The sequence below is a fragment of the Gopherus evgoodei genome, chromosome 2, assembly GCF_007399415.2.
Source record: "Gopherus evgoodei ecotype Sinaloan lineage chromosome 2, rGopEvg1_v1.p, whole genome shotgun sequence".
Lineage (NCBI taxonomy): Eukaryota > Metazoa > Chordata > Testudines > Testudinidae > Gopherus > Gopherus evgoodei.
The window spans coordinates 194,706,159-194,850,337 of record NC_044323.1 but is presented as its reverse complement, the minus strand read 5'-3'; the positions used below and the strand labels follow the sequence as shown (position 1 = coordinate 194,850,337).

The following is a 144,179-nucleotide window of genomic DNA, read 5'->3' as shown; positions in this document are numbered from 1 at the left end:
TTAGTTAGCATATCCCCTTATCATTTATTTGTAACATGTGAGTATATCATATTCTGATGAAAGTAACACTTGTGCCAGGGAAAGCAAGTGTCCTGAAGAGCTGAGAGCAGGCTGAAAAACTAATATCCATTTTAGAGAAGAAAAGCTAGAAATATATGTTAATGGACTGAATAAAGCATGGATGACTCCATTGGTTCAGTAAGGTGCTAGACAACATGGAGTTGCTTGATACTGTATTCATCCAAACCTTTGGTCTATTTAAACTCAAAGGCATATAGGGGGAGGAGCCACCCTTTATTCTGGCAAGGGAAGAGGATGGAAGAAAGGATGCTTAGTTATTGGCTACATTGAAACAATGTATATGCAAAAGATAGTCTCTCCTCTCTCCAATGGCTTTAATGGAGCAATCCTGATTTATGTAATCAGCTGAGAGTCTCCTTCCCCCTCACACACGTAGGGTGACCAGATGTCCCATTTGTAAATGGACAGTCCCATATTTAAACCCTCCTGCAGGTGTCCCGACTTTGTTTAAAACAGACAAACTGTCCTGTATTTGTCTCCCCTCACTCCACCCCGGCATCAGCACTGCTGGGTCCTGCCACTGGCCAGATCCCTGCTTGCCAGCCAGCCTCCCACCAGTGGTGAATGGGGTGATCCAGTGGCCAACGGTGGGGGTGGGTGTACAAGGCTGGTGGCGGGGCAAAGATGCAGCATACAGGGCCGGCTGCTGCCCCTGGTGGTCTGTCAGTGCAGCTCTCACTGCATGCCAGCTCCTGACCAGCAGGGCCCTGCCCCTCCCATTTCCGGCTGGCACTGACTGCATGCTGTAAGCTGTGGTGGCTGGCTGGCACCAAGCAGCAACCAGTAATGGGTAGCCTCTGCTGCCCACTCATCGGCCCTTTATGTGCTCCCCCTATCACTGTCCTCTCCCTGTTTTGCCCCTTTATCCCCCACACCCAGCCCTGCTGCTCCTCAATATCTCCACCAGTGGCTTGTGTCCCAGTTCCAGTACTGTGCAACCAGCCCCTCGTCGGAGCGCTGAGCTCACCAACAGCCTGGCCGGCAGGCTCCTTCCTTCCCCAACTGCCTCTGGCTGGGCTGGAGCACCAGAAAAGCCCAAGACCCTCCAGCCCTTAGTGCTGGCCAGGAGGAGCCAAGCCCTGGATGTGCCAAAGTCCCGCACAGCATTGGCACAGGGAAGCCTCTCCACCCCTCAGATAAGCTCTGGAATGGTGCGGGGGGGGGGGAGATTTCCAGCCTGTTCACACCCTGAACCTGCAGGCTCCCCAGGAGCCCAGGGGCAGAGGCTTAGCACCTTCATCACTCTCCACCCCTTCATCCTGGGTCCTGCCCCCAGGGAGTCCCCTAGACAGTCTCCCCTGCTGAGCCACCTTTTTGGCCAGGTTCGTTGAAGTCCCTGCAGTCAGGTTCCCTGGGCCTTGGTGCACTAAGCATCTTTAGAGCTTAACACCTGCCTGCCCATGCTGTAGCCAGGGGACAGGAGGCAACTGGGTTATGTCAATGGCCAGCAGCAGCCTGAAGGTCTTAGCTGCCTTTTGACACTGTCCAGACTGGAAAGGACAAGCTGCTTCTAGCTTGGTGGGGAGTGTGGAAGAAGAAAAGATGAGCTCTGAAAATACCTGGACCAGGTCATCCCTTTCCCCCACACACACCCTCCTCCCCTGTGACTGAAAGTAGCTCCCATCCCTACCCCCACACACACACTGCCAAAATGCTGCTGCTAGCTACATTCTGGTGTGAACCCCTGGAAGAATCATAGAATATCAGGGTTGGAAGGGACCTCAGGAGGTCATCTAGTCTAACCCCCTGCTCAAAGCAGGACCAATCTCCAACTAAATCATCCCAGCCAGGGCTTTGTCAAGCTTGACCTTGAAAACCTCTAAGGAAGGAGATTCCATCACCTCCCTAGTTAACCCATTCCAGTGCTTCACCACCCTCCTAGTGAAAAAGATTTTCCTAATATCCAACCTAAACCTCCCCCACTGCAACTTGAGACCATTGCTCCTTGTTCTGTCATCTGGTACCACTGAGAACAGTCTAGATCCATCCTCTTTGAAACCCCTTTCAGGTAATTGAAAGCAGCTATCAATCCCCCCTCATTCATCTCTTCTGCAAACTAAATAATCCCAGTCCCTCAGCCTCTCCTCATACATTGTGCTTCAGCCCACTACTCATTTTTGTTGCCCTTGGCTAGACTCTAAAGCCTTAAAGATAAGAAGGTAAATAAAAGAAATCCAACTTCTTGATTGCCATTGAATTCGCTTGAATACAAGTAATTTTACCAGCTGACCCATATTCAGCATAGGGAAATCTGGTCACTTTACACACATGTATCTTTGTCAGTAACGGGTTAGTAGTTGCTAAGGTAGATAATTTGATCAGACAAGGGCATACATTTAAGACATGAAACCTAACATCATTAAAATCAGTAATACCACAGCTAATCTGATTACCCATTAACAAACAACAAGGTACACTCAAAAACCAGCCCTTTGTAACTGGAATCAGTTTTCCTAATGATCCCTTTCTCTTCATTGCTATGTTAATTTAGTTTGCAGTATCACCTCACTGATAAAAGAAAAACAGAACTCCTGATAAAGCAGTCAACTTGATGCTGACTCCTAGGCCCATGGGCATTTTATACTGGCAAGGCCCATCCAATAGTATGTTTTGTGACAGATTCTTGAGTGACTGTGGAATTTATGCTTTGTTGTTGCCACCATTGCCTGGGTTGCAGGTTTATAGAAATAAAGCAGTAAGCACTGTATGATCCTCTGGGGCAGAGGGGAAAAGTAAAATCAATACCTATTTCTGCAATACCAACATTATTTTTTTGTGGAGAATCAGGTGCCAGTAGGGCCATCAGGCGCTGTAACACTGCTGTTCAGCAGACAGTTCATTACTCAACAATAGGGTAGCAAGAACGCAGAAGGGCGTTGGCTGAATTACATTCAATCCCTATTGTGCTGAACCTTCAGGCTTCCCTGCAACTTGTTAAGATTGCTTAATTGGTGGAAGCATTCTATAACCAGACAGCAAATCCTTAAAAAATATATATATATATATATATAATTTAAAAAAATCCTATCTACCTAGCTTCCCTAGTAAGCATTTATTCTTTTTAGCTCACAGAGCAGCAGTCACGAGTGATTTTTTTATGTCTGGAAAATAATGAGTTTACTCCCAATCTCATTTACCCTACCAGTAACACAGGTGATTTGTTTGCACACACAGCTATAGCATGGTTGCTTTCAAGGATACCCTTTGGTACATAACAGCATCTTGGTTTTCCTCTGTCACATTTTGCCACAGACTCCTTCTTTGTGCATCTGTAAGGAAACCAGCTTGATTGAAGCTATTTTCCTGGATTATATGTTGGGTATACCCATCAATTGAATGTAATACCTGCTATGAGAACCATATAACAGACAAATCCAGCCCATTGTCAGATTCAAGCACCTGGGCAAAAAAAATCCACTGCAAATCATTTGACAATGAAATAAGATATTTTCTTAATTATATATAATTACAGTGCTTTTCATCCTGAAAATATTTCCTTAAGATTAAACACATCTTGCACTCAGTGAATTGCAGCCATCTCTAGTTTCCAGTATGGGAGCAGTTTTTAAAATGTGCATCAGTGCTACATAACATCTCTGAAAGGTGTGAGGTGTTAAAAAAGTGCTGGTGAAATCTAAGGCCACAAATGCAATTACATTGAATTTGTGGTCTGATGTATTTATCTTCATGTCACATTTGCAAGGCAGGGAAATACTATTATCCCTGTTTTGGGGATTGAAATGAGAAGCACAGAGGACCCAACATTACATGTGAAGTTTGTGCCAAAGTGAATTGAATCTGGGACTCCAACTCCTAGGCTAGTGCTCTAACCATTGGAACATTCAGTTTGTTATTGTTGTGGGGCTTTTCCTTTAGATTTGATCATAAGAACATAAGAACAGCCATACTGAGTCGGACCAAAGGTCCATCTAGCCCAGTAGTCTGTCTTCTGACAGTAGCCAATGCCAGGTGCCCCGGAGGGAATGAACAAAACAGGTAATCATCAAGTGATTCATCCCCTGTCATTCATTTCCAGCTTCCGTCACACAGAGGCTAGGGGCACCATCCCTGTCCATCTTGACTAATAGCCACTGATGGACCTATCCTCCATGAATTTATCTAGTTCTTTTTGGAGCCCTGTTATAGTCTTGGCCTTCACAACATCCTCTGGTAAAGAGTTCCACAGGTTGACTCTGCATTGTGTGAATAAATACTTCCTTTTGTTTGTTTTAACCTTCTGCCTATTAATTTCATTTAGGGACCCCTAGTTCTTGTGGCATAGGGAGTGAATAAAACACTTTATTTGCTTTCTCCACACTCATCATGATTTTATATCACATCTGTCATATCTCCCTAGTCAACTCTTTTCCAAGCTGAAAAGTCCCAGTCTTATTAATCTCTTCTCATATGGCAGCCATTGTATACCCCTAATCATTTTTGTTGCCATTTTTGTACCTTTTCCAATTCCAATATATCTTTTCTGAGATTGGGCAACCACATCCGCACGCAGTATTCAAGCATTCATGGATCCTCCCCATGTCACCAACATCAGTAGCGGGGCTGTAAGAATTCTGTTGTATTTCCTTTTCTATTTGAATAACCCTAGTTTTATTTAAAACTTCAGGCTAACTCAAAAATTTTCAAGAAAAATTAGAATGCCAAAGAGTGTCACACACACTGCAGCCCCTGAAATTTTGAAGGCTCAGGCATGAAGCCCTTGCAGAAACAGTCCATCCAGTACAGTGGGATATTTCAAAGGAAAATCCTGCACTTCCTACTCAAGCAACAATTTTGCTGGATTTGATGCTTCTGTTGAAATAATTAGGAGAAGCTTTTTCTCACTACCTCTGATCTTGTCAGAACTCATTTATAACATAAGCAGGGTAGGGCCTCATCAGTAACAGTTAAAATAAAATGAACTTTGAGAACTAGTGATTCAATAAGTGGCATTTTCCCTTCAAAGATCCCAACCACAGCCATGCATTTAATATCAGAAACATAGCATTAAACATGAAATTATTTCCATTGACTCTGTGCAAGCTTAAAGTTAGAGAGACAAAGTGAGTGAGGTAATAACTTTTATTGGACCAACTTGGCAAGGGACAAGCTTTCAAGCTCTACTTCAGGTGTGGGAAAGGTACGAAGTATCAGAGCTAACTACAACTTTGAACAGATGTTTAGCATGGAGTAGTTAGAGGGTTACAGATGATGAGATCTCGGGGGGAATGCTTTGTTTCTTGCATTTGCTCAGAAAGTAGATGTAGCTGTTAAATTTTGCTTCTTTTTTCCGGCAATATGCTGGGACTGACACAATTACAATAGTATCTTCCAGGGTTGAATGCAGTGAATTTCACCATCTGAAATCGAAGCGCCACAACACAAAGAAAAGAGAAGTTAAAACTTAATAGTGACATTTACTTCTTGAGCAAATGCAAGAAATAAGACACCCCAGAGGTCTCACCAATCTCTAACCATATGATCATTACACACAACTCTAACTACTTATTCTAAACTGTTTAATCATGCATTTAGCTGTAACACTTAGCACTTCTCATTTTGCACACCTAAAATTCTCCATATATGACCACTGTCTCCATCCTCAGGAAGGACACCTTTGAAAGTCAAGCCCAGGAGCTTAAATTCATAACTTTACTTGACACTAAAAGTCATAGACCTAAAGCCATAAATCCACTGTCTTTACACTTTAGAACACCCCCCTACACACACACACACACACACACACACACACACTTCCTCCTCCCCCTCCCATTTTGGTCTTATGACTACAGAGGTTAACTGTCCACTTCACCTTTAATGGTCTCTTACAATATATTAACTGCTTATTCTAAGCAGTGTGTTCCACCTTTTATTTAGCTACGATACTGATATTTCCCAGACCTAAGAGCTCTGCATAGCTCAAAAGCTTGCTTATCTCACCAACAGAAGTTGGTCCAATAAGAGATTACGTCACCCATCTTGTCTATGTACAATTCTGTCAGTCATTACAATTGGATAATATGTTTACTCCTTAGAAATATATTGCATCATGGGCTGGTGCAAAATGCCTGCCATTTTCTACTCCAGAAATGGCTGCATTTCAGTGGTGGCTGAATGAGATTTTTATACTGTCCTCATACAAATACTTAAAATGTTATATGAACCTTCTGGATGAAAGATATTTTATAAATATAAAGGCAAAATTAATTCTATGCTTTTCCTGTTTCACTGTAGAGAACAAATACCTATCCATTAGCCAGTTTTCAGATTTATCAGCTGCATGAAATCATTCATACTAGGTTCAGATTTACAACTTTTAGTCACCTTGAGTAGCACCACTTCTAATCAGTGAGATATTATTGATCCTCTCAACAGCTTAAATTCTTCCTCCATTAGTCAATGACATTAATCCCATTGAAATCAATTGTATTGCTTGAAGTGCTATTTAAGGTGAAGGGAGGCAGAAACTGGGGCTTAGAATTGATAGCAAATCATTTAGCAGCTGCTATAGCAAGCAAACAATTCTGTCCTCACACGACCAATAGATCACAACTCACAAAAAAATTAATACCATCCTACAAAAAGTAAAGCGTGACCATTTCATTTGTACAGTTAGCATGGAAGAGGAGCTTCCTCTCCCCCGCCCCTTCTCAATACTTAGAAAAAAGCATGCTGGGATTTAGAGACCGAATGGAACAAATCCTGAAAGCTGTGCCTTAACTTCTGGCAAGCCATAAATTGCCAGGAAATGCTTAATTTAGTCATTTGGAGGTTTTCTTCCTTTAAATAAAATGCTACTAATACAGGACCTGCTCCTATTTAAATAAAATGAGACTGTGGTACTTTACTTCAGCAGGAGTAGTTTTGGGCTCATAGAAAAGGTCAACAATTCTTGATACCAGGTGTCAAGGAAAGACTAAACATTGTGTTTATGTATATATTTAAACACTGTAGGGAAAAGAAGAGAATTTTGCTGATGCTATACATTCTGATGTGATGGTTTTAAAGCTATTTAAAATTGTGTTCATGTCCCGGGAACGAATGTGCATTGAAAATGAACTTCCAAGTGTGTAAATGTGTACTGAAACCAAATACCATTCACATGTATATCTACACTCAGCCAGTCAGGCTACAGAATCAATACTATCCGAGTCATCAAGATACTGGGGTACTTACTTAGGAGTGTTCAAAAAGGGTAACTGACTTAAAAATCATACAGGAATCATTTGATCATTGATGTAACAGGCAGGGCCCCGTGCAGCATTCTCCTCCACCCCAGAGTTCCTAGATTTCTCTCTTATATTTAGGGGAAAATTGTTATGATCTATAGTTGCTTTTTAAAAAAACCAAACAACCTTGCAGTTATTTAGAACACTTAAATAATCTCATGAGCAAGTGTCTAGAGTAGCCATGCAACTAGACTACCAATTTGCTTCCTTCGCATACACCCCCTCAAAGACTCTCCCTTCCTGTCACTGGAGACGAGCTTTGACAGTGCAAGAACAATAAACCTGACTGATTGTCTCTCTACTTGCCATATGAAAGAGTGTGTGCACGCACACATCCGTTTCTTTATCCCTCATTAGATCACCCAGCTATCAGAGCTGGGCAATTTTGTGTTATTATGGACAAAGGATCTTGCAAGAAGGATACTATCAAAAGATAATGGAAGATGGAAACAGTCTCCTTAGAAGTGGCACTGCAAGAGCTATTTGATAGGGCTGTAAATGGAAGAAAAAAGGAATTTTTACTAGGAGTATGATTCACATTCCAACTTTGCTTAAATGTTTCAATCCCTTCCTTTCTCCTTTCACTACTGCTTTTCTCTGTCCCAGGTTTTTACTACCTCATCCTCTCTTTTCACTGTTCTACCTGTTTTCTGCCTTCCCTCTCTCCCTTTTTTTAAAATTAAAAAAAAAAAAAAAAGATCTGAGGAAGAGATTTTACACCAGAGCTGCCAGAATGTTTTCAGCAGTGTTAAAATAATTACTTCTTCCAGATGTGCCAGTTCAGCACAGCATGGGACACAATGGCTTAGGTGGAAGAGACAGTACCATTTTTCAATGCTTCCTAAGCAGGCAATATCAGCAGAGAGGCAAAGACCTAGAGACTGAAGTACATATAAAACAAGATCTCTTCCTGTCTAGGGCACAGAATGAGGAAGCCTGAACTGCTCTTCTATGATTAGAAGAGTTTACTCTTGTGTAAAGAAGTGGGTACTTTTCAAAAGAAATTCCCATTAAAAATAAGTTTAATTTCACCATGACCTGCTATCTGGGTCTGGTACTATTCAATAATTTTCATTAATTACTTAAGTAATGGAGTGGAGAGTATGCTTATAAAGTGTATGGATAACAACAAAGCTGGGAGGGTTCTCTAGCACTTTGGAGAACTGGTCTTAAGTCAACAAGATAAAATTCAAGAGAGATACAAACACAAAGTATCACACTTGGGAAAAGGGGGGGAAATCAAATGCACAACTACAAAATGGAGAATAGGTTAACATTCAAAATGGCCCCTTCTGACTTTGGATTACCTAGTGTAACGGGCCACAGAACTTCTCCCCCCAAAAAATTCCTAGAGCATTTTTTAGAAAAACCAACCTATTTTGATTTTAAAATGGTCAGGGATGGGGAAACCACCACGGTCCCCTGGTAAACTGTCCCGATAACAACCGGCTAGGTGGTAGTACTGCTTAAAAAATAAAATCTAAGGGTTATGGTGGATCACAAGTTGAATACCAGTCAATGTGATGCAGTTGCAATAAACAAATAAATCCCAACCACACACAATATTCTGGGATTTATTAATGAGAAAGTGTCCTGTGTAACACATGAAAGATAGTTGTCCGGCTCTTCTCAGTAGATTCAACTGGAGTAATGTGTCCAATTCTGGATGTCACTTGGGGGTGAGCAGGGAGGGAGAGAAAAACAGATAAAATGGAGCCAAAAGGAGAGAAACAAAAATGATTAAAGGTTTAGAAAACCTGACCTACGAGGCCAGGCTAAAAATTGGGCATGTTTATTCTTGAGAAAAAAAGACAACGGAGGAGACCTAACATATTTGAAGATTGGGGTCTGCCTTCCTCATAAGAATTGGTCACTATGCCCACCAAAGGTAGGACAAGACATAGTGGGCTTAATCTGCAGTAAGGAAGATTTAGCTTAGATATTAGGAAAAACATTAAAATATATTAAGTGCTGTTATAAAAGAGGATAGTACCGTGTGATGCTATGTCTGTTTTCAATTTTCTCTATTTTTTCACTTTTGCATCAACTTCAGGGAATGAAGATAGCTTTTTCCCCCTCAGGGAAAGAGGGAGTTAAATTAATTCCCTCATTTTTAAAAACTGGAATAATTTTCTTCCCATCTGAATGAGAATGTCACTGAGGCAAGGTGGTATTCCATGTTTGTCCCTGAAAAACTGAATGAAATATGCTCAACTTTCAATTAATAAGATGCTTTCTTTAACTAGCATGCATGCAAACTCAATCTGAGATCTAAAAACCAAGCTGGGTTCCATAGGATTTTTGTCTCGTTCACTAGTAATACAGATTCCACAAATGGAGCTTAGTTAACAGTTTTGTTAATGACACTTAAGCATGGGGAGGAAAAGAGGACTCCACCACACTGCCCCAGTATCATATTGACTTAACAGTAATAAAAATATAGTTAAATGGTCAGGGTTGGCTCCAGGGATTTTGCTTCCCCAAGCGGTGGGGGGGTAGGGGGCAGGGGAAATAGCCGTGATCGGTAGCACTTCCTGAGGGACCCGCCGCCAAATTGCCACAGAAGACATGGACGTGCCGCCCTTTCCCATTGGCCGTCCCAAGCACCTGCTTGCTGCACTGGTGCCTGGAGCCGGCCCTGTAAATGGTTTAGAATTTCACAGAGCACAGATGGCCACTTTAAACCTCAGGGCATTAGTTGCTAATATTCTTGAGTTGACTGAAGTTTTCCAAAGTTCAATTCTCTGAATACATTTTTAATCTGAAATTCAAATTTTGATGGAAAAAACTCATGGGAGTATTTTTCAAGGAGCTGTATAAAAATTGCACCTGCTTCAAGTTTCTCTTTACTAAAAGCATGACTGCAGACAAATAACCCTACTGGGGCTAAACCTAAGGCTGACCAAAAAAATATGCATAGATCCTTTTTATGATATTGTACTTTGGGTTTTTTAATTCAAACCCAGCCTTAGTTTAATTTAAGTATCTATTAAAATAGTTAAGACTCATTTACAGTATTCCAAAACCGACTAACTGCTTTTTAAAAAAGTAACTGGGCTGACAACTTCTCCATCAACTCAGTCCTTTGGTAATTTGAAACAGCTCAGGTAATACCCTTTACAAATAATATGAGAGCTTGTCAGACTCAGCTAAGGCTATAATCACGCATTTTCTTTCCAAGGTGTTAAATGCTTTTCCTGAGAGGAGCTGTCATCTCTACAATGTCCAAACAAGTGACAAAATGGAACTGTAATTTGTTTCTTTGTCCCGCAATGTTGTATTGGCAAGACAATCGCTCCTGGGAAAGCCAAACATATAGACTGGGGATAAGTCTCTCTGGTTGTAGTTTACAGGAGGACTGATAGAAAAGTTGATATCTCAAAGTTCCCTCCTTTAGCACTTGACTTTGAAATGACTATTGGAATTTCCTAACTGGTGCAGAATAGCAGCCATGAAAGAGGCAATTATCATCCTATGATTTATCAGGCCAGATATTTCCAGTAGAGATAAGTATTAATGCCATTGTATAAGGCACTGGAAAGGCATTTTCTGGAATACTGTACAAGGCTCATTACGCATGTTTAAGAAAGATGAATTCAAACTGGAGGAAGGGCATAGAAGGGCTACTAGGATAATCAGGGGAACAGAGGGCCTATTTTACAAGAGGACACTAAAAGGGCTTTGCCTGTTTAGCCTAAGAAAACTAAGGCCAATAGGACTGTTCTCCATAAATACATTGGAGCGGGCAGAGCACCAGGGTGTATGAAAAACTGTTTAAGACAATATTGACACAAGAATGAATGAATATAAACTGGCTGAAAAGAAGTAGTAGTAGTTTTCTAGCCATCAAAGGACAGAGGTTCTACAACAGCCTTTCAACATGAGTAGTGGGGGCAAACAACCTGGCAAGTTTTAAGATGGAGCCTCATAAGTTTATGATTAAAAAGGCTGGACTCAAGGACCCAAGAGGTCCAGGCCTATGTTCCATAGAAGGTAAATTGTAATAAAGATGAGAAAAACATGAGTACTGGTTAAGACTGATCTCAGTTGCTGGCTCGAGTCATATGTAGAAAATAAGTTATATCCCTGTCACTATCCACTGACCCATGTGGCTAAGCTCTCTCTAAGACTAGATAGACTGTCACTTTCTACATTGGTTTATGAGCAACTTTTCCACTTGTGCTATTTTCCCCGTGTACAAAGACATCTCCCTTATCTCTCACATTGTCAGTGTTTCTTCCTGTAAGGAGATACATTGTGCTCCAGCTTTCTTTGCAATTGCAAGCATATTGCTTTTTGACTTCCATGCTAAATATCATTTAATATAAACTTTCTAAATAGTAAATTGAATTGGGAAAAGTTTTCCTCACAATTATTCACCTGGTTCTTCAAGAACAAACTATCTAAAAACTCAAAACAAAACAAAACACTATTTTCAAGTTTTTACTCATTTTAAGAGGCCTCATTTCATACTTTCTTTATTTCATGCACTTGCTTAGAGATTTTCTAGCTATAGGATTTCCTTATGAACATGGATTTTCTAGAGAAAAGTATTATTGAAAACCATGCTATGCATGGGGTGAAAAGCGATTAATACACAAGCATTTACTTCATCTTTGTCTATTCACTAGCTTGTGAGGCTGTTACCTAGAGTAGGTACAAGTTATAACCCTTATTTCTGATTTATGTTTGTTTTCATTTAGTTGAAAATGAATCTTAAGAATAGGTTTCTTTAACATGATATTGAATGTGATATATTGAAAACGGTGTTAAAATTAGAAGCCCTCACTTTAAAAGTAAGGGGTTTTCTGATCCTGCTTGCAGCCTGGGAGGCTCTGTAGGAAAGCATACAATCTGGGTCTCATGCAGTCAGTCAGCAAAAAGCCAGCCTAGAGCTGAGCAAGGTAGATTGAGTTTTGCATCTTGGCCTTAAGGAGCAGACTGCTTAGCGTCTGTTTGATTCTTGTGTAAAGGTTCCAGATTCTAAGTAAAACAGTATTGCATTGCAATCTTCCTTAATGAGTATTTCAGATTTTTATATAAAACTTTTGAGTATATGCCAAGAGCATAACAGAATACTCACTACAAGCTATTCTCAGAGAGAAAGACACTGCTCTATGCTACATTCAAATCAGTTCAATCTTGAAAAAAAGACTAAAGTCTAAGAGGAGTGGCAGGTACAGAAGATCTCAGGTGACAAAATAGCTCACTCATGGTGATGTATTCTATCTGCAGTTCAGGAGGTTATGGCATCTGAAACAGTGGAAGGCAGAGCAAGAGAAACAGTTTACAGCAGAACCTCAGAGTTACAAACACCAGAGTTACGAACTGATGAGCCAACCACGCACTTCATTTGGAACTAAAGTATGCAATCAGACAGCAGCAGAGACAAAATAAAGTAAATACAGTGCAGTACTGTGTTAAATGTGAACTACTAAAAAATTAAAGGGAAAGTAAAAAGATTTGACAAGGTAAGGTCACTGTTTCTGTGCTTTTTTCATTTAAATTAAGATGGTTAAAAGCAGCATTTTTCTTCTGCATAGTAAAGTTTCAAAGCTGTATTAAGTCAGTGTTCAGTTGCAAACTTTTGAAAGAACCATAACTTTTTTTGTTCAGAGTCACAAACATTTCAGAGTTATGAGCAACCCTGAGGTGTTTGTAACTCTGAGGTTCTACTGTACTCCATTGCAGTCCTTACATCTTAACCCTCCCCACATCACTTTCCATAGGTAATTTTTCACTTAGGCTATGTCTACACTAGAGAGTTTACAGTGGCACCTCTGTAAGATCGCTCATGGAGCTGCTCTATGCTGATGAGAGAGAACTCTCCCATGGACACAAACCGTCCCCAAAAGCGGCAGTAGCTATGTCAGTGGGAGAAGCTCTTCTGCTAACAGTGCTGTGCATATTACCACTTGTGCCATCATAATTTACGTCACTTGGGAAGAGTGTTTTTTCTCTACACCCCTGAGCAACGTAATTTTTGCCGACAAAGGCCATGTCTACACTACTTAAGTCAGATGACGTGTATTTAATTTAGATTTAGTCTGGTAACTGCCCATCTGTTACCAGATGCTGTTTATTTCTTTACATATTCACAACAAACAATGAGGTTAGAGTAGCTGTCTTTTTAAGACGAATCCAAGTTAAGCCAATTTATCTTTAAAAAAGAAGTGACAAGATTTACTAATGCCATTTCCACAGACCACATACATACCACAAAAATCAATTGTGGTCTCATTTCTATTTCCACCTACAAGAGCTGGTGACTTTAAAAAAGTGCATGGAGTATCAGCTCCTCCCAGGAAAGTTTGAAGCAGAAATGGCCCTTAGGTTCACATTTACTATTGGTCTAATTACTCATTAGACTATATAGATTGTATTTGAACATTGAAACATGCCACAGTAATAAATGACTTAAGGTTGCAAGCAGTGCATTTGGTTTGTCCTTGTGCTACCCAATGATCATATATTTTAATCCCCTGCCCCCTTTAAATTTCTCATAAATGCCATATAGAAATTTGATATGACACATGCTTTGTAAACTCCATGGATCATTTGCTGTGTGTACGATGCCTCTCTGGTATTAGGCTGTAGTGTACAGATTAATAAACTGAATAAATCAAGCATCCCCTGACAGACTGCTAAACCGTGAAGTCCCTGTGTTTTCTACTGGGAAAGTACTGTGTCAGTAAGAGTTTTCCTTCAGACTTTTCCCCAGGAGGCTCCCATTGAAGACAATGATATTCTGTCTGAATAGATTCAAGTTTTTACTCAGTAAGGACCAGAATTTGGTGCACACATCTGCTGAAACAGGGTTATAAATGAAGCACATGCTTAATCTGCAGGGGCGGCTCCAGGCCCCAGCATGCCAAGCATGTGCTTGGGGTGGCATGCCGCAGGGGGCGCTCTGCCGGTCGCAGGGAGGGCGGCAGGCAGGCAGCCTTCGGCAGCATGCCTGTGAGAGGTCCACCAGAGCCACAGGACCGGCAACCGGCAGAGCACCCCCCCGTGACATGCCGCTGTGCTTGAGGCGACGAAATGTCTAGAGCCACCCCTGATAATCTGAAGCCTGTGAAGAGTCCCACTCAAACCTGTGAGGAGTCCCATTTACTTATGTATCTTGCTGAATTCAGTCCAGCTATAACCTTGGTCTCAAATATATTATGGCCCACTAATTAAAATCATCAGAAGACTGCTAAACAAACCATAAATGAAATTCCCAGCTTCTACCAAATACTAGTTTGTAATATTGTAGATCAAATACTTGATGAAAATGAATTAAATATTAACTGGCCAAATAAAAAAATTCCTTAGATCTCCCTTCATCATACATGAAACGCTAAACTGTTTGAACTTCTAAATCAGAACAGTGTAGATTTTTAAATACCTGATGTCAAAATAAACTCATGAGGTTTGTATTATATATATCAGCACTCTAGCAACACATAGTTTAGGCTTAGTTTTTCATTGATTCTTCCAATGTTTTAATTAAATGATCTCTTCTCTTCTCTAGAGACTGAAATACTTTTCCTGGATAAAAGCCTGAAACTTTAAATCCAGAGTTGAAGGTCATACACCTTTTTCCACTCCCCTGCTTACAGGGGAGTGGTTCATTTGGGGAGAGAAGTGAAAAGAAACCATGAAACTGTTCAAACCTTTGGCCCATCACATTAACAGCATTTGCAGTATTTTGGTTCTACTTCATTTTGAAATATATGAGTTATGAGTTCTAACTGGACAGAGGTTATATTACAGAAAAATCCATCATTCTTTAAGAAAGAAAAGCTGCAGTTAGTTTTCTAGGAAACTGTTCCTCCCCACCCAAGCCATTTGGAAGAGATTTGTGAAATCCACTGTGTTACAGTACCCATTAATGCAGTACTTGCTGCATTCCATACAGTATTTGCTTTTGGCATCTGCAAGCAACATCAATAAAACTCTGAACACCAAGCTTTGGTCTAAAGGCCTTTGGCCACTGCTCTATTGAAAAATTTTAACTGCTTGCAGACTCCATCATCAAGACACTCCTAATCCGCCAGCAAGACCTCCAGCTACAGGAATGTCAGCTGTTGACCCAGCTTTTACCACCACAGCCCACCACGTTATCTAAAGAACTTTACCAGGTAGGTGCTGACTTGGTTTGGATAAGTCATCTCCATCCACCTTGTGTAACTGAACCAGTTTTGCATCATTCTGCTTGTGCTTCAACATCTGACCATGTGGGATAGGAATGAAGTTGCATACTTCAGAGGTCACCCCCCAAGATCTTTCAACCCTGACATGTTTCAAAGAACTCCAAGAACAGTAACATCTGACCAAGCTAGGACTGTGCCTAGAAATCAATGCAAAAAGCCTGAAGTCCCTGGCTGCTGTCTCATTAGTCTCAAAGGTCTCTTTGACCTTTGTATCTAAAAAAAGGTCTTTCTATAACAAGAATGATACATGTACAACTGATTTTGTCTCCAGTTCCCAGTATACACCAGGGACTCACTGTGGTGTCATTTCTGTAGTCAGTAGAGGACAGGGGAATTCAGTGTGAACAATTTTTCTCTTTGCAGTGATCACAGCCTGTGAGTACAGTATGCTGTGGTCATTCTTCTTCTTCAGTGGATGATATGCTCAACAGGCAGCTATACTGTACCATGTCTTAACTTAGCTTTGCAGTGAAAGAATACTATACAAGCTCCTGTTTACTGTCCCGTTACTGCATTAAATTAGTAATGAGCTGTAAGTGCAGAGATTATTCATTTGTATTTGTGATAGAGGAAGAGAAAGCATGCTCCACTTCCATTGGGGAAAGAACCTTGTATATTTCTGAAGAATCCCTCAACACCATTTCACTCCCAGCAAGCAGCAGAACAGTATTGACCTGACCGGGAGGCAGATGCATCTGTCTCTCAGCATGTAAGCACTTGCACAGAAAGCATATTTTGTCCATTTAAAATAGAGGATGGATAATTAGCATCTCTCCGACAACTCTAAATCTTGGTCAGAAACCAGATCACAGATAGGTTCTCTCCTCTGGAATCTGTGGACCAGACACCGCCTCAGTTTTATACTATGAGCTCGTAATAGAAAACGGTGATTGTCAAGGGAAGTTCTGCACCTATATTTATAGTTTCAAAGATTTTGGGGTGGAGTTTATATTAGAAACCCCAACATTTTTCTATTATCTTGATGTTCAAACTTAGAAGGTGAGACAAGGGTTAATAGGCTTCCTGAAAGAAGTACATGCTAAGGAGGGATTTGAAGGGGGGAAGACTACTCTAGAAGGGGTAGGGTGTCCCAGCACTCATGGAAGAAGGCTCAAGATGGGTGAATGGAAGTTACATACACAGTTGTGTAGGAATTGAAAGTAGACAGCAAAAAAGAGACAAGTGCAGTGTGGTGGGGATTGAGCCTTAGATTATATGGCCATCCAAGCAAAATTAAGATCTTCCCTGGGGTCCCTGCCTGGGCTACCTAGATCTTGGGTCTACATGGACAGGTGTAAGTAGGGTTACTAGCCTGACAGGTGGTAGGAATGGAAGGGCAGGGCATGGCTCCATCCCTCTTACTTGTTGATGCATGTAGCAGTGTTGGCCAGTAGAAAGTTAGTTACCCCCTCAAAAAGCAAGGAGAACCCCAAGAATTGTTGTACTTGAGAGATGTGTCAGAGCCACACGGCTCCAGGGACTGCTCCTTGCTCCACACTGCATCTCTACTCAGTCTTAGCAAAAGGGAAGGACAGGAGGAGTTTGCATTTGGTGCTTAAGAGAAGCCAGTGAAGGCATTTGAAATCTGGGAGGGGAAAGGCCGTTCTCAGCCAGACATAGTCAAAGCTATACAAAAAGTCTGATTTGACCAGTCTATTTGGTGCATATACAGTGTATGCTAAAATTGTAGGAGCATTTGAAATAAAACATTTCAGGTAAAAAAAAAATGTAAAAGTTCCTTTGCTCCTTTTATCACAGCCATAGTACTAGGGTAGTCATGTTTTGCAGAAGGTCTTGAAGTTCAGCCGGTCATGGCTCAAATACACTTGTCTGTATTAACAATAAATGGTTTAAAAGTGTACTACACATTTAATTTGCTGACATTTATCGTGGCAATAGATCAGAAACATGGTACAATGGATATTGCAGAGGTTACATGCATCAGCAAGAGAAAATCAAAGTGCTATGGTTCAAGAGTTACATTGGTGGATCTGCAGCATGAGGCAAAAATAAACCCAAACATTTTCTGAGCCAGAATTATCCTTATGTGCTCCATTGAGGTGGTTAATGTATCCAGAGGCCAGTTTGAGTAACACATCCTCCTGAAGATTCCAGCTGCACTCTGGAAATTCAGAAATCCTCATCAATAGCTCCTCGCTATACTGTATACAAGGCTTATATTAGGCCGAGTCATGCAGTCCTTATTCCACTGTAGCTCCAATTGATTGTAATTGGGATTTGGATCAAATTCAGTAGTCTTTACTGAGCCCTAAATTCCTAGCTTAAGTCTATGGGTTTAGGGTATGGGACCCATTGAGTTGTGTACGTGACTATAAACTCAATATGACCAGCTTTACATTATTTAACAATTCCATTTAAAAAAAAAAAGAAAAGAAAACACAACACCACACACAGAAGCAATAAAGAATTAGGACATAATGCAACTCAAAGCCCAAGTGATGAGACTAAGGAAGTGTAATTTTCACATTAAAGTAATATAAATTAAGTACATTTCAGACAAGCCTTGCTCTTATTTGATTGTAAGAGTAGATAATGGTTTGATAAATTGACGGTTACTAATTCAATTTTTGCTGAGTAAGATGTATAGCAAGACCTCTTTTTTGCATTTGAAAGTCAAAAAGAGCCTCAAGGAGAAATATGTAAAGCCATATATCTGTCGTTAACCTGGAAGAACTCACACCTCAGACGCCCCTCAGCACACAGACTGAATACAAGATCAGCTCTATGCCACAAATTGGATCCCAAGTTTTCTTTAAATTTCAGATCAGGACATCTATGATTCAGCTTCTGGGAAGTACTACAAAATGACTTGATGCCCAAAGGTCACTTTGTAAAGCACTCAGGAATGTCAGAATAATTTGATTTCTCAATTTCTACCTCTCTTTAGGGCATTACACAAAGATGACCCCAGGCAGACATTCTACAATGGTTGTGAGAAGTTGTTTCCTCAAGTTATCAGGAACCATAAAAGGCTTCTGATCAAAAGCAATTTGGAAACAGTGAGACAGCAGAGGGGACATTGTGCTACACAGCATTCTGCTCTCAGATCAGGAGTGAACAGTGATCACAAACGGACACTAGGGATCAAACCCAATCAGTGTATAAATATATTCTGGTGGGTGATAACACCGGGTCTGTCTTTTCCTTACTTTGGCAACACATATAAAGCTTGGAATGTTCATGAAGTACCACTGAGTGAGTTGGGGGTTTTTTTGTTTGTTTGTTTTTAGGTGTAAATGTTATGGCTACCCCCAGACAATGAACATGCTTAAAAAAATACCACACTACTACATAACGTTATGGCATAAGAATTACTACAGTCTTGAGACTAGAAACCATTCCTTTATGAATATAAGACATTAGATGTCATTATGAGAAATAAATGTATCTTTGAAATGTGGAATTAGGTCTTTCAGCAAGAGTTCCCCCCAAAAATTATGGTGAAACAGGCAAGTTTTTTGTACCTCTCAACCCTTCCAATACTGTGTTTTATACCCATAAACATATTTATTTATTAGGTTTGGACAATGTGATTGACAAAAATAGAAGATAGACACAGAAGTCAGGATATTCTAGGAACCACGGGCTTTAATATACAGATATTACTGCTTATCCGTGTTATCAGACTTTAATCTGGAATCTCATATTTGGAATTTTTGTGAAAGCCCCACTTCCTAGAGTCATTTGTTGAGAATTTCAACTTTCATTAGAAGTGTTTCTAGTCATTATGGTTTGCTGAGAAACACTAGAAAATATGAACTCTGGAGGCTCAAAAGAGACTCCGACCTTTGTTTTTAAATCAACCTCATGATTTTGAGGGGTTGGATTCATGATTTTTTTAACACTGGAATTGGTAATACTGTGTGCATCACATTAATAGTGAAGTTTTAGGAGGACCACCATAAGAAGGATATTGTAGGATTAGAGGGGTTACACAAATAACTAGAGAGGGGGAAATAACTATTAAGACAGAAGGAAAAGATTGTGATTTTTTACTGTAGAAAGGTGACAAAAAAGAGAATATAAAATGAATGACAGCATAAATGGCAAACACCATTGATAAAAAGAAATACTTTATCACAGTGCATAATACTGTGGAACTCACTGGACTCAGTGACTTGCTGTTACAAATAATTAACATGATTCAAAAAGAGGAACGGGATATTTCTTTGGGTGACAAGAACACCCAGAACAGAACAACAGCGATTGATACAAACAAGAAAAAATTGGTAGGGATATTAAGCTTCCTGCTTCAGTGTTAAGCCAATATTTAGGTCTCAACCTAACCTCTAACAGAGAATGTGGGAGGCAGATTATCCCACATCTGTCAAAATGTGGAGTTTTTATACTTTTCTTTTAAACTGGCCACCACTGGAGACAGGATAGCTGATCCAACAGAGTTGGAGTCCAATCCAGCATGACAATTCCTATATAACTAGAAGTTTGACAAGAGAGAGGCAGACAACTTGGTGAACTAGGCTGGGGAGGAGTATTCCATGCATTGCAGATGGCTAGGTAGAAGGCAAAGAAGTAGATGGAGAAAGGAGTCAGAAGAAAAACAATGGGGCATTGAGACTTGCATTTTGACAAAGTGGAGAAGGCAGTGTAACGACAGGAGATGAGATAAAGAGATGTAAGCTAGAGTGAGCTGTTCAAATTCTTAAAGACAAAACAAGAAGCTTAACTACACAGATGGAGTTTAAAGTCTCATGAAAGAGACTTGCTGTGACAAATATGGGGGTGACCTGTAATAAATTGCCAGTACAGTATGTTGGCCTGGTTCTGGCATGGTGCTCTCTGTATAGGCATCTTTGATCAAGTGCTTCCCAATAAGGAAAGTCTGGAATAGGTCAGGCAGGAAGGAGATAGCTCAAGATGGTCACCTATCAACTGTGACTTCAGGGGCAATGCCAGAATTATTAACTGGGATGACTCTAGCTTGGATCCCCAGACAGCCTACGCAACTGGTTTGACCAAAAGAGGGTCAAAGCCCTCCAGCACTTGAAAACTCCTGGAGAACAAAGGCTTGCATGGTTTAAAAAAGGACACTCATGGGGATGTGGAAGAACCAGATTGAAAGACAGACAAAGGAAACTTGAGTTGGCAGTGAGGGGACATTTAGAAGAAGTGAAGCCTGCTTAGGTAACCATTATGGAACGATAGTACTATAGGTAAGATAGACAGATATGCATGCAGGCTGTCAGACATTTAAAAGCAACATCCTCTAACACTTTGGTCCAACAACAACAAAGCCACCACACATGCTTCTTGTTCTAAGAAGGCTGTTAGTATCAGTGGTTACAGGTTCCCAAAGCAATAAAATGCAGGTGCCTGGAACCCAGTTAGACCCCCAGGGTGATAAGCGGTTGGTATATATAGGGTAGCCTGACCCAGTTCCCAATTAAGAGTAGAAGAATCATGAGATTCCACCTCGAGACAGCTAAGAGCAACAACAAGGGACTCAAGACCTGAACTAGATGAATTCAGATAAATCAGAAAGATTTAACTAGCCTCAAAATTGAGATGGTTAGTTTGGAGGGGGAATAGTAAGGCTTACTTTAAAGAAAATAAAGACAAAATGCTTTTCCTGGAAAGAAGTAATTTGTTCCAGATTTTCTTGCTGTGATTTATTGTACATAAAAATGTCATGTCAGGTAGACTCCGTTACCAGTCTATGTTATGTTAAAAGCTTTGGCAATCTAATTTTTCCCCTAATTATGCCAAAAAGGTGTGTCCTTTTCTCATAGGAAACCGGAAGTAGATAACAAGGAGAAAATAAAATCTGTCCTTGTTTTTGGCATCTCCTTAGACATAATCTTACCTCACAGGAATCAACATGTATATAGGGAGATACTGTAAAAACACAAAATGAAAGAAAGTAATTACAATAAATGACTACAGTCTTCAAAATGATGTCTGTGGATAGGTTTCAGATACACTATTTGTCTATTTCCCCCCTTTGCTTATAAGCAAAGCCTAGGCTAATTTTCCTTTTCTCACCCCACTGATTCCTTTTTGGAAAAAAAATTATGTACATTGTACATCACTTTCTCCCTAGCTCATCATTTATTTGTCCAAACAAGTTATAAGCCTACCAAAAGGAAACCTAGCAATAAAATAGCCTGAGATGTTTCCATTTTGTTTAACCTTGATTTTCCTTACATTTAAAGCCACAATTGTGTATTGAAGCAAAGCGGGACTTGCTCCATTTGGTTTTGCATTCCTGGTGCCTCAGATCACTGTTCCAGTTCACAGGCATCTCAAAGCAGTGCTGGTGCCAGAGCAATGCAAACAAACAAGCAAGAACGTTGGAAGCCAGTTGAGGTCAGCTGTTTTCTCCACAGCTTTGCAAGTCGGTCTGGAGAAGAGGCTTTCCCCAGCTACACTCCTGATTTTTCAACATGCAGGCTCAATATGAATAGAAAAGTTGGCTTTGCACCCCACTTGTCATAAGAAAATGATTTACCAAGAGGAAGATGAATTCTCAGTTCTTGTTGATTTTGGTTTTATTCACACTTAAAGAGGTCAACAGAGATTTGCTGAAGTTGATTTATTTGGTTAGTTACTAGATCTACCTGGAATCCATGATGCCAACAAGGAATGCAAAGCAAGCCAAAGAAATGCAATTTTAAGGTTTGGCCTTCTCTGAAGCTGCAGCCTCCAACTGTCACACTCCATTGACTGGTTACTAAACATCAACTAAAGTTGTGGTGAGACCAAGAATGCATTTTCAGACAAGACAGATCAATTTGATAGAATTACAATATGGGATTTTCCATAGACAAACCAGAAGTAGCTCCATGAAACGAACATGAGAAATACTGTGAGCTGCTGTGTAGCTGCCTTTTTATTCCCCCTCTGGATTCACACGTTCTAGCAGAAGCTGGATTATAAATAGTGTCCATACAAGGATCAAGAATCATTCCAAACAAAAAGAGCCTCATGCTAGAAAGATAAATCCAGCACCTGATATTAACTAAATTTAGACCCAACATTTAAGTTTAGCTCCAGAATGAACAACAGGGAGAGACCTGACAAGCTTTGTGTGGCTTGAAAGCTTGTCTCTCTCACCAACAGAAGTTGGTCTAATAGAAGATATTACCTCACCCACCTGGTCTCTCTAGCAGGGAGAGCAGAGTGAGTTAAGCTATCAACAATGAGACAGATAAACTTCTTATTTAGTAGAATATTTCTGCTGGGAGCGACATAAAATGTTTTACTCTTCAAATACAGAGCAAATCAAGATGACCACCACCACCACGGAATTCATGGACTGACTCAAGATGCTAAGGATGACAAGGATATATTTTGGTTTCTTTGGTGACTAGATACCTAGTGGATAATAATCCTGTATAGTAAATACTGTAGTTAAATGTTATAGGCAATTAGGAACAGTACCACAGTGGGAAAAGAAACAAACACCAACACCAGTACAGAAAAGCCAAAAGAGAACCTTGTTGTACTGATCCTGATCTCAGGTACACCGGACTTGAATTGGCTGAGAGAATTTATTTCCCTCTTTTTTGAAAAGAAGAGATTTCATGTTGAGTAGAAGACAAGAGATTAAAGAAATGATGATACAATATATTTTAATTCAAAAATAATACTTCAGTTTAGCACTCATTGTTTTAAATGCAAAAATTGTATGAATCTTTTGCATTTTGATGTATTTGTATGACTTATATCAGTTTCAAAGTCACTTTACACTTGCATAATACACTCCATTGTTAACTCTATTCAGGTTTACTGCCTAGTTAGAAGCAGAATTTGAGCAGAACCAGTTGGACAGATTTATACTGAGTGCTTTAAATTCAAATGATTTTTTATAAAAAGACAACACCCCCTTGGTAGTTTAATTGTGTTGTTTATTACACACGTGGGGACTGACTTTCATTAGCTAGCTGCCCTGGTCAGATGCTTACTAAAAATGGCCACGAATCATCCCATAATATTTATGTGAAATATCCATTTAATCTCTATTTCAGCCAGTGGGATCGAAGTATTTTTTAAACACAAATATAAATGAAATTACTTCAGTTCAAAGCACAAGCAATGTCAGCTGGAGCATTTGCAAATCCTAATCAGATACAGCCAATAGCCAGAGGTAAAACTAGCCTTTCATTTGTGTGGGTCATCAGCATACTAATGAGAAAAGGCTGCAGGAGTGGGAAATCAGCTTCTGGATTTTAAATTACTGGGACTGTGATGAGTCCGCTGGATATTTTTAATAAAAAGGGCTTTTTAATATCTGCAATAGATCACAAAATTATATGTTGATCTAAAACTGGCACACGCTGGGACTTCAAGCGAGTCACTTAACCACTTCAGCTCAATTTCTTTATCTGAATGGGGAAAACACTTTTCCCTGGTGGGACAGAGAGACCCCCTTGCAAAAGGTCCCTGTTCTTTGCAAATAGCTCTTAACTCAAACCTGAAACTGCTTACACCAAACCTGTCTTGCAGAATATTAACTTATGAAGGATATCATGACAAGTATCTATAAAAAGTATGTAACTTGTCAATACTCATTGTGAAGTGTATGTTACTATGCTCAGTAAGAGCTGCAAAATGCTCTTCCCCCTTCTTTAGCCCAGAACCAAGGACTTGTTTATGGACTTTGTCTTCTCTGTTTTTTGTTAGGCCATTTCTCTCATAGCTTTTGCATATTCATAATATGAATCTCTCTATTGTCATCTCCAACACTGATACTGGCCTGTGCATAAATCTCAATTAAAAAGCTAGTTTATAGAATATTTCAAAGGCTAGTACTGTGTGCGTAGACAATTACAAATTGAAACCTTCTACCAGGCAGACTAAATGCTATATTGTATGTAGCCAAGCTCCTAATTAGAGAAGCATTAGTTTAGGAATTCACATTTATAGCTAGTGCTACCCACTATGCAGTCCAACCTATGGATATGCAATCTGCTGCTACTGGTACATGACCTTTAGTGAGAGACTGATCTGATCAGCAGGTTTCTATATTTTCAACTGAAAGCTATTATAATCACTTGTGAGATACTTTGACCATTAAAAATTAGCAACATGAAAACTTCTCATGTTAGTATACTGCAAAATGTTGATATTTGCCATTTTTGCAACATGCTACACCATTTCTGAGGAAAGATGACTTTTCCACATGGAAAGTCTTAATACATTGGTTTGTGGTGGCTTTTGATCAAGTGCTGAAGTTTAAGTTAAATGGTAAGACTTGTATTTATAGTCATGTGGCAGTGTGCAAAAAGGGATACTCATTTTATGTACCATTGTTTCACCTCGCCTACAGGCTTACAGCATCGCTTGACAGCTCTATATCATACCTCATCTAAAAATACATGAAGTAAGCTTTCAAATTATATATGGTGTGGGTGTGCATAAGGCGAGTACATTGAATTCCAAAAAATGTCCCCCTTTATGGAGAATTGCAGTATGCCTACAATCCCTGAATGCCCTATTATAACATGTAGTACTGTGGTGATTCCAGGCAATGCTGCTGCTCCTGTGGAACCTGAAGTTTTGTCCCTTCAAGTGCTTGAGAAATGAGTCAGGCCCATCAAAGAAATCCACAAGACTGACTTATAATCTCATGATTTTTTTATGTGACTTCTGGTTTGAGCTTTTAGGGTTCACATTTTTCAGCCTCTCTTCAGAGCTATGAGGGCTAGAACACAGGACATATGCTATAATAGCAAGACTTGGCATCTAGAGCTAGTCAAAAAATGGAATTTCCTGTCAGATGGAAGTTCCAAGATTTCAGAATTTGGTGTCATCTTGATTTAGAATGAGAAGTCGAAGTCTCAAACCTCAATAAGGTTGAGATTGTTTTGACTTATAACCAAATAAACAACCTCATAAATCAAAAATTATTTTGGTGGTCTCCAGCAAGAGTTTTGACAAAGGCAATAAGCTCTCACAAAATATTTCAATTTCATTGAATCAGCTTCTTCTAAATGCGGACTGAAAACTGCTCTGTCAGAAGGTTTTTGCAACTCTGCTATTTGCAGCATTGAACTCAGTTTGGGCTTCTGCAAGTTCTACCATAATAAACCTGTCACCAAATCAAGTACACAGAACGCTATTACAAAAAAACTGATAACCTTCCCAAGCAACCCAAGGCCTGGCATGTTTTCAGTTGCTTCTGACTGCCAGGGATGGTTCTAACACTAATCAGCCCTGCACTTGCAGGGTATTGCTGCCCATACATTTGGCACTACAGTATGAATAAGCTGTTTTGTGCTGACTGGGCTCTGGATGAGCTCTCAGCAGGGACAAATGCACATTTACCCCTCCTCCTTTTCTACTTTTAGTCATGACTTTTCTCCTTCTACAAACGCACACCAGCCCTGGACACATCCCCTCCTCTTATTTATACATGCCAAAGCGGACATGGTAGAGCCATTTGAAGTGTGGTGGGAAAGTCATACTTGAAATTATGGAGCTTGCAGCCCCAGATTCTCTTGAACCAATCTTGATATTTGCAACATATCATAGCCAGGAAAAGGAAGTAAAAGAAACAGACTGCTTCCCACACCCATCCTCTTCTACTGCTAAGCTCACTTGCAGACAGTCAGGAAGGACACCAGGCAAGAACTGAGAGCATTTATCAGTGAAGAAATTAACACAATACTGAAGATTCCCAGCTAAACTGCAGATAAGTGTGTATGGCAAGACATTCATCTCATGAGACATTCTATAAAGGGATTATTGGGCAGAGTAAGAACAAAGGCAAAATGGAGCCTCCCTTGGGATGGGAGATTCAGAATAAAGCTAATTACTGCTTAAAGCTCAACATGTAAATCTGATGAGCCTTGGCTAAAGTAAATATTCTCTAGTCTGATTAGTGGATTACTACATAGGGCTCTTGTTTAATAATGGGTTATAACAGTCTAACAGCACAGCCTTTGGCGGGACACAACTGAGAGTATCAACTCAGGACAAATTGTTTAGAGCAGGGCAGTTACAGCCCAAAGCTGGCTGTCCTTTATTACTAAGGCACAGCAAAGCAGCCAAACAGAGAGGCCTTCAGTTTTACCCCACTAGCTAACCAGAAGTTATACAAGCAATTCCCTCAGATATTCCAGTTTCCCAGTATCACCACCAGGGCCACTTCTTATGGGGATGAATGGCTATGAAAACCAATACCCCAGTAAAAGAAAAAAGATTCTCCTGATCCCAAAGGACCAAGCCCCAGGCCCAGGTCAAGTTACATCTTACCCACAAATCACAGTGTTGCCAATCCTTTAGAATCTAAAATATAAAAGTTTATTCATAAAAAGAAAGAAATATAGATGAGAGCTAGAATTGGTAAGATGGAATCAATTACATACAGCAATGGCAAAATTCTTGGTTCAGGTTTGTAGCAGTGATGAAATAAACTGCAGGTTCAAATCTCTGGAGTACATCCACAGCTTGGATGGGTCATTCAGTCTTTTGTTCAGAGCTTCAGTGTAGCAAAGTTCCTCCAGAGGAAAGACGCAGGATTGAAGACAAAATGGAGGAGTTTCCAGGGCCTTTTATATCTTCTGCCATATGGAAGGACAACCCTTTGTTCTTACAGTGGAAAAAAAAATCACAGCAGCTAGATGGAGTTTGGAGTCACATGGGAAAATCACATGTCCATTCACGACTCAGTTCTTTACATGGAGAGCAGCCATTGCTCACATGCTACCCTGAACATTCCCAGGAAGACTTCTCAAGTTGATTGGAGTCTCTCAAGTTCCACTGTCAGTTAAGCATTTCTTGATAGGGCACTTAATCTGAAGAGTCCCTTCTTAATAAGCTGGCCAAATGCTTCACTGGTGCTACTTAGAATTAAACACATTGAGGTACAAGTACATAGCCAATATTTATAACTTCAAATACAAAAATACACAAATATAGATAGCATAACCATAACTAGCAAATTACAGTCTTTTCATAGACACCTTACTGCACAAGATTTGGTGCAACAATGATCTTTACAGGCACAGTTCATGTTAATAATATCACAAACAGTAAGTGTTTTTACACTGGCTTTCCTCAATATTTATTAAGCAGAAGGCACTACTGGAAACCCAGACACCCTCTCCCATACATGTACTACACACACACACACACGGGACAGATACTACCTTTCTTACACAAAAGAAAATGTGCTTCTTAGCTAAAGATATCCTGTTGACTGAGAGAGTGTTTTACAACTAGAACTTATACTTGTAATTTATTCAAAGAGTGTCTCAGAATATATAAATACCTATAAAGATGTACATTGCTTCTTTAACTCTGTAGCAGGAAGCCAACAGGAAAACAGGCTGAAATGGTTCTAGGAAGCTGTACAGCAGAATTCGGCTACCAACAATACACCACTGACGTGCTCCTGTCTCGCCGATTTTCAAATAGCTACAACCAATGCCATCATAAGGATACCACGAAGTCTTGCAAGAGATGAGCCAGTTCAAACTCAACCTGGGTACAACCAGAGTTATGTAGGTCAGGAGAAGTAAGCATTTGAATGGCCCCTTTCAGTAAAGGCACATTATTCTCTTGCATGGTCTCCAGAGTCCTGCATATCATGGCCATCCAGTGTGTGTGACAGGTGGTGCTAATGGCAAGAAAGCTTTCATATACACATTGCCAGCTCAATAGAAGACTGTGGCTAGACCTGCATTTGGGAGGAAGGGGCAGAGATCTTTGTATTTGTAGCCTCCTCTCAAAGGGACTGCCTGCCTTGTAGTGCCCTCTATTGGTGGACTGTGGCACTACAGACAGTCCCAGCCTCAATTTCTGCCTTCCTAGGGTTTTCTGTGCCCTCCAGTATTCATGTGGTTCAGTCCTCTGGCGGGGTTACTCGCAAAGGTCAGTCCCCTTTCAGGGGAACAAATGTGCAAACAAACCAGAAGTACTTCCACCTCACTTGAGCTTCACTTCATCTTGCCCTCAGAGATCAGTTTGGAGACCCTGTTAGGGTACCTCTCAGTCTCTGTGGTTCTGGAAGAGAGCCCTGACTTCCAGGGGACATGAGGAAGGACCCTTGCAGTCTCAGCCCCTCTGGGCTACCTTTTCCTCCTCTCTGGGATAAAGCCCTGAATCCCAACCAAGCTGCTTCCCTAGAGTCTTTCAAGACACTATTTCATGGCCTGCCAGAGGAACCCAGCTTGCTCACTGGGTTTCCTTTCCTCAAACTGAATTTTTCAACTCTTTTAAAGAAGTCATCCCGCTAATCAGGATCAGTTCTTGAAGGGGCAGGGGGTAACTAGTCTGGTACACGTGTGGCTAAACCCAGTAACCCTGGGTTGACACCTGACTGAGGCATCAGCTTGCTTTTTGTCTCTGGGGAACAGTTTTGTGGCCATTCTCCCAGATGTGGAACGTGTCTTAGTAATACCATACAGTAGAATCTTACAGCTTTACATACCATGCAGCTACACATATTTTACCAGGACAACAATGGGCAGCAAATAATAAGTTTTCAAGTGATACCTCACAAGGCATACTTTGTACACAATTTCACATAATCCTGCGAAAGGGTGAACACAGGGGTACAGACCATCATACCCACTACAAAGCCTCTCTCTATACAACCAGAATTTAAAAAAAAGGGAAGCAGAAGAGAAAAAAAACACCTATAACTCCATGCAGGTCTCATTTACCTGGGAAGCACAACAATGAATTCTATGGAGAATTCATAGTTAGATAGTGCTTCACAATTCACACTAGCCCATATATTTTTGTATTGCTCTTTCTAGTTAAAAGTAATTTTCTCATGTCTTATGAAACAGCATACAGTTTCACAAACATAACTTTATTACAATACATGGGACAATAGGAACTATATGGGATATGCAGCTTATTGCTATGGAAGAAGAACATCATTCAGTTGTCTAAGACTTGTCTTTCTAGTTCTTAGCTAGAAAAACTGTTGCATATTTGTATAACAGGGCACTCACTTCTCGAGCTCCTTCTTCAATTAGTTGCTGCTATTTCCCTGGGCCTCTTCTCACCTAGCCCTTTAATCTTTACCCCTTACCTTAGAGCTAAAGTTCTGAGGTCCTCTTTCCCTCCAAGATTCAGCAAATACAGCCAGAATAAAGCTCCTTCCCTTCTTTCTCTAGCCCTAGGTAGGAACTGAGCTGCTACTGCCCTGCCACTTTTTTTATGTGAGCCTGCCAGGCTCTGAGTAGCTGCTTCCATGCAGCCTCTCTAGCCTGGCCTGGAGAACCCACCTTCACTGTTCCTGTCCTGGGGCAGAGTGTAGTGGGATATGGGACCTCCAGGAGGGGACCCCAAAGGGCCAGGTACACCCAGACACAATTTGTTTAGACAGGCTGAATGCTGAATTTAGGGTTAGATCATCTTAAAAAATAAGCCATCCCATTACAGAAATAGTGATAGGCGATTTCTTGCCAAGTTCAGAGACGTTGTGATCAGTACTCTCTGTAACAGTGAATCAAAGAAACCGTACATTACAGCAAGTGTGAAGTGCAGACAAGTCAGAAATGAATGTAATATCACTTTTTAGCACAGCAAGAACTAAAAATGGAGCAATTTTGAATTCCTGTGTTTGGAAGGTTGTTTTTAGCGAAAATCCTATAGTCTTTATTTAGATAAAGAAAACCCCTTTTGGAAGTACGTGCCATTAATATATGAAGATAAAAGTTTTCACGACAATAAAAAAGTTCACCATAAAGAGATAGCTAAAAATTTTCAATATGGGAACAATCCAGGCAGTAGACCCCAGCAGCTTCTTATAAACTGGAAGGCCTCAAACATGTACTAATCCCATAGCCCCATTTAGGGTGACCAGATGTCCTGATATTTGGGCCTGCTTCTTATATAGGCTCCTATTACCCCCGCCCCGTCCCAATTTTTCACACTTGCTGTCTGGTCACCCTAGATCCATTAAAATCACAACTTACATTTGAATTCAGTGGGACCTTTGGCATGAATAGTTCTTACTTATGTGAATTGAGGGTTTGCAGGATCAGTGACTCAAGCTCCTACTCAGGAAAGCACATGCCTAAATCCATCCCTACTGCGACCCAAAGCACCCAGCTATTCACACTCTATACCCTACTATAGTAATCTTTGTACAAAACATGTCTTGTGAGGTATCATTTGAAAACTAATAACTCATTGATTATTAATATTCTTGTGTAATGTATGTACTAGGCATGTATTAAGAGTTGTGGATATATGCTGAAATTATGACTAAAATGTGTTTAAGCCTGGCACGTCAGAGGGAATTGGTAAACAGGTCTGTCCTAAACAAAGGAATGTGGGCTTACCTCAATTTACATGCAAGCAGTAAACAAAACCATCAAGACAGGAGGGGGAGCAGATTGCAGGAAAGAGAACAACTTGCATTTTAGCAAACACCAGCAAGGAAAAAAAGATCATGGCACTATCTTTACCACTGGACTCCATCTCCCCTTCTCTGCAGTCTGCATAAAATTTACTTTGAGGGGTAACCTTCAGAAGAACCATTTCAAAGTTTCACTGGACTAACAAAGAAAGGAACAGAAACCCCCAAACTCTCTCTTTCAGCTAAGACGACAGCGGAACCAGTACTTTGAGACTTCTAGAGGAGCCATCTTGAACAAAGCCTGTACATTGCTAAGTTACGTTTTATACTTTTAAATGCATGTTTCACTTTTATTTGCTTTAACCATCCTAACTTTAGCTCTTCCAGTATAACTCACTTAAAATCCAGTCTTCTTTTGTTAATATACTTGTTTTACTATTACTCTAAACCACCAGTGCTGTGTTGGAATTAAAGTGTACATTAACTTCAGTTAGTGTGGCAAGTTGTTGGGTTTTGTCTCTTTAAAGAAGCAGATAGATATTATTCCTCTCAGTATTGCAGGAGAGGGCTGGACATGGAACACATGGGTTTCAGGAAGTTCAGAATGAAGGTGTGGTGGAGTCACTGGCTAACATTAATTAAGTCTGATAAAGACAAGAGTGTTTCTGTGATAACTGCTGGCAGGCTGTTGGGTTCAAAGTGCTTGAATCAAAGCTGTACAGCATGAAATGCATGCTGGTTGCTGGTGGTGTGTATCCAAGACAGGAAGCCACAAGTAGCAGAAGCATTTTGGGGCACTAGGGGTTATAATACACCCAATGACACAACCTCTCACAGGTCTGAATAGCACCCTAGTACATAACACCTACTGAGCATAGAACTAAAACACATTCTTAACTTTAAGCATGTGTTTATGTCCCAGTGAGACTTAAACAAATCATTATCTGCATTTACTCCTGATGATTGGAAGCCATTTAAAAAGCATTTTAAAACTATTCCATGCTCATACCTTAACATCTCTCTCTGGCTTGTAGAAAGGGAGTATTTTTTGTTATTTTTCCTCCCCACACCCCCAAACCTAAAAAATTGATGTCAGGCAGTGAAATTCACACTGCAGACCAGGAAATCCCTTGAAGTTAGGACAACAGTTTCAAGATTCTAGAACTGTAGGCATCTTTGCACTTGTAGTAAAAAGCATGATTCAACACTAGGCAAGTTAAATTTTTTGGTTTTTTATTGCTTTTCACCAAATACCTAAAACCATTCTATAATGGACTAAAAGTCACCTGCCAAATATCCTTCCGTAAGCTGAAGAATTCTTTGTGCAAGTAAACTGGTCATTGATTCTTATTAAAAAACAGACAAATAAAAATAAAACAAAAATTCACTCACCTTCAAAAAAGAAACTTTCAAGTAACCGCATGAGAACTCATTGTTCTGGCCATCATGAGTTTTTAAACCCAAACTGCAAAAAAAGCTTATCAGAGCTATATTCAGAGCTGTGTGAAACTCAGCAGTTTTGTAAAAACAATTTGCCTCCACTCTACTCCAGTTTCAGATCACATGGGTTTGCTTCCTTAAGTTTCTCCTTGAGGTTGCCTGCTTTGGAATGAGAACACAGTGAAACTGAGTTTGCATGGTTTCTATGTGAAATCATAACTCAGCTCAGGGTAATCTAAAACCAGGTCCAGGTTTACCAAAAGCTTTGTGAATCTCAGCCACTTGATTTACCTAGCAAGTGAAACCAAGGTAGAAGGGAATTTGAACACTAACATGAGGTGTGTGCTCTGCTGAGGATGGGAATAGAACTTTGAAAATTTTGCAAAAATGCCTAAGACCCAGCTCCAGGTATTTAAACACCTAATTCTCTCTCAGAGTCTGAACCTAATTGATTTAGGAGCCAGAGTCCTATTTTCAAAAGTGACCTAGGGCACTTAGGAAAATTTTACCCTCAGACTGGAGTGCTACTTGCTGACAGATACATTTGCATTTTTCCCTATTCTATTTTCTTCTTGTTTTAAGCAAGGCAGACCTGTAACTGCAGAACCACCACTATTCCTTTATCTGTAAAATGCTTTTCATCCCCACCATGACTATCAGCCTCTTCTACACAATGCCTTCCCTCCACAAGTGCAGTCAACACAATTAAAAAAAAATCAACATTTATCTCTTCAGAGTATAAGGACATAATCAGTGTCTCAGATACCACTGTATATTGGCTACTAATGGCCACCATATAGGAAACCTTTAACCACCTCAAGCAGGAAGCCTCTGCATGTGAGGATAGGGTGAAATGTTGAAAAGAGTAAGAGAGATCTTAGAGTACAAGAAGCCTTGACAAAAGTATTAATTATTCCTGTTCTTCAGTCCTTAACTCTGGTGGCTCTCCAAAGTAGTAGACAAGCTAGCAGTACAAAGAAGTAGAAACTAATCTGAATTGTAATGAGTGACTTTGTGTCAGTAACAGGCTGAGCAAACTCATTTATAGCCTCATAAGTAAAAGAATAATTCAACCTTCCTGGAAACTGAATGACCAGCATAAAAAAAATTCAGATTGGATTTCTCTCCAGTCATAGAGCAACAACTCATATTTATGCCCCATGCAATTGATAAACAATTATATAATCAAATAAAATATCCACCCACTTTATTGGGCATAAAATACAATTCATTTTGCCTTAGATATAGAAGCAAATGTAAATGCTATAAAGGGGGCACCATCTTCACTCTGATGAAAGGAAAGTATCAAGTCATTACATCTGTTGTAAAGTCTGCACAAAAAGGCATTTTATTTTATCAAAAGAAATATAACAAAGCGCTACCCAATTAGCCCTGACAAAATTCTTTAGTATCATTCAAGAATGACCACTCATGCCAGACATTCATCTGAAACCATTTCACTATTAAATGGCAAAAAGCTTCATTAACTCACAGTTAATTTTGCCCAGTGATTTACTTGTGCCTTTAGAAAATATTGAGTTCAACAAAACTTAAGCTTCTGAAAACCAGGAAATACGGGGTTAAGGTAAACACTCACACAGCTTACCTCTGGCACCATGGAGCTGGCAAGAACCACTGGGAATTACCTGGTTTCACTCCACCTGCTTTCAGTGTTTTATGTATAACTATACTGAATGGAGGGACTAAATGGACAAGTTGGTAGAGGCATGTTTATGATATAAGGAGATCTGAATCCCCCCATGTGAATGATCAAAGGAAACAGATGCATGTGTACCTTGGGATTCCAGTTTGTATCATTTCAACAGAGTTGTGTCAGTAGCAGTGCCCTGGTATCTTCTTCCCATTGGTATTTGTCAGTTGTGAGCCTAGATGACAGATCAGTCTGTGGGTGTAATGATGGGTAGGTTTAGGTGGTAGCCTGGGTACAAGTTTGAAGGAATTGTAAAAGGGTGTGAAGTGGTTGTTTAATTTTACATGTGTCAGGTGCACAGTTGGATCTCAGCCTGGTCTATAGGCAATCTGGCAAGCTCAGCTGGGCCCAATAAGGCTTCTCCAAATGGTGGGGCTTCCTCATTGGGCAGGGGAGTCAGCAATAGCACAGTGGCTGCTTCACATGTGTCATGTCTGCAGCTGTGCTTATTCTGCTCCTGTTACCAGTTCCTACTTGAACCAGCTTTCAGTGCTTTCTCTGGTCCTAGGGTTGCCAACTGTCTAATCACACAAACCTAAACACCCTTGTCCTACTCCTTCTCCAAGGCCCTGCCCACTCCATCCCCCCTCCCTCCCTCACTTTCATTAGGCTAGGGCAGAGGGTTGGGTGAGGGCTTTGGGAGTAGGCTCTGAGCTGAGACTGGTGCAGTGGGTTGGGGTGCAGGAGAGGGTACAAACTCTGGAAAGGAATTTGGATGCTGGAGGGGGCTCAGGGCTGGGGTTGGGTGCAGGAGGGGGTGCAGGGTGCATGCTCTGGGAGTGGGATCAGGGCTGGAGTAGGTGATTGGGATGTAGGAGGGGGCGAGGCTCTGGGAGGGAGTTTGGGTACAGGAGGGGGCAAAGGGTGCAGGCTCTGACTGGCCAGTGCTCATCTCTGGCAGCTCTTGGTCGGCAGCACAGCGGGGCTAAGGCAGGCTCCCTGCCTGGCCCCATGCCACTCCTGTGAGAGCTGGCACATCCCTGCAGCCCCTGGGGAGAACAGGGGTCTCCGTGCTTCCTGCATCCCGAGCGCCGACTCCACAGCCCCCATTAGCCAGGAACTGAGACCAGAAGACCACAGCAAGATGTATGGGTTTGTTTTAATAATTAACTTTGAGAACTATGTAGCAAGGAAATGCATTTAATCTTGGCACATCATAGATATATAACCAAACCTCACTTCTAATGGCCTGAAATTGTAATTAGAAGGGTCCTCAGCGAAATCATGGCTGGGGAAGATTATCATCTTATTTAGATCAGTGGAGAGTCTGGCTCATATACTTGTAATATTACAGTAAGTTGGAGGTAATTTATTAGCCTTACTATTGCAGTTTATAAAGAAACTGTAGACCAGATCATCATCTGGTTTTAAGTGGTATAGCACCCCTGAGTTCAGTGGAGGTATGGTAATTTACATAATCCAGAAATCTGGTCCATTGTATCTGCGTCCCTAGAAAATAATGGGACCACTCCCAAGAGTGAGGTATTATTCAGTGAGTGCAAGGGTGGAAGAAGTAGGCCCTCGCTTGTCTTAAACATTACAGGCAAGTTTTCCCATTATTTTCCATCGTCTAAAGTCACTACCTCTGTGCATTTTTCACTGACACCATACAGATTAAGTAGCATTTTACATGATTTTTTTTTTTACACATGTAAAGTGAATGTGATAGAATGTGAAAGACAGAGACTCAGACCCTGTATCTTAACATTACTCATTTGCGGCAGAATTCAGTGCTATGACTTCCAGGAAAGGTTTGTCTGAGTAAAGACCAGGCCTACTCAAGAATGTGAATGATTAAAGTAGACAATAGCTGCATAATAAAACTAAGAGGATTCCCCCCACCACCACTCCATGTTTATAACACTTCTGTATGTGCCTAGAACCATAGGGATGAATGCATAGTTATAAATGGAATTACCAGGTAAATGGAAAACAAATGAAAATACATTTTTAACTGTGCAACAAAATAGTTAAAACAGAAAATATAGAAGTGAATTGCTACAGTAATGTGAACTTTGCCATGCTGTATATTCATAGAAAATTCTATTTCTGTTTTCCTGGTTGTACGTGTAGATTAATATATTACTATTTAGGTTGTCAAGCATTTAGCAAAGTACACAGGTTGTGCTACATGGTAGTTACTAGGATCATCTTAATTTTATAGCATTTCCTGACCAAAAAATTATATTGTGCAGCCTCAGTGTTATCTGTACTCGTGAGGTGAGCCAGAACATCCCGTACTATAGTCTATTGATCACTAGTGTCTGAAGGGTGCTGACTAGTCTTCTGGTGCTGGCTCCTTTTCCTTATTTCCAGCTGCTAAAGGTCATTAAAAGTCAGCTAAAAATGCATTAAATCATTCTTTTATTTGGCCACGTGAGCAACTGTAGTTGTCACAAGGCTGCTGTGGTGTTGCAAGCGGGAAGGGGAGCGAGCCACAATCTCACAAAGAAGAGGGAGGTGCTTCATCAACTATTAGGAAATGGTCCACATTAGGAACAAGTCTGAGAACCCCTTGACCCAGAAAGCTCCTTCCTCCTGGAGGACAACAAAGAGGGCAGAATTTGAGAGACAGACATTTTTCTTACGTGGCTGCAATAAAAGTTTCACTCCAAGAGCAACACCAAGTACTTATCTATGGTTCCCTGTCAAACAGGGAGGACATGTCCAGTGGAGTTCCACAGGGTGAGTACTGAGTCTGTGTCAGGAGAAAGGGCCTACCGCTAGCCAGGTTACCTGCTAGCTCAATCCCAGGTGCTCTAATAAGTGCAGGTGGGCCTCAACTGAGCCTCCTGATTGGCCCAACAGCCTGATTGGCTGAGGGCATCAGTAAACTTGCTCTTAAGACTCGCAGCAGGGTGCTGTCTGCTCAAAGTATTTTCTCACGGCTGAGCTAGTTCCTGTCTTGTTCCAGCCCTGTCCCAGCCCCACTTCTGGTTCTGACCCAGCCCTGCTCCTGTCTTCTGACTCCAGATAACCTGATTCTGATCTTCAGCTCTCATTCCTGGCTCTGACTCTGGCTTGACTTTTGACTCGGGCATCTGTTCTCTGACCATGAGGTCTGACTCCTGCTCTGATCACTAGGCCTGACCACCCACGTATTGCTCACTAACCGTCTGGAACTATTCAATATTTTCATTATTGATTTGGATAATAGCTTCCATGTTAATAAAATTTGAGGGACATCAAGCTGGGAGGGGTTGCAAGGCCTTTGAAGGACAGGATGAGAATTCAAAACAACTTTGACAAATTACAGAACTGGTCTGAAATCAACAAGATGAAATCTATTACGATTAGTGCAAAGTGTTACAATTAGGAAGGAAAAAATCAAATGCATTAATATAAAGCAAGGAATAACTAGCTAGGTAGTGTTTTGCCAAAACAGTGGATCACAAATTGAGTACAAGTCAACAAGCTGATACAGTTGCATGAAAAAGGCTAATATCATTCTGGAGTGTATTTATTAACTGTTAATAAGACATGGGAGGTAGTTGTCCTGCTCTACTCAGCACTGTTGAGACCTCAGCTAGAGTACTGAGTCCAACTCTGGGCACCCCATACTTAAGAAAATATGTGGATAAAATGAAAAGCCCAGAGGAAAGCAACAAATATAATTTAAGTTTTAGAAAACTTGACCAATGAGGAAAGGTTAAAAAAAAACTGGGCATGTTTCTTAAGAAAAGAAGATTCCAGGGGGCCTGATAAGTGCTTAAATATATTTAAAGCTGTTATAAAAAGGAAGGTGATAAATTGTTTTCCATCTTCAGTGGAGGTAGGACAAGTAGTAATGGGCTTAAATCTGCAACAAAGGAAACTTAGGCCTGGTCTATACTGCGGGGCGGGGGGGGGGGCGGGGGACAGGAGGATTGATCTAAGTTATGTAACTTAGATTGACTTACCGTGGTGTCTTCACCATGGTGAGTCAACTGCTGCCAGTCCCCCGTTGACTCTGCCTGAGCCTCTCGCCGAGCTGGAGTACAGGAGTTGATGGGAGAGTGCTCGGGGGTCGATTTATCGCATCTAGACTAGATGCAATAAATCAATTCCCGCTGGATCGATCACAGCCCGCCAATCCGACTGGTAGTGAAGACATACGCATAGGTTAGATATTAGGAAAAACTTCTCAACTGTAAGGGTAGTTGAGCTCTGGAATAGGCTTCTGATGGAAATTGTGGAATCCCCATCACTGGAGGTCAAGAACAGGTTGGACAAAACCTGTCAGGAATGGTCAAAGTTTACTTTGTCCTGCCTCAGCCCAGGAGGCTGGACTTCAAGTCTTCTTGAGGTTCTTTCCAGCATTACAGTCCAGTGATTCTATGAATAATGGCTTTCTGCAATTGTTTCATCATTTTAGATCTAGTCTCACCCATGACCTTCTACAGTAAAACAGTAAAGGTAAGTCAGATGAGGTTTTTAGCAGTGGACAAAACTGGCTGAGCTGTGTGCAGGGGTTGGGAGATTGATAACTAGAACAGCAGGTGAACATACTGCAATCAGGCTGCATATTACAGGTAACTCATATCACAGGAGGGCTAAATTACTCTCTAGTGCCAAACTTCATTGCCCACATTAATAAGGCCACAAACCTGAAGGTGGGCCGTTTTGCATTGCTTTTGAAGCAAAGACACCAATTAGAATGATGTTCTAGAAGCAACCCCATTCCATGTTAAATAAAACAAAAGCAACATTTTTAGGAATAAATGAGACAAAGGCTTATTGTGAGTAAAGATATCAATACTCAGTCAAAATATTTCATGGCTTTTCTACACGACAAATGAGTGCCTGGCAAGCCAGGGTGTGAATCTACAATATGAGAGAAGTGAGTGAAAGCAAAAGTTCCAGAAGGCACAATAACGATTGATCACATATGGGGAAGCCACTTTTAGCTAATCAGAGGAGGAGGGAGCAAGAACAAAGCACATTTCCAAAAGTTTAATGATGTTTCCAGTTGAAAATAAAACGGAAGGAAGGAGACCATATAGTATTAAATAACCAGTCCCAGGATGGGGAAGGGGAGGGTACAAACTGCTGTCCCTCAATACCTAGGGCAGAGATGAAGCAGGGAACCGTGGTATCTAATTGATAGAACATGAGTAGCAGTTAACACTTTATCCGTCGCATTACACTCTGTATAAATAGTTAAGGTACTGGAAGCTATTTTGGCTTCCCTAAATTGTCTGGCACAATTGATCCATAATTAACAACACTCACTGGAGCCCAGAATCCAATAACTGAATTGTTTACGCAGTTCTCTAACCTGTGTTTCGGTCAATTGAGTGCTCATTGGAAAAGGCTCTGCTGAGCCTTAATTCTAAAAGAGCTGTTAAATTCACACGCCGTGTACATGCTGCATGTTTCTGAGTCTTCAATTTTCTGTGGATTTCTTTAAATTATCCTTTGTGCTGCTATTTTGAACCCAGGGCAGACTAAGGCTGAGCCTAATGGGAGGCCTTACAGTGGCGCAGCTGTACCACTGTACAGGGCCACCAAGAGCAGGTTCAGGCCCCGGTGAAAAAAATTTTCAGGTCCCTCAGCAAGGGCAGACCGACTAAACAGAGCCAACAAAGTCAGGCCCTGGGCCCCCTTACAGACCGCCAGGCCCCGGTAATTTGTACCAGCTACCCCACACTCTCGTTGGCCCTGCCACTGTAAGGTCACTATATTTGACAATACAGACAATAGAGAGCTCTCCTGTCAGCACAATTAAACCACCCCCAATGAGTGGCGAGAGCTATGTCGGCTGGGAGACTTTCCACATCGGCGCGTCTGTTGATGTAACTCACATCAGTCAGGGGGTGTCTTTTTCCACTCCCCTGACCGACAAAAGTGCTAGTGTAGACACAGACCGGGGTGGACAAAATTTTTGGCCCGAGGGCCACATCAGGGTTCTGAAACTGTATGGAGAGCCGGGTAGGAAGGCTGCGCCTCCCCAAACAGCCTGATCCCTGCCCCCTATCCATGCCCTCCCACTTCCCGCCCCCTGACTGCCCTGCTCAGAACCCTTGACCCATCCAACCTCCCCTGCTTCTTGTCCCCTAACTGCTCCCCCATGACTCCACCTCCTATCCAACCCCCCCGCTCCCTGTCCCAAACTGCCCCACCCCTTATCCACAGCCCCACCCCGACAGGCCCCCTGGGACTCCCAAACCTATCCAACCCCCATGCTCCCTGTCCCCTGACTTCCCCCAGGACTCTCTGCCCCTTATCCAACCTCCCCGCCACCTTACTAAACTGCTCAGAGCACCAGAATTGGCAGCCGTGCTGCCTGGCCGGAGACAGCCATGCCACTGCGCAGTCTAGAGCACTGGGGCATGCTGGCAGCTCTTGCAGCTGCTGCCCAGCAGGAGCTCACAGCTCCACCGCCCAGAGCGCTGGTGACATGGCAAGCTGAGGCTGCAGGGGAGAGGGACAGCAGGGGAAGGGCCCAGGACTAGCCTCCGCAGCTGGGAGCTCAAGGGCCAGGCAGGACGGTCCCACGACTAATACTCATCTGACATTATTACCATTTGATGGAGTTATGATCACCTTTATGAAATAAGCCTGACCATTTCAATGCAGTTCCCAGAGACCCTATCACAAAAAAGTCACTATATTTGACAATAATTGGTACCTTTGTTGGTATTTCTCCCTATCTACCAAGAATGGAAAAGGCATGGAGATTGAATTATATCGTTAACCCAAAAAGGTGTCAGGACTGATGACATTAGTGGGCAGTGTAGATGATTTAGGAGTTGAAGGCTCAATCTGGATTTGAAAGTTATAACGGTATAGCATAGCCCTTCAGCGGCTGTAGGTTGCATCTACACTAGAGGACAATACTGGCTTAGCAATGCTGAGAGTCTCTGTAGCATAGACATACTGTACATCTCATTTTCAATTGATTTTCAGTGAGACTGAAGCTCCTCAGTGCCTAAGTAACTTTTGAAAATGAGACTTAGGCTCATCATAAGTCAGGAGTTGCAGTGCTGGAGGAGTCATACTTAAATACCTTTAAAAATCTGGGTCTTAAGCTGTGCAGCATAGTCATAGCCTACAGTGGCACAGCTGTGCCCCTAAAGCCTTGCTGCTGTAAGGCACGCAGTGTAGCTGCTTTTTGTCAGCAGAAGAGAGCTCTCCTGATGACAAAATAAAATCACCTCCAAAGAGGGGCAGTAGCTTTGGTGGTGGGAGAGTGACTCCTGCCAACAAAGTGCTGTCCACACTGGCGCTTTTCTTCAGTAAAACTTTTATCGGTCGGGGGAGAGGTGGGTTTCACACCCCTAAGCAACAAAAGTTTTATTGACTAAAGTGTAGTGTAGATATAGCCTAAAGCGTAGGTAGACCTGGCTTGACACAAACATGGGAGAGGTCTCGCTTCTTGGAAGACAAGACTAGGGTGGTAAATAGGTCAGCAGGCTGAAAATGGGATGTTTGTGCTAACTAAGGATATGGCTACATTAGAGAGCTTACAGCACTGCAGCTGTTCCGATTGCTGTAGTGCCAGATTGCTCGTGTAGCCACTGTATGCCGACGGGAGAGGGCTCTCCTGATGACATAATAAAACCACCTCAACAAGTGGCGGTAACTATGTTGTAGTGCGGTGCACACTACCACTTACGCCAGCTACACTTCTCTCACTCGGGGAGGTGTCTTTTTCACACCCCTAGCAACATAAATTTTGCCAACATAAATGGTAACATAGACATGGCCTAAGAGACAGAAGGGGGAATATCCAAGTAACCATTTACTACCATCAAGATAGCAATGGACAAGATTAGTCAGGGAGCTAAAGAGTAGGCTGCTTGAGAATGGACAGTACATGAACAGAGCATACTGTATAGGGATTGGTTCCCACAAAGTAACCACGCCAAGCCAAAAAATTGTGGTGCAATATGTAGAAAATGCAATGAGATATGTAACTGTATATAAAGGGAGAGAGTTTCACTGTCAATGTAGATGTCTGGTGTACCCTGCATCCACCCTTCATGTTAAAGTCTGATCAACTCAAAGAAGCATTGCTATATGCCAAATAAGGATACCTATGTGACAAAGTCTAAAGTCCAACTGAGTTCTTGGAAGTCAAGTGGTTCCAAGGATGCCTCTACACCACAGCACTATTTTGGTTTCACTGGATAGAATGATTTAGGGTCCGGTCCAGCAAAACACTTTAGCACATGAGTAGCTCCCTTGATTTCAGTAGGACTACTTACATAACACCAATACTCTAGAGTGGGTTGTCAGCAGTGGGAATCAAACCTGGGACATCAACACATGAGCCTCTACTGTCTGCACTAGAAGAAACAGCTCAGTTACCCAAGGCTGTAACAGGCTCATCAATCTCTAGTTGGACTAGCCACCACTAGAGGGAAACAGAGTGCCACACCAAGCAGGCAGGGGATACACTTAAAAACTGAGCACATACATATATGTTTGCAGAATCAGACTGTTAGCCAGTCATTTTAAAGTTCAAGTTCACAGTAGGAACCCAGAAAAATCAATATGCCTTACTGAATATGCTTAGATACTTATTGCATAGCAATAATGTTACATTTCACTTTGTTGTTTTTCAAAGAAATGCACTTATGTTCCCAATGCTCTACAATTATCTCTAATAGTAAGTCTATTTAGTAGAATCACAGAAATTCTTGAATACAAGATAAAGAAGGAAAAAGCTCTAGATCTGTGATATTTCATTTCATGGTATATCTGTTGAATATTTCAGCATCGGATTCATCTTCTTTCTGATAATTTACTGCATACGCTTCACATATTTCATCCTTCAGTGCTTATACATATGCATATATGTAGCTACCACACCAGAAATGGAAGAGGATTAGTAGGGCATTCTAAAGGACTTGATCACACATGCACCAAGATTTATTGTTTTATAGTTGATTGGTAAACATTCTCTAAAAGCATCCTTCCCTTTTATTTCCTTCCCTCTCTCATTTGCTGTACTTGTCTCTGCACTGTCAGTACAGGATTTACAGGAGAGCCCTCAAATAACATTTTTCAAGAGAGCCCTAAAACTATTTTTTGCTATTCAAGCAACTAGTCCCAATTACATTGCAGGGAAGATCAAAATAATCCCACAAACAAACAAGAGTAAATCTTAAGAGATGACTGGTTTCCCTTTATTGTAATTTCTGTTTTCTTAAATTTCACATAGCTCACTATAAGATAAGGGGCAGATTTTAGCAGATGTAAACTGTCATAGCTCTGACTTCAATGTCACTCTGACAGTTTGTCCCAGTTGAAGACCTGCCCCTCCAAATGTTTTCTGAAAACACTGGTCTACAATTTTTGAGATGTCGTCTGCTTCAGAGATAAAATGTGATATTTATTATGTATTTTGATGTGCTGAATTCAAATATGACAATTAAAACAACTGATTGGCTACTGTTTCTAAGATATTTAAGTTTTTACATTTTATGTCTATGTATATTGTGTAGATAGTAGACTTTTAATCATAAATTGTAAACCTAAGTCTTTTCATGTGTTTATGGTTGCTTTACAGGATAATATTTCATCTGTCCTGTTTATGTAACACTTTAAAAATCAGCAAAAGGGTTATATATATACAATTTATTATGAAACAAAAGGCAAAAAACTATTATGTACATAGTTTAGTCCTATTCAGTGTCTACTCGGCACTTCTTGGCTTGTCTCTTGTATTCATTAAATGGAGCATCTCTTGTCACTGTCCAGCAATAGTCTGCAAGCATTGATGGGCTCCATTTGCCCTGACAGCCTGCCAGGAGATTCCACTGCTGTAGTCTGGAGCCCAACAGCTCTGCCTTACTCTTGGATAGTTCCAAATCCCTGACAAGGTCATTCAGTTCACCTTGTGTTATGTGGTGTGGTTCAGAGGAGGATGATGGGAGAAAATGTGGGTCCTGTGTCCATTGATGGTTCAGGACCAGAAGTTTCATCCTCTTCCTCGTCTGACTCAAATGAGAATGATTCTGGTGCATCTGGAACCGGCAGTTCTTCTCCGTGGGGTACTGGGCGTATAGCTGATGGAATGTTTGGATAATGCACAGTCCACTTTTTCTTCTTTGACACACCTTTCCCAAATGGAGGCACCATGCAGAAGGAATAATTGCTGCTATGATTTGTTGGCTCTCTCCAAATCATTGGCACTGCAAAAGGCATAGATTTCCTTTTCCTGTTCAACCACTGGCCAAGATTTGTTGCACAAGTCTTGCAGCATATGTGTGGAGCCCACCTCTCATCCTGATCTCCAATTTTGCAGCCAAAAGAAAGGTGATAGGCTTTCTTAACCATAGTGGTTATATTGCGCTTTTGTGATGCAAAAGTCACTTCACCACAGACATAGCAGAAGTTATCTGCACTGTTCACACAAGTACGAGGCATCTCTGCTCACTTTGACTAAACAGAGATGTGTCCCTTTGCAAAATCAAACACTGACAAAGAAGAAAGCACGACACTGTATGATTTCTAGAGCTGATATAGGGCAATTTGTTCAGCAGAGTGATGTAAGCTTCGTTATGATTGCATCATCCATGACTTCTAGGAATAACATGATGCAATTCATATCATGTATGACGCAATACCAGCTTCAGATTGCATCATTCATTGTTTTGCCTAAAAAGCAAGTACTGTCCAAACCCAGTCATAGATTTATTCATAGATCCAGTCAAAGATGTATTTTAGTCATTTCTGGTTTAAACTTAGATCCCTTCCCTTTATAACTCACTTATCCTCCGCCATTCCCAAGTCAAGGGTCGTATATACTGACCCAATAGCATATCTTGAAAACTAGAGCCAATCAACAATTTTAAGCATCATTTTCGTTCTCAGTGACCCAGAATTAGTAAAGTTGGACTACATTTATTTCAGAAGCATTTTGGCTGTAGAGCAGTGAAATTAGTCTGTGCTGTATTCATACATTTTTAATAAATCAACATTTGTTTGAGGATTATTTCTAGTAACAAGCAAATGCCATTGTTGGCCAGGGACTAAAATGCTATTTAAAAAGCTAAATTCTGCCCAAAATTAGCACTTTATAAGTCCAGTTACAAGATGGGGTGGCACAAATCTAAATGAATAAAAAAGATTGCCCAGAGCTCATTGAGCATTTCAGTATAAAATGGATTATAACTTCACACTGACCAGCATTCTGAAACCACATGACAAAAGATGTACACAATGGAGAATACAATACTGTAATGTATATGCACCAGGAGGCTAATTTTGAAGGTGGAACTTATGGTTGAGAATTTTGAGTAAACACTGCTTGATGGGGGTTAAAAACAGCAGCCTGTATATTTTATTTTAACATGACTTTTTTTTTAGTTGGAGGGAGAAGGAAATAATCTATAAATAGTAAATGAAGCTACCAGACTCACAGCAGGAAGGGAGGAGAAGGAAGAAAAGAAAAAAGTTTTCCCAACTCACAGAGGTGGGGGCAGGGTTAGGGTGAGAATCCAGGCCAAGATTCAGCCCAAAGCAAACTTTTGCAGCAAACTTCTGAAGAACAGATTTTATTAGCAAAGGTTGTTGACAAAACCTTAACTATACCATCCCAAATAGCATTTCTGCAATTATCTTCCACCACTGAAGGAAGACCTACTGACCTGTTGTTATACACAGGTTCTGGCTATCTATCCAGAAACCTTACACTCCCCATCACTATAGTCTATGCACTGCTCCAGAACTTAACAAATAGGAATGACACCACCATCAGAAAGCGTGCTTCACAAAGGCTGTAGGAGATAATAGTTTAGAATATCTTTTAAATTGCCTCTTTTTTTGTTTGTTTGTGGGGGGCGGAAGGGGATTACAGTCAGTCCCAATAAGCAATCCCAGCTACATGCTGAGACAGGCCAATAATTGTTTAAGGGAATGCTTTTTGTATTGTGGAAAGAGATAGGTTCCCCCCCACCACCACCACCACTCGCTCAAGAATACTTTTTATTAAGGCAGAAAGCATTTAGAGCTCAAAGAGCATTTTTTTCAAGAAAACTTTATTCCCAGCTGTGAGGATTTGACAAGAAGGGTAATTTCACTGTGTATATACACTGTACAGTAAATGACGGGCATTCTACATATACTTTTCCTTTACAGTACTTTTGACATTTAGATTAGCATCCATTGACAAGGCACATCATGTCTTCCAATCCACCTCCTCCACTAATCACCCCTCCACTCCTGTTCCATAATATTAAAGTCTCTAAAAAAGCTTGACGAAACAGATCAGTCTTACACTGTATTGTAAAAAGCTCACCAAACTTGGATACTCAGCCTTAACCCTCTATTCACAGTTCAACAGGCACTTGGTATACTAAGCAGAGATTCCCAAGGGATGGGCCTTCTGCTGAAAGTGCCCAGCTATAGACCTTTTGGAGTTTAACTCCACAAAGAAACTTAATGGATTGTTGTTTGGATCCAAAGTCCACAGAAGGAATCCCATGGACTTTAGGTGGCTTTGGAGTCGACTTTAACTGCACTGAGAGATGCAATGAAAAGCTTTCGTTCTAAAAGCTGCAGTTCTACCAGGAGATTTAAACCACATTTATACTGGTGAAAGATACTGGTGAAAGATGCTTGAGACTTAAGTCCCCTGTTTCACCACAGAACAGGGAAGCGTAAAGTATTTTCCTTGTATCTCAGTTAGTGTGTTTCAACCCTATTAGAACAATCTCTAAAAGTAATATAGCTGGGAGTGTGGCTTATGTCTAGTTCTTTAGTTCAAATCCAGACCAGTAGTGAACAAAGGTTTGTAGCACTGGACAACTTTGCAATCTGCTGAGAGTGTAAAATGGACACCAGTCTAGTGGACAAAGACCCATACCTGACAACTTCATCGGTATTTTTGCTGTGCTTGCCAATTTCCTGAATCAACGTTATATTTTAAAGACTGTGTTTATTATGTGAAGAATCAGGCAACTACTAATCTGTTTTCATGTGCAAGTGCTGGAGATGTACTCTCCAGCACATGGGTTTCAAACCTGTGGGTTCTAAGCCCCTCAGGAGAAGGAGTCCTGCCTTCTATTTAAAGGAAAAAGTCTCTAGTTTTTGATTGCAGAGATAACTTTGAAAACATGAACCAGGCATAAACTGATGCAGCAATACTTGCCCAAACCTTCAGGCAGTCTGATACAATAGCTCTAAGAGGTGTCATCTGTCTCAGTCATAGCCCTGTGAATTCTGTGGTTCTGCTGCCACGGAATGACACTTTCCCAATATGCTACAGAAATCAACATTTTTTGCTAAACAAATTCACCATTTTATGGCAACCAGATGCCCAGCATTCTGTTTTGTCTCCCTTTTCTTCCAGGACATGCCTACAGCTCCTTTTGCTCTTCAGCTGTCCCTCAAGAAGAAGTTAATTGCATTACAGTGCATATTCCCTGCACTGTTCCCAGGAGTCAAGCAACAGAGCTAACAAGCATTACCTTGCTTCCCTTTTCAATGGATCACATGCCACCCTCCGGCAAACTTAGACCAAAACATTCACCAGAAAGCTTGCCCACTATTGCAGTACTTTAAAGGAGTTGTTGCAGTAGTGCACAAAGATTTTTTCAGAGATGCATATGGCCAATGAGAAGGAGGGAGATCTGTGCCATTTGTATACCAAACGTTCAGACTTACAAAGGAAACACAATAAATTCTTCAAACAAAAGTTATAGGTTTACAAAACTCATAAGTGTGTTGAATGGCAATACTGGAAAGCCCTCCAAGCATTGTACTTGGTGTCCTGCAGATTGCAAAGCCTGCCACGCCTTGCAAAAAGTGGAGAAATTTAGTTGGGCCCTGGCTAGGATGTCGTCAATGTTACATTGGTATTTGCCGCTTCCAGTCAAAGCAATTCCCCTCTCCAATGACCTGGTCAGCTGTCAATTTTATGGAATGACTGTAAGTGTTTGGGAACAGCTGGTTAGAAGAGTTCTGGAAAGATAGTACAGTATTTCTCAGTACAACTGGATGAAACTACAGGCGTCTTCTGTCTAACTTAATATTGTGAGTAGGAAGGGTCCATACATGAAGACTTGCTGTCCACTCACGATATGCTACTGGGGGATGATGTTCTTTGGGGCTTTCCAGCTATCAGTTCTTGACAGTGCGTTGGACTGGCTATCAGTATTTCCACTGTAGGTGGCCCAGCGATGTTAGAAAAAAAACAGAGTAACCTTATGATTTGAATGCAGTGCCATTAACAATGATCAGTTCACCAAGAAGCTTCGGAGAACAGCAGAGAAACAAAGTTACTTAGCTCTCGGCTACACTTAAATTATATTGATCTAGTTACATTGCTGGTGGCTGTGAAAAATGTCATACCTTGAGCACCATAGAGCAACATAATAACGGTGTCTCAAGATTCTGTTTGCCAGAAGCTGGGAATGGGTGACTTGATGGTTCACTAAGGGGATGGATCACTTGATGGGTACCTGTTCTGTTCATTTCCTTCTGATGCACCTGGCATTGATCACTGTTGGCAGACAGGATACTGTACTAGATGGACCTTTAGTCGTTGTTATGTTCTTAACCTCTGTGCTGATTTAGCTAGACTGATGGAAGAACCTGTGCTGCTGTAACACAGACATAACTTTATTAATAGTCACAACATTTTAGTGGTATTAAGACTAAGTCCACCAGTACCTGTCTCTTCACTTAGGTGAAGAATGTGCCTTTAATATCAGCAGCTCCTCCTCCACCCTGGAGTCCCTAGGCTTTCACATGGCAATGCTTTGAATCACTTGCTTGAGCTCAGGGGAGACCATGATTTTTCTTGCCGCAGGTGGCTCTGCCCTTGTTGAATACATCAGACTATCATTGACTTATCCTATGATTCTGTCTAGGGTGGAATAGGACATTGCTTTTCAACCTGGGGGGTATGATTTGGAGGGGGGCACAAACAAGTACCAGTGGTCACATCCACCCGCCCCTGAGGGATCCCATGGCAGTCCTAGAGTAGAAGTCCTAGAGTGGAAGAAAGGCTCCTGATATGCATTACAAATATGCCCTCTTTATTCACAGTAGCATTTGCTAATGCTGATCTTACTTTCATTCATGGATACCCACCCCAAGTCCATTGCCCTGGCCTCAGAAAAAAAGCAAGTCATCATCAGCTATACATCGCTGTGTTGCTACAGAATACGTAGAACCTCTCTAGGTTTAGTAGCTGCAAATGAGTGTAACAGCTCTCTGATGTAGCCCTTGTAGTATAACATTGAGTTTGGTCATACACTTTGGAGAATTAGAAAAAGTTGTATTTTTAAATCAAGCTGAGAAGTTAGCACAGTTTAGAAAACCTTGAAAAGTTAAGTACAGCAGTCACCATTAAAGTGTCAGAAGTTGCCAACCATTACCACACAAGTATCTGGTGGTAGCAGTTAGCAAATAATGACTACTCAAATAGCAACCATCAGCTGTACTATCTACTCAGATTGCTGGTAGGCTGCTCGTTGTAAACATAACTAATATCCAGAAGAAGGGATGAGTGATAATTCTCTCGTAACATCAGAGCTCTCTCCATTTCTCTACAAGTGAAAGCTTTTCATTTTGCTATTCAATCACCTTATCTGATAAGGGGAATAATTGTAACTTACACAAGTACCAGTTGTAACCGGACTGTGTTGCTTGCAGCATCTAATTTGCTGGACAAGTTGTGACTTTACCATGACATTGCAGCAAGCTGGTTTCAGTACAGCTTTTTTTAAACCCCATGTAAGCATTTTGTATAACATTCCTGGCTGTGGTGGAAGACAGAGCTCTATCCCTCCAGCTAGACAAAATTAGTTTCAGCACCATCCAGTAGATAAGGAATAAAAAGCTAAATACAGATGCAGCATCTGTTTGAGCAGAAGCTGCATTTTAAAACAAGTTACAACCTTATGTTAAAAGTAAGGGAGACCAAAAGGATAAACAGTAGGGAGAGCAACTTAACTCTAGTCACCTTTTAATTGCAATGTTTCAGTGGATCAAAATGAAATTTCCACAATTTAATTTAGGAAAATTTCAGGGATTTTGGAAGAGAAATAGGTCCAGGCCTGTCTGTCTAATCTAAATTCAGATTCTTAACACCCTCAAGCTATGTAAGAATTCAGAATTGAAATATACATCTCTGCTGATTATCTGAAAGCCCCAGAGGATATCTTCATATAACTGGGGAGTTACTGATCATCATTTGATCAGTTGATGAGCAGGTCATAGCCTTTCTTGCATATTGAGTCAGTTCCTTGAATGCATGTGGGTAATTGAGGCTACATTTTACTCCAGCAACCATTAGACACCTGTATATTATTTAGGTCAGGGGGAAAGAAGCAACTGTTTTTTTAAAAAAAAAACTTCCCTTTATTTCTCGTGGAACTGAGAATCTGCTATGGTTTTACCCGCAGAGAATGTAAAGTGGCAGCTCTTCAATCTACAGTGCTTACAAGCTCCCTTTAGCATGTTTCCTTGTAAATCATAGCTAATCATCTGACAGAGGTTACAGCACCTGCTTGGTACACCACCGGTACACCAGGCCCCTAAGCATTTGTGTCCTGTTTTGTAAGGGGTCTAACAGTCAATGTGGAGCTCACATTGTGGGTACTGTGATCTCAATAGCCAGTCCTGGTGGGCTCAAAGGCTAACTATGCAGAAATAAGAACACAGCTCTTACGCAGGTGCAGGTGAAAACTTTTTTTCCTAACCCATCTGGAGCCTAAGCTCACCCTTCAAAGTTGGAATACATCCCAGTTTTCTCAAGCATCTTGTCTCATCCATACAGGAATTACAGTGGCTTCTAAGCAAAGAGGAAGTTAAAAAAGATCTTAGGGGAGGGGGCAAAATTATGTGTAGGGAGTTTGTGGGGATGGGGTGTGCACAGAAGGAGGGGAAGGCACTTGACAGGCTCAAGGGAAGAAATATCTGGGTGAGAAATGTGAAGCAGGGAAAGAGCTGGGAGAGAGAGGACAGGGAAAGAGTGCTTATTCCGGTACTGTGAGAGGGAATAACTAAGACAGCACAGAGGAACAGAGAGGACTTATTGAAAAAGGGCTGTGACACCCAGAGAAAAAGGGGACAGAGGATATTAAGAGGAAACAAATAAAACAAAACAAAAAGAGAATGAAGACTGAAAGAAGGAAGAAAGGAAAACAAAAGAAAGCACACACCCTTCTGGCTGTCCCATTTTACAAATGGTGTTATGAGTGCTCTGATGTGGAATAATAAGGAAAGGGAGAAGTAGCTGGATCCAGGTTTTTAGTGGCAAAGTCCAATGTGCATTTACAGAAGGTGGGGATCCTAATTAAAGATGATGTGATGAGCAGAGAACATGATATTAGGGAGACGGAGCTAGAGGAGGAGTAGGTAACTCTAGGTATGGTAATGACATTGCATCCTTCAATTTCCATCATCATGAAGGGTCATGACAGGAGGATGCAAATGTTCATGGCTTGGATTTTGGTGGCCCCCAAACCTTGCTTTTCTGTCTTCCCAATAGAATTGAAGGGCTGGCTCTGAAAGAGAAGAAAGCTAATACAGCCAACTAGCTGTTTTGAAGGCCTTGAGAAGTGGGCAGTCATTAGCACAGGTCTGGAGTTGAAGCTCAAGGATAGCGCAGGTCATACAATATCAGCATTTCACTGCTGTATAGCAGACTCAGGAATCTTGTGCTCTAATAAACCTTTTTCCTGATGAATCTGACACAAACTATTTTCCTGTATTTGATGTTGTAGCCTCTATTGTCTATCTGTAACTACTGTAATATATAATGCTACATTGGACTGCTGACAATCCCTCAGTATTCTGCTGTAATATTCTCAGGGCTAGCACGAAGACACAAACATTGGGGTGTGGAATTCCATCAGGAATGTTGGCTGGCAAGTGACTGAAATTCTGCCCTAAAAGGACTTTGAATACTGTCTTCTGATTGGATGATCAGTTTCCCCTATACTCATGGGGTGCACAATGAGAATGCTAATCTATTGCCATTCTTACTACAGTAATAGATAATTAGTAATGATATATCCCTGTTACCTTAAATATTATAGAAACAAATTATCAGATTTCTATTCTGCTAACCAACATCAGCCTAACAATAGGTGCTAGGACGAGTCACATTGCATAACACAGCACACCTCAGAAATCATGACTTCTAGAATTAGAACAGGACTTTTGCAATTAAAGTTCTTCTTACTTCTCACAAAACTAGAGTCCTGGGATACTACATTTTTATTTAGTTGCCTGGTTAATCAGGGCAAGAATTATCTTCAACCAAAAATCTTTATTACTTGAATGGGCTGCCATTCAGTGAGAAGTATTTGTTAAAAAGCAAAATTTTCCTTGGAGTCAGTGGTATAAATAAAGGGGATGGAGTGAAGGTTTTTAGGACTTGAAAACACAGCACAAAACTCAATCCCTGCTAACGATACTGATTCAGAATTTGTCACATTATAATCAGGATAATGTAGGGACAAGTTTCAATGCCAAGTGCAAACTAATAGGTTTTGCTGAGGCAATAGTGTCTGACAGAGAAGGTCAGACAATTCATGCAAAATAATCAGACCTCTAAGATGGAAATAAACCATATAATATATGGATGGTAACAAAAAAATGTATACTAAAGCATTCTGTAAAGTCACAATCAATCCTTCTAACATTAACATCAATCTGGCTTCAAAATGATGGATTATGATTTATTTTGGGAACTTTCAGCTATATCAGCATAGGTGTTCTGGGAATTGTAGTTCAAATGACCTCTCTCAGTTAAAAGACTGTTTCAGAATGACTTTCATTCCTATAAATGGGTACTATTTTCACCTCAAAACATGTGTACAACTCCTAGTAACATGAAGAGGAATTGCACCAAGACCTTTAATAATTAAAACTATTTCTAATGAAGCTATCTGTATTCTTAGAACCTTTGCAAAAAATCCTTCATTGAAGTCTATGTTACCAGTTATGAAAATTCAGTCCCTCTCCACAACTCAGAATATAAAATAAAGAAAAACACATTAAAGTCAGACCCCCTTTGTGCAGGGTGAATCTCCTATTACTGTCCACTGTTAGGGTCTAATACTTCAGGGATTGGGTACCCCTCACTCCTACAGACCTCAGTGGGAGTTGAGAGTGCTCAGGACCTCACAGATTCAGGACCTCAATGAACAAAGGAAGAGGTGCAGCAGGTCTCCCTCATCCACATAGTGAACAGTGGTATAAACCATCCCAGAAACAAAGCTTCAGAGCCCCCTTCTGTACAAAGTGGCACTAATTTTAGCTATTCCAGTGGCACTCTAGAGAGATCTAATGTCCCCACTCTTTATGGATGATTGAACACATCACCTGTATTTTAAGACCCCTACACTGGCTTCCCACTGAAGTATGGATTAATTTTTAAGTGTTCTTACTCACTAATAGTTGTGGTCCTCTGTATCTAAACTCTTATTGGTACCCACCTTGGCCTGTCCACTAGGGATCATAATCAGCAGCCTATTTGGTTTGTCCTAGGAACAATTTAATCGCTAGGAGGAACACACTTCATTTCTATTCAGATACTAATTTTTAATTGAAGATACGTAACTTTTACTGTACAAATTATATGTGTACTTAAATATTCAGAGGTGGCAAATACAAAAGGAAAGGAGGATGAAGCACAGTTGAAGGTATGTGATAAGTCACAGTAGGAGATAAGATACTGTTTTCATAAGGTTACTTTTTAAAAAAACATCTGTTCATCTCTATAGGCCCATCTTTAACAACTAAACTATTTGAGGAATCTAAGACAGGCAACAATTTGTCCCATATCTCTTAATTCTTTTATCCTCATAAACCACTTTTTATGACTGACAGCTTTTAACACTAAAGAAACATTCATGTGCAGCTGCCTTTTTGAACCATTATTTTGATCATGTTTTTACTGGAAAGCAGCCTGCAAAGGATGCTAGCCATAAAAACCACAAATGTGTATGCTTTGAAATTTAAGCACAATGGTAATAGGAGAACCACCGCTAAATTTAGTGTGTGTAAAGTTCACGTAGGGGATCTCATCATTTTTACATGAGATCACCAGAACTCTTTGATAGCATGAGGTTAGGGGGCAATAGAATTTTGGCAGTGTTCACCTAAGAGAAAGATCTGACCACTTGGTCTAAGGAACAAACCCAACTATTATTTAGTGTCATAGCCTGGAAGTAGGAACTTCCAACAACCATCGATGATTATAAGAAAATAAATTACTAAAGGCCACCTGTTACGGGTAATGTAATCTGTAGTCACCTCTTCGCTTTTCAGTCTTCCTAAAGTGGAAGGATAGTGAGTGCACAGTAGTGCAAGGGGTTTCACTCACCCAACTGTGCTAACTGATCTTAGCCTCAGAAACGTGATGAGTGTTGCTCTACATCACCCCCAGAAAGAACCACCACAGCTGGGAATGCTTTCAAAGCTTTCAAATGCCATCAGTATAAAAGAAAAGGCAAAATTACGTTCTTATATAGGCACACTGGATTTGAGCATAGTCTCCCATTGTAGTAATAAATCACTCTTATGTGTGTACCAAGGCACATTTAAAGGAAATTATCTTCTGTTAATGCTTGATTAATACCCTTTCCATTCTTCAGAGTTCAATGTACAGTATACGAGTCCCTAATGATATAGCATCAAATGTTTAATTTGATGGAAAACGTTCTGGTCACTGAATGACCATAATTATTGCAATTTGCCTTCTCTTATTCTGGTCTAAAGTTAAAGAGCTTACAGTCATTCAATAACAAGCGTATTCTCCATAAAAGAATAAAGAATTGCCCTTAGGTCTAATTTATTAGACATTTCCTGTATTAAAGTGCATCTATTTTGGATGCAAGAAACAAGTATGTATTCCCCCCTTTGTCTAACTTTTCTGCCTTTATTGTTTTGATTGAAGCATTGCTTACTACAGCTGGTTAAATTATTTTTTGCAAATAATATCAGTTTCCCTTGCCCCTGGGCTCCTGACTCCTGCTGACCAGCACTTAAATATTATGTGTTAGAACTTTGCATGGTAATAGTGACATTTCCGTTGATGCACTCTGGCTCTTCAAACCCCACCCTGCAAGTAACTGAGTGGCTTTCAGCTGTGAGGAACGGTGGTCTGCAACAAATTGGTTCTGGATGGAAACTCTAGGGCCAGGCAGCCCAGATTATACATAATGTGAAGTAGTAAAAGTTCTTTTAAGTTGTTTGATCATTGAACCTGAGTTTTGAAAATGTTCACCCACCCCCACCCCGGATCATTAGAACATGAGAATAAAGAACATACCTCTGGTGTAAGTTTTTGGGCAGACAACCTTTCACACTGAAACTCTGGCATTCATAGACATTTTCAGATAGCTTTAGGGCTTAATGAGAAGCAATATGAATCCACAATCCGCAAATCATAGTCTTCTCCTTATTTGATCAGCTCTACCATGTACTGTGATTACGGTTACAATTTAGTAAGATGTGGGTTTGATGATGTTTTAGCTGAGGATTAGTTTAGAGAAATGCAACCAAACCAAGAATTCCTTGACCATTGTTTGGTTTCTATAAAGTTTGGTGCATTCATAATTTCACTACGTTTAAAAAAAACAAACCCCAAAAAAACCCTTTTCAGAGTATGTGGGAGATATTTTAAAGCAGTGCCATTCATATTAACGTACATAAATGGCAGCTTTCTGTCACTGGCTAGCAGAAATTCCACTTCAGCATTTGTGCATGGGCGTGTAGAAAATAATCCATCATCCCCACATCTCAGCACCTAAAAAATAATGTTTCTAGAGTGACAGTCTTTTTACAGCATAGTTTCTCACGAGGATATAATTGGGTTTTCAAAATGACCCATAGCAAGAACACCTCGGCTAACCACTTGTGGAAAGCCATAAATCTATTATCACAACACTGATGGTAGTGCCCAAGTTTCATGGCTTAGTAGTTGCTGGCAATATTATGACACATACACCTTTTAAAAATTTCAGAAGTCTCGGGTTACTTTCTGTACAGTGTAAAGCACAGTACAGACATGGAAACTAGCTCAACATTTACCCTACTCTACTACAGAGCACCCTCATTCTGGCTTATTACTTAAACTCAGCTGCCTTTTTGGGGACCTTCTATTACAGGGAGAAAATGTGGGACCAAGAAGAGACCAATGCAGGGCACCTACAGAGAGGAGGAAATGAGCAAAACCAGACCAAAAAGAGCAGCTGGAGTGCACCAGAAGAGAAAATATGATGATCATCATATACCAAAATAGAGAGGGAAATATAATGCAGCTGAAGGCAGCAGAAAGGTTAAGGCAGATGAGAGTGGATTGAAAAAAACCACTTGAGATCTGGTCAGGTACATTAGAATATTGGGTGAGAGTAGTTTGACTAGATTGTCATGGATTCAGCAGTGGCAATGAATAACTTAATACATTGGCTGTAAAGAGAAAGGAAGATGAGAGCAAGAAAGGTAGAGAACCAAGAGGTGCCTAGAGTTGGGTTTTTTTGAGACTGGGAGAGATGTTTGTCTATACATGGAGAGGAAGGAACTAGGAGAAAATGAAAGGTTGACGTTGAGAGAGGTTGATAAGAAGCTGAGAGGATTGGATTTCTAAAACTCTTAGACATCTACAGTTGAAAATTGCTCAAAAGTAATATTTTAGCACCTAATTTATGGAAATGTGCAAATTTGAGAACTATCTTCTTTAAAAAGTCTGCACTTTGGGATATTGCTTTTAAAATTGTGGTTTTTAGCCTGATTTAAAGTAGAGTGACTGGCTTCAGTGCATCTTTCCAATAGCTTTGTTGAAATGGGCTCACAAAGGGAATACAATATATGACACACAACTAAGATATTAAAAATAAAATAAAGGATTTGCACAAGAGCAATAAAACAGAAAAAAAGTAAAGCAAATTACCTTACCTGCCTATGGAAAGCTTAAAGTCCTATTGCCACATCATTTGCTTTTTGTATTCTTGTTTGTCTTTCTCCTTCATTGTCTTTGTGGGAGGGTTTAATCAGTTACTTAAGCTTGTTCCTGAACAATGCACACAGATGAAATATCTTTTTCTCTGCCTCCACTGCATCACTTACCCTGTTCTTGTGTGGTTTAAAGTATTACAATAACCACTTTTAAACTGGAAGAGTAAAATGCATTCTCCATTTAATGGCTCATGATCAAGTTACCAAGAAAGGAATAATTTTGTGTGTCTCAAAAAGCAAAAGTTACATTTTCTAAGCATTGGACTTGAGAAACATGATTTGAATGGATTTTTTGGGCTGGCCTGGGAGCCCAGCCATTTCTATGGCTGTCTGAACAGCTAGATGAATGTTCATATGATATCCCACCCCTTGCCATTGGCCCCCATTTTGAAACTGTCCAAGGAAGTATTATGAGGCTGTTCATACATATCCTCCATTTTCAGTGGTTGTTTTTTTTCCATGTAACTACAACCATCTTATATTTGAGGATCTCAAATCACTTTATAATACCATGTGTGGAAAACATGAGAAATGTCTGCATTACTTTTATGACAAAATATGCATGACTCAGTTTCCCCACTAACTTTTATATTATATATTATGACTGAAGGGGTTTATTTGTTCTCTGGGACAGAAGCATAGGAGATGGGAACTGGTGCATGTCTGGGGGCTTGTCTACACTGGGAGGAGGGGGCTACTGTGGCATATCTGCAGCACTATAGCTATGAGACTGTAATCCCATAGCATGGATGCATCCTACATCATTGGAATGGTTTTTCAGTCACTGTAGAAACACCACCTCCCCAAATGGCAGTAGCTAGGTTGATGGAAGCATTCTGTCTACACCAGAGGTTAGGTTGACATAACTGCTGCACTCAAGGGTGTGAATTTTTCATACTCCTTAGTGGCGTAGCTCTGTCAATCTAAATTTTTAGTGTAGGCCAGGCCTGGCTTGGTATGAATGAACTATCAAGAGCTGTCAGCGTGGAAATGGAGTAATCTGAGAGATATCATGGAAGACTAACAAATGGACATTTAGTTTTAGTCACTGCTAGACATGTGAAACCAGCATGTCTAGAGCTTGAAACAAAGAATGGAGGAGTCAGGAGAAGAGCTGGCTGGAGATTTTCAGAAGAAACAGAAACTGGAGATGCAAAGCCCTTCACGGGGATGGTGGGGTAGGCCTTTCTGGGAGATGGAGATGGGAGATGGAGACTGTGGTAAGAACTCTGTTTCGCGGTGTAGTGGGAGATGGAATCTTGGATTCCTTAGGACCAGAGAAGCAAGTTGTGCTGCCAGAATGGACATGCGTGTAAGCTTTGCTTATCCATTCTAATCTAAAGACCTTAAAACTCTGTATTCCAGTTGCCTAAAAAATGCTGACTTCTATTGAAAAGGCTGCAAACAGCATTGCTTTGCTTCCAAAAGGTAAAGCCTCCATCAGGAGTTCAAGTTTGTTTGGACTTTCTGAAGAAGCCTTGCTGAAAAGCAGTGGTCATAGAATCATAGACTATCAGAGTTGGAAGGGACCTCAGGAGGTCATCTAGTCCAGTGGTTCTCAAACTAGGGCTGCTGCTTGTTCAGGGAAAGTCCCTGGCAGGCCAGGATGGTTTATTTACCTGCTGCGTCCTCAGGTTCGGCCGATCACTGCTCCCACTGACTGTGGTTTGCTGCTTTAGGCCAATGGGGGCTTCAGGAAGGGCAGACAGCATGTGCCTTGGCCTGTGCACTTCCTGCAGCCCCCATTAGCCTGGAGCGGTGAACCACAGCCAGTGGGAGCAGTGATCGGCCAAACCTGAGGACGAGGCAGGTAAACAAACTGGCCTGGCCTGCCACGGGCTTTCCCTGAACAAGTGGCAGCCCTAGTTTGAGAACATTGATCTAGTCCAACCCCCTGGTGCTGAACTCAGGGCCTGCTCTTGGAATAATGCAGCTCCGGAGCTCTCTCTTGCAAAAAGTGGAAGCTTAGGGCCCAGCACTAGAAGATAGACACTCCCAGAGAGACTGCAGCTTGCAGAGGCAGCTCACTCTGTGGGATCTGAGACACCATTACTGGTTATTGTAGCACTGGACATGGTAAATATATTATTACACACACACACCCACACAAATCAGTTAAAAGAACATTAAGGTTGCAAAGTCAAGCACTCAGAAATTAGGACATGCCAGAATTCAGGCTGACTGTGTATGACGCTCTGTACCTCGGGGGAGCACCCTGCACCCCCGTGTTCATCCTTATAATATGATTGTGTGGTATCCCATGCAAAGTTTGTCATGTTGGATGTCTTTGGAAGGCTCATGATGCACTGAGCATTGTTATTATAGTAATCTTATAGGTTGTCATTTCATATATATATATATATATATATATATATATATATATATATATATATAGTTATGAGGCTGAAAATGTCTCGTCATGGCTTAAAACAAGCCCAGGCAAAACTCTCCAGGAGCAGAGGGCTAGGCAGCAACAAAGGACTCTTGAGTGAGTCACTCCTCTTCCTTTGGTCAGTTTGAGACTACAATGAGGTAATTCTCACCTGACTCTGAAGAGGGAGGGCAAAGCTAAGAGGGAAGAAAGAACATGATAAAAAGGGAGAGATGTTTGCCATCCTCTCTCTCTTTCACCTCCATCTACAGACACCACCACCAAGCGACTGAAGAGCTGATCAAAGGGGAGAGGCCTGGCTGAAGAGCAACCAGCCAGTCTGAGGTGAGAAGCATCTAAGTTTGTAAGGCCACTGAAAGTGTTAAGATCAGCTTAGAATACATTTTGCTTTTATTTTATTTGACCAAATCTTTGTGCTCTGACTTATAATCACTTAAAATCTATCTTTGTAGTTAATAAATTTGTTTGTTTATTCTTCCTGAAGCAGTGCATTTGGTTTGAAGCATGTCAGAGGCTCCCCTTGGGATAACAAGCCTGTTACATATCAATTTCTTTGTTAAACTGATGAACTTATATAAGCTTGCAGTGTCCAGCAGGCATAACTGGACACTGCAAGATGGAGGTTCCTAGGGTTGTGTCTGGGACTGGAGATATTGGCTAGTGTTATTTGGTTGCACAGTCCAAGCAGCAGCTGGCCAAAAGTGCTCGCTCACATAGCTGGGAGCAGCTTACATGCTAGAGGCTGTGCGTGAACAGCCTGGGAGTAGGGGTTCTCACAGCAGAGCAGGGGAAGGCTAGCTCCCAGAGTTGAGGATTGGAGTGACCTAGCTGATCACCGGTCCAGATAACACCAGGGGAACGTCACACTGTGCAATCTTAATTCACACCCCTTTTGCATATGCATTATGGTACAGTCTTTAATTACCCAATCATCTACTGTTTTTTACACAGGACCCCTGCCTCCTTATCCCAGTCCCAGTCTCCTCCACAATTTCTTTTTTCTGAGATCCAGCCTTCCACCCACTCTATCTCCTTCTGTAGATTGCCACATTGAGCTCTGCACTGCATAAAGGTCCAAACTTTTTGTGCAGTGGAACCACCTGGCTTCCATTGCCTCTAGAGTGATAGAGATGGGGGCTGCATTTTGACCTTAATGTATACATTAAAATTGAATATGAAATATGAGAGAGACGTAATTCTTCTCATGCATCATGTCTAGTGTTGAAAAAAAATTCCAAATAAGTTGAAATCAAGCGAATACTTTGAAATACTTTTCTTATGCCAGCAGGTCTTTGATCAAGGAGTAGAGACTAAAGCGTTTGTGTATTTTAAAACTTTTCACCCACCTACAGTATGAAACTTGCCATGTATTCAAGTTTAAGTGACATTGTAACAATCTACAATTATTTTACCCTCTCTGTTAACTTTCCCACGCAGTGCAGGAAATCATATGGGTTTAGACAGAGGGTGTTCCATTTTTCCAAAAAAGGAAACAATCAAAAGCAAAGAACTTAGGAAGACTTGAGTCATCATAGGTGCTGATCCGGCATTGTTTTTATTGTATTTATAGAAAGATAAGTTCATTTTTATCCTGACACTGGCAGTGTTGCAGTTTTGGATTTGTTCTTGAAACTTGTGAGCAGGTAAAATCTCAGCCTTATTTTTGTTTTGTTTTAAAGTAAGTTTCTAGCTATTATGTTTGTGGGGAAAAGATTGAAAATGTGACCCAAGTGAACTGTGAAAACTCAGGAACCGGAAGGCAAATAAAAACCACTAAATCTATTTTCTTCAAATATCATGATTTTGGGGAGGCCTGACTCAAATTTTTGGGATCCTTTGGGTTGGCAATACTGCACAGGTGTCTTTGACCCATGCTGTTACCAGGTGTTAGAACCCTGAGTGGATATGCTGACTGATTCCTTCTCACTCACCAAAGCTCTTTAACTCCAGCCAGGAGATCATGGAGGTGGGAGTGGCTTTCCAACTAGAAAGAAACAGTCTGGGATAGAATGGTTGTGGGACAGAGATAACAACAGGTGATGGTGTTTGAATTGCCTTTATGGAACCCTAGCTCCACATTACAACAGGTGAAAGGGCCAGCCCTCCAGCCCAGAGCCATGGGGAGCTGACAGGATATCTCACCCCTATTTCCTGCTGTTAGGCTAAGAGTCTGAGGTTGGGGACAGGCCCAAAGAGCAGCTTCTCAACATGTGGCTGCTATGGATTGTGTGCGGCTTAGCTTGAGTAGCACATTAAAAGTAGCAGTGTGGATGTTGTGGCAAAGGCTTGGGCTAGCCACTCAAGTTCGGACCCACCCAACCGCATGGGGCCTAAGCCTGCACCAATGCTGCAATATCCATACTGCTACTTTTAGTGCAGTAGCTCAAGCCGCATTAGCATAAGTCTCACTACCTGGGCTAAGAGGCACTCTCCCAGCTGCAGTGTAGACATACCATATGAGCTTGCACCACCTGTGAGCATAGGAGCACCTGGGCTGTTTGTCTGCTGATAAAGACATTAGAATGATCTCTTATCTCCTCAAGGCTATAGGTGAGTCTTCCCCCATGTAAAGCCGCATCACCTTTTCCATAGATCTCATCCACTTGCTTGGGTTGAATTATCACCTCTGTGCTGACAGCTCTCAGGTCTACTTCTCCACACCTGATCTCTATCCCATTGTCTTTCCAGCACTTCATCTTGGATAGCTTGCTGTCTTGTCAAACTCAAGATGGTTGAAATAGAGCTCTTGATCTTTTCTTCTAAATCGTCCTCTCCCGCTCCATCCAGACCCCATTCTTCATCACAGTTGAGAACACCTGTCATTCTCCCTAGGCCGAAAACCTAGGGGATTGTCTGTGACTCCATACTCATCCTCAGTCTAAAGGGATTTAATCCTGTTGCTTCTGCTTCCATAACATCTCTAAAATAGATCCTTTCTTCTCTGTCTCTATGGCTAAACTATGTCTCCATGTCCTAAGCATCTCCTGGAATTACTACTGCATACCTCCTTTTCTTTGGTCTTCATGATACGCTCTAGTCTGTCCGTTACATGACTACTGCCAAAAGCCTCTTTCTTCTCATCTACTATGGCCATTTCACCTCCAATCTTTGAATCACTTCACTGATGTGCCATCATTCTGTGTAACAAATTCAAACTTATCCTTGTTTTCAAAGGCCAGTTCTTGCTATGTGTCTGACTTACTTGCATTCATCTTCCGCCCTGTGCCCCCAAAGAAACCAGCATTGATACTCCTTTAGTCCTCTCACACACCAATCTTACATGCTGCCCTCCACTCCTGGCATTCTCTAACCCAGGGGTTCTCAAATTTCATTGCACCGTGATCCCCTTCTGACAATAAAAATTACTACACAATCCCAGGAGGGGGAACCGAAGCCTGAACCCACCCAAGTCCTGCTGCCCCAGCTGGGGGAGGAGGGCAAAGTCAAAGCTCCATTGCCTCAGGCAGGGAAACCAAAGCCTAAGCCCAGCCTGAGCCTCACTTCTCAGGACTGAAGTCTTTGGGCTTTGGCTTCAGCCCTGGGCCCCAGCAAGTCTAAGCCAGCCCTGACAATCTAATTTAAAATGGGGTCACAACCCACTTCGGGGTCATGACCAACAGTTTGAGAACTGCTGCTCTAACCAATCCACATAATTTTTTGTGACGCTGCTTTTCCCCCTTCCTCCCTACACCCAGGTTTGTTCTCTCTGACCCTTATGCTGCTATATTTGAAGTTTAGATTTTCATTTTGAGGCGAGGGCCTTCTCTATTTGTTCTCTTGGGTGTTTAGCATACCTTTTTGTGCACAGTACAAACCTTTAATAAAATTCTGCCTCAAGGAGATTGAAATCAACTGGATTTTCAGGTGCTCAGCACTTCTCAGGCTCTCTAATGCAGATGGGCTTATACTGCCAACACAGTACACAGGCATATATTTGATGTAATTTTATTTAAAAAAGCCAGAGAGAGAGAGTTGGAATGAACTCTCTTTCACCTCTACAGTCACTGTTTAAAATGAAAAATAAGCACCCATCTAGGCAGAGGAATTGAACTGGCATTGGAATTGAGCTATTTTTTCACCCCTCGAGGTTAACACCCCGAGATTAGGAGTTGGTGAACTCTGCTGTCTTCCTGTTTTACAAATTCTCTGGAAGGGCAGAAATCTTCTGCCTCAGGGGCTGTCAGTTTGGAGTCTGCCAAGAACCTTAAATTCACTTAAAATGTAAACCAGAAAGGTGTCACCTACACATACTACAGATCCAAATTCTCAAAATCTAGTGGACAAAATTAACCAATATCAGTATAATTTAGAAAATCCCTATCTATTGAAATTAACCCATTAAGCTACTTTACAGCTAACTTTTAACTGGCAAAATAATTAGTATAGTAGAACCTCAGAGTTACAAAAACCTCGGGAATGGAGATTGTTCATAACTGAACAAAACATTATGGTTGGTCTTTCAAAAGTTTACAACTGAACATTCACTTAATACATCTTTGAAACTTCACTATGCAGAAGAAAAATGCAGCTATTTTTTAGTAGTTACATTTAACACAGTACTGTACTATATTTGCTTTCTTTCTTTTTTTTTTTTTTTTGGTCTCTTCTGCTGCCTGATTGTGTATTTCCAGTTCCAAATGAGGTGTGTAGTTGACTGGTCAGTTCATAACGCTGTTGTTTGTAATTCTGTGGTTCTACTGTTTATGTTTCATACTGTTGAATTAGTAAGCTGTAGTAAAGTTTTAACAAAGTACATTTACCACTCTACTCTTCCCCCTTTACTTTTCGCTGCAGCACGTAGCTACACATATCCTACATCCACTACCAGTGGTGTGTAGTGTAGACATAGCCTTGGTCTCCAAGGATGCTATTCAGTAGCTGTAATGGAGGTTCACATTTACACATCTGTGTGATGTTTCTCACTGTATATCACATCTTCAGGGTAATAAGAGTACATGATTTTGTATGTGAAGGGAAATACTTGTGGTGTGATTGATTTATGATTTAAACTTCTTATAGAATATTAATTTAGTCCCTGTTTCCAGATTACAGGTGACATACATATTGTATGTGATAAAATTTGTATTAATTTATGTTTGTCATTGCCAATGGCTGAAATCTCTTCTATAATATCATTCCTTTAATCTGTCTGCCACTAAAGGTATTGTGCTAAAATGGGAAGACCTCTGCAGTTTTGTAATTTATTCTACGGCTGGGATATTTTTTTCTCCTATATAACCATAGGACTAATGGGAAGCTACAGTTATGTTCACTACTGACATTAGGAATCACTCTTTGATGCCATTAAATATTCAGTTCTGTACTTAGGGAAAGAGATCAAACCAGATTTATTGGAAGCATTGTGTGTGGTCAGACCATTTGCCCGAGGATGATGAAACTAGGAAGGAAATGCAGCAAGACACAAGAAAAGGTTCTGGCATTGCCCAGCAGCAAACCTGCCAAATATTCAGTACATGAAAGAAGTAGGGGCCCCTCTGATCTATTCCTTGAATGTGGATGGTGATGGGAGGAGAAAGGTCAGAGGGTGCTCATCAAGAGAAAAGGAATAGCAAGAGCTAAGTATAGAATGAAGAATAACAGAAAAATTAGGAAAAAACAGGTGAAGATAATGAAGGCTAAAATATGGGCTAGGGATACTACAGGCTAAGGATTCTGTTTCTATCTTCATCTTATCAACTTCCAAAATTCTGTTACTAGTGTCCATGACAGCTCTAGGAGGAATTGGAAGGAATTTAACAGTTCAGTACTGCAAGAAAGGATCAGAAGAAACAGAGTGAACCAACTAAGACCATGTCTGTAGTAAGAAAATAACCTATTCTTGACAATGGATGTCAGCCATGGATCTAACCCTTATCCCACACCCAACTAAGGTGGAAAAAATGTGGCCATTAACATAGACTTGGCTAAACCCCTTTTCAAGAGCTAAATACTGCACCCCTGCTAGACATTCTTGTGCACCAGGGATGAAATCCTGGCCCTACTGAAGTCAAAGGGAATTTTGCCATTGACTTCAATGAACCCAGGATTTCACTCAGTGTCTAGTTCCCTTCTGTTTTAGTTGCAGACAGTAGTTTGACCAATCTGTTTTCAAGCCCGTTGAGGGCAGTGCCACCAAGGGAAAAGGAAAAAGCCCAAGGCTGACTCCTGCTGTCAACAACAGGCTGTATTCATCATACAGTTCTTGAGTTCCCAAAAAAAGAGGACATTTCACACAGCTCTCACACCTTTTATTCAATCAGGAGGAATCAGGAGTTATATTCACCCTCTCTGCCCAGATCTTGGTTCCTGGATTTGGAGGCTTTAAGGGGAAAGGTGGTATTTAATGAATTGGTCTTCTAGAATTATTTCTGTGTTTGCACTCTGACCAAAATACTCCAGAAGACAAGTCAATTTCAAAATAGAAAAGGAACAGTGGTGAACATTTTGTATGTCTGGTGGTTTATAGGCTCACTGTTATAGTGTCTCAGCACTCAAACGGGTGAATGTAGAAAACTAATAAAGCAGTGGCTACAGCAATTGCCATATCACAGACCTCACAATTGAAAAAAAACTGTTTTAACCAACTGGCACCAGGAAAATCTGAAAGCCTAACAGATATCTGAGCTGCTGAATACCCACAAATCCAGCTGAAGTTACTGGGAGCTGCATGCTCGGCACCTCTGAAAATCAGACTCACAAGAGATCAACCTCAGTGTATTCTACCACATTGGAAAAGCCTAATTACAGAAGCCAAAGGGTTAAAAAAAATAGTAAAACTGAGCAAATACTACACAAACAGTATTCAGAATCAGTCACTGGAATAACCACCGCAAATTCACTTCAAGAGTATTTGCAAACCTTTTTATTAATTTTCTATAAACATTTATACAAATGGCGGGGAGGGATTTCTTACAGGAATGTTAATGGAAAGTGCACGTCTCATGAATACCTATATGAACGTGCTTCGTGCGACAGACGTGCACCTGTAGTGTTCATATACCCATTATTGACACACATGCTTTTCACACCTGTTTATGGAAGTTTTATTCATGTAATAAGAGAGTAGAAACAATATCATGAGTTAGACGATTAGTCACACACCACAAATAATGAATAGCAAATAATCAGTCACATAGCTGAGTAGAATAATTTGTGAACAACTCATAAGCAGAAATATTTTTGCATAACGTGTTTAGCAACAATTATGAACAAATTCATAACAACAGACAATAATTCATGAGTGGGGGAAAAGTGAGGCTACACTAATCAAGAGAATTCTCTGGATAGTTCACCCCAGCTCCCACCTGTTGTTTTTGTGTGTGGCAAAAGTAGCCTTAAGGAGAGTAAAGGCTTTCACCTACCACATACATCAATTTGGGCACCAGTTGCACCTATTTCCCATGTTTGGTCCACCGAAGCATTAACACATCTCTCTTCAGCTCCGGTATGTTCATACACAAAGCAGTGCCCCTAAGGGTTGGATCCACTTGTTTCTTTAAGAGTGTGTAATATAGGACAAGAGGGCCAAGAAAAGGCTGACTTGTTAAATATGGAACAGCCAAGACCTGGATGCTGCTATTCAAAGGCTGAGACCTGTCCCAACCATGCAATTCTTTATCTTCTGCTTAGGCTCCGGGTGCAAGATCCAGTTTACCAAATGGTGGAAACCCAGGACAGTGGGGACCTGAGCAGTACCTTAGCTATCAAGCCTATCCCACATTATTACTAACAAGGTTTTGTCCTTCACTAATACAAAAACCTTTATCAAAAGTGTATGTGGTGAGGAAAGGGGGTTATGGGCACAGACTAGAATACAAATAGCAGAAACTGTGATTTGCAAGGATGGCTGGACTGCCAGTCATTTTGATGCCTTGGGAGAAAGCAACCAAATAGCAGGAAATAATACTTTACTGAAGGTAATCTTATGCAAATTCCAGTCACTAGCAGTTCTTTGTATGCAGGAAAATAGGGTGAACATTCACAGTTTATTCAGTCTGTACAAGCTTCTGTTTGTCCAACTCAGCATGTGTCATTTTATACATCATACTGAAACGAGAAGGGAAAATAAAAAGAATGAGGTGATCACTGCACATGCTACCTGTCTGGAATGCCAAATACACAACAAGGTTTGCAGAAGATTCTGTGCACTACCTGGGAGCTGGAAATAAGAATAAAGGATAAAATGAGAAAGCGTTGTGTCTGAAATTTGCTGCAGTGCTTGCGGCATAGGTGTTGGGAAAAGTCACTGCATTAAAATCCTCTTTGAGTCAGTTTGTTTCCAATTCCATTGTTTCAAAAAGCTTAATCCTTGGAAGACAGTTAAACTGCAAATTTCAAAAGGAGGCAGGAAGTCACAGCTCCAGTCAGTCATCATACCTTTTGTGGCTGTGGAAAAATATTATTTTAAGCCTGGAGATATGTCTGCCTTATAATTCACTACCATCTCCTAAAGCATTAAGGAAAGAGGATCTAAATCTATTTGCATTACTGTTATTTCTGAGATAGTGGAAATTACCAAAACACAGAAATAATAAATAGGGAACATGGCACAGCCAGATTACATGCAGTTTCCAATTAGCTTTAGCAGCCATGCATTTGGGGCAGACTTCTAAGGCCAGAGAACTGATTTCAGAACAGATTTGTGGCAAGAGATAGGGATGGAACAACTGCTTGTATCCTAATTCCAAAGTATTAGTTGTAGCCAGAGGTTGATTCGTATTTTAATAGTCAAGACTAACTATCAATATGAATCACAAACTTTAAATCCTTCTCCCATTGAAATGTAATTTTGCCCAGTTTCACTGCTTGAGAAATCAAGGCAGCATAAGTATAGTTAATGCATTTTATTTTAAAATGACTCAGCTTGCAAAATGTTACCCGTAAATTAGTACGGGTGGGTGTAGAGCGCTGAGCCTGCTTAGTACCAACTGTGATAGATTTAAGATCCAATTATAATGAAGTACTCCAAAATGAAAATCCCCAATTGTTTCAATGCACTGAAAAAACACACTTCTCGATGGAAGGTCTGAACTGCAGGTGGGCCTCCACCTATATTCTAAATTTACAGACATCTATAGATAAGGAGCTTGTGCTCACTGAGATAAAATTCCTCCTGTGAGAGGGCTCCATGACGTAATTTGAATGGAAGGCACCTACACATCTGAGGACAGACTATGTATTTGCATGGAGTAATGCTGGGGAATTTGGGTAAAAGGCTTTTCATTAAGAGGAATCTCCTGTACGAGGTCTACTCAGTGATGGGGTTTTTGAGAGGTTTGCAGAGGGGCAGGTACTGGCACTCTATCAACGTTTACATTCACATTATTGAGAATGTAGCTAACTGTTTGAATGGGTATCAAAACAGCTGCGCGCTAGCACTGTTCTAAGACTGCATGTGGTAGACTGTGGCTTGCCAGTTCAGCTTCAGCTCTGTCCCCTACAATGTGCAAAACCACACACAAAAGGTGAACGTCAATATTTACCAAGAAATTGTAAAATCCCATTGTCTCTTCATAGATTCAAGGACTGGAAGGGACCTCGAGAGGTCATCGAGTCCAGTCCCCTGCCCTCACCAAATCCACTTCTAATATGACGCCACATTAAGATATTATTATTGTATATTTAACATATTCATTTTGGTAGTGCCCAAGGGCCAATCAAAACCGGGGGCCCACTGCACTAGGTGTTGTACAAACACAGAGTAATAGAAAGTTCCTGCCCCAAAGAGCTTACAATCTGACAGGCAAGAGAGACGCAGGGTGGGGGAAGGAATAGAACACACCAGCAGAACAAACAATGCAATGGCAGCAAACAGCATGATAGTGCAACAGAATAAATAAATAAAATGTTATTTATGAGTTTAATTAGGAAGGGATAAGCTAGATGGAAAGAAAAGGGAAGGGGGACTGGGCAGAGGTCAAGAGGGTAGGAGAGTGTGGTGTGAAGCTGAGGGGGTGAAGACTGTGAAGGAGAAGAGGACGACGAGTGTTGGAGCAAACAGCCCATCAGCACAGGGCACAGAAAGTCCAGTCAAAACTGTAGAAAGTTCTCTGAGTGTCCAGAGGTCCCTGCTTTGGCTGGTTCTGCCTCTACCAGCTGGAGTCTCTGGCTGGTTCTTCTCTGCAGCCCACATTAGGGGGAGATAGGATCTGGGTCATAGTTCCCCTAGCATGAAGTGATGTGTCTCCTCTGTACAGTATTGGGTTAAGGGGGATGTTGGGGAGAGGGGTGAACAAGGCTCAGTGGCATAGCCAGGTTTTAAAAGCAGGGGGAGCAAGAAAACATAAAAAAGACGCCTCCCTTGGCTCCTCCTCCAGCCACGCCATACTCCCTCTCCCCCTTGGCTGGGTCCTCCAGCCACACTGCGGCTATGCTGCACCCCGCCCTGGCCATGCCCCATGGCTGTACAGGAAGGCTGGCAGAAGACGGAGATACAAGGGGAGGTGAAGGGGAGGGAAAGGCAGGGGCACGGGGTACATGGGAGGGGTACAAGGGGTATGGAGCTTGGGGAGGGGTTACTGGGGATGGGAGTGGGCTGGAGTTCCCGGGGCTCTCTGTGCAGAGGGGGCTGGAGCTTCCCCCGGGACCGGGAGAGCCTGGGAGGGGCTCACCGTGTGCAGCACAAGCCCAGCTCAGCACGAGCCCTACCTCTTGTGGGGTGGAGAAAGAAGACAGCGAGTCCCACCAGGCGCGGTCCGAGCTAGCTGCTTCCATGCCAGCCTGCCGCAGCCGCCCGCCCCATGGCTCCTTCGGCCGTGTTGCTGGCAGTGCTGGCTGGCAGGCGTCGCTTCCGCCCCACGATCAGCTGTCTCCCTCCTGATGGGAGACACAGCTGATTGGCGAGGGCGGGGCGGAAGCCAGGCAGGCCGTTCAGAGCAGAGCCCGTGAGGTGCTCCTTTTTTAAAAATGTGGGCAGGAGAAGCAGCTGCTTCTGATGCATCCCACTAGCTACGCTACTGTGCTGGGTCCCACTTTACCTCCCTCCTCAGCGCAACATTCCCTGCTTTGGCATATGTAGCTTTATACACTACAAAATCTTCTACTCCTGTCCCCCACACACATTAGTTCCTACAAAATACAGTTAAACATATAAATGGTAAGGTCTGCACCCACTTACATAAGAACCAAAGAACACCAATATGATCAGCACCTTTTGTAACAGGACAGATTCTGGTCCTATTCCCAAAAGCAATCTTCTGTTCAACACCACACTAAAACAGAACCTATGGAACTCTGCCATAGGCTCTGGCTACAGCCTCCTTGTTTCACACTCTATATTACACATTTAACGAACAATATATGAAATCAGAAATATATATCCAGCCGCACATTTCTATTACAAAGAAAACAAGACACAAAGCTGTAACCGGGTGGGTAGTGGTCAGGTGAAGTCAAAGTGATGAATGGTTATAAAGCAGTAGGGAACTGACGTCATCCCTTAATTGTTCATTTTCAGATTTTTTTAAACAGTGAGTTTTTCTTAATGTAAATTTATCTTATTATTTATTTGCAAAAAAAGGGCAGTTATGGTTGGGCGGGGGGTTGTAGAACTCCAATACTACACATATTTGGTCTGAATCTGTTTTGTTTGGAAATAATTAATAAGCACTGTACATAGAATTGCTCTCTCACGGCTACATTGATTTACAGTACTTCAGCTTGCACTGAAAAACAAATTAATAATTTGAATAAAGGATTACTTAGTCAGCTGGTTATTAACCATTTTTCTTGCTCTGATTTTTTTTATTTTAAAGAGCTCAGCTGTTGACAGATTCTCATTATCAAGAACCCAGAGAAATGAATATAATTGGAAATTATCCATATGTAGAACAAATGTAACGTTAACCACAGGTATTTGATCAATACTTCTGACTTGTAGTACACGTATTTCTCTCTCAATGGGTCTGCACTTTCAGACTTTGTTAAGCTTTGGTGCTTTGTTCTCTCACTTTTGAGAGATGAAACGACATCAATCAAATCCAGGTTCTAAGCTCTCCAATTCCATCTTCTCTCTGAGTGTTTACAAGCCTTATAGTTTTCTCCTTTTATTATAATCATCTGTCTTGACCAGACCTGCAGTAAGTACAAAGTATCTCTGCTCCTACTCTGCAGACATTTTAGAGATGGCACAAGATGAGAACAATTCCCAGGGGGATTTGACTAAGTTTGAAAATGAGAAAAGAACAAGTGATGCACTGATATTCAATATATCTTTCCTTATCACAGACAGCTTACTACAAATATCCTTGCTACCACCATTTCCATTTTGATTTATAAGGGAGGTAGAAGAAAGGAAGTTAGCTGATCAAATTTAACAGTTCACAACAGCTATAAAAATAACCACAAACTGTAGTTTAGAAACCCTTCTGTTGTGTTGTCATCCCAATTCTTAGTGATTTGTGGAAAAACTATTTCATCTGTGCAATTTTTAGTTCAGCCTTATGTAGTATTAGTGTGAACACATACTAAGCCATTTCAAGTTACCTTATTCCCATTCTTTTAAACATTTCTTCTTTCTGCTCATAACCCTACTGTAACCCTTTTGCCCCTCTGAGTTGGCAGCAACAAGGGCCGGGTTCAGTATCCAGGGGTTCCGTTTCAGTAACACAATGCATAACCGGCTCGAGCCCCCACCCAGTGACCTGGGACACTCACATATCACACATCCCTGGGCGCCTCTAGGAGGCAATACTTCCCCTCTCGCAAGCACGGAGTCTGAGTGTAGCAAAATCTTTTTAATAAAGGAAGGAATCAATGCGGCATCCCATTGGAGAAACACCACAAACAGGGTTATAACACAAACCATAAACAAAAACCCACCTCCAAGTACGTTTGCCACTGTCCTTTTTCCGCTTAGGGTTTTAAGTCCAATCACCCCAAAGTCCAACAACCCAAAAGTCTCTGGTCAATGCCACCCCAGAGTTCGAGAGTTTATCTGTAGATGTCCCTCCCCCCAGCCTGGGTAGAAAGGGGCACCTTACGTGGTCCGGGGCCAACTGCCCTGCCTCTCCGTGGGTTCTGCTTCCGCCTTCTCCATGAACTGCTCTGCTTCACCAGCCGCTCCACTCTGCTCCTCCAGCCATCCTCAGAAACTGCTCCGCTCCACCAACTGCTCTGCTCCATGAGCTGCTCCAGTTCTCCCTGCAAACTGCTCGGCTCCGCTCACTCTGTGGGCCGCTCCACCCGTCCCACAGCTACTCTGCTCTGCCAGCCGCTCCGCTGCCACCAGCTGTCCCGTGATCCGCTCCAGCCGTCCCCGCAACTGCTCCACTCCGCCAGCCGCTCTGTTCCACAGTATATCTTCAGGCTCCCCCACTAGTTAGCACAGTACTCAGTGCTCTCAGCTCAATAATTTCAGCTCTTTAGTGATTTCAACTCTTAGTGATCTCAGCTCTTAGTAGGGGAGCCCCAGTGCTACTGTACCATTAGCCCAAAGTGAATTCAGCTCAGTAACCTGTATTTAGATTCTTGAGGGAATAAAAAAATCAACTCTGACATTCCACAGTGGAGAGAGAAGGGGGTGGAACTGGTGCTTCTGGCTCCACAAGGAGACTGCACCACCAGGCACAGATACCTGTCCTCACTGGGAGTTGGAACCCATGTCCCTTGTCTAGCAAGTACCACCCAACTGAGGGTGAGTCATTTGTCACCAAGCAGTCCCACAGCTCGGCAGTCTGGGATAGGGTAGGCGTGCCTATGCAAGTACACTCTCTGAAATTCTTTCCACCAGATGTCAGGGTAGAGCTTATCCTGACTCTGCTTACACTACCAATAACTAATTTTAATCAATAAACAAGACACAAGAATATTCTGCAGCCAGAACTCAAACCATAATTCAACAAAAACAAATTAAATCTGTAGACATTAAACATTTTATTGAATATGTTTATGATTTTCTAACAGGTAAACAAGACATTTCAGCTTTCTAGTTTTTGCATTCAGATGACTAAAATGAAAGAGATATTCACTGAGTACTCCAAACAGTGAAACTAACATGTTTTATCATCAAAAATAAACATAGATGTGACAGCCATTCTAAAGTGTGTTTAAGTGCATGAGCTTACCACAGTTAGAAATATAATTATGTTTATTTGTTAAAAAACACACAAAATTTAGTCTGATCCTGAAAACGTGCACATAGCTAAGTATTTCAGTAGTTTCAGTAAAATTAAGCATATGCCTGAGTGTCTAAAGAATCAGAGCCAGAAAGATTTTGATTTGCACAGCACAAGAGGAAAAAAGTGTAACAAGATAAACTCAGTACAAACTGTCAAGGTTTTTTCCCCACTTTGAACTTTAGAGTACAAAAAGTGGGGATCTGCATGGACACTTCTAAGCTTAATTACTAGCTTAGGTCTGGTACGCTGTCACCAGCCAGAATTTAGTGTCTGGCACACTTTCTGTTCCCCCAAAACCTTCCCTGGGGAACCCAGATCCAAACCCCTTGGGTCTTAAAACAAGGAGAAATTAACCATCCCTCTCCTTTCGCCCCCAGACCTTCCCCTCCCTGGGTTGCCTTGAGAGGCTTCACACTGATCCAAACTCCTTGGATCTTAAAACAAGGAGGAATTAACCATCCTCCCTCCCTTCCCTCACCCCCACCAATTCCTGGTGAGTTCAGACCCCCCAATCCCTTGGATCTTAAAACAAGGAAAAATCAATCAGGTTCTTAAAAAGAAAGCTTTTAATTGAAGAAAGAAAAGGTAAAAATTATCTCTGTAAAATCAGGATGGAAAATGCTTTACAGGGTACTCAGATTCATATAGACCAGAGGAATCCCCCGCCCCAAGCCTTAGATTCAAAGTTACAGCAAACAGAGGTAAAAATCCTTCCAGCAAAAAGAAACATTCACAAGTTGAGAAAACAAACATAAGACTAACCGGCTTGCCTGGCTATTACTTACAATTTTGAAACATGAGAGACTGATTCAGAAAGATTTGGAGAGCCTGGAATGATGTCCCGTCCCTCTCAGTCCCGAGAGCGAACAACGAACCAAACAAAAAGCACAAACAAAGACTTCCCTCCACCAAGATTTGAAAGTATCTTATCCCCCTATTGGTCCTCTGGTCAGGTGTCAGCCAGGTTTACTGAGCTTCTTAACCCTTTACAGGTAAAAGAGACATTAACCCTTAACCATCTGTTTATGACACAAATGCTATATACTCATAGACTCATAGACTCTAGGACTGGAAGGGACTTCGAGAGGTCATAGAGTCCAGTCCCCTGCCCTCACGGCAGGACCAAATACTGTCTAGACCATCCCTAATAGACATTTATCTAACCTACTCTTAAATATCTCCAGAGACGGAGATTCCACAACTTCCCTAGGCAATCTATTCCAGTGTTTAACTACCCTGACAGTTAGGAACTTTTTCCTAATGTCCAACCTAAATCTCCCTTGATGCAGTTTAAGCCCATTGCTTCTTGTTCTATCATTGGAGGCTAAGGTGAACAAGTTTTCTCCCTCCTCCTGATGACACCCTTTTAGATATCTGAAAACTGCTATCATGTCCCCTCTCAGTCTTCTCTTTTCCAAACTAAATAAACCCAATTGTTTCAGCCTTCCTTCATAGGTCATGTTCTCAAGACCTTTAATCATTCTTGTTGCTCTTCTCTGGACCCTCTCCAATTTCTCCACATCTTTCTTGAAATGCGGTGCCCAGAACTGGACACAATACTCCAACTGAGGCCTAACCAGCAAGCTTACAATATTGAGAACATTATGTGCATTGTGGAAGCAGATCTGGCTCTCTCAGTAGCCACTGCAGAAGATGCAGTGGGAAAACATCTCTGGGGTAAGATGAAGAGAAAACACTTTGGTCCCCAGGCCACACTCCAAAGGTTCCGGTGATCTGCAGCTCCTCTGATAAGCTCTCTGAATGAAAAAATGGCTGAATAGAGTACTTAAATATTCCAGCACCATCTGGATATTTACTGTTAAAATTAAGAGGGACAAAATTCTTAGCTAGTGTAAATCTGTGTAGCTCCATTTGAGTATGCACTGTTGTTGTAGCTGTGTCAGTACCAGATATTAGAGAGACAAGGTGGGTAAGGTGATATCTTTTATTGGATCAACTTCTGTTGCTGAGAGAGACAAGCTTTCAAGCTACACAGAGCTCTTCCCCAGACCTAGAGTTCTGTGAAGCTCACAAGCTTGTCTATCTCACCAACAGAAGTTGGTCCAATAAAAGGTATTACTGCACCTAACTTGTGTCTCTAGCTCCATTTAAGTGAATGGAGTCACACTATTTTATACCAGCTAAGGATATGGTCCAAGAGAATTTATACATTATTCATTAAAAGAACTACAAATCAAGGAAGACATTCTACAGCAAAATGTACAAAAAACCAAGACCATAGGACACAAATAAAGTAATTTATTTAAGCAGTAGGCCACCAATGACAACTGCAGGGTTAACATTGTAATGTAGCTTTCTTTAAAAAAAGACAAATTTCTGCACTGCTACAATTGTTTTAGGGGAAAGGCCCTGTAGTTAAATCACTTTTTCATACCCATCGATCCCTTTTCAAGGCAAGTTAAGCTCATTACATTAAATGAACACTATTATACGTGTAATAAAATAAACATAACTACTGTTTTTATGCTTGCCTACCAGGTAAATTACCCTTTTAAAAGTTCTGTCGCATAGCAGTTAAATATGCACATTCAAAATTTTGGCAGTTTCTCTCTTTCACTTGGATGAGTTTGTCTTCGAAAATGTATAAAAACAGAAAGCTTTCTTCATTTCTGGATTCGCTTTTACTTACTGGTAGCAATATGACATAGAGATTACCACAGCAGATCAGGCTAGTTGTCCATGTAATCTAAGCCAAAAGAACAACTCCAATACCAGATGCCTTAGAGCAGTGGTTCCCAAACTTGTTCCGCCACTTATGTAGGGAAAGCCCCTGGTGGGCTGGTTTGTTTACCTGCCGTGTCTGCAGATGCGGACGATCACGGCTCCCAGTGGCTACGGTTCGCTGCTCCAGGCCAATGGGAGCTGCTGGAAGTGGTGGCCAGTATATCCCTCGGCCTACGCCGCTCTGCCAGCCACTCTGCTTCACTCCACTCCACCAGCCGTCCCATGAGCCACTCCAACCGTCCCACAAACTGCTCCACTCTACCAGCCACTTAGCAATATATCTTCAGCCCCCTGCCCCTCCCCACTAGTTATCACAGCACTCAGTGATTTCAGCTCTTAGTAATTTTAGCTCTTTAGTGATTTCAGCTGGTAGTAGGGGAGCCCCAGTAACCATTGGCCCACAGTGACTTCAGCTCAGTAGCCTGTAACTAGATTCCGAATGGAATCAAAATTAGGTCTGATATTCAACAGTGGAGAGAGGAGGAGGTGCAATTGGTGTTTCAGGCCCTCAAAAGGGACCCATGCCACCAGGTATAAATATCTGTTCCCAGTTTCTCTCAATTCACTGGGGTTTGGAACCCACGTCCCTTGTCTAGCAAGTGCTACTTAGTTGATGGCAAATCCCTCTGTCATAAAACAGTTCCACTGGCCTTGATTCACATAATCACAGTAACAACACTTCATTCTTCCTGCCCCAACAACAGAGAAACTGGGGATTCCACAGCAGCCAAAGTGACCATTTGAACTGCTGTGGGCTCATACTAGGTGGAATGGGTGTGCCTATGCAAACAAGATCAGCCCCTGAAGTTCTTTTGCACAACTCACCACAATTCACCACCAGATGTCAGGGTAGAGCTCATCTTGACTCTGCTTACATCTACAACCATACGAGGAACTGGAAAACATGCAAGCTCCTATCAGGCAATACATACATCATTATAGGAGCCAGTTCATGCAAGTTGGGTTTGATTCTGCTGCCAAATAAATCAAGAGTAACTCCACTGAAGTCAATAGTTACAGCAGTGTAAAACAGATGTAAAGTGAATCAGGCCAACCACAAGTCTATTAATAGGAGGGCATATGGAACCTCAATCTTCGTTTCCAGACAGAGTAAGGCCATCAGCCATTCACCTGAAATTGACACACTGAAAATGTACAAAAAATAGTTTCATGACCATATATATCCATGTTTCTTTAGAAGGTGTCAAAACTATTGCTTGTATAATATGCACTTATTAAATATTAAAAACAAAGTAGAAATATCCTGAGATTAATTTTATTATTCATAATATCACATTCTAGGAGGCATATCCAATTTATCAATAAATCTATGCTTAAAGTAAATATTTAGGAATAACTATGATTCTGTATTTTTGGACAGACAAAATCCAGCAATGTATTGCTGCCACATCTAGGAGTGACTAAGATATTTATTATGACTGTTATGCAGCCACCTCTTTGTGAACTTTAAGTTCAGTTTGTCTCATACTGCTAAGAATCAAGATCCCCAACCTGTCCTTTTCTTTGAGGTGAAGAGGCAAACCAACGAGGTCTGTCATAGCAGCCTCCTTTTTCCTTCAGGCCCTCCTCTCCCTTGGTGCTGTTTATAGCTTTTCTATCCACTATCAGAGTGAAATCAAGATGATCCTGGTCAGTTTTGCTGCTATCTACAGGGTTCTGAATAGAAGAGGCAGAAATGGAAATGACCAGAGTGTGTTAATTTAATAATGTTGCTAACTCATAAGCAGGGCCATCCCTAGACATTTTGGTGCCCTACACAGCCTCGCGGGAGGAAGTGGGGGCTTGCCCCAGGCCACCACAGGGGAGGGGGGGCAGGAGCAGGCTTGGGGGGCAGAGAGGAACTGCCCTCCAGCACAAGCCAGCAGAGCGGGTTGGAGCCGGATCACTCCATTTCCTGCCGTCCAGTGAGTGCAGGGCAGGCCCAACCCCACACTCATAGGGCAGTGGAAAGTGGAGTGGCCCGGCCCCAGCCTGCTCCGCTCTGCTCCCCTGGCTCCCAGCCTTGGGACTGGGCGGGTAAGGGGCGGGAATAGCCACACTCACTAGTAGTATGGCTGAGAGCCGGTGGCACAGAGCAGGCTGGGGCCAAGTCGCTCCACTTCCCACTGTCTGATGAGTGCAGGGAGCGCCCGACCCCTTCTGCAGTCCCCCGGGACATTGCTCAGGGGAAGGGGTGGAGTGGGGGTGGGGCTGGGATGGAGTAGGGGAAGGAAGAGGCAGGGTGGGGGTGAAGCAGGGACAGGGGCTTTGAGGAAGGGGTGGAGTGGGGGCAGGGCTGGGAAGAAGAGGAGCAGGGGTGGGGGCAGCTTTCCTGGGCAGCTCAGCCGGCCGGGAGATTGGGCTGGCCGCTAGAGCAGCACACAGCTGTGTAGGGCACCAGGAAATCTGGGACAATTTGGTACCCCAAATTTCCTGGTGCCCTATGCAGCTGCATACTTTGCGTATGGGTAAGGACGGCCCTGTTCATAAGTAGTAAGAAATGCACAGGAGTTGTTGGTCTGAAGACCCAAAAAGACAGCAGGACTGCATTGATTTACTTTATTCCAAACATCTTCATAACCCTAGCAGCTAGGAGCATAATTTTTAAAATTAAAAGCTAGTTAGCTTAGGGTTAATTCTGTTCCCAACTTTGCTGTGGGTAAGTGGATTTTTCATGCCCTAGAAGAGGTCTGAACATAACTGGAATGGAAAGTAGTTTCTTTTGGGATTCAACATTTGTAGAATCCAAGTAGCTACTGTGAGTTAATCTATAATAAAATTGTTCCCAGTTTAACTGTTATCCACTTTCACTGTGTGCAAGCTGATAAATGATACGGCTATTAAAAGACTTATCGCTTTCCTCATGGGCTCCCTTAATAAAAAAAAATGGCAGATAATTAGATTTGTATCAGTTTATAGAGACTACAACAAATATTTTCTTGACCAGTTTTTATTATGCTGTCACATTGTGTTTGTTACACTGTTTCCTTTGCATAATATAGCATTTTTAGTTGAAAAAACATTTGAAATCATAGAAGTTCTCAAGTGTTTTACACTGGAAATATAAAGTATTAATAAAACAAATTCATTTCAAGTCAGCACTGGTAGAAGGTTTTAACCATCCAGTGGCTGTTTAGTGGCCAATATAAAATGAGTTTGGTGGTTTCATACCAAGTCTTAGAGGACAAGTGTGATTACATCACAAAGTTATCAATGCAACTGGACCTAATCTGCACCCTAGTGAAGTGAGGCCAAAGGCTGAAAGGATATGGAAGCTGAACTATCCTTTCTCCACTAAAGGTGGTCCTTCAAAGCCAGACATGAGACACACTGGTAAAGCAGTTTGAGCTGCTGCTGCCCATGCACCACTTGTCTGTGCATAGAGTACTTCAGTGTCTGTCATTCCAGCACCTTTCACACCACACAGTTTGCTAAAAATGAAGGCTTCTGTTTTAAGCCAAAAACATTACTAATAAGGATATGAAACTCTTGCTTTGAAATGATAATTTAACCTATTATTGGCCAACTTGCTTTTTTCCCCTTCAAGAGTTATATAGACTCAAAGACTTTAAGGCCAGAAAGGACCATCATGATCATCTAGTCTGACCTTCTGCACATTGCTGGCCACAGAACCTCACCCACTCACTCCTGTAACAGACCCATAACTTCTGGCTGAATAACTGAAGTCTTTAAATCAGGATTTAAAGACTTCAAGTTACAGAGAATCCATCATTAACACTAGTTTAAACCTGCAAGTGACCTGTGCCCCATGCTATAGAAAATGGTGAAAAAAACCCAGGGTCTCTGCCAACCTGACCTGGGGGGGAATTCCTTCCCAATCCCAAATATGGTGATCAGTTAGACCCTAAGCATGTGGGCAAGATCCACCATCCAGACACCTGGGAAAGAATTCTCTGTAGTAACTCAGAGCTCTCTCCATCTAGTGTCCCATCACTGAGATATTTGCTGGTGATATTTGCTGCTGGCAGTCGCAGATAAGCTATATGCCATTGTAAGCAGTCTCATGCCCTCCATACATTTATCAAGCTCAAACTTGAAGCCAGTTAGGTTTTTGCCCCCTGCCACTACCCCAACCTCTTTGTAACTCTTATTAAAAATGGAGGCAAAGTATTTGTTTAGGCATTGGGCTATGCCTAGATAAGGGGTTAGCCCCCTTTCAGAAGTGGTGTGCCGAGTCTTTGTTTATTCACTCCGATTTAAGATTTCGCGCGCCAGTAATACATTTTAACGTTTTTAGAAGATCTCTTTCTATAAGTCTATAATATATAACTAAACTATTGTTGTATGTAAAGTAAACAAGGTTTTTAAAATGTTTAAGAAACTTCATTTAAAATTAATTTAAAATGGAGAGCCCCTCGGACTGGTGGCCAGGATCCAGGCAGTGAGTGCCACTGAAAATCGGCACACGTGCCATAGGTTGCCTACTCCTGGCCTAGATTATCTTTAATCTCCGCCCCATCCTCAGTGCTTAGTGGTCCAACTTCTTCTTTCCTTGGTTTCTTTTTATTTATATGGCTATAGAAACTTTTGCTTTTAGTTTTAAATTTCCTTTGCAAGATCCAACTCTGCTTGGCTTTTGGCAGCTCTTGCTTTATCCCTATACTTTCTGACCTCCAAGAAGCAGCTTTCTTTGCTGATCCATCCCATCTTCCATTCCTGGACTGCTTTCTCTTAATCACCAGTTTGAAATGTTTGCTCATCCAGCTTGGTCTGCAACTCTTCCCTCTGAATTTTTTCCCCTTGCTTGGGACGCAGGCTTCAAAAACAAAGCATGTTTTTCAGTAGCAAAGAGTTGGATTAATCAGGATAACTTCCTTTCCTAACCCAATTCATGCATTCAGAATATGACAAAAATTCCTGGCTGGACCCTCAGATTTGTGATTTCTTATGGTCAGGTGCCCACTGTGTGATAAGATACATTTTGTGGTACATGACAGTCTGAAAAGTTTCAGTCCTCAAAGACGCCTCGTGCTATAGAATCAAAAGCTCTATTTTTAAACTAAAACAGAGAATTAAGCATTTCTTTCAACATAATTTAATTTTTATATCTCAGTGCAATTTCATACAGTACCTTAAAGAAACTTCTCTTTGTATTGAAGAAGTAAATGATTGTTTAGCCAGACAGAAAACCCATTGGTGTTAGATTTGGAACATTTTTAGAGGAAATGAAGTTTCATCAAAGCTGAAATGTTTTGTGAAGATGTACCCATTTCAACATACAATATTTATCGGGTGGCAGGGGTGGTGTGGTGTGGGGGAGAGAGAGTCCAATGCTCTGTCTTGCTCTATAGCTTGGTGATCAGGGTGCTGGCTTGGGATGTGGAAGACCCAGGTACAAGTCTTTGATCTGCCTGATTATAAAGTGATCTGGGATGAAAAATTCTGCTGTGAATCAGGCAGAGCAGGGCTTGTGCCTCATCCTCCCAGACCCAAGCCCCCTAACCACCAGGTTATGGCTACACCAGGAGTGGGCAAACTTTTTGGCCTGAGGGTCATATCTGAGTATGGAAATTGCATGCAGGACCATGACTGTAGGGTTGGGGCAGGGGGTTGGGGTGCAGGAGGGAGTGCGGAGTGTGGGAGGGGGTTCAGGACAAGGGATTGGGATGGAGGAGGGGTACAGCAAGGGTCTCGGGGCAGGGGGTTGGGGCGTAGGAGAAGTGCGGGATCCAGGCAGGCGCCGCTTACCTGGAGCAGTTCCAGGATGGCAATGGGGCGAAGACAGGCTCCCTGCCTGCCCTGGCACAACGCCTCTCCCGGAAGCAGCTAATATTATGTCCCTGCAGGAGGGGGGATACTTGGACACAATTCTGTTTTTGAGAAAACATTTGAAAGCGTTAGTTATTCCACTGCAGAACAAACACAAAGGTCAATCTAAAGAGTTGCCACAAAATGGAATTGTTGTCCTCCAGTCAGCTCCGGTTATCGGGGATCTTGAACATGCTAAGTGGATAGGGTTGTGGGCCCTTCCCCAGCCTGGTGCAAATGAGCGAGTGAGGGAACCATGAGGGGGAAGGAGGAGAAGGGGATGGGGTGAGCGGGTGGGGCCTTCGAGAAGCGGCGGGCCAGGAGTGTTCAGTTTTGTGTGATTAGAAAGTTAGCAACTCTAGGTTCCCCGTCTTCAAGGGCATGCACAGTGATTTAAAAGTGACTATTTTGGGGGTGGGCACTTTAAACACTAGCCCCTCACTCAATGCCTCCAGGCCCTGATGTTTCCCCTTACCTCCCTGGCTCCTGCTGCCTCCCCAGTTCATCCCCACCTATTCCCCGGTGCCCCACTGCCTCTCCTCCCCCCTCATTGTCCCAGGCTCCAAATACTTACTGGAGGCTGCGGGTGAGGAAGGGACGGGGCTCCGCAGGCTTCCCAGGCCCCCTCTCACAGAACTCTGCTGCTCTGTGGGACCATTCGCTGGAGTGCCTTTCCCAGGCACATCTCTTCAGCAGAGCTCAGCCCGACTCCCATGCTGGCAGAAATGGGGGAGGAGGGGCTTAGGGGAGGGAATCCCAGGGCGGCGGCCAGGGCAGAAGCGGTGGAGGGTGGCAGAGATGATTATGGGGAGTCCCATGCTCCTGCTTACACCCCTTGCACACACCACTGCCCATCATTATAAAATAGCCAGGAAGGGCAATGGCAGGGGAGTGGGATGGGGAGGGGAGAGGAGAATAAGGATGTGGCTGGATCTGAAGCAGAGAAGCAGAAATAATGTTTACTGGCCACTGAAAATGTGCAGATATTTTGTTTATTGATTAGGCAAGGTTACACAGATGTCAAACTGTAAACATATGCTGAACCAGACCAGCTTTTCTATTTTCTTTACTTAGTATCTTTGAATTCAAAGAAAACAGTAAACAAGTTTAAAAATTAAATTAACAAAAAGAATCAATATATCTGTAGTACAAAGGACAGATACTTAAACTCAGGGACTGTTTAAATATGTGGCTCATATATGCAAGTTAATATAGAGACTGGAGGTAAATAAACACACATTAAAATAAATCATTTTTGTTACAATTAAAAACAAATCACAGAAGACAACAAACAAGTAATTATGGTCGGACAACCTTATCTGTAATAGGAAGTACTTGGAAAAAACACAAAATTTATCTATTTGTAATAAACTACACATTAACGTTATCCACATTACTAAAAAGACACAATTGTGCCAGTGCCATGTATCTCCCTCAGGCAAAACTCCCAATGGATTTCAAATAAGACATACAGGATTGGACTCCAAAAGGTACAACCAAGTAGCCTGAAAGAGTAAACATATAAAACACAATTTTCAAACAAGTCCTACAGATAGATACTAAAAGTCATATTTTCGGTATCCATCATTTCTACTTAAATAACTGAATCTTAACTATGTCAATAGGAGCTGATGACGCTCAGCTCCTCTGGGGAAAAAATCAGACCTCTTATTTAGGGGCCAACATATCACTTTCAGTTCCTAACTAAAGGCTTCAATGTTTTCAGACATGGACCACAATCCATGCAACCAAATTAAAACAACAGCATTTTTCCCGCTGACCCAACAGCAGCTTTAACAGTCAACTTTTAAGAAAAGGGTCTATAGAAGTCTTTCCCTTGGCAAAAGCCTTCTTCCTCACATTGGTCATCCCTGTGCCTTTCAATCTAAAATTTTAAAGCCCCTACCACAGTGAATTTTAGATTACAAATTATGATTAAAAATACTTCATCTGCATAAGTTTGCTCATTTAGCAATAGTTTCTCATAATTATCTAAAGGACAATTATCTAGAAGCTCACTCAACAACACTTTGGCATTGTTTTGTTACTTCAGACTTCACGGAGTAGAGTTTTTCAAGGTATTTTTTAAGTTCTTAGAAACAGTGTAGAACATACAAATATGGAGAGAGAACAGAGTCATATTTACAATAGCTGTTTCAGAAGCAGCATTACATATCTGACTATGCCAGATAAGATTGTATTGAGTGACAATGATCTTTTTACCCATATCGTGCCCAGTACTTGCAACAGAGAGAGCACATCATGGTGCTTCACAGGAAAGCTATTACTTTTTATGTTTCACTTCTCTCCCCAATAACAAAAGTGAGAACAATAATATAAATAAATAAGTGACTACACTTCCTAGTTTTCAGTAAATAAAGCACAAAACAACTTGTAGCACCTGGATTGTGGGGTTCATTTCAACCTTAATCCCCACCCCTTCCAAAAAATCAACTAAATACCAGCAGGGAAAGTAACTGCTCAAATTATTAGAATCAGTATTTTGTTCCAAACCAGCGGTTAACTTTTTCAGTCCTTAGATAAAGAACCAGATTGACTATATAGTATTCCTTGGATTCTTCTATCCAAACCAGCTCAACGTGGACTTTACCCTCTGAATCCATATAGTTTAAGTCATAGTTGTGGCCCATATAGTCATAAAGGCAGGATGCCCTGGAAGAAAGTTTCATGTAGACTGGGGCACTGAAACACCAGAAGGGTTTTTCAGTTTCATCCAAGAGGGTCACATCCATCATGTAACAGTTCTAAAAACATAAGCAAAAAAAAACAAAAAAACCCACAACATTATTTTTCTATGTGCAGCATATATCAATTACCACAGGGCTACATCTTATAGTCCTTGCACAGTTAGGTAGAACTACCACTGTTGTTAGGGGGAAGTCTCCCTGATTTAGGGCTGTACAGACTGCAAGATTTGGCACATAGGCAGATAGTCAAAGTAAAATTCACAACACTTCAACGGCCAATGTAAAAGAACTGCAATTTATTTAACTGAAAAGGTTTCCAACGAATAGGATTATAGCTTACGCATGCCATTGGTAGCCTCCTGCCAAGCACATGGTGATACCAGCCATGTTTTAAACATTTAAAAAAAATATTTAAAACTATATATATAAATAATAATAATTAGTGTGCTATTAGTTAAAATAGTAAGATGTCCTCCATTATGAGGAAATGTGGAGTTTAAACTTTGGCCCAGGACTTCCATGGACCAGGCAATCTCTCGAAACAGGTGCAAAGAGTTCCATGACTGTAGAAAAATATAGATGTGCACAAAACAGAGATCAGCCTTTAAACTAAAAATACTGCAAGACATGCCCCTGCTTAACCTTCTAGGAATGGGCAGAGGCTGTAGAGGTCTTTGATTCCCAGAGGAACAAATACAATATTTTAATCTTCCTTATTATTATATACTAAAATTAAATAAAATACTTTAAAATGATTCTTTAAAACAACATATGAAAATATTACACAAGACTATAAAATATCAAGATGTACATCAGTCAACATATAGAATTCTTGGGTGTTTTGATGCAAGTAGCATTTACAGGCTTGTACATTATCATTCTTCAGGTATACAAACACTGGACAGACATACACACCAGGTGATATGTCACTGCCAATCAGCAATGAATTCAGAATTGTTAAAACTACTCCTGTACTCTGAATGAGGACATATATTTTACTTTTATGGGTAACACCATATTAATTATGTTGTGTTGACAAACTATCTGATGTTTCTCAGCCAAACATACAAAGTAAAAAACAAAGCAATTAAAACAGGCAGTTTTTCAAAATATAAGAGAAATATCTGGTTCACACTTTTTTATTCATAGGTTAATCAAGTCAGCGCAATGTTTCACATACAAGATGTCATGAGGGAAGTCTCAGCATATTTTTCTTTCTCATGACCTCGATTTCTAACCCTTCTTAGTGACCAGATCCTTGCCTTTCATTACTGATTTTGTAGTTCAATTACAGTGATGTTACATTTAGATGCAAAGAGATTAATACTACCTTTAAATTAGTTCGGACTTAGGATGTACTTTTTACTGATAGATATATCATGACACATTAGGCACTCTTTATCTCAAGATTATTTATTTTTTAAATCAAACATCTGTGTATAACATAATGCTGATGTATTTTCAAATACATTAACTTTAGTATAGTCACTTAACCTGCAAATACGATATCCCATATCATAAAACAATCCAAAAGTTAATGAAATGTTAAGATGGAGAAATAAAGCATTCCGAAGTCAGGAAATACAGATTTGTGATGTAAACTCAATCTTAACTCTGTCCCTTATGCATATGCCTTAAAATACGGTCTCTCGTCATACATTATTTTATCATATAATATATAGTACAGAGTACGCTAGATTATAGATGTTATAATACAGTACATACAATCTTCAGAATTAGCTTTCTTTGGATCTTCATGAGACTTAAAATACAAGCCAAGTTGAAGAAAATCATTCCGTAAATTCAAGGGTCATAGATTTTAAGGGTGGTGTTATCTTCTTGTCTGACCTCTTGCATAACATAGGCCTATTATGAAAGTTCAAATCTGAACAGCCTAGACTTTGATATCTGCCTGCCTGCCCCACCCTCCAAATATTAGGGCTTCCATAATTACTACTTGAAGAGCAGAGATAATTTTTTCTAAATGGATGTCTCAGTTGCAAATGGAGATTCTTTTTATGTTTCAGCAAAAATGGCTGGACTGCTTTTGCAATGTGTGCATAACATCTCGTTATTTTCCAATCAAATTCATGCACATCGACTCAATTGCTGGAGATAGAAATAAATTTAGCTTATATCTTAAATATCAATGAAATCATCAAAACATGTGAAGGTTGAAGAAAATCACCCACAGCACCCCTTTTTCCTGTAACACTGTACACATAAAAAACGTTAGTTGATATATTATTTGTAAAAAATAGATGTATGTGAAGATATAAAAATAAACCTTTTATATTATAGGTACAATGAGGCAGAGTTCAGATGGTTTCACCCTTAGTTCTCTATTTCTTTTGAGAGCTTGATTTCTCATCCTTTTTGCTGTTACATTAATAATTGTTTGCATGAAATACATTTTTAAAAAAAGAAAGAAAAACAGAGTGCCAGTTAGGTGTAAGTTCCATAGTTTTATGGTCTTTAGCTTGACACTTCCTGAACCCAGTACATTTTTAAACAAGACCTCCTAAAATCATCTTCCATAAAGACTTTTTTGCCCTGATTCAGTAAATCACGTAAGCATGTGCTTACATCCCATTGACCTTAAGCACATGAATAATTTTATGAAGTTAATGGGACTTATACACATGCTTGGGAATTCTACATAAACAGGGTATAAACTCTAGGCTGACAAACTGAAGAGCCAACACAAACTTTTTAAAAGCCTCAAAGAAGTTTAAAAGTAATCTACTGTGCATAGTATTTCTGACTTAAAATGATCATAGCTCTCGAACTTTCAGATATGGCTATTTCTGGATTCAGCTATTTTCAGTTTTCTAACCACAACATTTCTGACTGATTGATACAAATGGGAAATGTGTATTTTTTATATATGTAAAACTTAAAAAGCCTCAGCTGATCTTGCAGATACTAGAAAAAGAAATTTCACCTCTCGGTAGGGTTGCCAGGCATCCGGTTTTCAACCAGAATGCCCGGTCAAAAAGGGACCCTGGCGGCTCCGGACAGCACAGTTGACCAAGCTGTTTAAAGTCCAGTCGGCGAAGCAGCAGGGCTAAGGCAGACTCTCTGCCTGCCCTGGCTCCACACAGCTTCCAAAAGCAGGCGGCATGTCCTCCAGCCCCTAGGTGGAAAAGAGGCCAGAGAAGCCCTCACCTCAAGCACTGGATCCGCAGCTCGCATTGGCTGGGAACCATGGCCAATGGGAGCTGCAGGGGCAAGGCCTGCGGGCACGGGCAACACGCAGAGCCCTCTGGCTTCTCCGCCTAGGAGCCAGACATTCCAGCCACTTCCAGGAGCAGCATGAAGCCAGGGCAGGCAGGGAGCTTGCCTTAGCCCTGCTGCGCTGCCGACTGGGAGCCACCGGAGATAAGCACCACCCAGCGAGAGCCTACACCCCAACCCTCTGCCCCGGGTCAGAACCCCCTCCCTCACCCAAACTCCCTCTGAGAGCCCAAACCCCTTCCCATACCCTTGCCCCAGCCCTGAGCCCCTCTCACACGCAAAACCCCTCAGCTCCAGCCCAGAATCCCCTCCTGCCCCCCAAACTCCTCATCCTTGGTCCCACCCCAGAGTCCACACCTTGAGCCAGAGCCTGCACCCCCTAGCCCCTGCCCCAGCCCTAAGCCTGCTCCCATACGCCAAAACCCATCATCCCCAGCCCCACCCCAGACTCTGCACCCCCAGCCAGAGCACTCACCCCCTCTCATACTCCAACCCCCTGCCCCATCCTGGAGCCCCCTCCCAAACCCTGAACCCCTCATTTCTGGCTCCACCCCAGAGCCCACACCCCAACCCCGTGCCCCAACCCAGTGAAAGTGAGTGAGGGTGGGGGAGAGCGAGCGACAGAGGGTGACTGGAGTGAGTGGTGGTGGTGGGAGGAGGGCCTCAGAGAAGGGTCTTGGCCTTGGATATGAGACAGGGAAGGGAACGGGACAAGGGTGTTTGGATTTATGCAATTGGAAAGTCGGCAACCCTACGTCTGGGCAAAGACCAAGCATAAGAAATTTCAGTCAGAAAAGGAATTTGAGAATGTTATAAACAATTGAAGAGCGAGGACTCAGTGGAAGTTATAATTCAATCTTAGCTGTTGCGCGTACTGCCAACAGCAGCTGCAGTAAATCACTAAAAATTAAGCTGAATTTTACACTCACTGTTGCCCAGGACAACTGATTAACACTGTAAAGCACAATGCAGTTACTTTAACATGTAGGAACCAAACATTAACTCATTCATCATACAGTATTTCTTTCTGCTCAGCCTGCCTAACTGCAAAATCGCAACTATTAATTGTATTTGTTTATGTCAAAATAATATCAAAATGTCAAATTCAAACAAACTCTTTAGTATATATTCATTTTTAGGACTGTTTGAAAGACTGTTGCACAGATACTTCAAATGTGAACTCATTTAAAAGTTTCCGATCTACAAAAGTTAAGTATGGTTAAAAATATATTTTTAAACACTGTTGCAGTACTGTGGTATATTACTTCATTCTTCTTATTAAAAATATGCATGTTTGTAGTTTTTGGATACCCTCTTTTAGGAATTTAGTACAACTGAGTCCTAGGCAGGCATTTCTCAAGAACAGCATTAGCTTCATAACCTCCATAACATCTGGATTTTATGAGGTTTTTACAAGTTCAATTACCCAAAACAACTTTGTAACATATTTAGAATGCATGTCACTTTTTTTTTTTAAATAAGCATTTCCAGAAACAAAACATTAGTGATTTACCTGTACATTGCCTTCAAACACATCAGTTCTCCAGAAGATGCCAACTTTCCCAGCAAGAGGCAAATGTTGTGAATTATTTTTTAAACTTATAACTGTAAGCCTCAAGTATCCATTTCGAATGTAATCTGAAAAGATTAACAATACATGCATAGTTACAGCACAACAAATCAAACTAGGTCAGCCACTCAGGGAATGTTCTTACCTTTACATTTCCTTTTTCTAAACCCTCTATTTGTCTCCTGCACATTAATAGGATACTTTCCTCAAGAGCCAATAATTCTTCATGCCCAACCAGCTGAAAAATTCAAGCCAGCATGTCTCAAAGATGAAAAGGATTAGTTTATTTTCTCAGGTGACAACAGATGGGGTGGAGTTGGGATTTTCATTTTATTCAAATACAGAAATCTGAGGCCAACCAAGTAGAGTTAAAAAGAATGCAAATGAAGAGTTCCAAATTAAATGTTTCAATCCCTTCGAATACAACAAAAACATCAAGCTTAACACATCAGAGAAGGAGAAGACAAGTGGTGCTTCATTACCACTCTGTTGTCCACTTTGTCTGATGCATGATATCATGCTGAACCAATATCGATTCCAGGGTGCATTTATTTATATCAGCAAGTGGAAAACCTTGATTTAAATAAATGATTTATGCTTCTTGCTTGTCCTGTTTTTTCCCCAAAGAAAGATTCATTTTCATTGGTTAGTACAACCATTAAAACATATTGTTATGATTATTTACAATTAAATATAGCCTTTATATTGGATCTGGTACGTCTTTTTGCTAAGAGAGAAAGAAGTCCTGTGTTCTTCCCCCAAATGGGAAGAGTTTCCTTTCTAATGGACATGGAATATTCAGTGGCGAATTCTGAGGCCTGATTATATTATGGTGTTTATCTTAATAATCCATAGATATTTTACAAGGACAAACTATCACTTCATGAGATAAGTGAGCTTCTTCATAGGACACACCATAAAACTAGGTCTCTTTGAAGAAGAGATACTGAGGCTGATAAATCACCATGAGCAAGAAGGAAGGAGGGAGTGTCATTGGAGTTCTTTACTATACTAATGAAGGAAAAGGAAACATCGGGTCTAGCCCTCCATAGATGATCTCAGTTACTTATGAATACAGGGTTAGAGTCACTCGTGCTGGCATAAAAGGTCATGTAAATTATCCTCCTGGCATGAGCCTGGTTCAACTATACCAGGAGGATAGGTGTTTATAGTCCTGACTATCTCCCTGAAGGTTGTTACTAGTGAATGGAAAGTTGGAACATGTTTATATTCCCCCAGTGTCTCCACAGAACACCACCTTTCACAAACACAGCAGGGAAGTGCTGAGGCAGCGCAGACATCCTAGCCATATCATCTCTATAACCTAGCTGAACACTTTTTGGGGCTCCAATACCTACCTGCAAAATCCAAACTCTCACTTCTATTACCCCCACACACACACACACACACAAAAACAGAGGCAAGGGTGGTCAAATGTTTTCTGGGTTGCAACCTCCCTGGTGGACTCTTCACCTGGAACCTAAAGTTAAGCTGACAGAAGCCCAGGAAACCAATGCCTGAATCTAACCCACAGTATTTCCACCAATAGTTTAGCAAAGTGTGGAATTGTATCTATACAGTATGTTACCCAAATGCCAGAAGTGCAAGAAAAATCTAACTATGGTTTGGGTGTAGTAGTGAAATTCATCCACAAAATAATGAAATGGCTAGCACATCTGTGTACCACTACTCTTTACTGGACAAAAAAAGAACTGCTTGACTTTGGCATAGGCCCTATGCTGAGGGTAACAGAGATTTTGCATGAGCTCAGGATTTCAAGCCATGTGCGGGCCGCTTGTGTTTGAATCAAAAGGAAGCACAGGCTGCATGGCAAAAGACTACAAAAGGCAGCTGCATCTTCTCCATTTTGTCTAATCCTGCTTCTTACCTCTAGAGGAACCTTTACTACTGTCATAAACAGATAGCTAAGGGTTAATGTTCTTTTACCTGTAAAGGGTTAACAAAGGGAACCAAGCACCTGACCAGAGGACCAATCAGGAAAGAAGACTTTTTCAAATCTGGGTGGAGGGAAGTTTTAGGTGTCAGTTCTTTGTCTTGGTTTGGTGACCCTCTCGGCTCTGAGAGTGATCTTTCTATCTCCAGGCTTTCTAACCTTCTGTTTCCAAGTTGTAAGTACAAGGATAGTAAGACAATAGGTTTATATTGTTTTTTTGTATTTACATGCGTGTAGTTGCTGGAATGTGTTAAATTGTATTCATTTTGGATAAGGCTGTTTATTTATTTTTTCCTTTAAGCAATTGACCCTGTATATTGTCACCTTGATACAGAGACCATTTTATGTCCTTTTTCTTTCTTTTTATATAAAGCTTTCTTTTTAAGACCTGTTTGAGTGTTTTTCACTGGTTAAGGCTAAGAAACGAAGGGAGGGGGAAAATCTCTGTGTTAAATTTACTAAGCCTGACTTTGCATACCCTCTGGGTGAGGGGGGAGAGAGATTAGATCTCTCGGTACTTGTGTTTCAAGGACTTGAAGCAGGGAATCTCCTAGAGTACCCAGGGCTGGGAAATCTGGGAGGAGGTAAAGAGGGTGGAATCCCTTTGTTTAGATTCACGGAGCTTGAATCTGTATATCTCTCCAGGAACTCAGGGTGGGAACACCTGGAGGGGAAGAGGGAGAAGGGAAGTGGGTTATTTCCCTTTGTGGTAAGACTCAGGGCATCGGAGTTTTGGGGGTTCCCCGGGGAAGGTTTTGGGGAGACCAGAGTGAGCCAGACACTGGAATTCTGGCTGGTGGCAGCGATATCAGATCCAAGCTGGTAATTAAGTTTGGAGGTTTCATGCTAGCTTCTCATGTTCTGAACTCTAAGGTTCAGATCTGAGTAGGAGAGTTATGACAGCTACAAACTGGATCTCTGAACAAAGGACTGAATGACTCATCCAAGCTGTGGATGTATTCCAGAGTGACTTTCAAGCCAGCAAACTCACCAATACTCCTAGGAACCTGAAGTCTTTGTATGTATGTGATGTTTTACCATTTAACATCTCTCTTCTTGTTCTTTTTTCTTTATAATAAACCTTTAGTGTTAGACACTAAAGGATTGGCTGGCAGTGTGGTATTTTGGGTAAGGTCCAAACCTATACTGACCTGGTGATGTGGCTGACCCTTTGGGGTCAGAAGAACATTTGGTATATATGAGCAGAGTTTTTTAAACAACTTCTCACTATATTGGATCTAAGTGCTGATTGGGAGCCAGAGAACTGGAATGCAATAAGGGCGGATATGTGATTTCTTTTTTTTTGCTTCTTGATAACCAGTGTAGGGTATAAGAAGCCTCTGCACTGGTTGGGGAGTTTAACTTCAGTGTTACCCACCAGTTCTGGGAGTATCTGCTCTCCCTTTTGCAGCCTGCCCTTACATTTCTATGATGTGAAGTTTTCATTTATGGTTAACAATTTTGCTGCTTTTTAAAAACATCATACATTAAGCCAGGGTGAAGGCAACTTATTTTACTTCATTTCTCTAGATTTGAAAGGCTAATGGATATTTGAAGAGGTCAAATTCCAAACCTAGGTAATATAAATCCAATACAACAGAGTTTAGATCAGGATAAATACCTACTGTTAGCACAGAGAGAACATTAAGAGCTTCCATTTGGAGCTAAGCTTTTGCAAACGGAATTTTAAAAGACAAAATTGGTTAATAAGCATTTTCCTCAAAGGAATGATATTCACTTATCCACAAGTCAGACTCTATAATGGAATGACTATTTCTACTCTCATCACCCACTCAGGATCAATCACATTTTAATGGAAATAAAATAAAGCAACTGATGGAACCATGCCATCAATAAAGAACGAACATTCAGGACACCACAGTTATTACAGATATTAATAAAAGGAATCCCCACATCCTTGATGGACCACTTGGGGAAGCTATTCTGCATGTAATACATTTCCTCTTAGAACTACTTCTGTATTCTCTAAGATAGAACTGATAAAAGGAGATCTCATGCTTTAAACACTCCTTAAGTGTGCATGCACACATGAGAAAAATTAAGCTTTACATTATCCTGGAGGCTATAAATGCATCTCTGCACTAGAATACTGCATAAGGAATACTTCACTCATCACCTGGAACAGTGAGGTTCAGCCAACAATTGAAGAAAAAAATAAACCAAATACCTTATCATGGTATTCGGTTACTGCATGTCTTTTTACATATCAAACTTTTACCCTCCTCTCCTGGAGGAAGTTCTGGCTACAGACACTACACTTAAATTCCAAGGACTCGGCAGCTCTCTTTTTAATTTACAGGACTTTGTAGAGCTCTGAACATTTCTCTGACCTTTTCACTAACACCAGCTGAATCATTTGATGCAAATAAAAGCCACTGAGAATTTATGCTTTTAAAAAATGAACTCATCATTCATGAATAAATCAATTCATTAATCATCCAAACCTACCTTGTAGACTTCTTCCTTCATTATGGAGACCCCAAGACACACAAACAGATTTATAGAACTGTTAGCATTTTAGATGTGTATAGCCAGGCTAGAAAATCCCTGTACTGATGCTGCTGTCATTGTCCACAAAAGGCACACCTCCAAATTGAGACATATTCCCATTCCCAATACATCAAAATTCTGTCTCTCCCCTCAAAATGGATTCCAAATTTAAACAATTACACAACCTTGTCATAAACAGATAGCTAAGGGTTAATGTCTCTTTCACCTGAAAAAAAGTAACCTGAAGCACCTGACCAGAGGACCAATCAGGAAACCAGACTTTTTCAGGTCTGGGTGGAGGGAAGTTTGTGTCTGAGTTCTTTGTCTTCTGTCTGTCTCTCTCTCGGCTATGAGAGGATTTCTGTTTCCTGCTTTCTAATCTTCTGTTTCCAAGTTGTGAGTACAAAGATAGGTTGTTTTTTTTTGTATTTACGTGTATGTAGTTGCTGGAGTGTTTTGAATTGTATTCTTTTTAAATAAGGCTGTTTATTCATATTCCTTTTGTGGGCTTCCTCTTTGGCTGCTTGTTCTCTTTTGTAGGCTGCCAATTTGATGCTTTCTTCCTTTTCTTTCAGCTCCACCTCTTTTTGTCTTTTTTCCAGTTGTCGCCTGTGTTCAGCTTCTTTGATTTGTTCTTCGGCCTCCATTTTTGTATTGGAAGGCATGGTTCCTGTTTTCTTGTGTTGGGGTGCCCTCCGGTGTTTATCTTCTGAACTGCAGGTTCTCTGTTGCCTCCTGGGGTCTGCCTAGCAACAGTGCCTTTTTCCCTTTCTTCCTCTAGCTAATCTTTTCAATGTAAAGTAAACCAGAAAAACCACTTTATTTGCATGTGTATAGTGCTGGTAATTGCCCCCTAATGGGAGTGCTATTGTCTGACAAAAGACCCGTAATAGTCCCTTAATGGTTCCTTGCTTAATATGCAAGCCAAAAACTGCCAGAGAGAGCAGAAAAAAAAATTCTCTCTGGTTCCTTTTAAAACCAAACCGTTTCTCTCTGCTTAAAAGCCCCTAGCAGAGAAAAGAAAAATATAATATTCCTACTGGCTTCTGGATTCTATCTTTCCCACAAACGCTGCCACTCATATCATAACCTAGTCCCAGATTTGGACCTTAGCGTCCAAAATATGAGGGTTAGCATGAAAACCTCCAAGCTTAGTTACCAGCTTGGACCTGGTAAAGCTGCCACCACCCAAAAATTAGAGTGTTTTGGGGCACTCTGGTCCCCCTAAACCTTCCCTGGGGACCCCAAGACCCAAATCCCTTGAGTCTCACAACAACCTCCTCCCTACCCTTTCTGGGCTACTTCCCCATCTCCTCCCAGGTGTGCAGAAAACCCTTGGGCCACCCCCCTTATTGCATCCTCATCCCTCCTGTAGTTCACAGAATTCATGATCTGCTCCTCATTCCCCTTTGATGAGGAATACAGCAGCTCCCCCTTCACTTTGTTGCCCACCTCACCTCTACTCCTCAAAAGAATCAATGGTACTTCTGCTGCTTTGTCCAGTACCTCCCTCCTCCTCCCAACAGAAGGAAATAATGGCTACTCAACCCCACCCACACTTGTGCAAGCAATATTTCCATTTGCTCTAGGTGAAGAATGAGTGGGTTTTTCAAGCCTCAATATATGGGCAGACTGGAAAAATTCCTACTGCCCAGAAGCTCAGGACAAGCAGAAGTACTATGTAGACAAGTGTAAGGGTTTTTTTGCCTTTCAGATAAGGAAAACAGGAGGTGCAGCAGCCACAGCAGCTGACTGAAGGACATCTGCACAACATCTGGGCAAGGCAGTTGAGGGGTTGAAAGGGAGTGAAGCAAAGAGCACTGGTAGGGAGCAGAAGGAGGAGGGGCAATAGAGCTGAACTGCCAATCAAAGGGATGGATATGGTTGATGTTACCCATACAAGTACCTCTTTAGGAGAAAGGGGGTTCAGTTCCAAGTGCATGGCTCAGCATATCTGAAGTTGAAACTCTGAATGTGACCTCTGCTAGTGCAATGACTGGGGAAGCAAGAGACTGGGCTGGGGCTTTTCAGCTACAGATGGGTTATTCAAAGGGAACTGTTTTGCCATATACATAAAAGATGCATTAATTAGTCAACCAAGCCAGAGTAGCCTTTGTTATAAAATAAACCATCATTTGATTACTTGCTGCTGCAAAACACAACTAGATGTGATTTTAGCACAGAGCTGCTCTTTTTAATGCTTTATTTCATCTTTGCAAGATTAGCTATTGCTGCCAGAGTCAGCTTAATTTGCAAACCAATCCTCAAGTGTGTTTCAAATAGCTAGTGTAAAAATTATTTACAACAAACTTGGTTAATTTAAAAATATATACCTGAAAAGAGTCTAGAACATATGGAACCACCCTGTTAGGATTCTTGCGTTAGAAAAACAAACATAAAACCAAACACATATCAACCTGAATCAACAGAGAGCAGTGCTAAAGAGTCCTGGGCCAAATAAGCAAAAAACATATGGCACAGGAGAGTATGTTAAAGGAACATATGAAATCCACAAGTAAACACTATCCAGAATTCAAAGAAAGCTAGATATCCATGGAAACAAAAATGTAGATTATTTTATCCTCCAATAAAACAATCCATCAAGTTATAGTACACAGCCAGCTGCCTGAATAGAGATTATTGTCCATCAAAATAAAGCTTTTGTTTGTTGTTGTTCTCAGTTCAAATGGCATTCTTGGGGGTTACCAAATACACGTGCTGAATTAAGATTTCATAACTTTTGACCAACTCTGCTCTAAGAGCTGCACAAACTTTAAGTCGGAAGCCAATAGTGCACTCTACTGTCTTCACCCCCAAAAAAAAAAAAGTGCATCTACTACAGTGAACAGAAGCTGTTACCTATCAGCTGTGTTCTTGGAGAATCAGGGCGCATTACCGAGCCTATCTGACTCACAAAAGACCTTCCCCCACCCCTGCAGCCTCTGTTTGAACTAAAGCCAATCAGAAGAAAGACTTACCAAAGGCAGTGGAAGACAAACCTAAACCCCTCCGGGCAAGGGATTAAGGGAACTCCCCTAGCCTCATCTGCATTAAGGATGGGACAGAGAGGCATCCCTATTAGCATACAAAATGGTGAACAGAGATTCCAAGGCAACAGCAGGGGAGCCCTCCATTCTGGGGGATCTCTGATCCAGATGTTAATGAACCCACACCTTCACACACCCAGCTCAGTAGTTATCAAACCAATTCTAGTAATAAATTCTTTACTGGTTTCCAAAATACTGAAGCTGCATAATTGCATTGTGAACTTGTCAAGGTTTCTTTCCCCACTCTGAACTTATGGGTACAAATGTGGGGACATGGATACTTCTAAGCCTAATTACTAGCTTAGATCTGGTATACACTGCCACCACCCAGAATTCCAGTGTCTGGGGCACTCTCTATTCCCCCAAAACTTCGTCCCCTCCCTGGGTTGCCTTGAGGGACTTCACCAATTCCCTGGTGAACACACCCCTTGGATCTTAAAACAAGGAGAAATTTACCATCCCCCTCCTTTCCCCCCACCAATCCCTGGTGAGTCCAGATCCAGTCCCCTTGGATCTTAAAACAAGGAAAAATCAATCAGGTACTTAAAAAGAAAGCTTTTAATTAAAGAAAGAAAAGGTAAAAATTATCTCTGTAAAATCAGGATGGAAAATGCTTTACAGGGTAATCAGATTCCTATAGATCAGAGGGCCCCCATCCAGCCTTAGATTCAAAGTTACAGCAAACAGAGGTAAAATCCTTCCAGCAAAAGAAACATTTACAAGTTGAGAAAACAAACATAAGACTAACAAGCCTTGCCTGGCTAATTACTTACAAGTCTGAAACATGAGAGACTGATTCAGAAAGATTTGGAGAGCCTGGATTGATGTCCCATCCCTCTCAGTCCCGAGAGCGAACAACAACAACAGAAAGAGCACAAACAAAAGGCTTCCCTCCACCAAGATTTGAAAGTATCTTGTCCCCCTATCGGTCCTCTGGTCAGGTGTCAGCCAGGTTTACTGAGCTTCTTAACACTTTACAGGTAAAAGAGACATTAACCCTTAACCATCTGTTTATGACAGAGCTCTTTCAGAGGAACACCGCCCCTAGCCAAGAATGGGCAGCTCCTAATGTTTAGCTCTTTGGTATACTCCCTTGAGCCATCAGTTTACCCAAAAATAAATCTATGTTCTCCCTTGAACCATTGTTCTTTCCCTACAAAAACCCCTACCCATGCTCAAGTAAGTGCTCTGATGCCTGGATCCAAAATCTGCATCAGTTCCACTGGGACTTGATCTTCTCCTGAATGATTGTACTGGGGGCTCTGCCTGTCTCTACCCTCTGATTCCTCAGCTACCACCACCACCCTGGGAACCCCAATTGATTAAAGCTTCACAGAGTGGTGAGAACCCATCTCTCTTTCTCTCGGTATAGCCTTCTGATTCTGACTTCTGTGATCAGTTATAGTTTTCTAAACCTGATTTTTATAATCAAATTTAAGTTAGATTTAATATTATCACTGTTTTGTTTGTTTGGCTCCCCTCGTATGATTATTACCTGCAATAAATAATTTTCATGGTTAAGCTGGTTGCTTCTCTCTCTCTCTTTTCCTCCCCCCACCCACCCGTCCATGGTGTTTTTTGGCTTCCCCGTTCACTCTGCAGCAGTACGCCTCGTACCTAAGCTAAAGACCCCTGCAGCTCCCAAAAATCCTGTGCGGTTTGCATCAAGTGGGTTACTACCAGAACAATTGTAATGTGAACGTGGGGACAGGTACATGCTGAACCTGAGGCATATGAGGGTAACAGCTTGGAAGTGCTGCTCGACCCAGGCTACTGAGTCCAGGAACATATACAGGGTCAGCTTGGGAATGCTGATTAACCTGGTCCTCTCAGATGCGCTCTGTTAACGTGTGTTTGTCTGTCTGTCTGATTCTGGAGCTGGAAGAAACCAGCCCTGGGGAACCTAGGTCCTGCAGGATACCTCCACTGGGAGGGGACTTGGAGAAGGGAGAAGTAGAGCTCCGTATGAGAACACAAGTGACACAAGCAGTACATTGATAGAATTACAGAACGCCAGCCACCAGAAGAATAACCCGAATAAATGAGCGTACCCCAAAGTAACAGGCAAATTTGGTAACAAAGCATCAACATTAGCCATTTATTGGAAAAATAATATGAAGCAGTAATAATTGCTTACCTCATTTTTTAAAAAACTGTTCATAGGATACAGATTTTGTTCTCCCTCTCTATGATTTTTAAAATTTAAAAAGTTTCCTTACCTCCTACATCCAACATAAAAAGGAATGCATATTTTTCATCATGTAATTTGAGGGACTCGGGGTGGGGGGAGGTGAGAAGGATGGGGGAGAAAACAGGATTTTCTGATTTTATTTGTTGTCTGGGGAAACTGTTATCTGAGTTTAATTATTTAATGCTGCCAGCTGGCAGGATTTATTTGTATATTATTATTTAATGCTGCTTGGTGGTTATTATTGTAAGTTTAATTATTATTAGGACCCTCAGTGCTTCTGCATAGGCATGCTTTACTGTTAAGCCCAAGGAAATAAATAAAAGTAAATAAATATTATTGTAAATTATTTACAAATGCTTACCCAATTTCTCACAACTTTGTATTGATTGCCATAACAATAACATATGTCAGTCTAGAGAAGTAGACCAAACAATTATACTTTGTCTGAATCACAGTATGCTTATTAAGTTGCACTGTATCTGAACAATAAAGCTTTGTTAAAAATCACATCTAGTCAAAGCAAACTTAAGTAATTGCAGAAGAGCAGTAAATTAAAAATAAAACCACACTGAAATCAAATCCTGGTTATTACATTTGTTTAATACATTATAAAATTAATTCTGTTTTTGGAAATGCTTTGTTTGTTACCAAGATGCTTTATCCCAATTTCAGCCTTAAAAGGTAGAGAACAGTTTTATTTTCAATCTAGCAGCCTGCATTTTTTTAAAAAAAACAACAGACATTACAATATCTAGACTGTCAATTTGCCAGCAGTAGCCAACAAAATAATTCCACAACAAAAATTCAAGAAAGAAAAAACTAGTTTATCCTAAAAGCCAATTCTATTTTCCCCCTTGAACAGAAAGGAGTTGAATACAAATGGGGGAAAATGAACCCAGGAACCAATTTTTAAAGGAAAATCTAAAATCCATTAACTCTACCTTTTCTGCAGAACAGATTGCGAAATGTACCACACATGTAAGTATGTCCTCCGCTGTGCATATCAATATGTAGTTGGTAGCCATGCAGTCCATATTCTGGGTCAACATCATCCAGTATAGGTTTATGAGGGGGCAGGATATATTGTCTTAAATAAAATCAAGACAAATCAGATGGGGAAAAAACAATTTAGCATGGCAAGAAATGCTGAGTAGTTTCAGCAGAGGAGATATTTTAAAAAGATTTGGAAAAGGGCAAATGCAATTAGCAGTCAAGGTGTTCTACTTTCCTACTTAAATTTCTGAATCTCGAAGTTTCACAATAGTTTACCATATTCATTACAAGGTTTATTAATGTGCTGTAAAGACTAGTCAAAGGCAGCTAACTAAATTTACCACTAAAACACACCTAAAGTGTGTACATGTAAAACTTTAATAGATGGACTTGTATGCATTACTCTGAATCGAACACCCATCTGGCCACCTGCTTTTTTCTAACACAGTGGTTCTCAACATATTACACATTGTGGGAATATATGTGTGGGCTGCCGCTCCCGGACCTCAGGGCCAGCCAGCTGCCCCAACACCAGGACCCCCGCCACTCGGGGTGGGTCGGCTGCTACGTCCCCCAACCCCCAGCCACGCGGCTGCTCCAACTGCCCGCCCCGGTCCCCTGACACGTGGTTGCCCCAGCCCTCAGAGCTCACAGGACCAGGCAACTGCCCCAGGCCACAGACTCTGCAGGGTGGGCCAGCTGCCCTGGACCCCAGAAGTGGCGGGGCCAGCCGGCTGCCCTGGACCCCAGAGCTCACAACACCCTGGGGCCACAAAGGAGCCCGACCCCCTGGCAGTAGGTGGCGGGGCAGCCCGAACCTTTCTACTCAGGCAGCTAGGAACCTGGAACCCAGGGCACATCCATGGTCTTTAACACACAGCTGACCTGGGCCACAGCTGTGTTCTAACTGGGTCGCATGTGGCCCGCGTGCAACAGGTTGAGAACCACTCCTGTAACAGCAGGCAGGGAAATAGTGTCCCTGTGCCTGAACCCTAGTAGAAGGAGCAGAGTATTGAATCACTTACGTGGGGTAACATTTTCAGAAGCACCAAAGTGACATAAGTCGCAATGAAAGTCAATGAGACAGACTCTTAAGTCACTTAAACATATTGGAAATTTTTACCCATATAAATGACTGTCCCCATGGAGTGAAAGTTATTAGATATTCTGTGTGTGAAGAGAATCCCAGTGAAGGGGATTGGGAGAGGAGGAGAGAAAGAAAGCATATCTATGCCAGATAAAATGTTCCTTCAGCCTAGGAGGAAAAGGTATGAAGAAGAAGAAAAAAAGAGCTGCTCATGGAGGTTAGTTGACATAGTAATCATTATTTTGGCTATTTTAACATGTGTGAGGAAAAGCTCACACATTAATACATTGCATTAATATACAATGTTAAATATACCTATTTAAAGGACATTGTCTACTAGAAATCTAATAACTTTTTCAATAAGATTTAAAAGTCAGATTTAGATTCTAAATTAAGTCACTCTGTCACTTTTTTGGATTTACAATGACATTTTCCTATTTTTTAAAATGTCCCTCTTCCCTGTGTGTCTGTCACACATCAGGAGAAAGTGACTAAAATAAACTGAAAGAAAAAAAATACAGAAAAATTTCTAATCTCTTTCAGTTACAGTAAAATGTTTCAGACACGTGTAATTAAGGTTAGCGTCTCTTAAACTGCAGTACATTTTAGCATGAAAAACATAGGCCTCTTCCATACCATTTTGTAAACCAGTTTTTGCAACTCTAGTGCACAACAGAGTTCTTATTCTTGGTTAGAGGGAATTACAATTGTTACAGAACTTTATCACCAATCAATTTTAATTTTCAAACTCAATGTTTTATTGAAAAGATCATCCCTAACATCCACAGGCAAAGAGAAACCAGTACTTACTTAGTGGCAGAGCCCAAAGTGCTTCTCTCAATAAGTTGATGATGATGAAGACTCGCCATAACAAAAGCAATTCCATTTCCTTTCTGAAAAGTTAATTACAGTGAATACATTTCTCACCTGGAAGTATTGTGCATTAAAGCTCACAGATAAATGCTTCTTCTTTTGCTGCTGCGAGATTACCACAAAGTATTAGTACAAATTTAATAGTAGTTATATATGGGCCACTATTCACATAAAATGCTACCATACACATTGTCTCAGCATAAGAATACATAAGGCACCACTGGACAGCTACCCAGATAGGAAGATTTTCTGCAGTATCAGCAAAAATTCATTAAACTTATTTTTCTACCTTATAATTAGCACTCTTAAAAAGGTGAACAAAAACGGGGAAAAAAACCCCAAACCTTTTTCTGAGGTGCTAAGTACCCAAACAAACTTAATTAGGTAAATTTAGATACTTAATAAACAGCTAAGGCCATGATGAGTGGGACTAGCTGAAGAGTAAGGTGCTACTCAGTATCAGTCTAATAGTGGTAGAACCACAGGATTCCACCCAGAGAAGGATGAAATTAGTGACGCACATCACCCAAGGAGAGCACTCTTAAAGGACCGTAAAGAGGTCTAAGGCACCTCATGCCCTGTAACTGTGATGGTACAGTGAGACCAGGTGGTGTTGTAGCCTGGTGATCCACTCTCAAGTGGGGGGAACCAGAGAGTAGCACTCTGGGAGAAGTGCAGATAGGGCCTGTCTCTTGGAAAGAGTGCAAACAGAAAGTCTGGGGGAGAGATCACAGGTGCAGCTTGCCCTTGAAATGTGACACTATGTCAATTAAAAAAATCCCTGGAATATCAAAAACTGGAAGAGGAAAATAAACTGTACAATGCACATCTGAATGTCACATTGAAATAATCAGAAATCCATATTTTTTAAAGCATAAACAGTACAGGGGGCCTTGACTGTGGATTCCTATTAGGCTATGGAAGTCATTTGCACGCCTCTTCTTTATCTGCATATATATGTGTGAACTTTACAAAAGAAAAAAAAAGAAAGATAGATGGAGGAATCTCTCAGGCAGCAAGTGGGAGAGCTACAGAAGGAGGTGGCTAGGCTGAGGAACATCCGTATCCATGAGCAATTCCTGGACAGTATCCATGTGGAGACAGCTGACGTAGCTGTCCCAGTTCACAGGACTACTGACACGCCAGTGGAGGAGGAGATGGCTCAGGGTGGACACTGGCAGCTGGTTACTTCTGGCAGCAGGCAGTGCTCCACCCCTGCTGCGAACCCTCCTGCTGTGGTAATGGATAACCGTTATGCTCTTCTTGATACAGGAGAGAAGGAATCACCCCCAACAGTTAAGGAGGGGAAGCTTCGTACCCCTAAGGCTGGGAGGTCTGCTGCCACCACTGATAATACGAAACTTAGAGTAGTGGTGGTTGGAGATTCTCTGCTGAAGGGGACAGAGACACCCATCTGTTGCCCTGACCGTTCATCCCGGGAGATATGCTGCCTGCCAGGGGCCCATATCCAAGATGTTACAGAGGCATTGTTGAGGATTATCCAGCCTTCTGACTACTACCCCATGCTACTCATCCATGTGGGCACAAATGATACTGTGAGGTGTGACACTGAGCAGATCAAGAGTGACTACAGGGCTCTGGGAGTACGAGTTAAGGAGTTTGGAGCGCAGGTGGTATTCTCTTCGATTCTTTCTGACGAAGGTAGGGGCCCAGGCAGAGACAGATGCATCATGGAGGTGAATGCCTGGCTGCGAAGATGGTGTCGCCAGGAGGGCTTTGGCTTCCTGGACCATGGGATGCTATTTGAGGAAGGACTGCTAGGCAGAGATGGCCTTCACCTTTCGAGGAGGGGAAAGGCCTTATTTGCGCACAGACTGGCTAACCTAGTAAGGAGGGCTTTAAACTAGGTTCGACGGGGACAGGTGAGCAAACCCCACAGGTAAGTGGGGAACAAGACCTGGGAGATGGGTCGGAAACAGGAGGGAGCATGGGCTATAATGGCAGAGAGAAAGGAGGGTCAGGGCAAAGCTGGGAGGCAAGATTAAACCAGTATCTTAGATGCCTATATACAAATGCAAGAAGTATGGGTAATAAGCAAGAAGAACTGGAAGTGCTAATAAATAAATACAACTATGACATTGTTGGCATTACTGAAACTTGGTGGGATAATACACACGACTGGAATGTTGGTGTGGATGGGTATAGTTTGCTCAGGAAGGATAGACAGCGGAAAAAGGGAGGAGGTGTTGCCTTATATATTAAAAATGTACACACTTGGACTGAGGTGGAGAGGGACATAAGAGATGGAAGTGTTGAAAGTCTCTGGGTTAGGCTAAAAGGGGTAAAAAACACGGGTGATGTCATGCTGGGAGTCTACTACAGGCCACCTAATCAGGTGAAAGAGGTGGATGAGGCTTTTTTCAAACAACTAACAAAATCATCTGAAGCCCAAGATTTGGTGGTGATGGGGGACTTCAACTATCCAGATACATGTTGGGAAAATAACACCGCGGGGCACAGACTATCCAATAAGTTCCTGGACTGCATTGCAGACAACTTTTTATTTCAGAAAGTTGAAAAAGCTACTGGGGGGAAGCTGTTCTAGACTTGATTTTAACAAATAGGGAGGAACTCATTGAGAATTTGAAAGTAGAAGGAAGCTTGGGTGAAAGTGATCATGAAATCATAGAGTTTGCAATTCTAAGGAAGGGTAGAAGGGAGTACAGCAAAATAGAGACAATGGATTTCAGGAAGGCGGATTTTGGTAAGCTCAGAGAGCTGATAGGTAAGGTCCCATAGGAATCAAGACTGAGGGGAAAAACAACTGAGGAGAGTTGGCAGTTTTTCAAAGGGACGCTATTAAGGGCCCAAAAGCAAGCTATTCCGATGGTTAGGAAAGATAGAAAATGTGGCAGAAGACCACCTTGGCTTAACCACAAGATCTTGTGTGACCTACAAAATAAAAAGGCGTCATATAAAAAATGGAAACTAGGTCAGATTACAAAGGATGAATATAGGCAAATAACACAGGAATGCAGAGGCAAGATTAGAAAGGCAAAGGCACAAAATGAGCTCAAACTAGCTATGGGAATAAAGGGAAACAAGAAAACTTTTTATCAATACATTAGAAGCAAGAGGAAGACCAAGGACAGGGTAGGCCCACTGCTCAGTGAGGAGGGGGAAACAGTAACGGGAGACTTGGAAATGGCAGAAATGCTTAATGACTTCTTTGTTTCGGTCTTCACTGAGAAGTCTGAAGGAATGTCCAATATAGTGAATGCTTACGGGAAGAGGGTAGGTTTAGAAGAGAAAATAAAAAAAGAGCAAGTAAAAAATCACTTAGAAAAGTTAGATGCCTGCAAGTCACCAGGGCCTGATGAAATGCATCCTAGAATACTCAAGGAGTTAATAGAGGAGGTATCTGAGACTCTAGCTATTATCTTTGGGAAATCATGGGAGACGGGGGGAGATTCCAGAAGATTGGAAAGAGGCAAATATAGTGCCCATCTATAAAAAGGGAAATAAAAACAACCCAGGAAACTACAGACCAGTTAGTTTAACTTCTGTGCCAGGGAAGATAATGGAGCAAGTAATTAAAGAAATCATCTGCAAACACTTGGAAGGTGGTAAGGTGATAGGGAATAGCCAGCATGGATTTGTAAAGAACAAATCGTGTCAAACTAATCTGATAGCATTCTTTGATAGGATAACGAGCCTTGTGGATAAGGGAGAAGCGGTGTATGTGATATACCTAGACTTTAGTAAGGCATTTGATACAGTCTCCCATGATATTCTTATAGATAAACTAGGAAAGTACAATTTAGATGGAGCTACTATAAGGTGGGTGCATAACTGGCTGGATAACCGTACTCAGAGAGTAGTTATTAATGGCTCCCAATCCTGCTGGAAAGGTATAACAAGTGGGGTTCCGCAGGGGTCTGTTTTGGGACCGGCTCTGTTCAATATCTTAATCAACGATTTAGATGTTGGCATAGAAAGTACGCTTATTAAGTTTGCGGACGATACCAAACTGGGAGGGATTGCAACTGCTTTGGAGGACAGGGTCAAAATTCAAAATGATCTGAACAAATTGGAGAAATGGTCTGAGCTAAACAGGATGAAGTTCAATAAAGATAAATGCAAAGTGCTCCACTTAGGAAGGAACAATCAGTTTCACACATACAGAATGGGAAGAGACTGTCTAGGAAGGAGTATGGCAGAAAGAGATCTAGGGGTCATAGTGGACCACAAGCTTAATATGAGTCAACAGTGTGATACTGTTGCAAAAAAAGCAAACATGATTCTGGGATACATTAACAGGTGTGTTGTAAACAAGACACGAGAAGTCATTCTTCCGCTTTACTCTGCACTGGTTAGGCCTCAACTAGAGTATTGTGTCCAGTTCTGGGCACCGCATTTCAAGAAAGATGTGGAGAAATTGGAGAGGGTCCAGAGAAGAGCAACAAGAATGATTAAAGGTCTTGAGAACATGACCTATGAAGGAAGGCTGAAGGAATTGGGTTTGTTTAGTTTAGAAAAGAGAAGACTGAGAGGGGACATGATAGCAGTTTTCAGGTATCTAAAAGGGTGTCATCAGGAGGAGGGAGAAAACTTGTTCATCTTAGCCTCCAATGATAGAACAAGAAGCAATGGGCTTAAACTGCAGCAAGGGAGATTTAGGTTGGACATTAGGAAAAAGTTCCTAACTGTTAGGGTAGTTAAACACTGGAATAAGATTGCCTAGGGAAGTTGTGGAATCTCCATCTCTGGAGATATTTAAGAGTAGGTTAGATAAATGTCTATCAGGGATGGTCTAGACAGTATTTGGTCCTGCCATGAGGGCAGGGGACTGGACTCGATGACCTCTCGAGGTCCCTTCCAGTCCTAGAGTCTATGAAACTGTGCCTTCCAGGCTACCATAATGAACAACATACTGTAGCTGAATGTAATCTTACCTTCCAGAGACCCATCAGGAGTCCTGGGTTCAAACGGAAAAGTTGCACAAGCATGTCAGAGCCAATCATTGTTGTCACTTTAGTGAGGTTAGTAAGGTTGAATTCAGCAATTAAGGAACGTCGCCGAGGTCTTTGAAGAGACATAGCAGAGTAAAGAAAGACACGAGTGCGCCATTAGTAATATGAAAGTTCAGCCACTTTTCATTTTCTCCCTGGGCACTAAAACAAGTTGTTCTGAAACTGTGCAATATGAAAAGCAGTAAAAAGTCTAGCTAGCAGCTTACCAGCAGGTTTGCAAAGCCAAGTGGGAAGAGAATCTCCAATAAGGGTGTCTACCAAAATCTATCGCAGGCTGATATAACATACCCACTGTACAGTTCAACAAGAGGAACTGATATGCTCACTAAATTTCTTACATCCCAGAGGGTTCTTATTATTAACAAAATGGTTTATTATAAAGAAAATGCTACCATAGCAAAGGGAATCATGAAATATTAATCAACATGAAGCAGGCAACATGAAGCAGGCAACTTAGGAAGGTAAAGCTTTCTTGGAACAAGTGAAATCTGAACAGAAAGATCATTTACTAGTGAATACGGTTATATTCTTTTGTACCGTACCAATCTGGGATCAAAAATTGGTGTAGAATCACAATGGTAATATATATTTAATACCACTGACTGCTGCCTTGTTGGCTGTTTGCAGGAATGTACGCAGTGGCTCTTTAGTGTATTCAATCCTTCACATCAGAGAAGTTTCACAAGATATTGTCTGGCAACTGCTCATTCTCCAGACAGACCCTTGTAAAGATCCATAATGTCACTCTTCCCATGCTTGTTTGTTTGTGTGTGTTTGTTTTAAAAAAAGCAGAATGCCATCAGCAGGAGATTGCAGCTGCAAACACTTCTCAATCACAGCAATATGCTTGTAATACTCAGTTCTTCATTCCTAAAACTTCAACAGTGTAATTTTTAGGATATAAGACTAAACGTCCTTTTACTGAAATTCAGATTCTGCAGGCTCAGTAACTCTCCCAGTGTGTGACCAAGAACAGGGATCTGATGAAAATGAACAAGCAGCAACTCATCCAAATAAGGCAAGAGAGACATTTAGGAGGAACAGGCAGTAAGGAACAAAGAGTCTGTATTATCGATTGAGGAGAACTAACTTCTGCTAAAATAGTTCACTACTTTAGGATCCTAATTAGATCCAAAACTTTTCCTGGATTTCCTGATAGTAGCAGTATTACCTTTCTTCATCTAGCAATACAGCAGTAGGTGAAGAAAGGTGAACCTTACAAAAGTTACTGACACCTCTACAACTTCCAGTTTGCCTACTGCCATCGTCCACTTACGGCTTCCTATGATGTCCACTCTGAAACTCCTGAAAGCTAGGGAAGAAAAAAATAGACTTCCCATCTCAGGCTGCTGTGAACATAAAAGACCTCCTTTTAATCTCTGCAATGGTTCCCAGTTTGCTTCTGGGACTTGTTCAAGGTGTATGGATCACCATCATCAAAAGGCCTAGAACTTAGTTATTTGAGAGTCTCTCTCTCTCTCTCTCTTTCTCTCATATGTTAGCACATCACAAAAGTTAAGCAGAGATGGGGAAACATCAAAATCAAAATGGCCAACCAACTCCAAGACCTGAGAGCTTGCACCTCTGGAATTTGCTATCGTTGCAGCCTACAAGAGCCAACACACAGAAACCTCCAGTGCAAGAAACCCTTAGTGCATGGTTTAAAAAACAAAAAACAAAGAAACCCACATATAGCAAAGTGAAGACCTTTTTAGTATTCATTATCATATAATTTTGACAGGTTTCCATGCCCCTACTTGCTTTATGTCCCATCCTCTGGCCTCATTTTTGAAAGTGTATACTTTTTGATATGGCAGGCATTTTGAAAAAAATAATGTTTTAGTTTTTCTTTTATGGATGCATTAGGACTGCTTCCGTGTGTTTTTTCACATGTTAACGTTAGATTTTCAGAAGAAAATAGGTTTTTACACATTTTAAATGAAGTTTAGTAAATAGAGATTAGGCCCTTTTTCAATAATTTACAAAAGAAAGTGGATTATTGCAAAGTGAGAAAAAGGAAAAAAGAGAAACTTAAGACTGCACAAAAGGAAAATACAGAACGTTTTAAAATGGCAAGAAAGGAAAAAAAGAAAGAGAAAGGTTCAAAACAGCAGAAAGGGGTAAATAACACTTCCTTATTCACTTTCTCCACAACATTCATGATTTTATAGACCCCTATCATATCCCTCATGTCTCTTTTCTAAGATGAACGCTGGAGTCTTTTTAGTGTCTCCTCACATAGTAGGTGTTCCATACCGCTAATCATCTTCGTTGCCTTTCTCTGTACTTTTTTCCAATTCTAATATATCTTTCTTGACATGGGGTGACCAGAATTGCAATGCAGTTTTCAGAGTGTGGGTGTACCATAGATTTATAAAGTGGCATAATGGTATTTTCTGCCTTATTTTCTCTCCCTTTCCTAATGATTCCTAATATTCTGTTAGCTTTTTTGACTGCAGCTGCACATTGAACAGATGTTTTCAGAAAACTATGCATGACTCCAAGATCTTTCTTGAATGCTAAGAGCTAATTTAGACCCCATCATTTTGTATGTATAGTTGAGATTGTTTTCTAATGTAAATTACTTTGCATTTATCAACACTGAATTTCATCTGCCATTTTGTTGCCCAGTTTTGTGAGATCCTTTTGTAATTCTTCACAGTTTGCTTTGGACTTAACTATCTTGAGTAATTTTGTATTGTCTGCAAAGTTGGCAACCTCGATGTTTTCCCCTTTTTCCAGATCATTTATAAATATGTTGAACAGCACAAGTCACAGCACAGATCTTTGGGATATCCCACTATTTATCTCTCTCTACTATGAAAACTGACCACTTATTCATACCTTTTGTTTCCTATCTTTTAACCAGTTGCTGATCCAAGAGGGGACCATCCTTATTATTCCCTTACTGCTTACTTTGCTTAAAAGCCTCTGGTAAGGGAACTTGTCAAAAGGCTTTCTGAAAATCCAATTACATTATATCCATGAGATCACCCTTGTTGACCCCCTCAAAGAATTCTAATAGATTCATGAGGCATGATTTCTCTTTACAAAGGTCACATTGATTCTTTCCCAGCATATCATATTCATCTGTGTGTCTGGTAATTCTGTTCTTTACTACAGTTTCAAACAAACAATTTGCTTAGTACTAAAGTTAGGCTTATTGTCCTGCAATTGCCACGATTGCCTCTGGAGCGTTTTTTTAAAATCGGCATTACATTACATTAGCCATCCTCCAGTCATTGGGTTCAGAGGCTGATTTAAGCGATAAGTTAGTAGTTCTACAATTTCACATCTGAGTTCCTTCAGAACTCTTGGGCGAATACCATCTGGTCCTGGTAACTTATTACTATTTAATTTATCAATTTGTTCCAAAACCTCCTCTACAGACACCTCAATCTGGGACAGTTCCTCAGATTTGTCACCTAAATAACGTAAGCATGTTTTTTATACCCTAAAGAAACATGAAGAGCAGAAAATGCTAAGTTAATTTCCATAACTAAATAATTATTATTTCTGTGACATAGCTGAAATAAAGATCTTAAGTCTTTTTTTCTCTAAATGACTTGCATAGTAAGAAGCAAAAAGTAGTTTATGTGAAATTGTGAAGAAATATGTTCCCGTGGAATACCAATATTATACAAAACCCTCTTGTAAAGAAGGGGTTTACAATTAAAAAATAAAATGTAAAGACATGTCATAGCTTCCTAAATGTTGAAAGGTGCTGTTTAGTTTGCTTTTTAGAGTTTCACCTAAATGAATTGATCAGAATGTAAAAAATCCAACCAAACAAAAATTTCTCTACTCAGAAACTATAAAGAAAGCTTTACAATTTAGGGTACAGTATGAAACCCACCAATGATGTGATATCAGTCACTCTGTGTTCTTGGGGAACTAGGGCACAGTATCCAGCCTGTCTGACTCATGAAGGACACCCCCTCCCCAGCCTCTGCTTGAACCAAAACCTATCAGAGAAAAGACTTGCAGAGAGCAGTGAAGGGCGGTGGGAGACACACCTAGTTCCCTCCTGACAAGGGCAACAGGATTAAGGCAACTCCCCTAGCCTCATCTGCATCAGAGACGGGACAGGGCAGAATCTCCATTAGCTTACAGAATGGAGAACAGAGATTCCCAAGGCAAGAACCGCACTGAATTCTGGGACCAGAACAGCAGGGGAGGCCTGTATTCCGGGGGATCTCTGCTCCAGATGTTAATGAACCTATGCCTGCACACACCCAGCTCAGTAGTTATCAGACCAATTCTAGTAATGAATCCTTGATTGATATCCAAATACTGAAGCTGCCTAATTGCACTGTGAGCTCCCTGGAAGGAATACCATTCATATCCAAGAGTGATCAGCTCTTATTGTCTAGCCTAAAGAAAACCCTTGAGTTATCAGTTTACTCATAAACAAATCTAGTGTTCTCCCTTGCACCATTATTGTTTCCTTACCAAAACCAAAAAAAAACTACCCACGCTCAAGTAAGTGTTCCGATGAATGGATCCAAACTCTGCATCAGTTCCACTAGGATTTCATCCTCTCCTGACTGATTGTGCTGGGGGCTTTGGCCTGTCTCCAGCACTGAGGACCCTGAGCTACCACCATCACCTGGGAACCATGACCAGTTTAAGCTTCATGGAGTGGTGAGATCCCAGCTCACTCTCTCTCTCTCTGTTTTCTTTTCTACCTCAGGTATAACTTTCTAACCCTGACTTATTTGATCAGGTGTAGTTTTCTATATATGACTTTTGTAACCTTTAACAATGTAACTGTTATATTTTTTTGGCTCTCCTTGTGTAGTTATCACTGTTATTCAATAAATAACTTTTATGGTTAAGTTGGTTGCTTCCCTCCCTCTTTCTCTCTGAACTTTACTCTTTTGTGGTTTGGCTTCCCTCATTTATTCTGCAGTATTGGAGAGTGTTCTTCCTTTACTTCCACAACAGCAACGCTCCTCTTACTAAAGCTAAAGATCCCTGTAGAGTCCAAAAATAGCATGGAGTTTGCTCATCAAGTGGGTTACTACCAGAAAAATTGTGACGTGAAAGCGGGAATAGGGATGTGCTGAACCTGTGACATATGAGGGTGGCAGCCTGGAAGTGCTGTTCGACCTAGCCTGCTCAGGCTTACTCTATTCTGGTGCAGTACCTGTGGCATGGAAGTGCTGCTTGGCCCAGCCTATTGAGCCCAAGGGCATATAAGGGTGGCAGTTTGAGAGTGCTGATTGACCCAGTCCACTCAGACTTGCTCTGTTAGAGAGAGAGTGTGAGTGAGTGAGTGTGTGTGTGTGTGTGTGTGTGTGCGCATGCGCGCGCATCTGATTCCGGGGCTGGAGGAACCCAGCCCTGGGGAATCTAGGTCCTGCAGGACAGCTCCATTGGGAGGGGACTTGCAGAACGGAGGAGTAGAGCTCCATATGAAAACACAAGTGACACAAGCAGTACATTGATAGAATTACAGAACCCCCTCCCCGCCCCAAAGAGTAACCCTAATAAATGACTGTACCCAAAGTAATGAGCAAATCTGGTAACAGATGATTTTTACAATAAAAAATAAAAAAAGACAAAGGGAATAGCTTTGTGACTGCATGAAGCTAGACGATAAGTCTGTGGCCTTTGACACAGTTTATCTGAAGAAACAGCTCCAACCCCACCCCACTTCCCAACTCTTCTTTTCCTGACGTCTTTTTAAATTGACAACTGTTATTGTCTTTTGCTAAATATACCGTTTTTAAGTTTTAAAAAATAAATGTAAAAGGTTAACATGTAAAACAGGAGATAGGAATAACAGAAATTTTAGGGCAACAGGGATAACTGACTGAAATCTTTGTTAGTGAAACAGTCTTGTCATGGGCCATTCTTTGTTAACTGTCATGCTTTGAGCATGGGCAAGCATTTGTCATACGGAAACTTTATGAGGCACTATTTCCTTCAGATAATGGACTATCAGAAATAATAAATCAAATAAGATTAGCAAAAACACTGAGGAATTGCATGCTTGGAGATATTTAGAAATAACTGCAAAGTAACAATCACAATTCTTTTTTTGTTTATCATTACATTCAAGAGGCCCTAAAGAATTGTTTTTTCTGCAGTTCTATAACACTTTACATTTTACCTTTGTACAAGCTGTAACCCTAGATGCTTTGCAGCATTAAATAATGAGAAAAGTACTGAAAAGCTTATGCCCAAATAAATCTGTTAGTCTTTAAGGTGCCACTGGACTCCTTGTTGTTTTTGTACTGAAAACAGAGGTCTATGTTGACTAAAGCCCTAAAGCAGAGGGCCAGGGGAAAAATTGAAAGGTACAGCTGAAGCAGAACAAAGCATAGTTTAAGAGGTGTTCTGAGGCTATATTAGGATGGCCCAGATGCCCTGCTGCCTAGATTTCTTACACTCACACACAAACATAAGGGGACCCTTGTCAGAGGAACAGGTTGTCTACATGCCTTTTGTTGTTGACAAACTGTAACCTAACAAGTACAATACAAAACTAAGGGTGCAACCTACTTCTCTTTTGACCCCAACCTCCCATCTTACTATGACACAGACAGAAGTCTCTCCTTAGAAAGGGATGGAGGCCTATGGACTTTTAAAGCGTTGTCCCTAAACTACTGGCTAAGAATGTATTCCACAACCATTGTACAAAAAAGGATGAGCCATTTGAACAGACCTGTAAATTAAATATGGAAGTGCTTAATTTTCCCCTCTCAAGGAAATGAAAAGGTTGACTTTCTGATAGACCTACATTAGAGTTATACAGGAAAACTTATTTTAAGAGAAAAGACAACTGACTATGTAGCCTTAACAAATGTTGCATTTTTGATTATATGTAGTTTCATAATCCTAGGTAACTTGATGGTATTGATTGCCCTATGAAAAAAACAATGAATTTCACAATCACATGTACTTTTTCTTAAAAATCAGAAGTCTAATTCGTTGTGATTTGTTAACTAGAATACTTCGTTAATATAGTTCCAGACAAAGATTGGGAAATTACCCAGGGAAACCAAAATAAGCCAACATTTTCCAATAAGGAAAACACTGTACTTTTTATATGCATAAGGTCTTCTTTTAATCATAGTCAAACACCTCTCGATGGCTACAGCTAATAAACTAAAAGTGTAAGTTCCTAGGACTACAAACACACCGCCTTCCCTAATAAACCAGATTGTGTAAGGCAGGCTCAAAAAGTCGTCTTTCCAGACATAAGAATGTCTACTTTGTAAACTGTTTCAGTTAACAGATCAAAAAGAGTTAGATCACCAATTTTAAAAAGTATATGAGGTTGTGGGCACTAAGAAAGTCAATGGGCATGTTACCAATAACATCAAAGAATTTATATATATATATATATATATAATGTTTTCTCTTCTCCACATACATCACTCACTCTTCCTGGACAATGACACTAGATCAAAACGTTTGTGCTCTGGGTCTTATGCACTACCATACTGTTGTGTGCAGTTTCACAATGTCACACATAAACATTTAAATTACTAATACTCTGAAGTCCTTCCACTTACACCAAAGAAATCCTTTCATGGATTTTTTTTAAAGATTTTATTAAAACCTCCCTTTTATTCATATTAGGTCTTCTAAACACACACATTTGTTTTAAACAAAAAACATTCAGATTAAAATATATTTTAACAACATTTCCTTACTTGTGTAACAAATGTCTTAGATTTATATATATGATTAAATAGAAGTAAAGAATTGTTCTCACTGGATTTTTAATTACAAGTTTTCCATGGGTCTGGATTTACCATTCTGTCTTATTTATATCTATGCTTAGACTGTAAGTTTTCCAAGGCAGGAACTGTCTTTATTTTTCTGTATTGTACATGGTCAATCACTATATCATACCTGCTCAGTTCATAAAATAATGTGATAATAAATAAATAAATATATCATTTTGTTAAATTCTCTATTCTCCCTGGAACTCCCTGGTGCCAGTGAAAAACAAGAAATAAATTTCCGAGGATAAGCTGTGGAAGGACTAAAAATAATTTCACTGGTTGGGTCAGTTTTAGGTCAGGCAATTTCCACACAGACAATTCCAACAATATTTAATTGTATAAAAATACTTTAATTTAAACTCACCCATTCTTGGTGGGAACTTTACATTGGTCAAGAAGCAATGGTGTCATGCCACATAATTCCAGAGTTGATAAGGTGTCTAAACATGGCCAGTTTGTACCATACCAAAATATAGTAATAGATGTGTCATTATAAGAGATGTCCACTTGCTCCATTACATGTTCCTTTCCGTTTCTGTCCTTCAGTACAATCACCCATCTCAAACTATATGTTCTGTTATTGAGGAAGTAAAAACAATTAAAAAGTTATTAAAACAACCTGTCAGAAGTGACAAGAAGAATGTATGGAACTTTAGAAATTCAGGCAGCAATGTCCCTGGGGATTCCTTGGAGAAGGGCATGTATCCTTCCTATTACTTTCAATGGAAATAACCAAGGTAATTTCTCTTAAAGTATCTTCTTTCCTGCAAGCAAAAAACTTAGAAATATTTCTTATTTCACTTTTATTTTCCTTACTTTTATTTTGTGACTAAATCACATTAATCAGATTGTGAGAGCATCTCCTCATCACATCCTGAATTCACAACTCTATTTCGCCATACACAGATACCATATAAAACCACTACACCAACATTCTGAATGTAGCTTGGGAGTAAACACACTTTATGACAAGACAATACTTACTTGATAGCTTCTTTGGTTTTAAGTGGAAGGCCAGTGGAAGGGTTTATAGGTTTCAGAAGCTGCATTATTCTAGTTTTGCCAGTTGCTGTTTGTTTCATGATATATTCGTTCTTCCAATATCCTGATTCTCTGTCCTGAATTGTAGCATGGCTTAGTAAGACAGCTGTTCTTTCAACAGAGTTAGTTTTCCAATTTGTTCTTTTAGGTGGAAAAAAACTGGAGTAAATTTTGAACCAGATCACACTGGAAAAAATATTCAAGAGACAAAGTAAATCCCATAAAAAGTTATTACCAGTGAGGGCACAGATCAGTAAAGAACAGACTCACCAGCATCAGAATTAAAATATACAGTTGCATGTGCATCTCAGGAATTATTGAGAATTTTATTAAGAAAAAAATGTATGATCCAACTTTAAGAACAAGTTGAGTTTGTTTGATTTAGGTGGAGAAAGGGAATACTGGCTGTCATAAACAGATAGCTAAGGGTTAATGTCTCTTTCACCTGAAACACCTGACCAGAGAACCAATCAGGAAACCGGATTTTTTCAACTTTTTTTTGTTGTTTTTCCATGTCTCGGCGGTGGGCCGCCTCTTTTTCTTCTTGCTTCCTTCTGTGGGCCAACTCATCTTCTGCTTGTTTCCTTCGGTAGGCCACCTCTTCTTCTTCTAGTTTTCTTTTGTGTGCTGCCTCTTGGGCTGCCTGTTCTCTTTGGAAGGCTGCCAGTTTGATGCTTTCTTCCTTTTCTTTCAGCTCCATCTCTTTTTGTTTTATTTCTAGTTGTCGCCTGTGTTCAGCTTCTCTGAATTGGTCTTCGGCCTCCATTTTTGCCTTAGAAGTCATGATTCCTGTTTTCTTGTGTTGGGGTGCCCTCCGGTGTTTATCTTCTGAACTGCAGGCTCTCTGTTGCCTCCTGAAGTCTGCCTAGCAACAGTGCCTTTAGCTAATCTTCAATGTTAAGTAAACCTGAAAAACCACTTTATTTGCATTTATATAGTGCTGGTATGACTCACAATGGGAGTGCTATTGTGTGACAAAAGACTGTTAATAGTCCTTAACGACTTCTTGCTTAACATGCAAGCCACAAACTGCCAGAGAGAGCAGAAAAAAAAATTCTCTCTGGTTCCCTTTTAAAACCAAACTGTTTCTCTCTGCTAAAAAGCCCTTAGCAGAGAAAAGAAAAATATAATATTCCTACTGGCTTCTGGATTCTGTCTATCTCCCACCGGCTGCCACTCATGTCATAACCTTATTCCCAAATCTGGACCTTAGCGTCCAAAATATGGGGGTTAGCATGAAAACCTCCAAGCTTAGTTACCAGCTTGGACCTGGTACTTGCTGCCACCACCCAAAAAATTAGAGTGTTTTGGGGCACTCTGGTCCCACTGAAAAACCTTCCCTGGGGACCCCAAGACCCAAATCCCTTGAGTCTCACAACAAAGGGAAATAATCCTTTTTCCCTCCCCCCACCTCCAGGTGCTCCTGGAGAGATACACAGACACAAGCTCTGTGAATCCAAACAGAGTGACTCCCCCTCTCCGTTCCCGGTCCTGGAACAAAAAGGACTTTCCTATTCCCCCAGAGGGAATGCAAAATCAGGCTAGCCAATTCAACACACACCGATCTCCCCTGATTTCTTCCTCCCACCAATTCCCTGGTGAGTACAGACTCAATTTCCCTGAAGTAAAGAAAAACTCCAACAGGTCTTAAAAGAAAGCTTTATATAAAAAAGAAAGAAAAAATACAAATGGACTCTCTGTATTAAGGTGATACAATACAGGGCTAATTGCTTAAAAGAATATTGAATAAACAGCCTTATTCAAAAAGAATACAAATCAAAGCACTCCAGCACTTATATTCATGCAAATACCAAAGAAAAGAAACCATATAACTTACTATCTGATCTCTTTGTCCTTACAGTTAGAAACAGAAGATTAGAAAACAGAACTACTTCTCCAAAGCTCAGAGAAAGCAGGCAGCCAGAAAAACAAAGACCCCAGACACACAATTCCCTCCACCCAAAGTTGAAAAAATCCGGTTTCCTGATTGGTTCTCTGGTCAGGTGTTTCAGGTGAAAGAGACATTAACCCTTAGCTATCTGTTTATGACACTAGCCTACACTGGTCTACAATTTTTGAGATGTCGTCTGCTTCAGAGATAAAATGTGATATTTATTATGTATTTGATGTGCTGAATTCAAATATGACAATTAAAACAACTGATTGGCTACTGTTTCTAAGATATTTAAGTTTTTACATTTTATGTCTATGTATATTGTGTAGATAGTAGACTTTTAATCATAAATTGTAAACCTAGGTCTTTTCATGCGTTTATGGTTGCTTTACAGGATAATATTTCACCTGTCCTGTTTATGTAACACTTTAAAAATCAGCAAAAGAGTTATATAAATACAATTTATTATGAAACAAAAGGCAAAAAACTATTATGTACATAGTTTAGTCCTATTCAGTGTCTACTCAGCGCTTCTTGGCTTGTCTCTTGTATTCATTAAATGGAGCATCTCTTGTCACTGTCCAGCAATAGTCTGCAAGCATTGATGGGCTCCATTTGCCCTGATAGCCTGCCAGGAGATTCCACTGCTGTAGTCTGGAGCCCAACAGCTCTGCCTTACTCTTGGGGAGTTCCAAATCCCTGACAAGGTCATTCAGTTCACCTTGTGTTATGCAGTGTGGTTCAGAGGAGGAGGATGGGAGAAAATGTGGGTCCTGTGACATTGATGGTTCAGGACCAGAAGTTTCATCCTCTTCCTCGTCTGACTCAAGAGAGAATGATTCTGGTGCATCAGGAACCAGCAGTCCTTCTCCAGGGGGTACTGGGTGTATAGCTGATGGAATGTTTGGATAATGCACAGTCCACTTTTTCTTCTTTGACACACCTTTCCCAAATGGAGGCACCATGCAGAAGGAACAATTGCTGCTATGATCTGTTGGCTCTCTCCAAATCATTGGCACTGCAAAAGGCATAGATTTCCTTTTCCTGTTCAACCACTGGCCAAGATTTGTTGCACAAGTCTTGCAGCATATGTGTGGGGCCCACCTCTTGTCCTGATCTCCAATTTTGCAGCCAAAAGAAAGGGGATAGGATTTCTTAACCATAGTGGTTATATTGCGCTTTTGTGATGCAAAAGTCACTTCACCATAAACATAGCAGAAGTTATCTGCACTGTTCACACAAGTACGAGGCACCTCTGTTCACTTTGGCTAAACAGAAATGTGTCCCTTTGCAAAATCAAACACTGACAAAGAAGAGAGCACGACACTGTATGATTTCTAGAGCTGATCTAGGGCAATTTGTTCAGCAGAGTGATGTAAGCTTCGTTATGATTGCATCATCCATGACTTCTAGGAATAACACGATGCAATTCATATCATGTATGACGCAATACCAGCTTCAGATTGCATCATTCATTGTTTTGCCTAAAAAGCAAGTACTGTCCAAACCCAGTCATAGATTTATTCACAGATCCAGTCAAAGATGTAATTTAGTCATTTCTGGTTTAAATTGAGATCCCTTCCCTTTATAACTCACTTATCCTCCGCCATTCCCAAGTCAAGGGTCGTATATACTGACCCAATAGCGTATCTTGAAAACCAGAGCCAATCAACAATTTTAAGCATCATTTTAGTTCTCAGTGACCCAGAATTAGTAAAGTTGGATTACATTTATTTCAGAAGCATTTTGGCTGTAGAGCAGTGCAATTTCTAGAAAGTCTCAACATCTGGGTTTTGCCTCAATGGCTGATGTCCTTCTGTATTCATCATTTCCCCTTCTTTTAGTTTGTTGTTAAACCCCATATTCTGTATTAGTGCGGATAAGCTAGAAATTAGATTGCTGGGGGAAAGACAAGTCACATAATGAGAACCAAAGAGCATTTATACACATCTTGATATTTTTGTTGGATATAAAAAGTTTTACCAGACATCCTACTTGTACTCATTACCTTCTCAAACAATTCACACTGAGATCAGTGGGAATGTCTGAGCAAAGACTGAGTAAGGACATCATAATCATAACCAACAGGGAGATGCAAAAGTGCCATTCGTGCTGCATTCCTAGACCTGTCCTCAGCCAACATAATGCTAGGGCAGTCACCTGGTACAAATTAGAAGGCTGCTTTAAGTTGTGATGGCTGCTAATGTCCCCAAGGGCTAATCCAACAGCTGGGCCATACCAGGGATGTACTCAACATGCCCTTTTTGTACCAAGCCACATCCCTTCCACCATGGTTAGAAAAGGGTGGCATCAAAACTGCTGCAGTGGCTCCTTGCCACCCAAGAGTCACCACTTTTCCGCATCTAGAGTGTTTTCTAAATGTTATCTAGTTAATTCGAACCATACCTCAGAGAGGTAGATAAGTATCACTTATGTATGGGGAAAATGCAACAGCAAAGTTAAAAGATTGCCCAATTCATAAAAAAGTCATTTTCAGGGCCAGAATAAGAACTCAGGACTTCCCAATCCCTAGCCTTGTGCTGCAGCACTAGACAACATCTCTCTCTCTCTTTTTCATGCATTTGTGTATGCATTTAAAAAACACCCTTCCTTCCTCATGTTATAATTCTTTCCCTCTGGGGCTGTCCTTTCCTCATTAAAACATGTTAAATATCATACAAATTAGAGACCATAGGAAGGGAGAGGGGGACAGTATGCAATAAATATGTTACCATTTATCCTTTGAATACAATTTTACAATTGTTGAACAGGATATGCTACCAAAATATCAACCACACAATCCATAGTAATTATACCAAAGACACATTATGGGGTTTTATTTCTCACTTAGAAATTAGCCTCAGCACAGGATTTTCACATCCACTGGCCAGCCAGATCTTCCTTACCAGTCCCTGCTTTTTCCCAGATTAAAACTATGTTATCTTGCTCTAGTATGTTTCTCTGGGTCTTTTTCCATAAAATATTCAGGGCTTAGATGGCTCCCAGGCTGACCTCCGTTCAAGAGAACAGTCAGTCTCTCATAGCAGCCTGTTTCCCATGCCCTCAGTGGTTGATGTAAGTCATTACACATCACTACCACCAAGCTCTCTCTTCTTATGAGTACATCATTCCTTTTGTAGGGGCTTCTCTGGGAAATCAACATTAGTCTGATTGTCTAATTCATGTAAGATTTATGTGAAGCTTCCTCTCTTCAACTCTTTGAGCTGAGGAGCTGCCCCCTGTAAGAGGTTGCAAAGATCATACCACCAACAGCCCAAGCTTTCAAGTCTCCTCCTCCCTCCTCCCCCTTCTAGATTCTGATTTGAAAAAGGAATTCAGGATGGAAAAGTAAGATTTCAGAGAAAATCCCAGAAGCAGGACAGACAGCTGAAAATGTTTAGCACTGGAGGCTGAGATGGGAAAGGAGATCTTGTTCTCAGAAACGTCCAAAACATCCCTGAGGCGTCAAGTACAGTATTTACCAATTAATAGGGAGGCATGCACCAGCTCACGCTGTTGCAATCTCTCCCACTGGCAGTAGTTGCAGTCATTCATGGTGTGAGCAGAAGAAAGTAGCTGGGAAAAGGCAAAGGAGTTACTACAGGCTACAAGCTCCCTACACCAGGGGTGCCCCCTTGCATTTATATGTGACCTGTGTAATATAATCACATTTAAAAATGAAATGAAATCGGAGGTTATTTACCAAGTATATTTCTAGCCCTCATGGTTGCAAAGTAAATCTACCATATGTGAACCAAATGCAATCAATGCAGTGAATGTCAGCAGATGCAAGCATACATTTCAGACCATAACTCAGAGGTGTGGATTTCCCTGACTCTTTAATCTTACTGGAGTGTCCGCTCCAAAGCTCAGTGATGACACTTCAATGACAACAGTAACAATTCAGTGCATATCATTTTAGCAGATGGGGTGGGAAATGGAATGGGAGAAATTGGAGAAATAGTGGTGGGTCTAAGGCAAGCAGATTTTCTCCCTAATAGATGCTAAATACCACAACATGGTACTGAAAAAATGATACCTAAACATTTTAATTACTACACAGAAGTTGGCCTCTCCACTTGATCCATCTGCAAAACTCCCAATGACATCAGTGGGAGATCAATATGAATTGAGTCTTAAATGTATACTCTGACCCATGGACCATAATTAAACATAGAATTTAGCCCTTTGAACTGATACCCTTGTGATAAACCTTTCTCTATTTGTTTTTTTTCTTCTGTTTTTATCAAAAATAAATTCATTGCACTGTGACAAATGAAAGCTGCTGAAACCACCACCAGAACTACCTGGCTACATAACCCCCCTGCAATAGCGCAGGGAAAAAACTGGAATGAAAAAGCAGGAACCTGAAAAGAAGGTGCAAAAATCCCTGCCTGTGAGGAGGGAGTCCAGCATCCTGTGCTGGTTAATCTAAATCAGAAAGAAAAGTAAAGTATAAATTGATCTTATAAAGCAATACATGCAAAAAAACAGGTAAGTTTTCAAAGCAGTGTGCTTGGTTTTAGCCACACAAGTCCCATTAACTTTAATGGAACTCACACAGCTAAAACTGCATCCAGTATATTGAAAATTTACCATATAGATTGCAATACAACAGAAAAATAGCTGCTGGGTAATTACATCAATTCCCTGGCATCAATGAAACTAAATTAAAAAGTCTCATATAACTCAGGTTAACTTGATTGCTGTGAGATTGAAATTACTATGTTTCCCCTCTTCCTTACTTGTCATTGGCCAGATGATAGAAGCGTTTATTCACACAACCGATACACAACAGGGATACAGCATCCAAATAAGAAAATATCTTCAGTAGTATCTCTGATGGCATACTGAAAACAAAAAGGAAGGGAAAATATTACTGGACTTATGTGCAAAATAGAGTTGACAAGTGGCTAAAACCTTTAACCCCTCAGCACAGGAAAGTGAACAGAAAAGAGAGAAGCCACCACTTCATAAATCCCCATGTCAAACCTGTCTTTGTAAAACGCTGTGTTCTCACCTAGAGCATTAATCTGCAGCCTCCTCAGTTTTGATTTGTTGCTCTGATCGAAAGCCTTTGCTTACTGCACTTCACAACAGTCTACTGAAGTGGCACAAGATGTTAACTGCTAGCTAAGATCCTCATGCATTCATGTTACTTTTTTTGAGCTTTAAGTTGTGAAAAGTAACTTTATTCAAATTATGTGAAATTATTCTGTTCATCCCTCCACACCCCCCCGAAGTTCACAGTCTTTTTCATATCATGGCTCCACATTCAGTCATTCATCACTAATAACTTCTCAAATGTATCCCAGAATCTTGTGTGTTCATTATTACCTTTCAAACGTGGTGTCAGGTCCCAAGGTACTTTACCAACAGTGCCTACTCCAAGCCAAAGTTTGGTGGGATGCTGTATCTCTTCTCAGCTCCATGTGTACTTGTAAAAGATATAATCTAACTGCCATTAAAGTCAATGGAAAGACTACTGTTAACTTCAACAGGACTTACAGCCACCCTCAGGGTACTTCTGAAAGTGCAAATCTGTTTTCCACTGTGGCTGACAGGCTGCTCAGTGAAGGGCAGGTGCCTTCCCTGAAATCCCATTGCTGCTGCTGCTGCTGCTGCTGCTTTGCAGTCACCTGGTGGAATGTGCAAACCATAGCCTGGAGCATGAATTATTTGTCTAGACTCTAGGGGTTGGAACCCCCAGGCCATTAGATTAACATTTGCGCATGGTACAAAAATTGGAGGGAATAGCTCAGTGGTTTGAGCATGGGCCTGCTAAATGCAGGGTTGTGAGTTCAATCCTTGAGGTGGTCACTTAGTGATCTGGGGCAAAAATCAGTAATTGGTCCTGCTAGTGAAAGCAGGGAGCTGGACTCAATGACCTTTCAGGGTCCCTTCCAGCTCTATGAGATAGGTACATCTCCATATATTTTAAATAAACTTATTCTATTGTCCTCATTTTTCTGAGGCCATGGCTACACTTACAGTTCTGCAGCGCTGGTAGTTACAGCTGTGTTCGTACAGCTGTGTAGGGCCAGCGCTGCAGTGTGGCCACACTGACAGCTACCAGCGCTGCAGTGTGGCCACAATTGCAGCGCTGTTGGAAGTGGTGCATTGTGGGCAGCTATCCCAGCATTCAAGTGGCTGCAACATGCTTTTCAAAAGAGGAGGGTGGGGTGGAATGTGACAGGGAGCGTGGGGGAGACAGAGAGAGTGGATTTTTGGAGCTGACACTGTTCTCAGCTCCCTGCCTTGCAAGTTGTAAGGACTGGAAGATACACAGTGCCTACCTTCAATCATTTTAAAAGTTTTGACCTTTCCCCCACCTGTCTCTTATTCACTAAATGCTAATTATGCACTCCTAAATAGCCATCAGATCACATAAACAGTTGCTCAACATTACCCCTCCCCCCTCTCTCCTAGAGCAAACAGCTTTGAACATTCCAAAACAATTCTCCTGCCTTCCGCTGGAGCACAGAGCAGCTGTGTTTGTTTTTTAGCAAGTAGCTACGGGGAGATCGGAGTTCAACCATTCTTCTGGTTTGTTGTGGACAGGAATTCTGGGATACCTCCTTATACCCCGGAGGCCAATAAAAGCGCTGGTGGTGTCCACACTTGCTGACCAGCGCTGCATCACCAGCGCTGGAATCGCTACACCCAAGGCAGACCAGGTGTACAGCCAGCGCTGCAACCAGGGAGTTGCAGCGCTGGCTGTGCTTTGCAAGTGTGGCCACATCCTGAGTTGTAACCCCCTCACCAGCGCTGCAACTCTCCAGTGTAGCCAAGCCCTGAGTGTTGCAGTACCCTGGTGCCAGATATGCCACTGAACAAAGGAGCTACTGTGGGACTCAGCAACCTTAACGTCTTTCCTGATGTCTATGTCCATTTGCAAGTGACCGAGCAAATCAACTGTGGGTCAGAACAAGTCAGTTGTGGTTCTTATGAAGAAGCTGCAAATTTAAGACTACCGTTTACTCCAGCAATTTGTGATCTTCCAAACACAGGTTGATAAATACCACTAAATACTAAGGGAAATATGTTAAAAACTCAACATCTAAGGGTATGGCCACTTTCAGTCACGGAATCTGACTGAAATTCATGCTCATTTTAATCAAGCTTATTCAGATACTGAAGCAGAGAAGCCATTGCAGCATGGGCTCCAACCTGGGCCAGCCTCTCCAGTAATTACCTGGGGTACCAATATAACGTCATACCTAGTAAGTGAAGGGTATGCTTATGTTCATTTTGGATAAGATGTGGTTTGCAGGCTGCTTATGCATAGAGAAGCATGCTGTGGCTCATCACCCTAGGAACATTCTAGAGAAGGCCAGGGGGAGTGGGTAAGCTCAGCATGTGGAATAGAGAACTATGAGCATGTGATAAAAAAACCCATATATGGAAAGGTTAACGCTTATTGGTTAGAGGTTCATGTTATGTACCTTGTTATGTAACTTGTTATGTAAGTGCCATGTGCTATAAAATAGCAAGGGGAGGGACTTCTTGCTGGAGGGACTCTGCCTGATTTTTTGTACCAGGGGCTCTCTTTTTGTACATATTGAATAAAGCTTTGTTGAACTGAATCGCATCACATTGAATCCAAGTCCCTTGATTCTACCCAGCATCAGACTCATTGGGGACCACAAAATCCCAGCATAAGATACAAAGAGAGTTAAAAATAGTATCAAGTAATTCCCTTGCTCTAGAGTCCCATCTACCAGTTTTGAATTTTAGAACTACACTTTCCCTTTTTGTTTTTTTTTTAGAAAATGCTCTTCCCTCTTGCTGTGTGAAAGACCCACATAGACAACAGGGAAAAGTGATTAAATAATTAGCTACATAGGGAAATTAGGAAAATGGCTGCACATAAAGTGCTATCAAATGTACAAAGTAAGCAAAGTCAAAGAAGTTTCTCTAATCTTCCAGTTATAAAAATCTCAGATGTTTCCTGTAACAGGAGGTACAAGATTTTTCAGAGAGAAATGTGATTTTTATGTTGAGGGTGTCCTTGTAATATTACCAGACACAGCGGTACAGTCCCATCTTCAAGACTTGTTCTGAAGGAAGAGGCCACCCAGTTTACACACCCCATCATTCTAAAATTTCATGTGCTAAATATACTTCTCACCATGAAAAGTTTAATTACAAACTGTCATTTATTAAACTAAAGCTGTAACAACCTTGATTTTAAGAAGCGATATAGTTCATTCATCAAGACCATGGAGTTGCACACAGGTAACTAAGGGACTAACCTGGCCTGCAGAACCTTCATTAAAGGGTGAAAATGCACAAGAAAAGACCCAGTTTAATACTCAGGGCCCAATCTGAAGCTTCAAGGTAGGCTGGTAAAAAACACTCTGTTCATTTTTATACTAAAAATATTTGGTATGGAAGTCACTGAGACACAAACATGGAATTCCACTAGGCTATTTTTAAACATGATTATTTTTCAGAGCAGAACAGCCCTTTAAAATTTGACTATCACATTGAAGTCACAGATATACTCACCTCTCAATGCGTAGGCAAAATTTTGATTTCATAAAAGTCTTCTGATAATGCCTTTGAATACGAATATTTTGGGTTTCAGATCGTTTCGCAGACATGGCAGTGAAGATTCCTGACCTCTTACTACAGACACAAAGATAAAGCTGTTAATAGTCACACGATCATTACCTGGAAAAAAATATATGTACCAATATGTACTATGCATCACAGAAGAAACATGATTGAGAAGTACATGTTATATGGCCAATGTTTCACTTCATAACCAGCACTTAAATAATGTGAAATAACTGAGCTGATGGGAAGAAATGGGCTGGAACATATGGCCCTGCTATGACCACTAAGGTCAATCTCTACTGATACTCAGATGAATGGTGCCACGACAATACCTGATCAGTTTTACCAATTAAGACAATCCATTCATCTTGTTATAAAGAGCAATTCCACCATGACCAGCATAATCATACTCCAAAAGAGACTGCCAAGGACTCAAGCTGCTCAGACTGTAAACAGAGGTTTAGCACCAAGACATAGTACATTTTTGTTGACCCACCTAACACTGGTATGTTAATAAAAATAAAAATCAGTGTAACTTATGCTTTGAATTTGTCAGAGCCCAAGAAAAATTTCACAAAGCTATAAATCTGAATCATATCTAAAATGTGCAAGTATATTACCACTTCAGATCTGCTTTTGTTTAACAGTACATATTTTGCAGTTATAGGAGTACTAAATCACTAGATAAGTGGGTTTTGCTATTGTTTTTATGTATTTAGTTTTTAACGTGTGCTGGAAGTGTGAGACAAAATTGCCGTTTCTTCCCACAAAACAAAAAAGTAGCATGCTTGTGCCAAGTGCAAATCAAGCCACATACCTTAACCTGCCATACCTTTTATACCTAAGGGCTGGTGTACACTGGGGGGGGCGGGAATCGATCTAAGATATGCAACTTCAGCTACGTGAAGCTGAAGTCGAAGTATCTTAGATCGATTTACCTCTTGTCCTCACGGTGCAGGATTGACATCCGCAGCTCCCCCTGTTGACTCCGCTACCGCTGTTCGCACTGGTGGAGTTCTGGAGTCGACGGGAGCGCTTTTGGGGATCAATATATCGCGTCTAGATGAGACGCAATATATCGATCCCCAAGAAAATCGACTACTACCTGCCAATACGGCGGGTAGTCTAGACGTACCCATAGTTTCCAAATCAGTAAGTCTATTTGAAACTATCTATATATTCATAATATTCTTAATCATCATCATCAAACCCCACAAAAACTCTGGAAGAAAAAGCAGAATACGTAGATGGAGCCTAAGAAACCTAATCAGACTCTGACAACCAAGCATCCTGTAATGCCATAGAGTAGAGCTTCCTATATTCTCTCTTTGTTAATGCTCCAGAGTTTGGATTGCCAGCTGGCATTCAAATATCTGGTCAATCCAACTCTCTGTACCTACGCAACCAACTGATGCTGGAGATGCTTAAAAAGAAATCTCATTTGCATGGACATGTATCGGCAGAACATTTAATACACATGGGTAATAAATAAAGAACATTTTATGGTCATAGAGCAGAAATAAAACTTAGATAAGGAACAAAAATTAACTTTGACCTCACTATATACTGTGCTACCTTCACAAATTATTATCCCATCACAGTAGAAATCCCTAAGATCCCATTGGGCACCATTAGAAGCATATTTCCTTCTGATCTAAAAGTCATACAGTTCACACTTGAGAAGCCAATCCACTAGTGCAGTGATTCTCAACCTTTCCAGACTACTGTACACCTTTCAGGGGTCTGATTTCTCTTGCGTACCCCAAGTTTCACCTCACTTAAAAACTACTTGCTTACAAAATCAGACATAAAAATACAAACATGTCACAGCACGCTATTACTGAAACATTGCTTACTGTCTTCTTTTTATCATATAATTATAACATAAATTGATTGGAATATAAATACTGCCCTTTGCATTTCTGTGTGATACCCGAGCCTGTTTTTCACTTGTGAGCCTTGTCATTCTGGGAAGCAGTGAAGCAACACCAACAATTAAGTTTTTCTCCATATTGAGTCTATTCCTGTAAACTGTTGTAAAACTAGGAAAATACTGTATCTAGATGAGTTGACATACCCTTTGGAAGACATCCATGTATCCCCGGGGTTATGTGGACCCCTTGTTGAGAACCACTACTCTAATGGACCAGCACAATCAGTAATAACATTTCTAAATATATGTCACATATGATCCTGAAGGTCAGATGTATGTGTGACTATGTCTACTACTGCTAATAGGTAATTGTGGATCAAAGCTGACATTTTTTATTGTGAAAGGGAAAAATGTTACTTTGCATTTTTCAGTAAAACTGTTCAGCAACTGAAACACAGAACTCCATCCTTAACAGGTTAAAGAAAACACCAATCTTTAGCTGTGCACAGGTTAGCAATACCGCTGTCTAGAAAAAGGGATGAAATGATGTCATCTTGGATGAAGCAATGTCATTAAGATTTCTGTGTTCTGAGGGAAGTTTTCAAATGTGCTTAAGGGATTTAGGAACATACATCCATTTTAAAGCCAATGGGATGTGTTCCTAAATCCCAAAGGTGCTTTTGAAAATCTTTCACTCTACTTCTACACATTTCTAAAGTCTTTGTTTTTAAAACTTGTATTCCCTTTATTATTTTTCATCTTTCAAAACAAAAAGTCCACAGTTCCCTAATTCATCAACTAATTCAATCACTTTCCCATGCACTGTGTGCACAAGGATAAGAAATCAGTCCAAACACTAGAAAAACTTTCATGACGAAATAGATAAGGCTGGCCTGACATTTAAAATCTAAATGCAAGATGTTAATTCCCCACACACCTTTTTTTAGAAGCGTCATACATCATTATATTAAGAGATTCAAGCTCAAAGACACAACAGCCTCAATGGTTAATTCATTAGCTGTTCAATTTGTGGCACTCAGTTTTATAGCTGTATTTTCACCTCAATAACTGTAGTATATACAAAGTGGAGACAACCTTTTTTTTAGAGAAGGAGTAATCTAGTCTGTTTCAAAGAACATAGCAAGTTGTAATTAAAGTTATGACAATACTGATTGTTTCCAAAATTTTAAAATATATCTAGTCATAAACAAAGACGATAGTAATTTAAATGGTTATTCCTAATTTCATCTGATGATGTCCAAGTGCTTTACAAGGGGAGGGAGTATTACTAACCCTTTTACTAGCAGAGAAACTGACGTGAAGAATGGATAAGAAACTTGCCAAAGGTCACACAACAGAAGGATTGAGAACACAACACAAGTCTTCTGAAATTGCTCCTAGGCCAGAGTTTCTCAAACCTTTGGAAGCTGAACCCCATTCCAGAAAAATGAAACCTGACACACACACACCCACTGAAATCACAGAAAGTGTATAAATTATATTCCTGGGGGAATTCTGCACCACTGCACATGTGCAGAATTTATGTCCCTCACAGATTTCTTTGCTTCCCCGCAGAAAAATGACTTTCTGACAGAGAAACAAAGGGAAGCCACAAGAGCGGTCATGCAACCGTCCCCAGCGGTATGTTTCGGGGGCCCAGGGCAGCAAGCAGAGGCCAGGAGGAGAGACTGGGGAAGACTCAGCTGGTGGCTCCTACCCTGCGCCGGGCTCAGCTGCTAGTCCTGAGGAGGACGAGACTTCCTCTTCCCTTGCACGGCATCCAGGGCCAGGTCAGACCCACTCCCAGATTTCTCCCTCGGCTGAAGGAAGTTCTAAAAACTGCTCCCCTGCCCGCCCCACTGACTGCACCCATCGCTCCTCAGCTGCAGGGGGAGGGACCCTGTACAGGGAGCTTCTCCCCCATCCGTGCAACCCTTGTGCACCCAGACCCCCTTATACCCAGACACCTCCCACACCCCAATGAGCCCCACTCCCCCTGCACCTGGACCACCCCAAAGAGCAGCCCACACCCAGATCCACACCCCACCGAGCCCCAACCAGCTGCATATGGACCCCCGCAATGAGCCCTCACACCCATACCCCCTGCTGAGCTCTATCCCCCATACCCAGACCCCCACCAATGAGCCCCAACCACCTTCACCTGGATCCCCCTGCAGAGTCATTACCGTTGCACCCAGAACCCTCCGTGCATCCAGCTCCTCCCTGCACCAGGATCCCCCACTGAGCTGCCCGCACCCAGATTGCCCCATACAGAACCCTCTCAACCCATACCTGGATCCCCCCACAATTGGATCCTCCCTTGCTGAGCCTGCCTGCCCACAACTGATGCACCTGGTACAGAGGGGAATAAATATATAAATCAATCAATAAATGTGGAGGTTCCAGCATGGCAGTAGGGAACACAAGCCACTGGCTGCATGGAGGTGGGAGATCGCCCTGTAGTCCCTCCCTCCTCTACCCTCCACCCCAGCCACGGACTCAGTGATAAGGCTGCACGCGACCAGCACACAGTGCAAGAGCTGGAATTGCCCCAGAAACATCCCAGGGTCCTGCCCCTCCACACCAGGTGCACCAAGATAGCAAGTGAGAGGGACAGAGTCTCACATGTATGCTCAGCCCTCACCCCAAATCCAGGCTCTGGATGGCAGGATCCAATTATGGAAGAGCTTAGTGTGGGGGGAGAAGTTTCTGTGTGGGGCAATCTGGAGCAGAATTCCCCCAGGAGTATCTTTGCATGCACACTCTTACCTATGCCCATAACACTTTTGGAAATGCTGGTGTAGATATTCGTAACGTCATGTTTTCTCTCCTTTCTTACAAGTACTTTCATGAACAATGAAATAACTAGTTAATAACATTCTTAACTATTACTTAGTCCTGCCTTGAGTGCAGGGGACTGGACTAGAAGACCTTCTGAGGTCCCTTTTAGTCCTACACTGCTATGATTCTATGATTTAGAGCAGTGTTTCTCAAATGCAGCCACAAGGGGCTTTTTGTGCAGCCACAACAGCCTCCTGGGCAGTGATGGGGGGATGAAATATTGGTATCTCCCCCTCTCTCCCTGTTCTTCCTGGATGCGCAGCCCTACACTGTCTCTGGAGACAGGTATGGCACAGTGCTGCAGGAGCAAGATGAGTTCTCAACCCACTGGGGACGGGGGCCAGCAGTGGGGCTTGGGCTTCAGCCTTAGGGTGGTCATGCAGCAGGCTCCAGTGGCAGGGCTTCAGGATCCAGGCCATGGGGCTTTGGGTTCTGGTGCCCAGCTCCAAATGCTGACCCCAGCTCCAGTCCCGAGCTCCAGCCACGTGGTAGCGGGAGCTGGCCCTGGTGCTGACCCCTAGCCCAACCCATGTGGCAGCAGGCTCCAACCGCTGGTTTCAGCCTCGCAGCTCTGACCAGGCAGCTCCAGGCACCTCCCATCACACCAGTCCCCCACTGCCTTCCCCATCCATTACCCTATCGCCCTGGGCACCCACTGCCTCCCACCAGCCCCACATCCATCCCCATATTGCCCCTGGCCTCCGCTGCCTTCCCCTCTCACTCCACCATTTAGGACTTAATTCGTCCTGGGGCTTGCTGAGAAAAGTGATGATATTAACAAACATGCAAGTATCAATTTTCAGAGCAGACTTACTAACTAGCTGGGAGGCTGTGATAAGTGATACCTATATGTTTGTTAATATCACTTATCACAGCCTCTCAGCTAGCTACGAAGTGTGTTCTGAAAAGTGATACTAATGAGCATACAAATATCACTTTTCACAGCATTATTTTTATTACTGTCTGGAGAAAAAAAAAAAACCTACATGAAGTACAATGATTTGGATGGATGAATGGATATGCATATTTATCTGTTTTTCCTAAAGTTAATTAAATATTTTAGGGAAAAATGTCAGTGCGGACACCAGTGAGAGATGGTGGCTGCACGCTGAGGCCACCAAAAATTCTCTTGAGAGAACCCTGAGTATCATCACTGCTATTCAGAGATAGCACTCATTGAAATGAATAGCCCAGTTCACGGCTCAGAACTTGTTTCAAGCTCAGTGCACATTTGTTTTTGCATCAGCCATCATAATATCTTGTTTTAAAGGTTTTCCTCACAACCATAACAGCTAGAGAGACATCCTTTTTCTCTCTTTTTTTTTTAAATGAACGAACAACGGTCCACATTCCAATAGCTAGTCCTTTGCATTCCCGAGACCTGTGCCCCAGAGTTTGGGAAAAACTGCACAACTTCCCTACCATTAGATTGGATCATCTTCTCTGAAGCACTTTTGAATTTTCTGCATTCCAAATGTCAAAAGCTATAGTGAAACCAATGTGCCCTTAATCAATTCAGTCCTTTTCTTATCATTCAAGTCAGCAGCTGCAGAAGAATAATACCGAGCTTCCGTACTAGTGCTTTACCAGCACCTCCTGGCATTTGACATTTACCAGGATCACCAGTTGCCAAAAACAGCTGTCCTAAACATGCAAGATGATGATGAAGGAGAAAGGGGAAAAAAAAGTCTCATCAGGTTAAGATGTATTTTAGATTGGTAAACTATATCCTAGTCCTAATGGATGATTAATATATAAACCTGAGATTTTCAAAGAAGCATTAGGGATTAGGCACTCAGTTCCCTTAGAACTTTAACAGAGTTGGGCATCTAACTCTCTTAGGCTCCTTTGAAAATTCCAGGCTTAAAAGCTCCTGAAGACAGGCAAACACCCAAGAATGTTGTGTGACACAATTATTTCATAATCTGTACAATCACTTCACCCCAACATACTCTCCATAATCTGCCAGATAAGTTTATTACTTCACTGAAGCTTGTTTTCCTTATTCATGGCTCCTTTTTAGTCCCTTACAGTCCATTAAGCCATCGCCACTACACGGCCACAGACTTTGGCCTTGTCTACACTAATGCTAATTATGCTAGGTAAATTATGTAAATTACATAATTTAACTCAACGAAATTTACACTGACTTAAAGTAGTGTTTACACCACACTATATCAATGGGACAGCTTCCGCCTCTCATTGAGGAAGAGTACTGAAGTTGACAGTGTGACACTAGGCCTTGGAGGCGCATCCTGTAACCCCCATATTCCCCATTTATAGATATTTGTGATATTGCATATAAAGCAGGCTGTGTGAGGTATTAGGGGAAAGGTTATGATCTGCTGAAAGTCACTCATATCTAAATATGTATATCATTAATACATATGAAAATTGAGTTGTATGGCTGTCACTAAAATATGCTGTGGGTATGGGAAGCGCTCAGATACTAGCTCTCCAGAGACAATCCCAAGGAAAGTAACCAACACCCAGGCAGGTGTCAAACAACCATTAACAGCTATTCTCCTGCAAGGGAGCTACAGTTCAATGCAGGGATCGGCAACCTTTGACATGTCCGCAGGTTTGGCCAATTGCAGCTCCCACTGGCCATGGTTCGCCGCTCCAGGGCAATGGGAGCAGCGGGGAGCAGCGGCCAGCATATCCCTTGGCACACACCGCTTCCCGCCACCCCCATTGGCCTGGGACAGCGAATTGCAGCCACTGGGAGCCGCGATTGGCCAAACCTGCAAGTGTGGCCAAACAACAGGCCAGGCCCACCAGGGTGCTTACTCTCATGGGCCAAGGGCCAAAGGTTGCCGATCCCTGGTTCAATGACTCAGCTGCATAAGGCCACACTAGGGGAATTGCTTACCCTTGCCTGGTAACTCAGCAGTGCCCACCAGACATGCCTGGACTTGTGTTCTCCAAGCACATTGGACTGAGGGTTTAAAATAAAACACAGAGGTCCTATGCTTCGCATATCTCCTGTCCCCACCTATGCTATTCCCGCCTTCCTTATTTTAGCAATCATGCAACTGGCTGAACTTGGCAAACCTCAGTTTTATAAATGTCACAGAATGTGAATGTTATATGCAATATGGGACTAGATATTAATTTTGGAGATTCTCATATTCGATGTTTGGCGTTTACCTGCATTAGAAATGGGGAAGGAACGGGTGGCAGCGTGTTTGTTAGCAATTATTATGGGAAATCTTGTTTAACTGTCACATATTTTTTCCTTTGTCTCCCACACTTCCATTGGTAAATACAAGCTAAGCTTCTGTTTGCTCAGATTTCTCTTTCCCATTCTTTTCCTGTACAGTTCATTCAGTAATGCCACAATCTATCTTTTGTGACAAATTTCATGGAGATGGCCTCCGATGTCAAAAACACTGGATTCTGTCATTGCTGAATGAATCAGGCCAAACGGAAAGAAGAGAGCTTGTCCCAAATATTTCAGCAAATAGCACTTCCAAAAAAAACAATACCGAAGAAATAAATAACAATTTAATAGAATTGTATCCAGTTATGATTTACACATCCAGACTTTGTAATGTTAACTGTGCAACTTTACTGCTGCATAACAAGTTCAGTGAAGTTTTGGTATTTCATTTTTTTTAGAAGTCCCACTGACTTTAAGTCTTGTTTAATATTAAGCATCCTGACAACTGTCACTCAAACATTTGCCCCTGCTGTCATTCTTTCACTCAGACCAGCTGAAATGTCATAAGCAGTGATGCAGGAAGTGAAAAGTTCACTTTTTCTATTAGAATTTATTCCCAGGGCTTTGGCATAGGTAGTCTCCCCTACTCCCCCTTCTGGATCTCTTGCCTCCACTATGCCTCTGAGCCCTGGTCTACATTACGAGTTTAGGTCGAATTTAGCAGTGTTAGATCGATTTAACCCTGCACCCGTCCATGCAACGAAGCCATTTTTGTCAACTTAAAGGACTCTTAAAGTCGATTTCTGTACTCCTCCCCAACGAGGGTAGCGCTGAAATCAACATCGCCGGGTCGAATTTGGGGCAGTGTGAATGCAATTCGACGATATTGGCCTCCAGGAGCTATCCCAGAGTGCTCCATTGTGACCGCTCTGGACAGCTCTCTCAACTCAAATGCACTGGCCAGGTAGACAGGAAAAGCCCCGGAAACTTTTGAATTTCATTTCCTGTTTGCCCAGCGCGGCAAGCTGATCAGCACAGGTGACGATGCAGTCCCAGAATCGTAAAAGAGCTCCAGCATGGACTGAACGGGAGGTAATGGATCTGATTGCTATTTAGGGAGATGAATCCGTGCTATCCGAACTCTATTCCAAAAGAAGAAATGCCAAAATATTTTTTAAAAAATCTCTAAGGGCGTGATGGTCAGAGGCTACAACAGGAACCCGCAACAGTGCCGCATGAAAATTAAGGAGTTCAGGCAAGCCTACCAAAAAACCAAAGAGGCAAATGGCTTCTCCAGGTCAGAGCCCCAGACATGCTGCTTCTATGATGAGCTGCATGCAATTCTAGGGGGTGGGCCTACCACTACCCCACCCCTTTCCGTGGACATCTGCAAGGGGGGAGTCTCATGCATCAGGGATGAGGATTTTGGGGACGAGGAAGATGAGGAGGTGGAGGAGGATGAGGATAGCACACAGCATGCTCCCTGACACCCAGGAACTGTTTTTCACCCTGGAGCCAATACCCTCCCAACCCTCCCAAAGCAGGCTCATGGACCATGAAGCCAGAGAACGCACCTCTGGTGAGTGTACCTTTGTATACATAATGCATATATAAAAGCAAGCGTGTTTAATGATTAATTTGCCCTGAAGACCTGGGATGCATTCGCGGCCAGGACAGCCCCTCCTTTTAAATGGCCAATCCAACGAGTGCTTGGTATGGGAAAGGAGGGTGCTGTTGTTTGAAACCATTCCCACATGTTATGAAGGTTGAAGAACCTGAAAGACAGTGGCTTACCCTGGCTCAGCATTGCTGCAAGCTGAATTCTGTTGCCTGGCCCTGCATGTGTAATCTCACACAAACTGGCAGGCCCTCAATATAAGAGGCAAAATGAGACCTTGTACTGAAAGCATGTGCTATGTAATGTTAACAGCTTGGTTCACTGTGAAAGAGTCTACCCATTGTTTTCTAAAACGTGTCTTTTTTAATACTACTCTCCCATTTTTAACTCCCGCAGCTACAAATGTTTCAACGGTACTCCCATCATCTCCATCCCAGAGGCTAGAGCAGATAAGAAGGCAAAAAAAATGCACTCGCAATGAAATGTTCTCTGAGCTCATGCAGTCCTCCCACACTGAAAGAGCTCAGCAGATTGCATGGAGGCAGACAATGTCAGAGTCCAGGAAAGCACAAAATGAACGCCAGGACAGGAGGGACAAACGAGATGTGAGATGGCGGGAGCAAGATGAGAGATGGCAGCAGTGCGATCAGCAGAGGCAGGATGCAATACTGAAGCTACTGGGGGAACCACACTGATACGCTCCAGCATCTGGTGAAGCTGCAGGAAAGGCAGCAGGAGCACAAACCGCAGCTGCTGCCTCGGTGTAACCGCCTACCCTCTTCCCCAAGTTCCATATCCTCACCCAGATGCCCAAGAACGTGGGGAGGGGGCCTTCAGGCACCCAACCATTCCACCCCAGAGGACTGCCCAAGCAACAAAAGGCTGGCATTCAATAAGTTTTGAAGTGCGATGTGGCCTTGTCCTTCCCTCCTCCCCTCATCCACCACCCCGCCCAGGCTACCTTTGCAGTTATTTCCCTGTTTGTGTGATGAATTAATAAAGAATGCATGATTTTGAAACAATAATGACTTTATTGCCTCTACAAGCGGTGATCGAAGCGGGGAGGGCGGTTGGCTTATAAGGACGTAGAGTGAAATGAGGGGGCGGGTTTTCATCAAGGAGAAACAGAACTGTCACACCGTAGCCTGGCCAGTCATTAAACTGGTTTTCAAAGCTTCTCTGATGTGCAGCGTGCCCTGCTGTGCTCTTCTAATCACCCTGGTGTCTGGCTGCGCGTAATCAGCAGCCAGGCGATTTGCCTCAACCTCTCACCCCGCCATAAACGTCTCCCCTTTACTCTCACAGATATTGTGGAGCACACAGCAAGCGGCAATAACAACTGGAATATTGGTTTCGCTGAGGTCTAACCGAGTCAGTAAACTGTGCCAGCGAACTTTTAAACATCCAAATGCAGAATGATGGTAGAATGTGCACTTGCTCAGCCTATAATTGAACATCTCCTTACTACTGTCCAGGATGCCTGTGTATGGCTTCATGAGCCATGGCATTAAAGGGTAGGCTGGGTCCCCAAGGATAACTATAGGCATTTCAACGTCCCCAACAGTTATTTTCTGGTCTGTGATGTAAGTCCCTTCCTGCAGCTGTTCAAACAGAACAGAGTTCTTGAAGATGCGAGTGTCTTGTACCTTTCCCAGCCATCCCACATTGATGTCGATGAAACGTTCCTTGTGATCCACCAGTGCTTGCAGCATCAATGAAAAGTACCCTTTGCAGTTTATGTACTGGCTGCCAAGGTGGTCTGGTCCCAAAATAGGAATATGTGTTCCGTCTATCGCCCCACCACAAATAGGGAATCCCACTGCAGCAAAGCCATCCACTATGACCTGCACATTTCACCGAGTCTCTACCCTGGATATCAGCAAGTCTTTGCTTATGTTGGTTATTTGGATCACAGCAGTCCCCACAGTAGATTTACCCACTCCAAATTGATTCCTGACTGACTGGTAGCTGTCTGGCGTTGCAAGCTTCCAGACGGCTATCGCCACTCGCTTCTCAACTATGAGGACTGCTCTCATCTTGGTATTCTTGCGCTTCAGGGCAGGGGAAAGCAAGTCACAAAGTTCCATGAAAGTGCCCTTACGCATGCGAAAGTTTCACAGCCACTGGGAATCATCCCAGACCTGCAATACTATGCAGTCCCAACAGTCTGCGCTTGTTTCCCAGGCCCAGAATCGGCATTCCACAGCATGAACCTGCCCCATTATCACCATGATGTCCGAATTGCCAGGGCCCGTGACAATGTTTTTGCCCCATCAGGCCTTGGGAGCTTAACCCATAATTCCAATGGGTCGCAGAGACTGTGCGAACTGTGGGATAGCTACCCACAGTGCACCGCTCTGTGAGTCGATGCTAGCCACAATATTGAGGATACACTCCACCGACCTACTGAGCTTAGTGGGGACGTACATGATCGACTGTTAAAATTGCTTTCTAAAGATCGACTTCTATAAATTTGACCTAATTTCCTAGTGTAGACATACCCTTAGCTATTTAGGAATGTAACTTAATAACATTAAGTACTCAACTACTTAGAAAGGCCAAAAAAGAATTTGAAGAACAGCTAGCCAAAGACTCAAAAATAGCAAAAAAAAGAAAAAATTAAGTACATCAGAAGCAGGAAGCCTGCTAAACAACCAGTCAGCCAGTACGCCTGACTTCTGTACTGGGCAAACTGGTTGAAACTATAGTAAAGAACAAAATTGTCAGACACATAGATGAACATAATTTGTTGGGGAAGAGTCAACATGGTATTTGTAAAGGGAAATCATGCCTCACCAATCTACTAGAATTCTTTGAGGGGGGTCAACAAGCACGTGGACAAGGGGGACCCAGTAGATACAGTGTACTTAGATTTTCAGAAAGCCTTTGACAAGGTCCCTCACCAAAGGCTCTTAAGCAAAATAAGCTGTTGTGGGATAAGAGAGAAGGTCCTCTCATGAACTGGTAACTAGTTAAAAGATAGGAAACAATGAGTAGGAATAAGTGGTCAGGAGTCTGTACTGGTTCCAGTCCTATTCAATATATTCATAAATGATCTGGAAAAAGGGGTAAACAGTGAGGTGGCAAAATTTGCAGATGATACAAAATTGCTCAAGATAGTTAAGTTCCAGGCAGACTGCAAAGAGCTACAAAAGGATCTCTCAAAACTGGGTGACTGGGTAACAAAATGGCAGATGAAATTCAACAGTGATAAATGCAAAGTAATACACATTGGAAAACAACTATATATAAAAAAGAATGGGGTCTAAATTAGCTGTTCCCTACCACTCAAGAAAGAGATCTTGAAGTAATTGTGGATAGTTCTCTGAAAACATCCACTCAATGTGCAGCAGCAGTCAAAAAAGTGAACATAATGTTGGGAATCATTAAGAAAGGGACAGAAAATAAGACAGAAAACATCATATCGCCTCTGTATAAATCCATGGTACACTCACAACCTGAACACTCCATGCAGATGTGGTCCCATCTCAAAAAAGATATATTGGAATTGGAAAAGGTTCAGAAAAGGGCAACAAAAATTATTAGGGATACGGAATGGCTGACGTATGAGGAGAGATTAATAATTGGAACTTTTTAGCTTGGAAAAGAGACCACTAAGGGGGGGGATATGATTGAGGTCTATAAAATCATGACTGGTGTGGAGAAAGTAAATAAGGAAGTGTTATTTACTTCTCATAACACAAGAACCAGGAGTCACCAAACGAAATTAATAGGCAGCAGATTTAAAATGAAAAAAGGAAGTATTTTTCACACAACGCACGGTCAGCCTGTGGAACTCTTTGTCAGAGGATGTTGTGAAGGCCAAGATTATAACAGGGTTAAAAAAAAAAACTGGATAAGTTCACTGTTGGCCAAGATGGAGAGGGATGGTGACCCTAGCCTCTGCTTTCCAGAAGCTGGGAATGGGCGACAGGATGGATCACTGGATGGGTACCTGTTCTGTTCATTTCCTCTGGGTCATCTGGCATAGGCCACTGTTGGCAGACAGGATACTGGGCTAGATGGACCTTTGTTTTGACCCAGTATGGCCATTCTTATGTTCTAATTACAAACAAAATATTATTTACAAGTATCGCCAAGATAATATAGGAGAGTTCACAATAAAAAAATAAAAATAAAAAGTCAAATGTTAGGCTAGCCACCAAACCATAACCGTGACTCTTTTTATCTTGGGTGGAGGGAAGAAATAAATAAACAAAATAGTGCTAAACTGACCAAAAGTAGATCACAAAGTCCACAGTATGACACAAGAGATCATGGCTGGTTCAAATAATTCTGTCAAACTTGTAGTGTTTTCCACAATGTCTGATTAACATAGGGTGACCAGACAGCAAATGTGAAAAATCGGGATGGGGGTGGGGGGGTAATAGAAGCCTATATAAGAAAAAGACCCAAAAATCAGGACTGTCCCTATAAAATCAGGACATCTAGTCACCCTAGTTTAACAGGAAACCTCCATCTGCTCTAACCCCAGCTCTCTACAAACACAGGCACAAGTTCTGAACACAGTATGTATTATATTTTTCTTCAACCCCTGTGACTCAAACCTATGCAATTTCTGTGGCATAAGAGTCTGGACAGGTGGAGGGAGAAAGTCACTCATCAAATCTCAAGCCTGGCAGACAAAGGCCTTTATTAAGTTACCTTTTTGGAAGTTCCTCATGGTGGGGTGGTGATTTTGTTTGTTTGGTTTTGGGTTGTTATTTGTTTTGCAGGAGGGGGCCAAATTTGTTTGAACTGGTCTTGCCTGAGGCTCCTGTCACATGCAGTATAACAGTTCCATTGTGTGGGAGGCATAATATCTTCATATTTACAGCACAGAACCTGCATGTATGCATTTAAACTGGCTAAGCAGCCTGGAGACATCACAATTAAACTTGGATAGTTTTCAGTGTGGAAAATTGTATATGCTTAAAGTAGCAGTGGAAGAGGCAGGGGAGGAATAGATAATGAAACAGTGGAGGACCACCATGGGGTGAGCACGACAGTTAAAACTGGGCTGTTTTCCATGTTGAATTTCTGAGGCAATAAGAGGGCACGACTTCAGTTTTATATCACATCCAAGAATCGCACCTCTAGCAACCAAGTAACCACTTCTGACGCCTTTTGTTCAAAGGCAACTCTCTCTCAAGTATCACCTACTAAATCACCAATACCACGTCCTACAACACCCTGGGTTTTCCCTTAGAGGTATTCCATCCAAAGTTCTCACCACCCAGACCTGAAATAAGGTCTTCCAGGGCCAGAAAAGTTTGAAGTCCTATCCCATACCCTTACCCAACCCAGATCCTCCTCTGTTTTTTCAATATAAATTAATTGGACTAATTGGACACAACCTTACAGTTCCTTCCTCACTTCATATTATTTATATATAACCTTAGAATGTATTTTACTCCCTTTCTTACACACCAATTCAAAATAAATGCCTCTTCTGGAGGCCCCCTTGACTACAATGTCCCACCTAAGATAGCACCCCAACCACAGAGAAGCTGAGGTGTTCCTTAGCAATACTTATGTGACCAGCAGCAGTCATCCTGAGACTGCTTCAGAAATGGTTTGATTACACTGCCATGGCTTTCCATGTGGACAGCTTTCTTGGACCTACATTTGCCTGTAATAGAAAACTGCAATTTTGGGAAGCAGGAAGGAGAATTACATCAAATACATATTTAAATCAGGAATAACAATATATTCTCTATGTTAAGTGAATACATCTTTTTTGCAATTTGCTTGGCCTTTCACATTAATTTAGAAGGGGTGTAAAGGACTAAGCAAACATCTCCGACAGTAGGAGTGAGAATTTTGATTTGTTAGCTTTTTACAACTACTTTACAGAGATGTAAATAACTACACAAGACACTTTATTCCCCATATATTTTATTCAAGATAACTTTCACAACTGAAGTATCACATACCCTTATGGACCTCTATAATTCTGTTTCCCCATCTACAAAATAGGGATAATAATATATTTGTAATACTCCCTTGAGATAGGAAAAATAATAATTGTTTGTGACGCGCTTAGATGCTACAATGATTTGTGCCATACAAAAGACTTTAAATAAATATGTCATAATCTCAGCATGAAATTTTCAAATAGCCATATTTTGTTAAACCAAAGCAGACAAAAGTACACCTTCTCTGAGTACAAAATCCATGCCAAGTTTCAAATTTCTGCCATTTTTGCCACAGGCATTTATGAGAGTGGTGTTAGAAATCTTCTTTAACAGAAAAAGAGAGTTTCATTCTCCATAACCCAAAAACAGTTCACGGAATTTTGCTCAAGCTTTCAAACCAAAAACAAACAAAATATCTTTGTGCCATGAACAAACATGAAAAATGCCACCTTTGAGAGAGAATATTCCAGAAAGATTTAAACACATGAGAAAAGAGGATTGACTTGTGCAGGAGGTCATCACTAGATGATCACGATGGTCCCTTCTTACCTTAAAGTCTATGAGTCAATGAGACTTGCAATATTAAGGCCCAGTCCTGCAAGGATTAGATCCTCAATTATTGCAGATACTGGTACCAGCCAAGATAGTTTTGACTAACATGAAAAAAAGACAATGATTCCCAACAGTGAGTAGCAGCTGCCAGTACAGTTTCTTCACTTGTATTACTAGTCCAAGAAGTCAAAAAATCATGTTAGGCCTTGCAAAATCTTCAAATTTTTAAAATTACTTTTGGATGGGGATTATGGAAGACCTTTATTTGCTTCTTTTTTGAGTCTTTAAAGTTAATGTTTTCAAGCTTTTCTACACACCAATTATGGCTGGAAACTAGAAATATTTACATAATAGCATGACTCCAGGAGTTAGGACATTGAAGAAAACAGCATATATTGAGAGATTCAAGACGAAACCACAAGATCCAGCAAGTCTACTTTACACTTCTAGGGCTAGTTTTACAAACCTTAAACTACCAGACCAAAAATACCAGATCTAGCTTCTTCCTTTATTGCCTTCTAAAAATCCTTTTCACTAAAGATTGATTAACCACTTCTGCCTCTCTCTCAATGACCTTCGGTGTCCTAACCCCTGATGAAGTTTTGGTTTCAAAATGGCCCAAGGTACAATATGGGCAGCAAGACCAACGCATGATGTACTAGGGCTCTGAAGCAGTACAGTCAGGGTCACAATGACCGAGAGGAGAAATAAGAAGGGAACTGTTCTCCTTTTGAGATTGTTCTCCTACCGAAGTCCCTTTCATGCACTTACTTCCCTGAAAGTTTTCTAAGCAGTTGCAGCAATGAGTCCAAACTATGCAGCAGCTGAGTGCAGCAGACAAACCCTGGGAATAGGGGAGACTCCAATCGAGTCACTCTCCCCAGTGGCTGGCACTGACCCCACCTGGGAGAAATAAAAAGTGGCCACACTTTCCCAAGCTCTGCCCATAGGTGAAGCAGATCTACAAGCTGCGGCTCACCGCAGCCTGTACAGCTCTCCTCCCCTTGCACGTGGCGCACTAGTGAGGACGCCATCATTAGGGTTCCGAGTCAAAGCTCCCACGAGCAACCCCGGCCCGGGGGAAGATCGGGAGCGGGCCTGGCTGCATGGGGATCACAGCACAATTAAACACAGCGTCTGGCGGAGGCAGAGGGACTCGCGTGACTCGGCTCTGCGCCCACTTCACCTGGACCCCGAGTCCCGCTCAGCCAGGGGGAGCCAGCAGGCGAGGAGGGCGGTTACCTGAGCCGCACGGCCAAGCTCCCGCGGTCCGGGCCGGGGGCAAGAGCCGCGGAGGTCGGGGGGCTCCGGCTGGGGAGGGCGGGCGGCGCCGGGCGCTGGGGAGCAGCCGCTGCCCACGCTAGCCCGAGGCTGTGCTGCTGCAGAATCCAGCCGCGTCCAGTCGCCATAGTGACACTGGAACCCGAACGGCCCAGCGTTCCAAGCGGCCCGGCTACAAGCCCGCGCGCCCGCCCGCCCGCGTGGTGTTGCCTCTGCCGGGCACCCGCGGCGCGAGGGCGGCGTTGGAGTTGGTCAGGAGGTGGCAGCGGCCTCTCCGCAGCCTGAAGTTACTGGTTGCAGCCCATTGAAGGGCCTGGCTCTTCCACACATCCTGGTTACAGAGGTTCAGCTGCCCCTCACACACACACTCAACACATTTCAGTTCTGAGAAGGGCCCAGTCTAGGGTTCTATCTGGTAGTGAGCCCCACATGCTGTCAGGGTTGCAGGCCAGGGCAGAGCGGGTCCACCCCTAACCACCCTCTAAAACATCCTTGGATTGTGTCACCCCATAGTGGGCAACATAAAGATAAGCCATTCCCCTAATTTATAGCCCTCTTCTCTAGAACCGAGTTCAGTGCTCCCACCGTTGCTTCCCCCAAATGCCCACTGCCTCATCAGGCATCTCTATGCTCCCCTGCGC

At 41.6% G+C, this 144,179-nt stretch overlaps 1 protein-coding gene across 2 annotated transcripts; it reads right to left on the bottom strand.

Annotated features, from left to right (window-relative positions):
* Positions 1–82,874: 82,874 nt before the first annotated feature.
* Positions 82,875–143,578, bottom strand: FBXO15 (F-box protein 15). 2 transcript variants are annotated; one of them, XM_030552646.1, is made up of 10 exons: positions 143,500–143,578; positions 126,242–126,361; positions 122,476–122,580; positions 115,780–116,022; positions 115,160–115,369; positions 106,976–107,105; positions 101,997–102,079; positions 100,048–100,193; positions 89,347–89,471; positions 82,875–84,653 (listed from the first exon to the last, which is right to left on the bottom strand). In XM_030552646.1, the coding sequence occupies exons 2-10, from the start codon at positions 126,334–126,336 to the stop codon at positions 84,384–84,386; spliced, it is 1,407 nt and encodes a 468-aa protein (XP_030408506.1). In that variant the 5' UTR covers positions 126,337–126,361; positions 143,500–143,578; the 3' UTR covers positions 82,875–84,383. The 2 variants fall into 2 exon arrangements, with proteins under 2 accessions (XP_030408506.1, XP_030408507.1); XM_030552647.1 differs by lacking the exons at positions 126,242–126,361; positions 143,500–143,578 and adding an exon at positions 123,068–123,553.
* Positions 143,579–144,179: the final 601 nt, after the last annotated feature.

Bases quoted from the DNA above. Each gene is read 5' to 3' on its own strand.
- FBXO15 (XM_030552646.1), bottom strand. From the start codon at position 126,336: ATGTCTGCGAAACGATCTGAAACCCAAAATATTCGTATTCAAAGGCAT. The intron at 115,370-115,779 runs GTAAGTATTGTC...CCTCAATAACAG, and splicing joins AAAACCAAAGAAGCTATCAA to AACATATAGTTTGAGATGGG. The intron at 107,106-115,159 runs GTGAGTTTAAAT...GTCTCTTCAAAG, and splicing joins AAAGTTCCCACCAAGAATGG to ACCTCGGCGACGTTCCTTAA.